The following is a 144,179-nucleotide window of genomic DNA, read 5'->3' on the forward strand; positions in this document are numbered from 1 at the left end:
TGTGATGAAATCTCAGCTCACTGTAACCTCCATCTCCCAGGCTCAAGTGATTCTCCCACCTCAGCCTCCCGAGTATCTGGGACCACAGGTGTATGCCACCATGCCTAGCTAATTTTGCTTATTTTTCTTTTCTTTTCTTTTCTTTCTTCCTTCCTTTTTTTTTTTTTTTTTTGACAGAGTTTCGCTCTTGTTGCCCAGGTTGGAGTGCAGTGGCACAATCTCTGCTCACCGCAACCTCTGCCTCCCAGGTTCCAATGATTCTCCTGCCTCAGCCTCCCATGAAGCTGGGATTACAGGCATGCACCACCATGCCTGGCTAATTTTGTGTTTTTAGTAGAGACAGGGTTTCTCCACGTTGGTCAGGCTGGTCTCGAACTCCTGACCTCAGGTGATCCACCCGCCTCGGCCTCCCAAAGTGATGGGATTACAGGCGTGAGCCACCGCGCCTGGCTAATTTTGCTTATTTTTCACAGAGACATGGTCTCACCATGTTGCACAGGGTTGTCTTGCATTCCTGGGCTCAAGTGATTTGCCCACCTTGGCCTCCCAGAGTGCTGGGATTACAGGCCTGAGCCACTGTGCCTGGCCTATGCTTCTCATTATGGCACAGGTGGCTGGTCCACTCTGGAGGTGCTCCCTGGGTAGCGAGTGCACCCATGGGAATCCTAGCAGCGATTTGCAGCCAAATTCAGCAGCAGCTCTCTCTTGTCCCCTAGGAAACAGCAGCTTCTGGCCAGCACCCTTGCCTGCAGCAGCTGATCCTGTCCCTGTAGAGGGACTTACCTTCCCCAGACTCTGTCCAAAGCCGTTGGCTGGTCAGAAAGTTCTGAATCTGGACGGCTCAGGACTTGCCTAGTGAGAGTGTGTGGGGTAGGCAGGGGCCACATTCATGCTGCATGGTTATATCTGTGGCCAACGGCTGTCTAACAGAAGTAGGAATGCTTCCATTCCAAGAATAAGGGCCCTGCTCACCGTTCATTGAGCGTCTGCTTGGAGCCAAATATTGGCACACACACTTGCTAATCCTGAAGCCCTGGAGGAAGGCATGGGATCCCCCAGGTTGTAGGTGAGTTACTGGAGCCCCTAGAGGTTAGAAAACCTGCTCAAGGTCACAGAGACATCAAGAGGCAGAGTCAGGATTCAAACCCATGTCTGTCTGTCGGGATCCAATGTCTGCGTCCTTTCTTGGTGCATCCATATTCACGTGATGGGGACAGAAACCAGACGCAAGAGCTGATGATCCCTGGAGGCCAGCCAGACTCACACAGCAGTGGTTGACTTACCCCATAAACTAAACCAGGGGGACAATAGCCTAGAAATCCCCATGAGATTTCGTTCATGGTGTGGGCGATCTGAGGCGCAGTTGGCAGCCTTCACCGGTCAGATTAGATGCAGGGGACTTCCTCTGATTTACTAGTTCTCCTCCTGGTGTCTATGGGACCCTGCGTGGAGACTTATGGGTCTTCAAGGATGCAAAATTTCCAGCCAGGAGAGCACCACATGGGCCTCTGTTCTCCCAAAGACACAGCCAATCAGGATAGCTGGGGAGGCCTCCAGGTGACAGCCTGGTAGGAAGTCCGCCAGCTGGTGTAGACAAGCCCAACTGTCCAACATACAAACACTTAACCTCAACTCCCTTCGGCCCCCAAGGAGAAGGATGGGCTGCCCAGTTCTCTCCTGCGTCTGCTTCTCATGCTGCCTTTAATAGCACCTAACTCATTTCTTCAGCAAAAAAGACTGGTGAAGGGGAGGAACACAAACTGTCCCACTGGGCCAACTCTGTCTCTTTTATTCAAATCCACAAATGGGCCAGGCACAGTGGCTCATGCCTGTAATCCCAGCACTTTGGGAGGTCAAGGCAGGTGGATCACTTGAGGTCAGGAGTTCAAGATCAGCCTGGTCAACCCCGTCTCTACCAAAAATACAAAAATTAGTTGGATGTGGTGGCGCATGCCTGTACTGTTAGCTACTTGGGAGGCTGAGGCAGGAGAATCGCTTGAACCCGGGAGGCAGAGGTTGCAGTGAGCCCGGATTGCACCACTGCACTCCAGCCTGGGGGACAGAGCAAGATTCCCTCTCAAAAAAAGAAAAAAACAATACACAAATGGTTCAATATTTGCTTAGACACTGGCACCTCTGCAAAGCCTTCTTCAGCACTAGGAGACCCCATACCTCCCTCCGTTCTCTGAACCCTACTTCCTAGTTGCACCATTGTCTTTTTTAAATACTAGGTGCTTAGGCAACCTTTCAGGGAGAAAAATAAATCAACCACCAGATGAGCATCCAACTTTAAAGTCCTTCCATCCCTCCAGGTTCTTTTTTGACCTCCCTGGGAGGCTTTACATGTATTTCCACATCTTGGGGAATCGTGTGCACATGTTGTTCTGTGATCTCCTTCTAGAAACCTTTATTTCAGAGGCACATTTCCATGTATGGACATCAGCTCCATGCCTGTTTTCAACCGGCTCTGCAGTGGTCTGCCATGCAAATGTCTTGGGGTTTGCTTAGTCATTACAGGATTGCTGGGCACTGGGGTTGCTTCCAGCTCATTGCTATTATAAATAGTTGTGCTGCCTCCGGTTGCTTTTGCATTGAATCACCCACTGCTTAGCTGTTTAACTATTTCCTGGAGATAGTCCTAGCTCACGGAAGGTAGGGATGTGGTTTAACCTTTTGTATCCTGCCCACAGGAGTGCAGGGCTCTAAGAACAGCTTTATAACAAACACGGTTGCCAGTCATGGTGGCTCATGCCTGTAATCCCAGCACTTTGGGAAGCCAAGGTGGGCGGATCACATGAGGCCGGGAGTTTGAGACCAGCCTGACCAACATGGAGAAACCCCATCTCTACTAAAATTACAAAATTAGCCGGGTGTGGGGGCACATGCCTGTAATCCTAGCTACTTGGAAGGCTGAGGTGGGAGAATCACTTGAACCCAGGAGGCGGAGGTTGCGGTGAGCTGAGATTGCGCCCTTGCGCTCCAGCCTGGGCAACAAGAGTGAGACTCCATCTCAAAACAAAAACAGAAACAAGCAAAAACAAAAAGAAAAAACAAAACAAATAAAAAAACATGGTTAGCGATAGACTGCACTCTTGCCATGTGCCAGACGCCGGGGTAAGTGCCCTGCGCATATCATCTCATTTAATCTGCATAGCCGCCCCACACAGTAGGTGCTACTGTGATTCTCATTTTATCAAGGAGGAAACTAGCGCTTAAGATGATCAGATGCTTTCCCCAGAGCCGCATAGTCAGTAGAAGGTGGCAGGTGGCGCTGGCTGAGGCCACTGACTCCACACACCCCTGCTCAGCCTGTCTCATGGAATGTCACTGGGACTGGCAGATGGCTCCTATAGCCCTTCCAGTGCACTCCTGGCTGGTCCTAGGCTGAGGCTGGGCAGTATTTTAAATTTATTTATATACTTTAAAATTGATTTATTATTCATTTATTTATTTGAGATGGAGTCTCACTCTGTTGCCCAGGCTAGAGTGCAGTGGTGTGATCTCAGCTCACTGCAACCTCCGCCTCCTGGGTTCAAGCAATTCTCCTGCCTCAGCCTCCCAAGTAGCTGAGACTACAAGCACACACCACCATGCCTGGTTAATTTTTGTATTTTTAGTAGAGATGGGGTTTCACTATGTCGGCCAGGCTGGTCTCGAACTCCGGACCTCATGATCTGCCTGCCTTGGCCTCCCAAAGTGCTGGGATTACAGGGGTGAGCCACCGCACCCGGCTTTATTTATTATTTATTTATATGCAGGATCTCACTCTGTCACTCAGGATAGAGTACAGTGGTGCAATCTCAGCTCCCTGCAGCCTTGACTTCCTGGGCTCAAGCGATCCTCCCTCCTACCTCAGCCTCCTGAGTAGCTGGGACCACCAGTGTGCACCATTACACTTGGCTAATTTTTAAGTAATTCATCATAGAGACTGGATCTTGCTATGTCTCCCAGGCTGGTCTTATACTCCTGGGCTCAAGCGATTCTCCCACCGCAGTCTTCCCAAAGTGTTGGGATTACAGACACGAGCCACCATGCCCGGCCTGGGCAGATTTCTTGGCTTGCAGCTTTCTAAGAATGTTCAAGATTTGCCCCATGCAGAATCACATGATTGAAAGTTACTCGTTTGCCTGTGCTGCTAATCCCATGTGGAAGACCACCTTCGAGTGCCTGCACCTGCTTGCTCCCAAGCTCCGTGTCTGCCATGTGAGACATCTGTCACTGTCACACCAGGCTCCAAGTGGACTCAGCATTTCCATTCCAGCTCCTGGGTCCCAGACAGCGTTTTCTGAACAGAAGAGCCCGTCTTCCTCTCATACCCAGTGAAGGGAGAATGGAGAAGAGGGCAGCGTTCTGCTTGCAGGGCCCTTTGCACTTCAAATATTTTAGAGGAAGGGGATTGCAGATGCCAAGGAAGCTTTGAGGGCCAGCATCACACAGCCCTGTGGTGAATGAGAGCTGGCAGGGTGACAGTCTGCGAGGAAGGAAGGATGGAGCTCCGACCCCTTTGCTTTCTGAAAGTCCTGCTGAGATAGTTGGCTCCACGGCCCTGGTAGGGCTTGGGTAGCTGCTGTGGCTGAATCAGTCCTCCGTCGTCACCTGCTTGGTGCCATGAAATGGAAAAGCGGTCTCTGCCCACCTCGTTCCTCCAAATAAGCCCATCCTAATCACACTTATCATGCTCCTTCCACACCCTGAGAAAAAATGGCCTCGCAGCAGACATTTGAAGGCATCGGGACTGGAAAAGTCTTTCAAATGGCACCTGATTTGGCTACATGCCTGCAGACAGGTGAAAGTTAGTGTCCCCGTTTCACAGGTGGGGCCATTGAGGTTCAGAGAAGTCAATGATGTGATCATGCTCACACATCCCAGCAGCGACCGAATATGTAACATTCATACACTGTGGAATAGAAACCTACTGATTATCAAATGTCTTTTATTTTATTGTGATTATTACTTTTTCTTTTTCAGACAGAGTCTCACTCTGTCACCCAGGCTGGAGTGCAGTGGTGTGATTATAACTCACTGCTGCCCTGAACTCTGGGGCTCAAGTGATCCTCCCACCTTGGCCTCCTGACTAGCTGGGATCACAAGCATGCAGCACTACTCCTGACTAATTTTTGTGGAGATGGAGAGGAGGTCTCGCTATGTTGTCCAGGCTGGTCTTGAACTCCTGGCCTCAATGATTCTCCCACCTGGGCCTCCCAAAGGGCTGAGATTACAGGCGTGAGCCACCATGCCTTGCCCCGGATGTCTTTTCTTTCTTTCTTTCTTTCCTTTTTTTTTTTTTTTTCTTAAGGCAGAGTGTCCCTCTGTTGCCTAGGCTGGAGTACAGTGGTGCGATCTTGGCTCACTGCAACCTCCGCCTCCCAGGTCCAAGGAATTCTCATGCCTCAGCCTCCTGAGTAGCTGGGACTACAGGCGTGCACTAGGACACCTGGCTAATTATTGTAGTTTTAGTAGAGACGGGGTTTTACCATGTTGGCCAGGCTGGTATTGAACTCCTGGCCTCAAGTGATCAGCCTGCCTCAGCCTCCCAAAGTGTTGGGATTACAGGTGTGAGCGATTGTACCCAGCCCCAAATGTCTTTTTAAAAATAGCATGATTTTTATAATTAGAAAAGTAGTACATTCCCATTTTAGAAACTGTAGAAAGAATACAAGGAAAGGAAAATAAAAACTGTGATAACTATATGTGTTTTGTTGTATATCATGCCAAACTTTTCATAAATATTTCCTTAGCTGATCAGTTTCAATTTTCTATTATTATAAACAATGCAGGGATTAACATTTTGGGAGTAGAACTTTTTCTGTATTTTTTGAACTTCCATAATCTAGATTTTCCAGAAGTGTAATGACTGGGGCAAATGACATAAGCATTTCCAGTTCTCATGGAAGATGCTATCTAATTGCTTTTCAGAGGAGTCAATGCCTGCGACACCCCTACTGACAGCGCCTGTTCACCCCACCTTCTACCATTTGAGTGCAAATTAGCCGAGTGTAGTGGTGCACACCTGCAGTCCCAGCTACTCGAGAGGCTGAGGTGAGAGGATTGCTCAGGCCCAGGAGTCGTCGAGGCTGCAGTGAGCACTCTATCCTGGGTGACAGAGCAAGATCCCATCTCAAACAACAACAACAACAAAACAAATAAATAAATAACTTAAAAAGCCTGCCCAGGGTGGTGTTTGGCATAATAGACAACAAAACACACATAGTTATCAAAAGCATGTTTACAAAGATCTCTTAATTACCAGAGAAAATGCTTATAACGTTAAGTGAGAAAAGTCAGCTACAGAAATTTTTATGTAAAGGAACAAAATTCTGTGAAAATATATGCATGAAGATTATATAATATACTCAAGTGTTGACATTAGGTTCTCTCCAGGTGGTGAAATTAATAAACTTAATAAAATGATCGAAGTCCATCAACATCTTCCATCATGGTTTCCTCTATGACATCTATCTTTCTTAGTCACTTAATTGTTAATAGCTAATTTATCGAGTGTTTCCTCCACACCAGACTCTGCTAAGCACTCCTGTCCCTGGGTTCCCCACCACCAGTCCTGAATGCCAGGGGTAAGTTTGGGGGCAGGCCTGGGCCACTCTTCCTGACGTGATCTTCATTCCTGGTTCTGGGCGAGGAACCCCCGAGGAACTTCCCACTTGGCTGCATGACAGTGAAGTCAAGGGGTAAACCTGCCAGGGCCAAACCAGTGAAACCAGCATGCAACCTTCTTTTCTGCCAAAAGCATCCAACTCCACAAAGGGTTGAACTCTGTGGTGGGCCAAGCTCCCTGTGCGAGATTAAGAGAGAATAAAACATCATTCTTTCCATCAAAAGCTTACCAACTAGTTGAGGAGTGGCAGTAAATACACAGATGACTGTTCTATAAAGTGGAATGCAGGAAGGGCCATAGCAGACGTGAGATTGGAGGACCTTGGACACTCAGAGTAGGATGTGACAGCTGAAGGGCTCCGTGGACGAGGCACAACTTAACCTCCCCAAAGGGCGAGGAGATGGCAGGAGGGGACCCCAGGCAGAAGGCCTAGGGCAGCCCAAAGGATGGAAGGTGTTGGAGGAGCCATGGGACATTCCAGTGGGAATGAGGAAGGTGGGTCTGAAGGGCAGTGTTTGCCAAGCTCAGGGTCTGCCCTTGGTATGGGCTGTGGAACTGGAGGTTGTGTCCACTGTTCAGAGGGGGATGATGACAAAAGCCCATGGGGATAGAGGGGGATCTCAGCTTCAGGTAAGCAGTGAAGAGGCTTGAACTAGGGAGATGGATGTGAGAATGGAAGCCAAATGACAGATTTGAGTTAACAGAGATGGAGTTGACACTACTAGATGATGGAGTGATGCAATCGTTCCTGGTAGCTTAACTCCCCACCTCCTCTTTCCTTGGCCCCCAGGTCAGCCAGGCACAGTCCCACTGGCTCCACCTCTGTAACATGTCCTAAGGTCATCGGTTCCCTCTAGCTCCAAGGCCACCACCCTATCATGGCTTGTCCACTTCACTGCATTCACCTCCAACAGACCTCCCAGCTTCCCTCATGGGCACTCTAACATCTCCTCCTCACTGTGGCCAGAATCAGGGGGTCCTTGTGGTTTGTCATCTGAATGAAAACATTTTTGTAAGTGGAAGGGGGCACGGAAGATAATGACAGCAGGCAAAAGACATAAACTAGGACTGTCCTGAGCAAACATGGACACATGGACTCCCCAGCCAGAAGAATCATCCACAAACCGAAGTTACACCACATATCACTCCCCTGCTTAATGGCTTCCCTTTGCAGTTAGAACAAAGCCCTGCATGTCCTCACCCAAGGTCCCTTTCCCAGTCTCACCTTCTTCTCCCTCTTGCATCCTTTCCCCTGTGCTCTGGACACACAGTCCTTTCAGCTCCAAGAACTTCCACTTGTCAATCCTGCTGCCTCTATGCCCTCCCCCGATTCAGGTCTCCTCCACATGGTGTCTCCCCAGACAGGCTTCCATGAACTTGATGGTGACTCTCTCCTCTCCCTAGTCCATTCTCTGACACTCATCACTGTCTGAAAGTAAGTTATTTATGGACTTCTGTTTGAAGCTCCAACATGCAAAGAGCTTGGGAGTCATCACTCTTGTCCTCACAACAAGAAGGAGCTGAACAAACAGAAAATCGATGACTTTTTGGAAGGACCCATTGGAGAACTGAGCTTGCAGGGCAAACTACTATCCTGAAATCTTGAAAGACAGATAAATCCAGAGTCAGAGCCAAGTTCTACTGACCTAGAACAGAAACCACTGGACTCATAAACTGGTAGAAACACTTAAGTGATTATCTTAATGAATCTGGAGGCTGAGTGTGGAGTAGTGTGAGAACGACAAACACCTGGGGACTGCAGTCTTGATGGGGCCTCTCACACTTTTTTGGGCTTTACCTCCAGAAACCCTACCAAGTTCTCATGGTGAAGATCCAAGATGGCATCTTGGATGGAAGAGTAATTCTTGTGAAATATACCTACAGCATTCTCCAGAACAAAGGCCTACCCTTTGGGGAAAAGGCTTCACCAAAGCCTTGTTCCAAAGCCATGGGGGAAGGACATCCTTCTCACCCCACACCCCTCTAGCTTCCCTGCCTTACCTAAGGTGGGTGGAGGTATATACAAGAAGAAACACTTGGGTGTCACAGGCCAGGGTCACAGGGCCATTAAAAGCCTGATATTTAATTGGAAGATTATAGAACTCTTCCCACTCCCCTACATATTACCACCACAGCAACAGGGCTGCATATAATTATAGTGAATTACAGCTGAAAGAATTTTGAGACAGAGACTCTCTTTGAGGAGGAGTATGTAGGGAAGCCTGAGGTCAAAAGGGGAGAGAAAAAACACAAACAAGGACATTGGAGGAATTAAAAGGCTCTGGCACCTTTAGTTTTTACAGAAAACACTAAACAAAAAGACCAGCTTCTAGCCAGATTGTCATAAATCCTTACATAAAAGGTCTATTTACCTCAGTTCCCATTACCTAATACAACTTGTCCAGCTTTCAACAAAAACGTACAAGTTCCACCAAAATCAAAAAAGAAGTCACAAGAGACAAAGCAATGATCTAAACCAGACTCAGCTATAACACAGATGTTAAAAATTATCAGGCAGGACACTTAAAGTAACTATGATTAATGTGTTAAGGTCTCTAATGGAAAAACTAGACAACATGCAAGAATACATGGGTAATGTAAGCAGAGAGATGGAAAACAGAGAGATAAAACCAAAAGGGAAATGCTAGAAATTAAAAAAACATAATAACAAATGAAGAATGCCTGTGATGGGTTCATCAGTATAATCAACATGGCTGAGGAAAGAATCAGTGAGCTGAGAATGTTGAAAGAAAATTCCCAAACAGAAATATTACAACAACAATAAAGAAACAACAAAAAACACAATGTCCAAGAACTGTGGGGCAATTACAAAAGCTGTAACATGCACAGAGTTGGAATACCAGAAAGAGAAGAGAAAGAGAATGGAGCAGAACAAATATTTGAAATAATAATGGCAGAGGGCCTTCTAATATTAATGACGTATACCAAACCACAGATCCAGAAAGTTCAGTGAAATTAAATTAGCTACCTTTGTGTTTGTTGCCTAATTTCAGCTTTAGTACCCTGCAATCCATTTTCTACCCTTCAACTTGAGTGATCTTTATCAACAAAAATATTGATTTTATTTTCTAATTTCAGACGCTTCAGTGGCTCCTTATTGCCTTAAGGATAAAAATCCCAATTCCCCGCATGGCAAAGGAGATAGTTCACTATTTAATCCTCTGTTCTGGCCAGTCTCAATGCCTGCTTCAGTCTCAAGACTGGTTCCTCTCTGCCCTCAGCTGTTTGGAATTATTAGCAGTTCTGTGGAGGGGCCATCAAAAGCCTTTGGGATCTGTGAGGCACAATGGCTCAGGCCTGTAATCCCAGTGCTTTGAGAGGCTGAGGAGGGAGGATGGCTTGAGCTCAGGAGTTCAAGACCAACATGGGCAACATAGCAATACTTTGTCTCTACAAAAAAAAAAAAAAAAAAAAATAGGCTGGGCATGATGGCTCATACCTGTAATCCCAGCACTTTGGGAGGCTGAGGTGGGAGAATCACTTGAGTCCAGAAGTTTGAGACCAGCCTGGGCAACACAGCAAGATCCCATATCTAAAAACAAACAAAGAAACAAAAGAACTTAAAAAAAAATTGGGGCATGGTGGTATGTGCATGCCTGTGGTCCCAGAACTTGGGAGGTTGAGGTGGGAGAATAGTTTCGGCCTGGGAAGTTGAGACTGCAGTGAGCTGTGATTGCACCACTGCACTCCAGCCTGGGCAACAGAGTGAGACTGTCTTAAAAATAATAATAACAATAATTTTAAAATTAGCTTGGAATGATGGTGCATGCCTGTAGTCCCAGCTACTCAGAAGGCTGAGGCAGGAAGATCACTTGAGCCTGGGAATTTGAGGCTGCAGTAAGCCATAATTTCATCACACCTGGGTGACAGAGCAAGATGCTGTCTCGAAAAAGAAAAAAAAAAAGCACCTTTGTGCTGTTTTCTCCTGCTTTCTTCTCCTCCCCTTTCCTTTGTCACACAGTATTTTAACTGGCTGTTTATATATATCCCTCTCCTGACAGACTGTAACTCCCCAAGATAAGTGTTAATTATTTACAACTTGGAAGTGAGGCATAAAGATGATTACATGCCTCTACCTGTGCATTATCCAACACGCCTGCCTACAGGTACCTGACTCTCTAGGGAATATTGTCCTTTCTGATTTACAGTTTACTACTGATCATGCCTAGACTCTAAAGTTCCATGTTAACTTATAGAAAACTGATAAACTATAGATGATTTTTTTCCAGGAGAGGTGTAAAGGATTTCTGGCCAGTAGAAAATCATAACTGTGTGTGTTACAGTTTTATTACCTTGTAGGATGTTAACCAATTTTGAATGTCATTTTAAAATTGTATTCCATCATCCATCTACTGTCTCCCTCTGTATACATAAGTATCTACGTGTCTGTGTATGTGTATATTTTCCCTGGCTTCTTCAGAACTAATGTTACTATTCTGTCAGCTCCATCATTATCAATTTACTGATTTAAATAAGTCATTGGCACAGGCCAGGGCAGCTGAGGAAGTGGGATTGCTCAGCAAACTTTAAACGAGAGCCTGTCTCAAGGAGTGTGGTCCAGTCAGCAGGTTCGAGGTGCAGTGCCTTCTGGATTCACCACACCAGGGGTCCCCAACTCCCAGGCCCTTGACTAGTACTGATCCATGGCCTTTTAGGAACTGGGCCACACAGCAGGAGGTGAGTGGCTGGCCAACGAGCAAGCAGTACCACCTCAGCTCCTCCTCCCATCAGATCAGCCACAGCATTAGATTCTCATAGGAGCACGAACCCCATTGTGAACTGTGCATGTGAGGGATCTAGGTTGCACAGTCCTTATGAGAATCTAATGCCTGATGATCTGAGATGAAAGTTTCATGAAACCACTCCAGACCCTCTCCCCATCCATGGAAAAATTGTCTTCCATAAAACCTATCCCCAGTGCCAAAAAGGTTGGGGACTGCTGCACTACACTTTTCGTGCCAAGCCAGTGACAGAGTCCAGAGGGTCCTGGGCCTGGCCATTTCTGACTACTTCCTCCAAGGGACGACTGCTGGGGCTCCCTGGGGGCTGGTCAGACCTTCTCAGAGCTGTCCCTCACTCAGAGGCTCTTTCTTCCCCATTCTCCTTCCTTCCTCTCTCCTTTCCCGGACGCTGCCAGTGAGGCCCTGCGGCTGAGTTACTCCCCTGGCCAGATGTGGGTGGAGGAGGGCAGTCGTGGTCACAGCCACAGGCTGAGTGGGAAGGGAGCTGGTTTCTTCAGGCCCTTGGAAAATCGGGGAGGAACTGGTAAGAAATTCTCCCACAGCCTTCACAGGTAGAAAATCTCTGAAAACCGGTATTTAAAATTATATTTCTCATCATGCCATTTTCTCTGCTTGGTAATTCAGGAAGTTGAATAGATGATTATGAATCATCCCCAAGTGTGGCTAATTAAATATTTGATCAATAGAATTTAGTGCTTTTCATCCGCAGAGAGCTTTCCTGACATTAACTAATTGAGCCAAAGAAAGGTATCACCTTCATTCTATAGATGGCAGAGCTGGCAAAGGGAAGAGCTTTAAAGAAGCCACAAAATAAAAAAATTAAAAATTAAAAAGCGAGTGCATGCAGGCGGAGGGAAGCCTGGCTAAGAGGAACTGTGGTCTGCAGACTCCCACCTTGGGCACGTTCATGTCACTGCAGAATTTGTCACTGCTTGCATCAGGGCAATGGGAACATTCCCAGGTCAGCCCATTGTAGAGTTCAGGTTCCTTGAACTGGAAACAAATGAGCCGGATGGAGCTGGAGTTGGCGCCTGGGGTCTTTAGGGGAAGGTCTTGGCCCAGTCCCATGCCTAAGAGCAGAGGCTTCCTCTGCGGATCCTGACTGCGAGTCTGGAGGCGGCGCCGGAGTTGGAGCCTTGGCTTCTGCGGTGAGCAACAGCGCCACCTGCTGACCACAGCCTTCCCTCAGCGCGGCTGCCTCGCCCCAGATGCAAAGGTTTTTCCTTTGTCGCTTCCGTATTTCCTTCCCTGGCCAGTCCCTGCATTTCCTTTCCTGGCTTCTCCAGCTGGAGGGAGGCAGCTGACAGGTTACAGCAAACGTGATAGAAATCTGTTAGAGAGACATTCGGATATTCACAGCAAACATCTCCCCCTAACCCTACCACCCCTGGATAAAATTAGTGTTCATGAGGTCTCATTCCCAGACAGGTCTCGTTCCTCAGCTTCCACTGGAATGGGTCTCTTACCAACGATGGGAGGATGAGGAAGAACTGAATGTCGGAGACCCTCCTCGGTGAAGGGCACAGCAGGTGCCTCTCGGGGCTGCCTGCGAGGATGTGATGAAATCATGCAGAGAAAGCAGCCGGTTCTGGTGGGGCCTGCGATTCCTCTCCCGCCCTTACCTAAGGCCCTCCCTAAAGCAGGAGGTGACGTCGGGCGTCAGTTTACCTCCATTATTCAACAATAATCAGGTACAGGGGAATGCGGACAGCCACATCTGGGCGCCATCCTTAAAGAGCCTCGCCACACCCAGCTCGCATTGCCACACCCAGCTCTGTTATCTTAGCCGAGTCCCGTAACTTTCGTATGCCTTGGTCTTTTGTTTATGACATGCCCAATCTATCTCCCAGGGCCATTCAAAGATTTTTTTAAGAGTCAAAATCTAAAAAAAAATAATAATTTAACATAGCAAGATTCCAAAACTTTCCATATTTTCAATGCAACAGAACAATTTCGTTTCCCGAGCAGCTTATAAGATCAGAGCAGCATTTGGTAGAGCTGCCTCATGGTTACTGATGTCTACCAAGAAACGGCACTACTGTGTAGGAAACCCAAGTCCGCCATTTTCCACGTACCATATTGTTTGCTGGAGATTTCAGAAATATCTTTACATGAAGATCAGATAAAGGGAGGGTGTAACAGAGTCAGCACCTGTAATGGTTTCAACATCAAGGTCCAAGATAGAAGTGCTAGCGCAGGGCACAGGATACTATGAAACCAGCCCCAGCCCTGGAAACACCCCGGGTCCCATGAGAAAGGGGCGCACTAGGCCTTGGGATCCTGCGGACCAGAGGAGTCAGTCGCAAGTGCTGTTGCTGGGTCATCCCCACAGCTGAAGAGCCCCTTAGCCGGGGTCCCCTGGCCCGTCCATGTCCAAGTCCACTTTCCTTCTGTGCACCCTCACCTCAGCCTCGAGGCCCTACGTGCTATGCCCTTACCCTGCCTGTGCCACACGTGGGAGACTGGGTGCACCTCTCCTATCCCTCTCCTCCTTCCAGATCTTCTCTTCGGAGCTGATGGCTGAAGGACTGATGTCCAGTTGCAGTGAGAAATCCTGCGAGTCCTTCAAGACCGATTCAGAGGACACCTCCTCCCAGAAGCCACCCTGATCCCTTCCCCTCCCTCCCACCTCCAGCCAGAAGTCCCTCCTGTGGACACGATTAGTTTCCTTGGGCTGTTATGACAAAGTACCACAAATTGGAGTGCTTAAACAACAGAAGTTTTATCATCTTGCAGCTCTGGAGGGCGGAAGTCTGAGATCAAGGTGTGGGCAGGGTTGGTTTCTTCTGAGGCCTCTCTTCTGGGCTTGCAGAGGGCCGTCTTCTCCCCGTTCATCTGCACACGGTCTTCCCTCTGTGCACACCTGTCTCCACTTCCAAATTTCCCCTTCATATAAAGACACTAGTCAGATAGGATTAGGCCTACCCTGAAAACCTCGTTTAACTTAATTACCGAGGATCTCAAAATAAGGTCACATTCTGTGGTACTAGGGGTTAGGACTCCAATCTCTTTTGGGGGAGTGGGTGAGGGGGAAAGAGTGGGGCACATTTCCACCAGAACAGGTTCTTGTTGCATTGCTATTATTATTATTACTTTTAGAGACAAGGTCTCACTGTGTCGCCCAGGCTGGAGTGAAGTGGTGCAATAATAATTCACTGCAGTCTTGAACTCCTGGGCTCAAGTGATCCTCCCGCTTCAGTCTCCCAAGTAGCTGGGACTACAGGTGCACCCACCATGATTGACTAATTTTTAAATATTTTTATACAGATGGGGTCTCACTATGTTGCCCAGGCTGGTCTCAAACTTCTGGGGTCAAGCCATCCTCTTGCCTCAGCTTCTCAATGTGCTGGGATTACAGTGTGAATCACCATGCCTGGCCCCGCATCATTATTTATGCTTCTTGGTGAATTATCATTATTTTTGCCTCCCCAGGAATGCAGATCCCTTGGGGCATCAGAGCCTAGATATAAGGTGTATTTGTGTTCTGTTGACCCTTAAGCTAAGCACCCACTCAATAAATAATTGAATGAACAAGTAGTAAATACAGGTATTCATGAATGAATGTTGACCACTGCAAATAATGAGGGGTCTGGAATGTGCAACATGATACTAGAAATAGACTTCAGCAGATGCTGTGGCTGTCGTGATAACTGTATGTGAATCTGTGGAAAGACCCCATCGAATCAAAAAAAATATCTTCCCCACTGGGACCTCAAATGTCCTCACTGGCAAACGATGCTCCCTGCTGGATCTTTGCAGTTCCTGATTTTAATAATGGAATGGCCTCCTTCAGGAAGGAAGCATGGAGGGTGAGCGTGGAGGAAGAAAGGAAGTCATAAGGAGAGGCAGGGTCCTGCTGCATGGTCGTCTTTTAGGACAGGCTCTGACACTAACCAAGTCCTGCAATCCCAAATGCACTCTTTCGCCGTTTGCTGTCTTCCATCTGCAGAAACCACAACTAAAAATTAGGCTTGTTTTATTTTTCTTTGCTTCCATATGGGCTCTTGGTCACTAGTTGCTCAATATTTCTTTTCTTTTTTTTTTTTTTTTTTTTTTGAGACAGGGTCTCACTTTGTCTCCCAGGCTGGAATGCAGTGGTGCAATCACAGCTCACTGCAGCCTCAACCTCTTGAGCTCAAACAAGGTTCCCACCTCAGCCTCCCTAGTAGCTGGGACTACAGGCACGTGCCACCACACCTGACTAATTTTTTTTATTTTTTGTAGAAACAGGGTTTCACTACATCGCCCAGGCTGGTCTCAAACTCCTGGGCTCAATCCATCCTTCCACGTCAGCCTCCCAAAGCACTGGAATTATAGGCATGAGCTGCTGCACCCAGCAAATATTTCTTTACCCTTATGGAGCTAACAAATCGTGTTCCAGCCATTTCAGGATGAATGCTAAAACGGTGTTCAGATGGTAAAGTTGGACTTAATTCGGTGAGATTTAATAATAGACAATTTATGTCAATTTCCACGTAATACAAGTCAGTTCCAATATATCCGTTAAGAGACTTCCAGAACCCCATGGCGTCAGATGTGAAGAACAATCCCCACAGCTCTGCTGAGGCTGGGAGGGTGCTGGGGCTGCGGTGTCCTCCACGCTGCCTTCCTTTCTGCTAGCTTGCATTCGCTTCTGCTCCTGCGGCTTCCTTTCCAATCTCAGCTGCGCGACAAAAGCTCAGTGAAGGCCAGTTCAGTATTAGAAACAAGGGATGCTGGTCTGTTAATCTTTCTTCTCTATTAGTCCCCAAGGATCAGCTTTAGACACTGTGAAACCAGTGGGGCATTTCCATACAGGCTCCACACTCAGAGCACATCCACGGTACTGATGGTAGGAACAGAAGCCTCTGATGCTTTTCCCCTGGCAGGTCCGTCTTTCTGATCTAATCCTCGGGGTGCATCCATTGTCAGAGGTCTGGAGCAGCCCAACATCCTTTCTCTGGGGAGAAGAGCAAATGCATGCAATGCAATGTATTTACTTTTCAAAAAGAGGAAGGCTTCTTTGGGCCAAATGCCCTACCAATATAGTTAATTCTCAGTTATTTGCATTTGAATTACCTTGATGTTTTTGCATTTGAATTACCTTGATATTTTTGAAAATAGAGCACTGTACTTTTTTTAAGAGACAGGGTCTTGCTCCATTGCTCTGGCTGGAGTGCAATAACAGGATCACAGCTCACTGCAGCCTCTACCTCCTGGGCCCCAGTGATTCTCCTGCCTCAGCCTCCTGAGTAGCTGAGACTAAAGGCACGCCCCCGCCATGCCCAGCTAATTTTTAAATTTTTTGTAGAGACAGGATCTCGCTATGTTGCCCAAACTGATCTTGAACTCCTGGCTCAACTGATTCTCCCTCCTCAACCTCTCAAAGCACTGGGATTACAGGCGTGAGCCACTGCACCTGGACTTGCACTGGTACTCTTTATTGACTTCTTGGTAATTGTCCCCCTTTACTAGTGGCTACATTAGTTCAGAAAGGATTTGCACAGAGGCTTGTTTTGAAACCTATGTGCTTTATTCTGGATCTGAGATTAAGAAAGACCTGTGAAAATGAATGCCAAAGTCTCTCTCTGGGCCGTGGCTTGATTGTGCTTACCCTCAGTGAGGAATGAGGAATGTCTGAGGATGGTGGGGTAGGGGCCCCGGGCCAAAAATCCCCAATCCCTGGGCCACAGACCAGCCGTATTGGTCTGTGGCCTGTTAGGAACCGGGCTGTGTGGCAGGAAGTGAGCGGTGAGCCAGAGAAGGAAGCTTCATCTGTATTCACAGCGGCTGCCCATCAGTTGCATTACTACCTTAGCTCTGCCTCCTGTCAGATCCACCCCAGCATAGGAGATTCTCATAGGAGCACGAACTGTATTGTAAACTGCGCATGTGAGGGATCTAGGTTGCACTTTCCTTAAGAGAATCCCATGCCTGATGATCTGTCACTGTCTCTCATCATCCCCCAGACGGGACTGTCTGGTTGCAGGAAAACAAGCTCAAGACTCCCACTGATTCTACATTATGGTGAGTTGTATAATTATCTCATTGTATATTACAATGTAGTAATAAAAGAAATAAAGTGCACAGTAAATGTAATGCGCTTAAATCATCCTGAAACCATCCCCCACCTGCTGCCCATCCATGATAAGACTGTCTTCCATGAAATCCGTCCTTAGTGCCAAAAAAGTTGGAGACCGCTGCCCTGGGCAATCCTCAATTTAGGTCTTCATCACGTGCCTCCTGGGATTTCAAAGCCTCACATACACATAAGCAAACATCCAAGGACTAGTGTCTACAGCCCATTGTTAACAGAAAAATTAAGAGGCAGAACACAGTTTTTCTCTTTATTTATTATTATTATTTTTTTTTGAGACAGAATTTTCACTCTGTCGCCCAGGCTGGAATGCAGTGGCGTGATCTCAGCTCACTGCAACCTCAGCCTCCTGGGTTCAAGCAATTCTCCTGCCTCAGCCTCCCGAGTAGCTGAGACTAGAGGTGCGCACCACCATGCCCAGCTGATTTCTTTTGTGTTTTTAGTAGAGATGGGGTTTTACCATGTTGGCCAAGATGTTCTCAATCTCCTGACCTTGTGATCCACCCGCCTCGGCCTCCCAAAGTGCTGGGATTACAGGCATGAGCCACCACTCCCAGCCTCTCTTTATTTTTTAAGAGACAGAGTCTTGCTCTGTTACCCAGGCTGGAGTGCAATGGCACAATCATAGCTCACTGCAGCCTCAAACTCTTAGGTTCAAGTGATCCTCCCACCCCAGCCTCATGAGTAGCTGGGACTACAGGTGCACAAGTTTTCTTTAAAAAAAGACAAGCATACACATTTATGTTAGTAGATGTAAAGACAACTCTAGAAGAATATAAACCAGATTATTAAAGTACTTGTATTTGGGAAGTGGGATTATCTATGATTTTCAATTTATAGATTATATATCCTTGTAATGTTTGCATTTTTTACATAGATCAGTTGTTACTACTTTTTAAAATTGCTTTCTTGAGGTATAATATGTATATGTCATAAAAGACACTCATGTAATTGAATAAGTTTTATTATTAATTTTTTCTTTTTTGGAGATAGGGTCTCACTTTGTTGCCCAGGCTGGAGTGCAGTGACGTGATCATAGCTCACTGCTGCCTAGAGCTCTTGGGCTCAAGTGATCCTCCTGCCTAAGCCTCCTTAGTAGCTGGGACTACAGGTGTGAACCTCCATGCCTGACTAATTTAAAAATTTTTTTGTAGAGACGGAGTCTCTCTGTGTTCCCCAGGCTGGCCTTGAACTCCTGAACTCAAGGGATCCTCCTGCTGTGGCCTCCTAAAGTGCTGGGATTATAGGAGCGAGCCACCGTACCCAGCATCAGTAAGTTTTAATCCTTCATAGAGTTGTGCAGCCATCACCACAATCCAGTTTTAAAACATTTCCATCGCCCCAAAAAGATCATTCATGCCATTTGCAGTCAACCTCCACTCCCATCTCCAACCCCAGCAACCACTGATCTTGCTGTGTGCACAGATTTGACTTTTCAGGAAGTTTCATATAAAAAGAATCAAACAATATGTGGACTTTTGCATCTGGCTTCTTTCACTTAATGCTTTTGAGGCGTATCCATGTTGTAGTGAGTATCACATGTATGTCATGTATAAGCAGGAATATCTGTCCCTTTGCTGTCGGGGTGGACGCCATTGCATGGAGGTCCTGCATTTTGTTTTTCTGTTTCTCAGTTGACGGTCATGTGGATTGTTTACAGGTCTGGGCTATTATGAATAATGCCACTATGAACATCTGTGTCCAGTTCTCTGTGTGGACACACACAGCTAATTTTATAGTCACAAAAACAGAACAAAAAGACCAAAATGAATTCTGGAACTGTTTCTGGAATACGTTTCCTTTTACCAAAATGGGAATTCTAAGAATGAGGCAGGAAATGTAAAGTAGGAGAGAAAGAAGTGGGTTCACAGCAGCCTTTCCCCTCCTCGGATTCGGGAACAAAGAGGCAGGATTGTCCCACTCTGGAAGTGGCTCATATTCGCACAGTTCATCCAAAGCTTCGGAACATACTCAACATCCCGTCTGCCCCGCAGCACCTCTGATAACGATCTCAACCCAAACACCCACCCCTCTCATGAGTCCCTTAGTTCAAGTGCAGCAAATTCAGGACATCCCACTTCCCTGCCCCTGATGCATTTAGTGAGAGCGGGGGTTTGAGTTTGGACGACTGTGGAGAAAAGCCCCAAGCACCAGTGTCAATTCATGGGCTGAGACTTTAAGGTTTAGCAATTCAAGTGTTTCAGCTAGGTCCCTTCCCAGTGTACAAAGGTCAAAGGTTGCAGTTATGGAAGGAAAAGGATCAGAAAAAACATGGAAAATAGGATCTGGTTCTCTAAGCAGGAAAGAGACGCAGGAAACAATTCAGAGGAAAAGAGGCAAAAAGTAAACTGGCTCTCCAAGCTGGGGTGTCTTATTCACCAAGAGGTGAGAAGCAAACGGACAGCACATTTTGGGGGGACAATGTTTAATACAAGTAGATATTCATGATTTTTAAGCAGTTTGGGAAAATCTGGTGTTAATGAATATTAATGAGGACACCTGTCTTATTTATTCATTACAGCGGCTCTCCACTGGAAGTTCCTGTAGCAACTCGAGCTCCTTCCTGTGTATCTAAGGATCCAGGTGGTATCTGGAACGTGCTGCAGAGGTTGCAGCAACACTGCCTGTCTCTTTCGGACCCTCAGGTTGCCCTAGTGACTTTTCTCCATGCCGCTTTTCATGCTATCTATGGGACATAGACTTTGAACCTCTCTCTCTCCTTTTTCCTCTCCTTGCTTTGTTTAATCCATCGTTTCTAGGTGTGTGACAACATTCCCTAAGTTAACCCCTCTGCTTTCCTATTTCAGCTACCAACACAATGATCTTAATACCAGCAGGTATCTAGCACTTGGCAATTTTCAAACAGCTTCTGCTAGAGCCTTGCTTGGGATTTTGTGATGTAGGCGAGATAGCTAGGAGTGTCTCCTTTTTAAAGGAAATCATGGCAGAGAAGTTCAGTGACAGCCCAGTATTACACAATCATAAAGTGGTAAGACCAGGAGCAAGTTACAGGTCCTCACCCTTGTGCATTGAAAGGGTGGGGCACGTAAGTTCTGAAGTTTCAGGCAAATGTGCTGTGACTGAACGTGTTAAACTTAGGCTAACAGGGAATAGGGAAGGGCTGTAACAACTCATAGTAGGTCTACAGAATACCTTCAAACCCATGAATTTGTATTTTAAGAACATATACGCTTGTGAGGAGTTTTCTAACTCATTTTTAAGTTTTCTAGATGTCTTATCTGCATACTTTTTTTTTTTTTAAGTCACTGAGATCTTGAAATTGAAATGTAGATAGAGTTGTGGGGTAAAGAACTTCTGTTGAGGCCAGGCGCAGTGGCTCAAGCCTATAATCCCAGAACTTTGAGAGGCCAAGGAGGGTGGATCACCTGAGATCAGGAGTTTGAGACCAGCCTGGCCAAGGTGGTGAAACCCCGTCTCTACTAAAAATACAAAAAATTAGCTGCGCGTGGTGGCAGGCGCCTGTCGTCCCAGCTACTCAGGAGACAGGCAGGGGAATTGCTTGAACTTGGGAGACAGAGGTTTCAGTGAGCCGAGATGGCACCATTGCACTCCAGCCTGGGCAACAAGAGTGTGACTCCGTCTCAAAAAAAAAAAAAAAAGCAAAAGCAAAAGAACTTCTGTTGAGTGATGATTTGCAAAAATATGTCTTCAATATAGTACTGAGTAATAATTTTATGGGGCAAATAGCTGTTTATTTAATCTTATGACCTTGTATAAAATCTTGCCCTAAACTAAATTCAGACGTATAGCCATTAATATTTAATGATACAATATTGGTGCTAGGTTAACATTTACCAAAAAAAAAAAAAGATTTCCAGAAAGGAATATGCTTGGAATTTAATTTGAACCAATAAATTAATTGTTGTGTTTATTCTGATGCTTTTATTTCCAAAAGCACAAGACGAAAGTCCTGTATCACAAAATGATGTGTAATGTTTACAACAGGTATTAGAAATTGAGATGTTTTTATTCTGGTTATCTGAGAGTAAAATTGTAGATAATGTTCCAAACCATCATCGAAGATGCAGAGCAAACTTTTCTGTATATAAACTGTACATAAAAACAAGGCATTTAGGGGGAGATATTAAGGTAGAAAGGTTGATTCGCATAGATTCTCCAGGGTCTGTGCCATTAAGTACAAATTCTTTGTTCATTTTAGCACCAGAAGCAGTACTCAGAACAAGTCATACCTAATGCTGCAGGAAACGTTTCCAAACGTGTACGAAGATACATATTGGTGGCAGAGCTAATTCAACAGAAGCAACTCCATCTACCTTTTCATATTATTTTGACACCACAAATATCTTGAAAGTGAATGAATACATATTGCTTTGTTAAATACATATTTGACTTATATGGTGTTTATATAAATATATACATATATTTTAGAATCCACAAACTATCAAAATAACACTTTATAAAGAGAACTGCTTCCAAAAAAAAAAAGCATTGCCTAGCTGGAAGAAGAAGGCAGTGCTATCTATAGCAGCTGCGGCTTAAGTGCACATAACAGATACTTTTATTAATTCTGATAAGCTGCTGAATGGTAGAAAGAAGTTTCCAAACAGTTCCCTTGAACATTTACAAAATACACAACTCCGGGACAAGCAGTATCTTTAACAATGTCAGGTTCTGAAAACTCTGATTGAAAAATACTTTGTGAAAAACACCAGTCCAAAAATATATATCCATTTCCCTGGTGCGGTGGTATTGGACATGACCGTGAGGCTCCTCTGACGTCTCCCCACTCGGAACAGGCCTTTTGCTTTCTTCAGGTTCACCTGCTTCCAGGCGGGCAGGGCGTTGTATTCGTCCCTCGTCATGTCTAGTGCAAACTGGAAACACTGGGAGAAGCGCCCCGCGCGGCTCAGTGAAAGGAGCCGGGCGTGCGTGTGTTGTCTTACTCCCATCTCTAATCCCAGTGGAAGAACCGCTTACCTCGAAGTCTTCGTCGGTGAGGTAGATCTCAAGCTTCAGAGGATCGACCCCCTCCGGGAGTGGCCTGGCCAGGAGGTCGGCCAGAGGGTAAATGGTTTTACAGAGCTTGGCTAAGACGTCTTCCACAAGGGTGATCTGATTGGAAACTTCTGTGTCCTAGAGAAGAGGAGGGGGCAGACAGGAAAGCTCGTGTCCTACATTTGAACTCTTTTTTTTTTTTTTGACTGTAGGAAATAATATTTTTATTTTTATTTTTTATTATACTTTAAGTTCTAGGGTACATGTGCACAACGTGTAGGTTTGTTACATATGTATACATGTGCCATGTTGGTGTGCTGCACCCGTTAACTCGCCATTTACATTAGGTATATCTCCTAATGCTATCCCTTTCCCCTCCCCCCACCCCACAACAGGCCCCAGTGTGTGATGTTCCCCTTCCTGTGTCCAAGTGTTCTCATTATTGAACTCGTTTTATTAAGTGCTTGCAGACACACAGCCCTGTGCCATCTGTACACAGCCTGAGGATGCATAGCTCCATGTCACTAAGGAGGAAATGGCTCTGAAAGATAAGAGATTGCCCAAAGCCCTATAGTTGTCTCAACTTTTAATTTTTTTAATTTTTAAATTTGAAATTAAAAAAAATAGTTTGGAGACAAGGTCTCTGTTATTCAGGCTGGAGTTCAGTGGTGCTATCATAGTTCACTGCAGCCTCGAACTCCTGGGCTTAAGCGGTCCTCCTGCCTTAGCCTCCCAAGTAGCTGGGACTACACATGTGCATCAACATGTCTGGCTAATCCTTCCTTCCTTCCTTCCTTCCTTCCTTCCTTCCTTCCTTCCTTCCTTTCTTCCTTCCTTCTTTCCTTTCTTCCTTCCTTCTTTCCTTCCTTCCTTCTTTCCTTCCTTCCTTCCTTCTTTCCTTCCTTCCTTCCTCCTTTCCTTCCTTCCTTCCTTCCTTCCTTCTCTCCTTCCCTCCTTCCTTCCCTCCTTCTTTCCTTCCTTCCTTTCTTCTTTCTTTCTTTCTTTCCTTCCTTCCTTCCTTCCTTCCTTCCTTCCTTCTTTCTTTCTTCTTTTCTCTCTCTCTCTTTCTTCTCTGGCTAATTCTTTCTTCCTTCTCTCTCTTTCTTTCTCTCTTTCTTTCCTTCCTTCCTTCCTTCCTTCTTTTCTTTCTTTCTTTCTTATCAGGTCTTGCTCTGTTGCCCCGGCTGGTCTCAAACTCTTGGCCTCAACTGATCCTCCCTCCTCAGTCTGACAGTGCACTGGGATTACAGGTGTGAACCACTGCATTTGGCCCCATTTTTATTTTATTTTATTTTTTTAGAGGCAGTGTCTCATTCTGTCACCAGGCTGGAGTGCAGTGGTGCAATCATAGCCTTGAACTCCTAGGCTCAAGTGATCCTCCCACCTCAGCCTCCTGAGTAGCTGGGCCTGCAGGTGCATGCCACCATGCCTGCCTAATACACTTTTCAAATATTTTGTAGAGATGGAGTCTTGTTTCTCTGACTTTTAGATGTTTTCTCACCTTATCACAGAGTTTCAAACAAATCTCGTCTCAGGACTGCCTCTGGAAAAATGTTTAGGGACTTTCCCATGAGTGAATTACAAACTAAGATTAGCAGATTTTAAGTCTAAACACCAGAGACCTCCAAATAATGGAATTTGTTTAAAAATATTCTTAAAATAATTGAACTGAAAAGAAATCACACCCTCCTCCCCTCCCGGGCCTGATTTCTTTTTTTCTTTGTTTTGAGACAGAGTCTCGCTCTGTCACCAGGCTGGAGTGCAGTGGCACGATCTCGGCAATCTCTGCCTCCCAGGTTCAAGTGATTCCCTTGTCTCAGCCTCCTGAGTAGTGGGAACTACAGGCACCCACCACCATGTTGGCTAATTTTTTGTATTTTAGTAGAGACAGGGTTTCACCGTGTTAGCCAAGATAGTCTCAATCTCCTGACCTCGTGATCTGCCCGCCTCGGCACCTTCTTAATCCACAATAGAAAAAGAAGGTCAGAAAGTGCATCCAGAATATTTTGGAGCAGAATCAAGTTTGCTTTTCAACCACTGTGTGCATTTAATCTGAACAAGCTATTCTGGGTAAATTCTCTTCCTCCATTAAACTTGGGATCCCAGACTGGCTTCTCTCATTTTGGGTGGGTGGATGATGGGAATGCATGACTAAGAGCTGTTGCCCAAATCACAAATATATGGGGGAACTAGTGGTCAACAGGCAGGTTTTGGGCTGGCCTATAATCCCCGTACTTTGGGAGGCCAAGGCAGGAGATTGCTTGAGCCCAGGAGTTTGAGACCAGCCTGGGCAACATAGTGAGACCCCCAATCTCTACAAAAAATACAAAAATCAGCTGGGCGTGGTGGTGCACACCTATAGTCCCAGCTACTCAGGAGGCTGAGGCGGGAGGATGGTTTGAGCCCAGAAGTTCCAGGCTGCAATGAGCCATGATGCCACCAGTATACTCCAGCCTGGGCGACACAGCAAGACCTCATCTCCAAAAAAAAAAAAAAGAGAGAGAGAGCAAGACGAAGGCAGGTGTTTGAGTGATCCTGCCTGCATCTGAGTACTGACTTCTCCACTCACTGAAAGTCACCTCATGTTTCTGTGCCTCTGCTCCCATGCCAGTAAAATAGGAATAATAAGATAGATCTTGATGGACTGTTGTGATGATTGAGCCTGGAAGGTGGAGGCTGCAGTGAGCTGTGATTACACCACTGCACTCCAGCCGGGGCTGGAAAAGAAAAGAAAAGAAAAAAGAAATGGAAGCTTACCAGGCCCCTCACCCATCATGATGCCTAACTGACTCCCTGCTTCCTGTTGACCACCTCCTCTTCCTCAACCCTCCTTCATTCCTGTTTTCCCACATATGGTTACATTTCTTCCCTGCTATAAAAAACCCTAATTTTAGTTGGTCAGAGACACAGATTTTAGACTATAAAATACACTTGGGTCATTTCCCCAATCAAAGCAGCTCTCTCACATGGTAAAAAAAAATCAAAATGGAAAAACCCCATCTCCCATCAAACCAAAATAAATCCTCAGAACTGCTATTCCTAGCAATGTTAATAGTTCATCAATAAGAAATTCAACATTGTTATAGGTAACTTCTTTTCTGTGTGGTTGGAAAACATTCTGGATAACAATATATTTCGGTAGATAGAAATTATGATAAATGTCTCATGTGGAAATACCAGGTGGTCTCATAAAAGACAATATTAATGAGATGTTGAGCGATCACTTATCATAAGTGAGTCGCAGCACCTCCATTCATTCAGTTTTCTGAACATACTAATTCATCAGATTTTGTTTGTGTCTCCTCTACACAAGGTTAACATCTGAAGCATGAGGGTTTGGTTGTACATCACATGGGCTCACATGACACTGAAAGACAAGCAATGCCAAGCAACAGGTTCTTAGCAAACAGAATGACGAGTTTGCAGCTTTTATGTATATATATAGTCCTCAGCATGATTAAACTCACCTTTGCTTTTAAGTTTTTAAAATTTGGGTGTACTGTGTAGAAAATTACTAAAATAGTTCAGGTGATTTCCCATTAGACTTCTCTTCTTCCTAAGTGAATTCTATGACATGTTATCATGTTGCAAAATAAATATTTTCCCACTTTGAAAGTGCAATTGGATGCTCTCCCCAAAGTAAAGTCAACCCACTATCCAAAAGGCACAGGAGTCACCTTCACAGGGCAGGAAAGCGTGCTCACCATCTCTGTGATCTCAGCGATGTCCTCTCTGTGCTCCCAGCTGGGAAACATATTGGTGAATGTCAGGGGCTCCAGACCGGCGTAGATAAGGTAAGACTTGGGGGGTAGTTTCTTGAGATTTTTTCCTGTAGTTACACAGAATGCAATGTCAGTAGACCCAAGGGAGACCCTGTCTTTCACTGATTTCCCTTGAAATCTTTTCTTCTTTGCCAGAACTCATGACTTCATGCTTAAAATGCAAGTTACTAGTAGTTCATAACAACACTTGGATAATGTTTATATAAGATGTTAGTTTCATGCCTGTGACTACAATAGTGACCTATAATCAACCTGAGTCTATACTTCTTGAACCTAACAAAACGCTCTGCATTCCTGGAAGGGAGGGAGAAGCTCTGTCTGCAGCTTCTGGGTGGAGAATTTTCTTTCTCCTGAATTCACCTGTAGAGTCATCCGTCTGCCTTCCTACCACGGGATTAACTCCAATATGACTGACAGCAAATGATAGCTTCTTATACATCCACATTCACTATAACATTGGATAGAAGTTTTCATATGTTATTTATTGCTAAAGAGTTTTTCAGGAAGATAATCAATTGCACATACTCAGTGATATTAAACCAATTGTATCAATGAAACCATAAAAATGCGATAACATATTAATTACTGGTATTTTCACTTTACATAAAAGACCAGAAATTTCATGTGGATGGTATACGAAAAACTACAAACTTACTATGGGTCTTTCTTTTAGGATATAATACTAAAAATAATAATAAATAATAAGAAGGTTGGCAATGGCCATTCACCATTTGGGGGAAACTTCCATTCTCCAACCGCATGGTAGTGCTTGCAGATAATGTACATGGCAGAGGCCAACTTGTCTCTCAGCGTGATCAACCCCGAGTACAACAGGGCTTTAATCTGCTTGGGGCATTCCACAATACAGCCTTTATCCTTGAGGATAACAAGTTAGATGGCCTCATAATATAAGAGAGAAAAACCAGTTCTTCTTCATGCTGGCAGCTGAGAATGCACTAATCTAAAAATGAATAAATCTCAGAAAGTTAAAGGGGAAAAAATAGGTTACATTATCGCCTGCCAGGCTTTATAGACACTGGCTGTCCCGTGCAGAAAGGGAAAAAGGGTCTAGGACTCCAGGGAGCTGCTGGCGAGGCCTCGTCTTTGCAGTACTGGAGCACAGTCTCCATCATGCTTTTCCGGTCGGAGGCCCAGCGGATGCGGGCAGAACCAGTGATCTTGTTCTCAATGGGCCACCAGCCTTGCCAGAAGTACATCTCGTGGTAATTGTCAAGGAAAAGCGCTGTGAGGACAGGGACAGAGCCTGACCATCAGGAGCTCCTTCACGGACACTTCCTGTTCACTCCTCCCCAAATCTAGTGGATGTTGTCCCTCCCCACTGCTGTGTCACGGGGGAAACCCCCTTGGCTGTCAAACCAGGGGCAAAGGGGCAAACAGAGAAACCCAGCACACCCCAGCCCTTTGATAGTTCAGCTGGGAGAAGTCTGTAGGCAGAGAGGTGGCATCAAGGAGTTGGTCTCTTTCATTCCTTGTCCTCCAGGTCCTCCTCCCTTTGCCCCAGCTCAAGCCCCTGGCCCTTCTGGATACTGGCAGGGCTGTGCTAAGAGTGGAAGGGATAATGCATGTGCCACTCAAGGGACTGTTAGCACCACGTATCTCCAAAGAGCACAATCAACACTGGAGCGCACATCTCACTGCAGACGGGTCAGTGGCGTTCCTGCCCTGCGCACGACTGCTTAGCAGTGAGGTGAGCTCATGGCTCTCTTACAGAGAAATGAGCTTTAAACATCAAAACTGTGGCCAGGAGTGGTGGCTCATGCTGGCAATCCCAGTGCTTTGGGAGGCTGAGGAGGAAGGATTTTTTGAGCCCAGGAGTTCAAGACCAGCCTGGGCAACATGGTGAGAGCCTATCTCTACAAAAAGAAAAAAAAATTGCCAGGCGTGGTGCATGCCTATAGTCCCAGTTACTCAGAGGCTGAGGTGGGAGGATCACTTGAGCCCAGGAGTTCGAGGCTGCAGTGAGCCATGATTGCACCACTGCACTCCAGCCTGGATGACAGAGTGAGACCCTATCTCTAAAAAATAAAATAAAATGAAATAAAGTGAAAATAAAAATTGTTCTACTGACTTTTCCTCCTCACTTTTTCTCCCCCTCAAATTGTCAGCCTGACTCTTACTCCAGGTGGCAAAACGCCTCTCACTCTTGCTAGTCGGCTCACTGTGTGTCCTTTCCTGGCATGTGTTTCAGGCTTCTGTGAAAACCACACTTTAAAAGCCCAGTGGAGGTTGATAACCTGCCCTGAGTCCCAGGGTGAAGGGCGTGGGCACAGCCTCTCTTTCTGGTGGCTAAGATTTTCCAAGCATGACATGTGCACCGGTCAAACTTTCAGTGCTGCCCTGGGCTCCCAGTGCAAGGTGAGGTCCCTGGCTGCAGCTCCAGGCTCTTGTAATGTGAGAAGCAACAAACACAAACCGAGAGCCAGCTGACCTTGACTTCATTGGAGCATGCGGGGGAGGGATTGTCAAGCCCAGTCTCTCGTGACTTTCCCAACCAGAGGGCACGGAGCTTGGATCAGAAGACCTGGGCTGGAGTCTTGGCTCTGCTGCGGAGACTTGGTATGGCAGACCCTGTTCACTGGCTAACTTAGCCAATACTTCAACACCCTTCTCCCCGGCCATTTGCTTTCCCAGGCTCCCTTGCAGCTGGGGTTGGCCATGTGACAAGCTCTGGCCAATGGGACGTAAGCAGAAGTCTGCTGGGGGCTTCTGGGAAAACATCTTTTTTATCTGATTAAAGAGAGAGATGTGGCTATTAAGTTCCCTTTTTTCCTCCCCCCTTCTTTCTCTTTCTGTCTTGAATGCAGACATGATGGCTGGAGCAAAGGCAGTCGACCAGTGACCATGCAGCAAGAAGACTGAGAGGCAGGCTGGAAGAGCAGAGACGCCAGGCCTGCCACTGTGGTGCTCAACCTGTTCTTAGCTGATGTCTTTGGGTGGGTTAAATAACTGAGCCTCGTTCCTTATGCTATAATGTGTGGCTGATTTCACCCTCTTTCCTTTTGGTTTAGGGATGAGGATGAAATGAGCTAACATAAGCACATGTTCTGGGTGTGCAGAAGCACATGGAAGGTGTGTCTTCTGCTGCTCAGCATAGCTGCCTCCTGCAAGCCATACCTGACTGGAGCATGGTGTACAGATCTTCCTGCAGGAAGGGCAGGAACCGACCAAGAGGGGGCTTGGGCAGGGCACATGAACTCCGTGGCTGCAAAATTCCCAGAGGAGCTGCTGAGGACGAACAGGCAGGGTGCTAAGTTAAAACTTACAAGATCTTTGAAAGAAAAGAGTACACAGCTAAAGATACCATATGCATTAAAGTAAATTCCAGATGAAGGATGAATGTAAAATATGAAATAATTCAAAGCATTGTGGAAACATAGGTAGAATTTATCTGAGCTTCGAGCTGGAGAAGACCTGTTAAATTGTAATAGTGAAAGAACTGGCCAGGCGCGGTGGCTCATGCCTGTAATCCCAGCACTTTGGGAGGCCGAGGCAGGCTGATCGTTTGAGGCCAGGAGTTTGAGACCAGCCTGGCCAACATGGTGAAACCCGTCTCTACTAAAAATACAAAAATTAGCTGGGCATGGTGGCACAAGCCTATAATCCCAGCTACTCAAGAGGCTGAGAATCCCTCGAAGCCAGGAGGTGGAGGTTGCAGCGAGCCAAGATTGCGCCACTGCACTCCAGCCTGGGCAACAGAGCGAGACTCCATCTCAAAATAAATAAATAAATAAATAAATAAATAAATAAATAAATAAAATAATAAAATAAATAAATAAATAAAATAATAAAATAAATAAATAAATAAAGTGTGGATGTGTTATGCCATCAAAACAGTTTCAAGAATAAGTTTGGTACCAGTAGTGCTATTTAGGAATAACAGAAAACAGAGGTATGAAGACTGCTCATGGTTAAGTATTCTTGTCCCAGAGCCACCTATTTATAGAAATTAAACCCCTGTCATGCCCTGGAGAAGCCTGGCTCAGCATCCCTGAGCACCTCAAGCAGCTGTCTCCTGACCCTGGTGGGGCGCGAGCAACCCTACTCTGCAGGCACTGAGCCAGGATGCTAAAACTAGCAGGCAGGCCAGCATCGGCCAAGCGGAGGCTGTACCACCTGTGCAGCTGCTGCTTTTTGTTGACCGTCCCCCAGAAGTGCACCCTGAGCTCTGACTCAGTCCTGTTTGCAGGTGTGGCCCTTGTGCGCACAAGTGATAGAGGAGCCAGACTAGTGTCACCAAGGGGCCAGAGCTTCCGCGATGGCTAAGGAGTGACTGCAAGCGCCATCGGGCTGTGCTTCCCCCCTGCTGGAGGGATGGTCTGGAATCTGAACGCTCCCTGCTCTGTCTTAATTCTCCAAAGCTGGACTTTTTGAAAGTTGTAAGTCTGCTGGAAAGAGAGAAAGGAAAAGAAAAGGAAAGGAAAGGAAAGGAAAGGAAAGGAAAGGAAAGGAAAGGAAGAAAGAAGAAAGAAAGAAAGAAAGAAAGAAAGAAAGAAAGAAAGAAAGAAAGAAAGAAAGAAAGAAGGAAAGGAGGGAGGGAGAGAGAGGGGGAGTGAGGGAGAGAGAGAGGAAGGGAGAGAGGGAGGGAGGGAGAGAGGGAGGGAGGGAGGGGGAAGAAAGGAAGGAAAGAAGAAAGAAAGAAAAGAAGGAAAGAAAGAAATGAAGAAAGAAAGAAAGTAAGTGCCTGGGCAACATAGTGAGACCCTGTCAAGGAAGGGAAGGGAAGGGAAGGGAAGGGAAGGGAAGGGAAGGGAAGAGAAGGGAAGGGAAGGGAAGGGAAGGGGAGGGGAGGGGAGGGAGGGGAGGGGAAGGGAGGGGAAGGGGGAGGAAAGGGAGTCCTTCCCACTGGGGGTCCTTGTCTGACACCCCACGACTCCCTGGAAGGAGAAGCTGGAGCTGCCTGGGCCCTGGAAGATCCCCTTCCTGCTGTTTAAGAAGCTCCTGAAGTTTGGTGTGTTCAGCAGCTCAACCTCAAGTTGCCTTGCCGCTGGTTCAACCCTGACCTGCTCCACGGTCTGGTGACTGGGCTCTTCAGCCCCTCCTTGTAGCCAAACTCACGGCTCCCCACATCCTGTGCTGGAGCCCCACTCTGACTCCCTACGTGCAGGGTGGGTTAACGGCACAGTTGGGTTTGAAAAGAGGCAGGCCTGGATGTGAGTGTCTGGCTCTGCTCCCTGCTAGCTGTGTGGCTTCAGGCAGGTTCCTTGATCTTAAGGTCCTGTTTCTCATCTGAGAAATTAACAGCACAACAGAACAAGTCTCAGGGAGCCCAGGAGGCACTCAGCTAGAGGCAGGGTAAAGCCCCCAGCATCATGCCCTGAGAGGGCCAGGGGACCTCTGGGTCACAGCCCGGCTCTGCGCAGCACACAACACCACTGGCCGTGTGCTCAGTGAGACCCGCCTGCTGGCTGTTCCTGCACCTGCTTTACATCATGGATAACTGTCTTGGAGACAGGGTCTGAAATATTTACTTGGTCCCTACAAAAAGTGTCTCCAATAGAGTAGATGCTCAGGAAATGGTGTCAGTTGATGAACAGATGCATTTTGTATAAATCGGGAAAGAAATCACGTGGTTCCCAGCCTGCGGTTTTCTGATCAGCAAACAGCTGCCTGTGCTTCCTGTGGCCCCCAGGGGCAGGTGCACCTGCACAGCAAGGAGGCTGTAAAGAGGCGAAAAAAATCCCTTCTGAATTGAAATCACAGACCTGTGACCTGCATGCTAAATGGGAAGGGGTGAGGAGTGCTGTGGGAAAGGCTCCTCCTTGGCAAGGAAAGGGATGATTTCTCCAGAGTTCACCGGACTCCTCCTTTCCCCAGCGCCAAGCGTCTAGGTGAGTGTTTTGCAATGGGGTCTGTCACCATCAGGAACCAAGGAGAGTTTAGACTCTGCATTTACTACACCAGACCCACAAAGCACCACCCATGCTCTCAGTCTCAGGAGAAATGGCCTCTTTCACTTTTCAAATAAATCTTCTGTGCATGTATTTACTATAATGTTACAGCACCATTTGGTTCCAGCTTTAAATCATGAAGATATGCTGTACTTAACGACTTTAATTGAAGCAGCACACAGCCACATGGGAAATATCACTTAGAGGCCAATCATCTCTTTACCAGAAAAGCTCTGGGGACAGGGGCAGGGGAGGGAGAGAGGGAGCTGAGATGCCTTGACGTGCAAGTTCAATTTCTACAGGTGAACACCAGTGGCCTCGGCAATGCTAGGTTGTTAGGAATTCGGCCTTACTTCTTTTCATCTCTGTGGTTTACTAAGTGGCTCTCAAAGGCACGTGACTGCAGTGCCCCACCGCACGCACGCAGCAGAAGGCACGACAGGGTTCATCGGAGAAGCTGGCTCGCGCAGGGCTGCCAGGCCAGCCTCTTTCAGCTGGAAAAAACCATAAGTGCTCACTAACCTGCCGTGCTCACCATGAACTTCCACTTGACCACATAGGCATCCCCCTCGTGGAACTGCCCGATGCTCTGTTTGGGGAGCCTGCTATAGTCGAATTCTAGGATGTGCCAGACATCCACAGAGACGCTGGTGATCTCAAACTGCCTCCTGTCATGTCCTTCCACCAGGCCATAGCCACGGCCGACGTTCACCCCATCCAGGATGGTGCCTGCTGTCGTCTGGGGCATGGACACCATCCGTGTCACATCGTATGGCTTGACATCGGCCCTGGGGTCTTCCTACAGGGGCACATGAAGACATCGGTTCAGTTGCCTGTTTCCACAGCTATTCCTTGTCACGCTCAACGCTGCTTCAGCTGTTCATGGGACAGCATAAAAATACAGCTTCCACACTCTGTCTCAGGATGTTTAACTGCAGCAAGGGAAAGGCTGCATTTCCAGAAAGACTCTGGCAGGTCTGAACACCCATTGGCCACATTGGTGCATGGGGTGCCTGAAAACAGGTGCAAACCAGACTCTTCACCTCCCAGAGTCAGTTTAGAATTGGAGGCCAGTCTGCTGTTCTATTAGTGAATCCTGGGAAGGCCTCCTAGCTTTAAGGGGTATGTGTGTGTGTGTGTGTGTGTGTGTGTGTGTATGTGTGTCCACATTTTTTTTAATTAAAAAAGTATTTTAGTTGACACATTATTATGGGTATGATTTGATGTGTTGATACATGCATCTGTTTCATGGGGAAGGGGGTGTGGGAAGGAGACAGGACAGGGAGGACAGGGAGATGTTGGCCAACGGGTACAAAATGACAAGAGAGAGGAGGAATGAGCTCTGGTTTTCTCCTGCACAGTGGGGTGACTGTTTTCCAATACTGTATTGCAGATTTCAAAATAGCTAGAAGAGAAGATTTGAATGTTCTCACAACAAAGAAATGATACATCTGAGGTGATGGCCATGCGAACTATCCTGATTTGATCATTTTACATCAAGGCCACTTTTGTTGGGACCCGAACCAAGCCCCAAGGTTTGAGACTCGGTCGCCGGAATACCTTGTGCTGGGCAAGTTCCTCGGGGTTCTTCTCATTTTGTCTCTTCAGCTCCATCCAATCCAGAAACTTCTCTTTGAACAAAATTGTCTCATTGTGTTCAGTAAGTCTCCCAAATATCACTCAGTCGGGCCGCCCCTGTCCTTTTCTGTAGGGTGGGGGGAGGGGGGGGTGCGGGTGGGGATTGGGAGAAAAGACAGGAAAAGAACCAAGATTAAGCCAAGCTTAAACAAAGGAATCTAAAACACATGTGGCTACTGGAAAAAACCTCAAAGTACATAAGTGGTGTATAGAACAAATGGTTTATTTTCCTGCATTTTACCAAATACTGACATTTTGTTATTTTAGTCTGAAGTCTTGCAAAGCTTTGTGTCCATGGAGTTTTTGATGTGCCTGAATGTGACATGAACCATGTCAGGACTAGACTTTTCTTACATTCTAGCAAGTTTTGTTTTTGTTTTTGTTTTTTGTTTTTTGTTTTTTTTTTTTGAGATAAGGTCTTGCTCTGTTGCCCAGGCTGAAGTGCAGTTGCACAATCACAGCTCGCTGCAGCCTTGAACTCCTGGGCTGCAGTGGTCCTCCTTCTTCAGCCTTGCAAATAGCTGGAACTGCAGATGTGTGCCACCATACTTGGCTAATTTTTTAATAGAGATCAGGTCTCATTACATTGCCCAGGCTGTCTTGCACTTCTGGCTTCAAGCGATCTTCCCACCTCAGCCTCCCAAAGTGCTGGGACTACAGGTGTGGGCCACTGTGCCTGGCCACATTCTAGCAAATTCTTGTCTTTGGGGTGCTCCGGGGGTGGCACGCTGGGTGGAGATTTCGGCAATGGCAGGAGCTGCGGGCAAACCTCACTTGTTGTCTACTCTATGCCATCTAGTCACCTGCAAATGCTCACCAAGTTTCCCTCCAATTAATTAATAGACGTAGGGAAGAGGTAGCTCCCTCCCTCCAATTCTCTACTATTTTGTTTCATGTTACAACAAAGCTCTCCAGAGTACAGAGATTCTCCCATCACTAAAATGAACACACTTTCATAGATCTTGAAGTGCCTTTTTGTGCACTTATTTCTAGGCCACTGGCCAGGGCAGCAGATGGGGAGAGCACAGAGAGATAGGAGGTTTTGTGCAGGCTTGGGATTTCAGAATTTGCGCTGTCCCCAAGAATACAGGCAATTTAGAAAACGGTAGAGCTGAGGGCCAGGTGTAGTAGCTCACGCCTGTAATCCCAGCAGTTTGGGAGGCCGAGGCGGGCAAATCACCTGAGTTGAGGAGTTCAAGACCAGCCTGGCCAACATAGTGAAACCCCATCTCTACTAAAAATACAAAAATTAGCCAGGTGTGGTGGCGGGCGCCTGTAATCCCAGCTACTAGGGTGGCTGAGGCAGGAGAATCGCTTAAACCCAGGAGGCGGAGGTTGCAGTGAGCCAAGATAGCACCATTGCATTCCAGCCTGAGTGAGACTGTGTCTCAAAAAAATAAGTTAATTAATCAAAAATTTAAAAAAGAAAGAAAAAGAAATAAAAGAAAAGGTAGAGAAGATACGCGTGCTGCGGAGGGCGTAGACCTGGAATAATATGCACGATCTCTCATCCCTCCAGATCCATCTTCGGTTGTGAATCCGGCCTGGGATGCAGCCACACCTTAGAGCAACCTGCCCTGCTGCTTATGCCCTGCTATGCTACTGCCTCAGTCGCTTCCTGCTTGGTCAAGACCACAGCTGCTGATGTCACAGCTGAGGCACATCAAAAAGGCTGCCTGATTCAAAGAAAGCTGCCAGATAAATCACAGAGCACAGACACTTCTACCTCACGCTCTTGTGGGACTTTAGGAATCAAACATAAGCACCTATGGAAAATGCACGGCAGTCTTGAAAGGCTGTGGTCTTCATCAGAAAATATCTGAATGACTGTCTCTTATGTCAGTCCTACTCTGCAGGCTTGCTAAGATGATGATTGAAAGGGCTTTTGGTTTCTACTTTAGAATCTGTCATTTATGTTTTGAAGCATTGTGAGCAAGTGATGCAGCAGATTGCAGGGTGAGGTGGACAAACCTGGGCCAGGAGCCAGGTGTGTTTCTCCACGCACTGCCCTGACCTACAGCCGGAACTGGGCTCAGTGGTTTCAGCCTCATTTGCTAAGAAGGGCTGGGTGTGTAATCTTGGCTGCACCTTAAAATCCCTGGGAGCTTTTAAGACATATTGACACATAAGCTGTAACTCACATGAATCGAAAACACATCTCTGGGGCAGGGCTGAGCAAATGCCTTTTTTTAAAGGCCCCTCAGGTGATTCTGTCTCAGAGATGTTGAAAACCAGTGGGTTAGGAGCTCAGTCATCTACTTTCAGATCTGTGATTATGCCACTATTAAATACAGTTGGCCATCACATAGATTTTATGCTTTAGCTTGTTCTTTTTTCCTTTGCTATACCAAATAAAATCTTTTGAGCTGTAGTACCAGTCCTTAAAACAACAGTTGTTACCTTACTGAGGTTAAACATTAGTGCATTTGCTTAACAAGGATTTTAAAACTTCTTACAACACTGACATAATTTTAATGATTTCTATAATAATTAATTAGAAAATCAATAATTGGATTTTAAAGCAGGAAACTAGGCAGGAAAGTTGAAATTCATATACCAGTTCAATGGAAAACATTAAAATGTAGTTCCGTGATGCCCAATATTCTATGCTGTTTGTTGGTTCATTGGTTTCTAATCTATTATAACAGCACCCATAGTTAAAAAGCACTACTTTTTTTGGTCTGATAGTTAAAAAGACAACAATCCTTTGCATGTAAGAATTTTTTCTCATAATCACAATTTTAGAGTTTGCACATATTCTATTGAATTGCAAAAATGACTTTAAAGAGTCTAGTACATGCAGGGAATATTAAAATTGCAATCATTATTTTAACACCATCTTCTCCTCCTCTTCCCTTCCCAAAAGGTATAAAGACATAAACATCATCTGCTGCCAAATAAATCCTGGAATTCGAGGGTGATGCCGGGAAGGTATGAAATTAGAAGGAGGCATGTTGCTTTTGCACCTTCAGATCAATAGCTGAATTCCAGACCTGGGGAAGCCTTTCAGATCCGCATGTAATTTGTTTAAACAATTGCTGTTCATCTGCCACAGCAGCACCTGGAATGCCGCAGGGGGGATCTTGCAGCATTTCTTGCTCACTTCAAGAAATCAACTATAACAAACCTCTTCCAGAAGACTACGACATCTATATTTCCACAATAGTTATATAAAAGTTAAAGAACTGTTCCTTTTGTGAATATTCACAGTCCACTGCATATAATCGTTTATGAAAACTTAACCCTATAAAGAGCGAGAGTAGAGGACTGTGGTGAGAACAGAGGGATCAAAGGGAATCAGCTCGCTCAGGGAGCCGTCCCCAGGTGGCGGCAGGAGTACCTGGGGATAAGCGGATTGCATTCTCCAGGATCCAGGGGATTGATGTCACAGTTCTCATAGTCAAAGGTTCCATTCCATAAGTGCTTTGCCAGCTGAAATGCTATTTTTCGTTGTGCTAATGTGACTTCTTTCCCATGCCATACATAAATTTCACTACCAAAATCAAACACCAGTACCTGGGAGAAATGGCACAAAAGAATTTGTTAACTTCAAGAACGTGCAACAGTTGAATCAGGTGCAACAGGGTCTCTGTTGACAGTGAGTCAAACGGAGGAAGACAGAAATCCTAATGGGGTGACCAATACAGACACAAAAAGGCCAGGAGATCTCAGCTGGCACTGCCCCACCAAGCGAGCCTCTGCCCTGTGGGCATGATTCCTCCTCCCAGTGTCCTAAGTGGCCAAGATAATGTTCCCTCCTCTGAACTCTCAACCTGCTTACAACTTGCGATTCACAAGAATTCTTTAAGCACATCTTCCTGTCGACTTCCTCCCTCTCCCCCCTGTTCCTCCCCCTCTCATGTGCTCATTCATTCACTTAATATATACACAGAGGCCACTTCATATACCCCAGGCACTCATGATCCAATGGTGTCTTCTCTCCAGTACACAATTCCAAGATCCTTAAGGGCAGGGATCAGATCATAGTGATACATACAGGAGGGGTTGATTACTAACTGTTTGCTGAATGAATACATGAATGTAATGCTATTTCTTATGTTCATAGTTTGTTTTATTCTTTCTCTTAGAATGATTTCTCCCTTCACTTGCAGCAATTCAAATTTTGCTTAACTCTAAACTCGGCTCAATTTCACTTTCTATTGAAAATTATTCCTGATGATTCCTATATTTATTTTTCTGTGACTTTTCGCCCACGTAAAAGCCCATACATACCACACAGTCAACCTTGCTCCAGATTACATTCCTTCTAATACTCTTCTGCCCAATTAAACTTAAGGGCCTGTGTGTCTTCCACTTTCTCAGTACTTAGCATACTTAATGGTACTGGAAATGTATATAATTAATAAATATTTACTGGCATGACAGGACAAAAACAGCACATTAATTGGCAAATCCATAGATTATATATATATGAATCTATTATTCCTCAAACTTAAGGACTGAAAAATATTCCATTAATGTTTATACAAAATGTAAGAGATAGGGCTAAGTAACATTTACATTTTGCCTACGATGCTTTCAATGATCCATGTCACCTCTGAACAATATTCTGGATTCCACATTAGCATTTAAGATGTCAGTAAAGGGGTGAAATAACAAATACCCTGGCTGGGCACAGTGGCTTATGCCTGTAATCCCAGCACTTTGAAAGGCTGAGGCGGCTGGATCACGAGGTCAGGAGATCGAGACCATCCTGGCCAACATAGTGAAACCCTGTCTCTACCAAAAATACAAAAATTAGCCAGGCGTGGTGGCGTGTGCCTGTAGTCCCAACTACTCAGGAGGCTGAGGCAGGAGAATCACTTGAAGTCGAGTGGTGGAGCTTGCAGTGAGCCGAAATCTCGCCACTGCACTTCAGCCTGGCAACAGAACAAGACTCTGTCTCAGAAAAAAAAAAGAAAGAAAGAAAATCTTTTAAAAAGCTGTAAATGTTCTACAGTGGGTACTGACACTGGCTAACCTTTATTGGGCACTTACTCTCTAATTTATTGGGCAGCCTGTGCTGAGTGCTTTCAATGTGCTTTCTCACTGAAGGGCAGAGCCCACGGACTGTACCTCTTTGGGTTGCAGAAGGGAGCACTTTGGAATTTTCCCCCAGTAGTCGTCATCAGGAACAAGTTTGTCATCCCTGAGATGGTAAATGCAGTTACTTTCTATTATGGCTGCTTCATAGAGTTCATCTTCTTTTGGGTCTCCAGCAGCTTGGGGATAAGAACAATAGGAGGGCATCACATTTTACATTGCAAAGTAGCTGGTTTAGAAGAACGAGGTAAGGGAGAAGAAAGGAGATTCAAGTCTTGTCAATATCTGAAGTACAGTGAAGTCATATTGGTAACTGGTTTGGCCACCCAGAAGCTTTCAGAAGTCTTTGGCTGCATGAATGTGTATATTAATTCCTTCTTCGATGATTTAGATATAAGTAGCTCTACAATCAAGCTCCCTCTTTGTCTGAATTAAAGCTGCAAGTTCTGAGGCCTAAGAAAAGAAATGAACACAATTACCTGGGTAGAAAAGACCTTGGCTAGACAGAGTGGCACATGTCAAAACCAGAGGGAGAAACAGTGTGTGCCTGCAAGGAAAGCCGTGTGAGCACGGGTGTGGGTGGATGCTGGTTACCCGGTATTTTCAACGACCTCAAGAAAACGTAACTGAAAGACCAGGGAGTATCAATTCTTTGGAGCAATAGTTCTCCATCTTCAATAGGCCACATGTGATGCTTTTAAAAAACACTATTCTTTGGGCTTTACCCCATGACAGTCTCATTCAATAGGTCTATGGCAGAACTTCACAGCTACCTGGGATAAAGGGCTTTAAAGTGGGGCCACTTCCTTTTTTACACAGGAGTAAGAAGGAACCCAGGACCTAAACACTGGGGTGTAGGTCATAGTCCTAAAGCATCCCATTTAAACATGTAATGAAGGCTTGAGAGACATTCAGGAAAAGAAATCCTGCCTATCCCTTCTCACTTGAATGCAACACCTGGCGTTTGAGAAGCTTTGTGACTGATGCCAGGAAGAACACTCCACCGGTGTGTAAAGGAGACGTTAGCTAAAGCATTTTTATTTTTCAGGTACCAACCTTTGCCTTTTCTATGACGTTTGCAAACTCTCCTACCCACAGGAAGCAGCAGTGGGGAGAGAGCAGGAGGAAGCAGTCCCCACTGTTGAGCGCTGAAGCTCGAGGTTCCACCAGCCTGGTCTGCACGTGTCTTCTTCCTGAACACGAGGCAGACAGTCACCGTCTTTCCAGACAGAACGGGGATAGGACGCACCCCACATCGAAAGCATCCCTGCTGTGGACGCTTTCACTTCTAAAGAGTCTTGTCTGCTAATAAGAGTTCCCATGGCCCAGAGTGGCAGCAGGGGGATTTAGAAAGGGCATGATGATGGCACTAGCGGCTGCTTCTGTGGTTCATGCTTTCCCAAGTGTCACCCGCTTCTCAGGACCATTATCAGTGTCATGTGCGTGGGTTAATGAAGGCTCCCCCTTCCAGGGAGATGAGCACACGGGCTCCTTTTCCCTCCTTCACTCTTCTCCCGGGACCTTTCTCTCCCCTGGCCGCCTCCTGCACCCAATTACATCTGTGGCCCAGGCAAGGGAAGCCACGCCTTCAGGAAGGGTCCGATCTTCCCCTGGGGAGTTTCCACTATGAACCCTAGGGGCCTCTCGACAGGAAGGATGGAGCCACTGCCTTCTGTGGCTTTCAACACCTTCTCCTAAGTATTTATTGATTTTGAGCTTTCCACAATTAAACTGATCATGTAGACTCCGGGTTAGGACTCAGGACAGGGATCGGTTATTTGAGCTTGTCACTAGTCTTTTTAAATACACACAATAGGATAGTGGTTACACAGAAACACGCGGGAAACCCTCCTGGAGGGAGAGGATATTTCCTCCATTCTCATCTCGAGGATTCATCTACACAGTGGCCACCAGGAGGCAGCCGAGTCTCCCTCCCCATGGCCCAGAGCCCCCTTGGTTTATCTTTGGAATCTGCCTTGCTACAGACAGGAAGGGCACTGGAGTGGAATGCAGGTGGGCTTCATCTGCTTCTGCCTTCCCTTGATTCCTTCTCCAAGCTGTGTCTTCCTCCCTGGTTCTGTACTGACTCGGGGAGAACTGGGCAGGGAGCAGAGAGCCCCTCTGATGACATAGGGCACCTCTGGTAACTGCATGGATGTGTGGCTGCTTCGTGGGGCACGGGGCACCAGGAGCAAAAGCTGGGATTTTGTAGTGGGGGGACCTGGGTTCGAATCCAGCCCTACCACCCAGTAGCTGCTGGGACTCCAGACACATTCCTGCCTCTGGAAGCCGTGGTGGGCAGAATACTTCCTATGTCATGGGATTTGGGGAAGCTTGAGAGACAGGAGGTTGCATAGCAAGGAACACATAACAAGTTCTCAAAAAGCGTGTGTTCCTTTCCTGGCACAGGCGATGAATTACAGAGTCAGGACTCCGTATGGGACCAGACAGAAACCACGGGTCCTGAGTGACCGTGCCAGGCTGCTCTGAAATACCTTTAATCTACAACAGCATCAGCCTCTTGTAGGGCACAGCGCTGTTGTTAGAGTTCTGTTCCGTCAGGTTGACGCTCCGCAGGCTGACGTTGCTGAAGTTTTCTTTATTGGCTAAACCCGCCAGGGTGACTTCTGAGAAGCTGGAGTTGGAAGACACTGGGCGGGTTGAATAAGGAAACACAACACAGGAGGTTCCGTTACAATCACAATATTTACAGTCAGAAATTATTCATAACTGACTCAACACCTTTGTCTTTTCAAGTTAATCCTGAAAGGGAAAACATACTCAAGTTTGATTAAATGTGCAATTCAATGCTTAACCACCGTGTTAAGAATTAAGTACAGCACTTAATATATAAACTGCTTGTTGACAAGTGTCACGTCGCGCTGTGCAGAGGGACAAGAACTGAGTGATGATGTGGACCAGCTACTTTAGCAGAAAACCAGGAGCTGAATTCACTTGTTGCAATTCCACTGAAAGCTGTTCTAAATCCTAACAACTTTTAGATGCCCAAATGTATGGATGCCAGATGACTATTAGACACCTTTCACCAAAAGCCTTTATAAGTTTAAAAAAAAAAAAAGTAGACACTCTGTGAGGGATGATTAGGTTCTAATCTTTCGCTGAAGCAAAGTGATCAACTAGACGTTATCTTGAGGTCTCCTGCTCTCAGAGTTAAGATTGTAATTATAAGATGCCAGGTTTTCAGTGCAAACATCTATGGGTTGGTCAGTCATCACTAATCCAACCCCTGAGCCCTCCAAGAGTGGAAGCACAGGAAACGCATGTAAGATTTGTGTTAACAAACCTTCATTTCTCCAACTTATTTTTCTTAAAGATGTATATGCTGGAGAGAAATCCAGAACATTTTTCACTGGGATTATGTTTGGAGAAATGTGAAATACTTGTCAATTAATTGTGGTGTCATGATTTTGAAATATGCCTTTTTTTTTGAGAAAGGGACTGACTCTGTCACCCAGCCTGCAGCGCTGTGATTATAGCTCACTACAGCCTTGACTTCCCGGACTCAAGTGATCCTCCTGCCTCTGCCTCCTGATGTGCTTGCTGGGATTACAGGTGTGAGCCACCACACTCAGCCTGAAATATACCTTCTTAGTAAACTAGTTGTAATGAAAAGACTCAACCACTTCACCTAAATACTGTATTTCTGAGAAAAACATTAGGAGATAGGTTTATGAGTGTCATGGGAAAATGAAAATTATAGCAAGATTATTCCAAAAATCAAGATTATGCATGCTATCACCTCAAACCAAGAAAATCACTGTTTCAGAATGATGGAACCCCACATTATTGGGTAGATGAGAGCAGTGTGGCTCAGCCTACAGTGAGACTGAGAGTCTGGAACTTATCTCCTCTCCTCCATTCATCGCCCCCAGCCAGCTCCCTCCAGCCCACATCCCAACTCCAAGAAGCTCAGGGTCTTACCAAGAACAATTTGAAAGCACTGGCGTATGTGTTAATTAATAATATAAAAATCTAGGATTAGAAGCTGGGCGTAGTGGCTCACGCTTGTAATCTCAGCACTTTGGGAGCCCAAGGCAGGCGGATCATGAGGTCAAGAGATCGAGACCATCCTGGTCAACATGGTGAAATCCCGTCTCTACTAAAAATACAAAAATTAGTTGGGTGTGGTGGCGTGCGCCTGTAGTCCCAGCTACTCTGGAGGCTGAGGCAGGAGAATTGCTTGAACCTGGGAGGTGGAGGTTGCAGAGAGCCCAGATCGCACCACTGCACTCCAGCCTGGGCCAACAGAGCAAGACTCTGTCTCAAAAAAAAAAAGAAAAAAAATCTAGGATTAGAAATTCCAGTGATTTGAGCTGTTTTACTACAAGAGATCAAATGACTTGCTTTTGAATAAGATTAAATGAAGAATGATTGTGTTCAGGATCTACAGAGCTGAAAATGGCCAAATTACCATACTCAAAAATATCCATCTCTTCTAACTTCCAGAAAGAAGACTCAGCAAAACAGGGTAATTTGTAACCAGGTGCGGTGGCTCGGGCCTGTAATCCCAGCACTTTGGGAGATCAAGGTGGGAGGATTGTTTGAGGCCGAGAGTTTGAGATGAGCCTGGGCAATATGATGAGACCCCAGTCTTTAAAAAAAAATAAAACAAAAGCAAAGCCCCAGGATAATCTGAAATAACCAATTGAACAGGTGATACACACTGTGAGAATTTCCATGAAAAATCTTTAAAGTCTAGGTAAACGTGCACATGTATGTGCAAACTTACTCCTTTTTACTTCATGAGGGTCTTCTGAGCACCATTAATGGCCTTCACAAGGCAGAAAACCAAGCAATGAGTAAAGCATCGGAAGAAGCCATTCCCAAACACAGAAGCAGGGTGGGGGTTCAAATACTCACTCTTTTCTACTTTCATCCGCTTTGACTCCATGAAAGCAACGTTTAATCTCTGCTCAGTGTATTCCTGAAGGAGATCTTCTCTTGCCGCCAGCATTTTCAGGGGGTTTTTGGAGGCCTGAACCCGGCGCTTGGGCCTAACTGCCTGCTTGTGCTCGGCCACAGAAGACGTCAATCTGCGGATGGAAGCAGAGTCGCGGTCCCAGTCTGTGCCACCACCACACCTAGATGACCTGGGGGTCTCGGACTCCACAGTGTATTTCCTGATTTTGTTACAAATCTTGCAACTCCTCCTCCCACCGCCACTCCCCTGACATGGAGTCGTAGATTCTTGGAGATGGAAGAGGGATGCAAGCCCACTGAGTTCAAATCTCAGCCACGCCCGGACGGCCCACTCATGCCCCTTGGTCTCCGCCTGGGAGGGTGTGGAGTACTTCTGGGCAGCTCATGGCTCTGCTAGACAGCTCTAGGGTTTAGGGAGCTCTTCCCTCTCCTTACCGCGCCCATGCACACGTCCTAATTCTCGCTTTGGAATCATACACCCATGTCTACTTGTCCGTCTCCGGCAAGCCCTTCGGGAATTTGCAGACCACGGCTCCTTGACGTAATCCTCTTCGCTCAGACTAAACTTTCTCCCTATGCAATAGCTTTCGGTCCCCTTACTGACCCTCCATGACTAGCTTCCACTCAACTCACTGCCCCCCTCTGAAAAATAACCACTTTTTGGAAGAATATATTGAAATAAAATAGGCCCCCAACCATCTGTGACCACCCCACATTCTCACAACTCTTTGGGGTGGAAAACCAGACTAGGCGAGGTGAGCAGACTGAGCGAAGCGATCTCCCAACGGACTCCTGCTGCCACCCTCCACCTCCAGCTGCGGGGGCCTCTGTGCCCAAAAGGCGTCTTTACGTACATATGTGTGTGTCAATATACATATATGTTTAAATTATGATATACAACTATTTAAACAGTGACATTGGGTGGGCGGAAGATTGCGAAGTGGTTAAATAGCTATGTATGCAAATACCCAAAATACTATTTTGAGGTGGAAAATGGCAAAGGGTTCATTTTTTAAGATAGAAAATTAAAATATGCAAATTGAAACAAATTGAACAAACTGAAACATGCAAAAAATGCCTCAAGAGCAGTTTACAGAAAAACATATGATAATGGAAGAGATTGTCACTCTGACAATTTCGCAGTTAAGACCAGAAGGATGTGGTGGACTCCCGTGGGTGGAGCCTGTCTAGCGTGTCTCCCTCTGCTTCTGGTAATAGCATCTGGATTTTCCTTTGGGGAAACCACCTCCCTGCGCCCCCACCGTGGCTCTAGAGGAGACCCAGAGACCCGCCTTTAGCCAGTCAGCATCTTCTATCCCATTGGCCACAGTGACTGGTTTGGGGATGGACACGGGGCTCAAGTTGAAGCCAGAAAATCAAATCTGGAACTTCTGCTGGGACTACTGGGAAGAGAAGCTACCAGTGCTGGGCTGGCCAGGGAGGCAGCCTTGTGATTCCAGAGGTGGGGTGTCCATCTGCCGCCAGGCCACTGCCTGACAGAGAGAGACGCCAGCCCAAAAGAAAACAGCCAAGACAGACTGTTCTGAGGGGCCTCTAGAACCTGAGACCGCATCTGCACTGTTCAGCGAGTGACCCAGTAAACCCCTCCGCACTGTTCAGCGAGTGAACCAGTAAACCCCTCTCATTTTTCTTTTTGGCTGAAGTCGGTTTGAATTGGGATGTTTTTCTTGGCACTTGAAATTGACGGACTCCTAATACCATAATCACTTTTCCTAGTTGGTTTAGTCATGATCCCGTGGGAAGAGAAACCCTTAGACATCACTGAGAAAACCCACAGATCTATTGATTTTGTAAATGATTGGAAGCTAAGTAACATGCCTTACTGATTTTCTAGGGAGCTGTACTAATTTGAGCCCATCTCATCCAAATATTTTGCAAAGCTATGAGTAAGAAATATGTCAAATGAAAGACAGGTGTTGAACTCTCTGCTAAGTGATATAAACATAAAAACTGCAAAACAGTATTCAAATTATGTGAAAAACTCATTGACTCTTTATGGCACAGGACAAGCATCTGTGGCCCACGCAGTCTGCCTGCATGCACATCTGCTCTGCATGTTTTATCTGCTGCGAGGCTCCGTGCCCCTGGCTCCTGCAACACCGTGCCCTGGCTCTAGAATAGTAACACCCCTGTGATGGAGTTAGAAGGAGAAGGAGGCCACACTGGGGGAAGAGCCTCATGGATGTGCCCTGTGCAGGCGAAGGAAGCCCTTCTCAGTGGAGGAAAGATGGAGACCCAAATAACTCACTTGGGTGCATAAGGATCGAAAATGACATCGAGGTCCTCGTCCAGCTCTACAGGACTTCTCGGCATATTATAATCCACGCTGCGGTAAAATTTGGCAAAGGTTTCATCATCCGGCTTCATCACCTCCTTCACGGATTTGCCAGTGACAGTGAGCACCGTTTCGTGCATCCCGCCAGCTGTCAACAAACAAGCAAAAGATGTAAGAGTTTTATAAAAGCAACGACTCCAATTATGCTTCACAATAGTTTAAAAATTCTATTTCCTCCTAAGTTCTAGGAATGGAAGAAATATGGTTGTGATATACAGGGTCCTGTGGTTGCTTCCCATCTGAACAAATCTGCAGTAAAACGGGAGAGAGGGAGGCTGACCTTACTGCACACACGAGCCCACTGAACGCTTCTGAACCTGCACTTGCTTCTATTGAGCGTAGAAGAACCAGCCTCAGCCTCATTCTACATGAAGGGTTGGCAAACTTCTTCCTAAAAGGGCCAGCCAGTAAACATTTTAGGCTTTGCATGGGGAGGGGTGACATGGGGCCTGTGTTGCAACAACTCAGTTCTGCTGTTGTAATGCAAAAGCTATTGACAATAGTTTACAAATGGGTGTGGATGTATTTCAATAAAACTTTATTTACAAAAACAGAGCTGGTCATGGTGGCTAACGCTTATAATCTCAGCACTTTGGGAGGCTGAGGCTGGGGGATCGCTTGAGCCCAGGAACTCAAGACCAGCCTGAGCAACATAGTGGGAACCCATCTCTATGAAAACAGAAAAAGAAAAAAAATTAGCCAGGCTTGGGGGTGAACACCCATAGTTGGAGCTACTCAGGAGGCTGAGGTGGGAAGATTGTATGAGCCCAGGAGTTCAAGGCTGCAGTGAGCTATGATGGCACCACAGCACTCTAGCTTGGGTGACAGAGGAAGACACTGTCTCTAAAAACAAACAAACAAAAAAAACAACAAAAAACCAACGCAGGTGGGCAGCTGGATTTGGCAGTGGCCATCGCTTGCTAACCCACGGGCTAGATCACTGTTCCACATTTGTAATAAATGCTTTGCTGATTGGCATTCCTTGCTTAGCTAGTTTAGTGATTATATTATACTTTTATATTTCTGTTCAGTGCTGGTTGTATTATTTTCAAACTTTTAGTGGTCACTGTCAATAGTAGGGGCTCCCAGTGCCTAGCATTTGATAAGTTTCCTGGATTGGACATTTTAATCAAGAGATAAAAGGCAATTTCTGCATATTGCTCTTTTGTGTATTTCTTTGACTTTTATATTAAAATATTTATTTCAACATTCATTTGACATAATTTTCTTTTAGAAATCGTTTGTGATTATAAGAAATAATGTCAGCTTTTACCTTATTGGAAACTGATAACATACAATTTAAAGTTCACCAGGCCCAAGATCATGTTTATTTTGCTGATGTATAATAATCTGCTTTCAGAGTTATAAGCAAAATCACTTAGTTCACAATTCTGATTGGATGGCATCCCAAGGGTTTAGATTCAAGAACAAATGTGTTATTGGGAGTCCCCAACTTAGTACGTGATCAAGTGAATCAGGGCTTGATAGTCTAATCAGTCTTGACCAAAACTTCATTTTTTGAAGGTAACAACAAAGATAATGATTACAGTATGAATTAGGAAAGCCATAATAGAAAGAAAACAATTTAGCTGAGGAAGAAAAGCAATCAGAATTAGGATTTAGAGATTCTGAGAGCAAAGCCTTCTGGCTTCCAGTAGGTACCTTTGTTATTCAGCCTTCTTAGAAAGATTTCCAGCCTGTCCAGCTTCAGGTCCCATTCTAACTGCGTATCTGGTCTGGCTTCGATATCTAGGCAAGCAGAAACCATCAGTGAGACTGCATCACTAAGGCCTCTGCTGATCAGAAACTGCTTGGCATGGCCGGGGCCTTGGCGACTTACATTCCATGGGTTTGGAAACGGGTGTGGTGCCTCTTGTTTTACTGCAAATGGGTGAGGCTACTGGGGTTATGGCAGTGGGTGACGCCAAACCTGTGGAACACACAGACGAGCTACTGAGCATCTCAGGGTCACTTCGGGAAATCCCGGGGACCCTGACGGATCTCCAGGAGTCCCAGGGTAGACGGCACAACATATAATAATTTACACACATGCAGGCACACACAGAGACATTTCACAGATACCGCGACTGTGGGACAACCAACTGCAAACGCAGACTGGATTTTATTATTTCCAAGGACTGTAGTGGCTGACAAGCTGATATTCCAAAATGAACGGTGGAGACGTGGGAAAATATATCCATGACACGTTAACTTGAGCAAATGCAGCTGGGAGTTCTGAGGCCCTTTGGAGATGGTGGGGGCAGCTGAGAGTGCATTAGTGCCATCTGCAGAATGAACTGTGTCACAATTGCCAGCAAGTGGCCCCCACACTGGAGCTCTCCTCTAGGCTGAAGGGAGGGAGGGACAGTGGCCTTGGGGACATGACACAGACAGTAACCCAAGGAGGGCCAACCTTTCAGAAGAAACCACAGACCAGGGCAGGTCTGGACCAACTGTGCGTGTTGGAAGGTCCTGTCCATCTCCCGTGTGGGCAGAAACAGGAAATGCTTTCCCTCGTATATTTACCGAGAAGCAAGGTGGGAATCTTTAAAAGGGCAAGTGGTGAGAGACATATGAAAGGGAAAGGGAGGAATTCCAGCATGGAGAAAGTATCCAGCTGGAAGAAGAAAACTTAGTAAAGAGAAGGATGAGTATTGCTTCCCTAACCTAAGTGGAAGGCATAGGAAAGAAAACTGATTAGTGCATTTACAAAAAAACAAAATGAGATGTGAATGTTCTCTGTACTCATTTGTAATAAATGTGAAATCCTTAGATGACATTGCCACTTAGATGACAATGCATCCCTGGACGAACAACATCCAGAGAATATGCAAATCACTATCACGAGGAAAACCAAGGGAATAAATGATTCTGCTCCTTCCTCCTGTGAACGGGAGAAATATTATAGCATAAAAAATTTAATTAAAAATACCATTAAATGGTTTAAAACTCAAGTTTTAGTAATATTCTATAAGTACTTCTCATTATGTACATATATTTGATTGACGATGTCAATAAAAGTTTTAAAAGTTGTTTCAATTGCCAGAACTGCAAAGGGTTTATATCCATGAGAAAGTAAACTTTCTTGAAAGATGATAAAGATAAATAAAATCTGGTATCACAGGGTGGGGAGGGAAATCTTCACTCACTAGAAGGATGCTTAAGAGAAGAGACATCAGAGGAGTTCATTAGCACAGAGGCCGTTAACTCCGCAGCTAATAAACAGGACTGACTCTGAGGGCTGGTTTCCAAAGCAACCAGAGAAATCCTTCCCTGTCCTGGCCAGTGCCGGGCAAATCCCGCTGCCATGGCTCCCCCTGCTGGCGGTTCAGGCAGCGGCACGATCCAAAAGAGCTCTTCTCCCAGCTAGAGATAAGGGTCTTTAGGCAATGGAGATGCAAATTTCAAAATGTTAAGACAAAACAAAGATCCCCCATAGCTCTTTTCAATGAATTCTAGGTACAACAACCAGTCACCTACTCTCTTCGGGAGCATTTTCACGTCTCTCTTACTCCAGATGCGGTTGGACTACTTGGCTTCCAAGAGAATCCTAGAATACCACGGGAACCTTGTGGAGTGCTAACCGTTACACAGAATCGAGGAATATAAAAAAGGGAGAAAGTCCTAACGCGGCTAGCGGGAGAAGAGAGGTTTCTGGGGTAAGAGAATGAAGGTCAGGTCCCGGATGCCTCCTGGCAACGCGTTGAGAGGTGGTCACTGCTGGTGGCCTGATGTTCCCCGGAGATAGGAACCCAGGCTGTTTTGTAGGGGATTATTTTATTCTGCAGTGAATGTAAATCGGATATCATATCACTGCAAATCAAAAAGACCTAATGACTCAAGTGAAACATATAACCCAGGAGGTGATGGCAAATATTAGAAATATAAGAGACAGTTTTTTCATTAATTATAAAGTATAAGAAGATAATTTCCTGAGTGAGCCATATAGCACCTGTTAAATAAAGATCCCTCATATATTCAGGAAAATATGAAAGCGAACTCATCCACAGAGAAATGGGAACTGTTGCTTCTACAAATCTGAATAAGAGCAAATCTATATCCTCTGATGTCAATGTGGACAAGGGCAGCGGCATTTGGTAGTAAGAACCCACTTACAAATAAGTTAGGATTTTTAAGATGGAAGAGGAAAAACAAAACCAAAGCAGAAAGTCATCAAGATGAAAGTCTGGGCTACAAGTTGGAAAACCTGAGGTCTGGTTCAAGTTCTCAGTAACAGTTCTACTTAGCCACTCTGCACCTAAGGATGTGCTTCTGTTAAAGAAGGGTTGGGGTTCACGTTATCCAGTTCTGTGATCTGATGCAGAAAATTGGCAAATAATTTACTGTGAGAGTAAATTATCTTCTCTTATCTTTTCACAATTCCAAGATGAGGCTGAAGAGATCTGTTGGAAGGGATTCCCCACTAAGATTTGAGATATTTACAATTCAGGGATTTTCCCTCCCTTCTTTTCGCAAACATTTATTATGTACCTATAATGAATTAGGTACTATTCATGAAAGTGTGGATCCCTAAAGGTTTTGAGAAAAAGGAAAGCTAAGCCTATAAAGTTGATGACAAGATGTTAAGACAAAGTGAATGTGAAAATGTTTACCACTAAGTTGGGAGATCTGCTTTTAAATAATAACTTAGAAAATGATGGTATGTGCATATAGGTGACAAAGGGACCCCAAATTTTAGCAATTTCCTGCAGGATATGAAACAAAGCCCCAAACACTCCTATGAAGACTTAAAGCTCTCAGGTGACTTTACTAAGTATTTCATATGTAAGTCAATTTCATAAATGTTTGAATACAGACATCAAATCAGTTCCAAGAGCTCAGCAGCAAAGAATGGACTGCAGCAGGGACATCCCACTGCCTTGGAACTGAGGACGTCTTTTAGACATCTATTAAAGCATATCTGGAATTAGCTTTGGTCAGTCAGAGAAATCAGGTTTGATGGAGAAGGACCCAGGAATTAATCTAAAAGGAAGAGGAGACAAACTTCTCTATTGTGAAAGGCTGACTTGGGGTGAGTGGTTGTCAGGTCACAAGAAAATGGAAACGATTTAAAAGTAATTATGGGAAAGGACTAAGATTGGCTAGCAGATCTGAATTGCTTTTGAAACCTACAATTGCACTCAATTCTAAAGGGATAAGTTTTGAAATAGTGACAAATTGAATTATGCATTTACATTGAAGATGACACTACTTATGAAGAAAAGATATTCAGTAGGACTATCTCACAGAACTTACTCAAAAAACATGTACAGAACGTCAGTAAGTTTAAAACTTTTTAAACAAGCCTGGGCAGGGTGTCTCACGCCTGTAGTCCCAGCTACTCGGGAGACTGAGGCAGAAGGATCACCTAAACCCAGGAGTTCGAGACCAGCCTGGGCAACATAGTGACACCCCATTTCTACAGAAAAGTTTTAAAAAGCCAGGCACGGTGTTGCACACCTATAGTCCCAGCAACTAGAGAGGCTGAGGTGCGAAGATTGCTTCAGCCCGTGAGTTTGAGGCTGCAGTGAGCCATAATTGAGCCACTGTACTCCAGCCTAGGCAACAGGGCAAGACCTTCCTTGTCTCTTAAAAAAATTAAATAAAGAGACCATGGTTTCTTCTTTTAAATTGAGCTATCATGTACCACCATGCCCTCCATGGGTGAGTATGCTCACATGTGTACATTGTGCACACACCACACACACACAGACACACACACACTGACCTTTCTTCACCATCCTGCCAGCTACAGTGAACTGGGTTGAGTCGTTGGCTGCTCCTATGCCTCTCGTCTTCCAGGCCTCCTCTCTCGCAGAGATGACCTGCTTCCTCTCCTCAGTCGTCATTTGGCTCTCTCGACTTTCTGTGACCAGCTGTTCATAAATGTACAGAAGAGAAAACAGGAGAGAGAAATGACAGGGGTGTGGATCTCAGCTTGCAGCATTTCATGAGTGAAAAAAGCAGGTAGACAAAGAGGAGTAAGTATATTGTCCAAAGATGTTCAAAAATGTTCTATCTGAAATGGGCTCGGCGTTTTTAGGTCCAGGTTGGGTGGGAGATCACCACCGGCGATACTGAAACTTTAGATGAACACCTTTGTCCTGTGACTTGCTGGTTTGGGACACTGGAGCACCAAAACAATCCTTTGTAAACACAAACAATTAAAAATAGATTGTTTTCATGCTCTGGACTCTACAGGGTTTTAAAGTTTCTCTGTCTTAACCCAGCTAGTTAAACTTGGTTAACTGGGAGATTTTTATCCCTATATACTCACAAAGAAGACGATTGACCTAGAAAACTTTATCCATGTGAGCACACAAGGAACTTGCCCAGTTAGAGACAGGGAAGGCTGGTTAGGAATAAGGGGCAGGAGAAGGTTTTCTGGGACTCTGCTTGCTTTTTCCTGCAGCCATGATGTTCTGCGGGCAGGTGGGCAACCAGGAGAGCCCACGGAAGTGGCTTAAAACTGTGAGACATCTGATGTTGAGGATGAACTATGCTAAGACATAACCTACACGCACGATAACATTTCTACTTAGAATGCCCTCAGCAGTTTCTAATTGGAAAGTTTCTGGAGAGATCTGCTTCTTCCATTTCCAAGCCTTTGGTGACGCTCATTAGGCTTGCGGTTGGGGATGTGGCAGGAGGGGAAGGGGAAGAAGCTACAGGAGACTCAAAGGGCATCAGGAAAGGAGGAGGGGCTCAGGACAGGCCTGGGATGGGGAGAAGGGGCTGAGGAGGGAGGGAGAGGAGCAGAGATGGAGGCAGAGGACAGGGCTCACACCACTGAGTGATGTGTATTGGGGAGAAGAGTGTAGGTAGCGGTCGCGGGCGATACCAGGGCAGGAGGTCCTCAAACGCTGGCTGGCAAAGTTTGCCTTTCCTCTGTCTTCAAGACATTCCTCCCTGCACCACAAGACCCCTGTCTATGGCGAGGCACAGGGCTGGGCGGGGAGCAGGGGAGAAGCACAGGAGCTGTGGAGCTAATGCCAAGGAAGGAAGAGTGGAAAGGTGCCCCCTCCAGAGCAGAAGGCATGTCCCTGGCTGTCACCTGCAGGTCTCCTCTGGAGGGGGCTCTTGGGGCAGGTAATGGCCTCCTGACTTTGGCTTCTTGCTTTCCCCTGTCTTTTGGACCCGAGGAAGGCCATTGCTGCTAGTGCATCTGCTTTCAAACTACATCTGAGCACTCCACACCTTCTTCTAGCAGGTTCCCCAGATTGCTGCTAGCGCATCCGCTTTCAAACTACCTCTGCGCACTACTCAACTTCTTCTAGCAGGTCCCCCAGCTTTTCTGCCTTCCTAAGGCGTTTTCCTGGGCTAAGAAGTCACTGTGGATCGGTGTGATCCTAAGGCCTCGTACTGACACAGGGGAGGACTCGGAGAGCCCCGAGTGAAGCCTATCATAGAGATTCTCTTCCCGGATGCCGTTTCTCTTCACTATGGCAAACCACTTCCCTTAACTGACCCACGAGAGAGAACTTCCTGATTCAGGAGGGACAGGCAGAGAGTGGAGATGGGGACAGTTCATTTTCTTAACGCCCTGGAATAATGGGGGTTGACAGAGGAAAGGCGCCTTCTCTTCCTTTCCAGCAGCACAAAACCAGGTCTGCACTGGGAAGATTTGGTTTAAGCTATGAACGTGGACGTCTCCATCATCTAAGTGATCAGTCTTTCTTTCACAGGATTCTTCTATAAAGCCCTCATAGCCAGAAGTGATTTCGAAGTCCCTGCCAACTTAAATTAGGTTAAAAACCTTTTCCTAAAGAGATATGACAACCAAACGCGATGCATGATCCTGGCTTGAATCCTAGATGGGGTGGGGGCTACAACGGGCATTATTGAAGGAAATTGACACAATTTATAGATGGATGTGGATCAGATAAATATTGTATCAACATTGACTTCCTCATCTTGACCACCATATTGTGGTTACGGGAGGAAATATCTGTGGCTTTAGGAAATACACACTCAAATATTGAAAGGTAGAGGAGCACAGTGTTTCCAAACTACTGGCATGTGGTTGGGGTGGGAAAAATGAGATGCAGGAAGAGAAGGCAAGAAAGTGAGGTGAGGAGTGGAGCGAGGAAGGGAGGGAGAGTGAAGGAGAGGGGCCAATGTCAACAATGAGTGGTTCTGGTAAAGGGTATGAAAGTGCTCTGCCTATAATGGAAATTTTTCTATAAGTTTAACATTTTATCAAAGTTAAGATTTACTGATTTTTTTAAAACCCTAACTTTTCTGCTTATGATTGGCGAGAAGCCCCTAATTCCAAGTAACTCTCTGAATCATGTGTCCTTTTTAAATAAACGATGAGGTTCACTTGCCCAAAAGACCTCATCAAAATTCAACAAAGAGAGTACGTTTTCTTTGAAAATGAAGTTTCAGGAGTGAATTTTAATCAAACCAAGATGGCACTTGGGTTCAAATATTTCCAAGAAACATATCAAGTGCCAAGAAAGTTGGCGTCTCCAAAGGTCCAGCCATCACTATGGTGACTCACTATTCACTTAGTCAACTCTGTGGTGAATTATCTCAGGCATCTTGACAGTCCAGGGTGGGGTAGTGGGTGTGGATGGTGACTCAGAAAGATGGTGGCCTTGAGTCAACAATTTTGTTTTTCAAAGCACTGGGATTCCCCCAGAGCCCTTCATGCACATGATGGATATGAACCCTGGGACAATATGACCATTTAGAATTTAAACTTCCATTTTTTTGCCAGATCTAGGTCAAGAACAAATAATTTTTACTCTCTGCTAAATGATAATATTAAACATAAACATTTTTGCTTCTCTAAAAATTTCTACTTAACATTGCTACATAGTGGGGTTGGCTTACAGCTCCCCAATTCCTGCTATCTGACTTTACATGGCTCTGTAAAGAGGTAAATAATATATAGGCTGTTTTTATTCCAAAGAATTTAATAAAAATTTATCACAAGTTGCTTTTCTATTTTAGAACTCAAAATGTGAAAACAAAGAAGATGGATATCTTTGTCCATTTGCTTTTTTTCAGCTTCTTCATTATTGTCTTGTTTTTTCCTTCTAATTTTTTCTTTCCTTGTATAGAGAAGGACAAATGTACAGTAATAAGTACTGTATCATTTCCCAGGTTTAGCCAATACATGTTGAGTGTTGACTGGAATCGTAGGAGAGAATTGGAGAAGAATCCGAACAGAAACCTACCCCATCTGTCCTTTATTCTTTCAAAAATAGATACCAAGAATGTGGTGGGGAGAGGCAGAGGGAGAGGGTGGAGGAGAAAATGAGTATTTGTGTATGTGTACGCATGTGTGTGTGTGTGTGTGTGTGTGTGTATAGAAGGTAGTGAAACAGGTAGAAAGAACGGTCTTCTTTTAAAGATGGTCAGAGACTTGATAGGTCACAGCTAGAAACTATGCAAAGAATGAATTAACATGAATGCTTTTAGGTTGCATGATGTTGCTGATGGGTTTGCTTCTGTCTTTATACATCGACTGAGAAATCATAGCAAATCTCATTTAATGTTTCTCACACAGGGATGTGATCCAACAAGAGAGAGCACAACTAAGGCGTATTATAAGGATTAGGGTAGATTTAAGAGTAAAACTCCTCCAAAACTGGAGAGCTTCATGGGAAGAAAATACTGTGATCTGGCTTTTAATTTTTTATCTTATTCACATCTAATTAAACTAAACTATAAAGGAAGAAATGATAAGAGCACATATTAAGCAACAGAAAAAAGGTCAAAGTAATAAAGTTGTACTTTTCAGTTTTCAAAAACGCTAGCGTCATTTCGATTTCTACACACTGTGAAAGAAATTTAGCTTTGCCCCTTCCTTAAGAGAAATCTCAGTTCCTTGTCACTGCATACAGCCTCAAGTAGCCTGAACAAAAGATGAAGATCATGGGTCTAGGCTCACACCTCGAAGTAACTGTTTTCCAGTCCTGTCACCATCTACCAGCTCCTAAGATGAAAAGAAGGGAATAAAGTGAAATCTTCTTCTGGTACAGCCCTGAAGCATGAGAGAAAGAAGAGAATTCAGGCTGAAGGCTGACACAGAGACAAACAGTCCATTTAGACAGCGCCTGGGTGCTGTTTAAATGCTCTGTTTTCTTCTCTGAACCTCTGTATTATTAAGCATTAAGATACCGGTACTGCTGGAGGAAAGAAAAGGAGTGACTTGACCTCTGAGAACACAGATGAGCTAGTGCTACATACTTAGTATATAAAATATTTACATTCAGCTGGGAAAAACTGGTCAGACGTAAAAATATAGAATTTTTTGAAATTTTAATTTTGAAGTGATGAAGCATAAATGTCTTTGGCAAATGTTATTTTCCCTTAAACTTAACAATATATGGAAAGATATTCCATGTTCATGGATAAGAAGACTCAATTTTGTCAAGATGTCAGTTTTTCCCAACTTGATCTATAAATTCAATGCAGTTCCAAAGTCCCTGCAAAATATTTTGAACATATTGACAAACTGATCATAAAGTTTACATGGAGAGTTGAAAGACCCAGAATAGCCAACATAACACTGAAGGGGAAGAAAAAAGTTGGAGGACCAACAGCAGTCAACTTCAAGACTTACTATAAAGCCTCAGTAATCCAGATTGTGTGGTACTAGTAAAAGAATAAACAAATAGATCAATGAAATAGAGAGCTCAATAATAGATTCATATAAATACAGTCAACTGATCTTTGACAAGGAGCAAAAGCAATAGAATGAAGAAAAGATACTGTTTTCAACAAATGAGTGCTGGAATAAGTAGACACTCACATGTGAGGAAAAAAAAAAAAGATCCAGGTACAAATCTTCCACCATTCACAAAAATTAACTCAAAATGGATCACAAAGAGCTAACTGTAAAATTCAAAACTATAACACTCCTAGAAGATAACATAGGAGAATATTTAGATTATCTTGGGTTTGATGATTAGTTTTTAGATGTAACAGCAAAGGCAATATCCTTGAATGAAATAACTAACAAGCCGGACTTCACTGAAATTAAAAACTTCTGTAAAAGACACTATTAAAAGAATGAGAAGACAAACTACAAATGGGAGAAAATATTTGCAAAAGACATGTCTAATAAAGGACTGTTACCCAAAATATGCAAATAACTCTTAAAACTCAATCATAGGAAAACAAACAACCAGATTAACAAATGGGAAAAACATCTAAATAGATACCTCACCAAAGAAGACATACAGATAGAAAATAAGCATATGGAAATATGCTGAATATCTAATTTGCAAATCCCTAATGATGGGATTTGAAAATTAAAACAAAGTGACACTATTACACATCAATTAGGATGGCAAAAACCCAAGCACTGACAACACCAAATGCTGGCAACGATATGAAGCAACAGGAACTCTCATTCATTGCTGGTGGAAATGCAAAATGGTGCAGCCACTTTGGAAGACAGTTTGGAGGTTTCTCACAAAACTAAACGTACTCTTACCACGTGATAAAGCAATCATGCTCCTTGATACTCAAATGAGTTGAAAACTTATGTCCAAACAAAAGCCTGCACATGGATGTTTATAGCACTTTGTTTATAACTGCCAAAACATAGAAGCAACCAAACTGTCCTCCGGTAGATGAATAGATAAATAAACTGTGGCTTGCCTTGCCCAGATAATGGAGTATCATTCGGCACTAAAAAGAAAAAAGCTTTCAAACCATAAAAAGACATAGAAGAATCTTTTTCTTTCCTTCCTTCCTTCCTTCCTTCCTTCCTTCCTTCCTTCCTTCCTTCCTTTCTTTCTTTCTTTCTTTCTTTCTTTCTTTTTCTTTCTTTCTTTCTTTTTCTTCTTTCTGACAGATTCTTGCTCTGTCACCCAGGCTGGAGTGCAGTGGCATGATCTCTGCTCACTGCAACCTCTGCCTCCCTGGTTCAAGCGATTCTCCTGCCTCAGCCTCCCAAGTAGCTGGGATTACAGGCATCTGCCACAATGTCTGGCTAATTTTGGTATCTTTGGTAGAAACGGGGTTTCACTGCCTTGGCCAGGCTTGTCTAGAGCTCCTGACCTTGTGATCCGCCTGCCTCAGTCTCTCAAAATGGGATTACAGGCATCAGCCACCACGCCCAGCCAGAAGAATCTTAAATGCATATTGCTAAATGAAAGAAGCCTGTCTGAAAAGGCTACATAGCGTATGATTACAACTCTATGACATTCTGGAAAAGGCAAAACTATGAGACAGTAAAAAATTACAGGTTGCCAAGGACTGAGCGGTGAGAGGGATGAACAGGCAGAGCACAGGGGATCTTCAGGGCAGGGAAACGATTCCGTATGACAGTGTAATGGTGGACATATGTCATTATGTATTTGTCAAAACCGAGAGAATGGACCACACCAAGAGTAAATTTTAACATAATCTATTAACTCTGGGGATAATGATGTGTCAATGTAAGTTCATCAGTGGTAGCAAATGTGCCACTCTGGAGGGGGATGTTGGTAATTGGGGAGGCTGTGTGGGAGGGCAGGGATGATGTAGGAACTCTGTACTTTCTGCTGTGAACCTACAACTGCTCCAAAAAAATACATTCTAAAAAATATATCCAGGCCGGGCACAGTGGCTCACGCCTGTAATCCCAACTGTTTGGGAGCCCGAGGCGGCAGATCACAAGGTCAAGAGATCAAGACCATCCTCGCCAACATGGTGAAACCCTGTCTCTACTAAAAATACAAAAAATTAGCTGGGCATGGTGGTGCATGGCTGTAGTCCCAGCTACTTGGGAGGCTGAGGCAGGAGAATCCCTTGAGCACGGGAGGTGGAGGATGCAGTGAGCAGAGATCTCGCCACTGGAATCCAGCCTGGCAACAGAGTGAGATTCCGTCTCAAAAAAATATATATCTATATATGGATATATATGTATATATACACACACATATATATATACACATATATATCCATATATGGATATAGAGATATATCTAGTTGTCCCTCAGTGTCTATGGGGGACTGGTTCAAGGACCTCCTACAGATACCAAAATCCACAGATGCTCAAGTCCCTGATATAAAATGGTGTAGGATTTGCACACAGCCTGTGCGCATGCCCCCCGTGCACTTTAAATCATTTCATGATGACTTATAATACATAATACAAGGTAAATGCTATGTAAATAGTTGTTCTGCTATATTGGCTTTTAATTTTTAATTGTCGTTTTGTTCTTTTTTATTGGTTTTATTCCCAAGTTTCCCTAGTTGGTTGAATCCTTGGATGCGGAACCGGAAGAGAGGAAGGGCTGACTGTATACACTTAAAGACTTCAGCAATAAATCTTTTCCTTTAAAGTTTAATATTGACTTATTTCAAAGAAACACAAGCTCACTTTCCCCGTTCGTGATGGGACAGGAAGTTGGCTCCACATTTCAGCCCCTTTCTTGGGGTGGACACTGGCTGGGTACGTGGGGCCTGGGCTCTTATAACCAGCATTTCCAGCTTTGGGGAAAGGAACCAGGAGAGTGCGGGAAAGGCTGCCCCAGGGAGAAGAAGTGGGGAGTTTCCATTTGTGAAGAAGCGAGATGACCACGGGAGGACCCCAGACACCTTCTCTGTCAGCTTCGCATGTGAAACCCTGAGCCGCTCATTCAACAACTGCTGGTGCTGCTGGAGCAGGCCCATCGCAGCACTGTCAGAGGCCACCTGAGAGCTAAGAAAGCCCCAGTCTTGCTGTGGAGGCAAGGCCCTAGAGGGAGGGGACAGAGGCCCTAGAGGGAGGGGACAGAGGCCCTAGAGGGAGGGGACAGAGGCCTTAGAGGGAGGGCACAGAGGCCCTAGAGGGAGGGGACAGAGGCCCTAGAGGGAGGGGACAGAGGCCCTAGAGGGAGGAGACAGAGGCCCTATGAGGGAGGGGACAGAGGCCCTATGAGGGAGGGGACAGAGGCCCTAGAGGGAGGGGACAGAGGCCCTATGAGGGAGGGGACAGAGGCCCTAGAGGGAGGGGACAGAGGCCCTATGAGGGAGAGGACAGAGGCCCTAGAGGGAGGGGACAGAGGCCCTAGAAGGAAGTGACGGGGCAAAGCCCTGCAGAGAGGAGATGGGAGCCTGGCATTCATGGAAAAGCGGAGCTGTTTTGACACCAAGGACATTCCACAGGGAAATAAAAAAACAACTGTTCTCATTTTTCATGTTATTCACCTACAGAGTGGCTCAGCCCAGGCCCAGTCTCCCTTCCGGGGTGGGGTTCAGAGCGAGTACAGCGAGGATGGAGGGAAGGGTGAGGGGGTCCGTGGTCTCTTGCTTTAATAGGGCCATTGGAACCAGCTCCTCCTGATTCTTTAATAGGGCCACTGGAGGGGCCTCCCCTCGCTGAGTCTTCCTCCCTGTCCCTCCACACCCCAAACCACCTCCGCCATATCCTCCTCCTCTATGAACTGAGCAGGACAACATCCTCACTGAGCTGGAGCAAAGAACACGGCCGCGTCTCCTGGGCTCCTGACTCAGGACCCAAGCGTGGAGGGTGAGAGGGGACGCTCTCCTCTTAAACCAGTTTCCTGACTATGAGGTGAATTAATACCATCAAGTCCACCTGAAAATCTGAACCAAGGATCAGTGTGTGTGTGACTGACCCTAAATATATGAAGAACCAATTAAACACACATATGCACACACTTAAAGACACACACACACTCTCATAGTCACACACTCAGCACACACACTCATAGATACACACACAATCTCATGGACACACACACTCTCATAGACACAGACACACTCATACAGACACACTATCTCACAGACACACTCAGAAACACACTCATAGATACACACACACTTTCATAGACACACACTCATTCAGACACATACTCTCATAGATACACTTTCACAAACACACACTGCCAATGGTACACACAGACATTCTCTTATAGATACACACACTCATGGACACCCACACAATCATACTGAAACACACACAGTCCTCTTTCACAGTGAAATGTAGCAAAGAAATTATTTCCCCAAATTAAACAGAAGTTCTTCCCCTGCGGCTCAGAAATTGCAGTGAGGCTTAAGATAAGCGGCTTTTCCTCACCCGATTAATCGACACAAAAGACAGGTATTTATGGGCAGCAGGAACAGCAGGAGAATAAGTAGAAGCATATACGGGTTCCTACAGAGCAAAGCAAGAGGGTTTAAGGTGAAAAGAGAAGATTTATCAGAGCGGGGCAGGGCAGGGACGTGGGGGAGGGAGAGACAAAACAATGATCTTTCTAACAGGATGTTAATTTACTCATTGCAATTTCAGTTCTCTTTTCAAGAGAGTCTTCCCTTGAATGCTAATGCTAAAGTAAATCCACACAAGCGCGGTAAATATACCCGAGTCAGCTTTGTGCAGTAATTAAATGAGTTAATTTATAGAAGATTGTCAGTTACAGAGAGAGGAACCATGACTTTCATTGACAGTTTTAACATTTCACAGAAAATATCATCTTCTTTAAAGTATTTTCATTACATTATTAAAAAAAATAGTTTAAGGGCACGGGCTCAGGTCTCCACTCCGGACAAAGGCTGTGTCTGGTCTGGAGATAAGAAAAGCACCAGGGCGGGTGCACGAAGGAACCACCCAGGATCAGAATCACCCACACAAAGTGTAATTCTGGCCACCATCGAGAGGACACCTGTGTTAGAGTCAGGCTTACCCAAAGCAGATTAGAAATGGCACTATCATCCGCAACTCCTCCTTCTTCCTACAGGTTAAAACAAACAGGGAACATGACAGAGTATTGGAAGAGAAGAGCCTTGTCAGGGCATCGCAATCACCTTCAAGTATTTCGTGCCTGGGTTCAAACAGCAGCATGCACGTGCTCACACAATAGGGTGATGTGAACCTCAGGCCAACTCATTCCCTGACCGCAGAATGATCATCTGGAGTTTAGAGAGTGTTCCATCAGCCTTTCTCTCCCTCCAATCCTCGCACTTTAAAGTGACTTCATTCTCCTAAATTACAATCTGGAATTTCAATGGCAGCAGACACTGAGAATATAAATGTGCAGATTCACCTTTCTTGAAATTTCAGGCACTTGTTCTGGGGCTGTCATGGATCTGAGCTGGATACACTGACCTCACAGCTGCTGGAGCACAGCAGGATAACCAGTTCCCTCTGGAACTCAGAAACAGACAGGGGATTTTAATGGCCAAGTCTATGAAGGGTTTTTGCTTCTTCGAAAAGGTCTGATTCGCTGGATGACTATCTTCACAAAAGTTGGGGGGGTGGTCACCATGTATGTCTTAATGCCAAATAAGCCGAAATGGGGTTGGAATTGAAAATAACTATTTGGTGAAAATAAATACATAACCAAAAGTTAGTTGTAACAGAGAATCCTGCCAAACCACTTCTTTGAAACTTTGCTTCATTTCATTTTTCTCTCTCTGGTGAAATGAGTTACTCTGGCCTTCCCTTCCCTCCCCTTCCCTCCCCTCCCCTCACTCTTCTCCCCTCCCCTTCCCTCCCCTTTCTTTCTTTCTTTCTTGCTTTGTTGCCCAGGCTGGAGTACACTGGTATGATCACGGCTCACTGCAGCCTCCACCTCCCAGACTCAAGCAATCCTCCCACTTCAGCCTTCTGAGTAGCTGGGATTATAGGCGTGCACCACCACACCTGGCAACTTTTTGTATTTTTTGGTACAGACCGGGTTTCACCGTGTTGCCCAGGCTGGTCTTAAACTCCTGGGCTCAAGCAGTCTTCCCACCTTGGCTCCCCACAGTACTGGGATTACAGGCATAAGCCACTGCACCCAGCCCCAATATAAATCTTAATACAAAAGACCCAAAATGGGCCAGGCACGGTGGCTCATGCCTGTAATCCCAGCACTTTGGGAGGCCAAGGCGGGTGGATCAGGAGGTCAGGAGATCGAGACCATCCTGGTCAACATGGTGAAACCCCGTCTCTACTAAAAATTAAAAAAAAATCAGCCGAGCATAGTGGCGGGCCTCTGTAGTCCCAGGTACTCAGGAAGCTGAAGCAGGAGAATTGCTTGAACCAGGGAGGCAGACGTTGCAGTGAGCCAAGACTGCGCCACTGCACTCCAGCCTGGGAGACAGAGCGAGACTTGGCCTCAAAAAAAAAAAAAATGAGATGCTGGCTAGAGCACCTCAAATATGTTTTTCTTTTGGGACCAATCCATTGACAGAGACAAAACAGTTATAGATTTTTCAAGGCATCCTTTAATGTATTTTTAAATGTGACTCCGAGAAAATTTCAAAATGACCTATGTGGCACACATTCTATTTTTATAGGATGGTGCTGACTTCCATGATGCATGTATTTTCATAGGGGCAGTGGAAGGAACTTCTAGAGTCCCCTCTCTTTCCTGTCTCTTCTACATTTCCACAGACTGCACACTCAGGGCAGCAGGCTCTCAGCACACAAAAGGAACGCAGGAACCATGAAGGGCGTGATGAGCTGACCATAACGCCAGCTCCTTTCTGCCCTTGGTGCTAAAGATGGAAGGTTCTGGTACCTGCTCTCCAGGGTACCTCTCCATCAGCAAGGCTAGAGCTACTCCGTGCAGCAAGTGCCCCTGTTCAGGCCCCATGTGTCATGACTGTCTGTCCTTCTCCAAGGCAGCATTCAGACACCCAGCAAGCGGTGGGCATGTCAAGCCTCCTCAGCTATTTGGGGACTTCCTTAAGACAGATCAGGTTTAAGGTGCCTCACCCACCACATCTGAGCACAGCCAGCAGGTGACTGAAAACAGTGCCAGCCCTCGGGAAGGAATGAACTGAGGGGTTGTCAGAGGCCGTCTGAGAAACACCTGACCTCAACAGAACCTGAGATTGCCCAATGTGGGCTACAAAGGCCTAAAATAGATCCGCTTATTTTAACTTCAAAGAGCTTATTGTCTCCAGCCAAAGGGAAGCAGGCCACTGAGAAGAGCGGGAGAGTTCAGTGTCTGCAGAAACAGCAGCCTCCACGCGCCCAGAGGCAGCATTTCCCATTCCAGCCCCAGCCTGCTTGGAAGCCCCGGGGCTTCAGGTCACTGGGTTTTCTACCTCAAGGGCAACTGCAGTCAACTGGCCTCTCTTGCCTTCTAAAAACCTTAGCCCGCGTTCACGCAGTTCCGATCTCATCCTCCACTCAAAGCCTTCTGGCTTCCACACCTAAGGTGATCCTCCGTTCTTCTAAGGGGGTAGCGCGCCTATTTCACTATTCACCAGGAACCTCTCCTGCCGAAGCAGGACTTCTGGCTTCCACACCTAAGGTGATCCTCCGTTCTTCTAAGGGGGTAGCGCGCCTATTTCACTATTCACCAGGAACCTCTCCTGCCAAAGCAGGACTTCATTTAAATTTCCACCGGCTCTCTGGGACTCCAAGTTCCTGATGGGCCAGGGAGTCTCTGCACCTTCCAAAATGATGGACAAGGGGCCAGGCACTGCTTGGTGCCAGGACATGGCAGGTTTGCTAATGAGGAATGTGTTAAAGTTGTTTTTGAAGCAAAGATTTCAAGATTCTTTTAAATAAAGTTTGCGGGTAGCAGGGACACATTATTTGACAGATGGATTTTCTTTCACTTCAGGATCTCATTTTTGAAATCTGAATTTCACACAGTGTGTGAAAAATATGCACATGCGTATACTTTCTCAAGATCTAGTTATATTTGAGAATTTTACAAATGGCCAAGGGTTAAATGTCTTTAGTTAAATTATCTTTAACACCACGTATGTCTCAAAGAAGAGAATTCAAATCGCCATTCCAGTGTAACCTAAGAAGACACAGAAGTATCAGAGGAAATAGTGTCAGAACTCCTGACTCACACTTCTATGTGCACACCTCATTTTTATGTAAGTTTCTTAACGATTGAAAGTCACACTCATCATCTCTCCCTTCCACAGATGCTTAACTTATTTTAGAGCTAGAAGGGTCCTGGGGATCACCTGGTTGAAAGCATTCTTTTTCTTTTCTACTTGAAGATTTCTGATCCTAGAAAGTGACCAGGGAGTGCATCACTGGTGCATCATTTCGCCTCCAGCCAGAAAGTGCATTTGCAATTGTAGGGCCAGCCAGCAAGTAAGTTACCATCAGTTTCGAAAGTGTGCACTACCTGGTCAAAAGCTGGTCACCATCACATCTGTGATTTAACAATTCATCAATAGTTTTGCATATGAAATGCTTGCTAGTATTGATCACCATGCATTACCTAATTTTGTTTCAACTTATAACATACATTACTGTACATTCTCAATAAAAGGCATAGCTACTCATGAAACACGCTTAAATGGTGAAATAAATACTCATTAACCACAAATAAGTCCTTACTTTTTATACTTAAGTTTAAAATATCTACATAGGAAAATCAAGTCCATATTTTATATGCAACTTAAAGATGTTCAATTTTTTTTCATTATAAAGGTTTTAATAACATTCTAAAGCCAGACTTCATTTAAGAAAGTTTTTAAACTGAAGAAAAAGTCCACACTTTAAAATTCAGGCACTTGCTTGCTGACACAGTGTGTGTGTGTGTTGCTGATCTTGGTTCTAAAACATCTCCAGGCACAGCCTTCTGCCCAATTTTAGCTGCTCTGTGACAGGCTCTCAGTGTGTACCCTAAGGGCAAAAACGCACAAATGCTTCACAGAGTAGGAATTAGGTGGCACATGCTTGTCTCTTTGATGCACTTCCAAGAGTGATGTTAGTCTGAAGGCTTTTCCTAACACGGGGGACATTACCTTCTTGATGAGGGACCGCCCCGCTTCCTGGGTGTGCAGGCTGCTGGCCTGCGCCTTGCCGCCCTCCTGCCTCCTGCTGAGTCTGTTTCTCCAATCTTCCTCCCAGCTTTTCTTCAACAATGCCAGTCTAGGAGGAAAACATGCCAGCCACAAAGAGTTCAGCACCAAACTCTTCCTTGTAATGGAACCATAATCTAAATATGTGAGAAGCCTTTGGCCAAGACATGACTACAGTCACCTCATTTTAACACTCTGAATTTCATTTATTCTGAAGACAGTATGTCTGGAAAAACAATAAGGTCCCTTTTCTAAGATGGCCCCGAAGATTTTACAGTTGATTGAAACACAGATTCGAAATGTGACTTGCTAAATAAAAGATGCACCACCATCCCAGCCAAGGAATGTTTTTCCTTGCCCTTGGGCTGAGAGCAAGAGAACCGTCCTCAGAGAAAAAATGTCTTCTAGCGACGCCTTCTGGTCACTTGGTGAAATAACATGAAAGGACAAAAGCTGTATCATAGCTCCTACTTGCAGAAAAGAATGCAGCCGTGGGCTTAAAAACATGAAGCCATGAGGCACTAACAGTCTCTTAATATCATCCCTTTCAATTACAGGTAAAATTTGATGTTTATGACTGTTTCTCCTCAGGTATTCTAAGCCTTGTTCTTTTCCTACAAATGAATTTGGTCTTTCTAATCTGTCTTCTTTAAACAGAAACTTCTACCAACTCATTTTTTTAAAAAATCACTTCAACTTTCCTCACAGGAAAGACATATACAAAAAAAGAATCTAATTAACTGAGGTTGTTACCTAACCCACTTTATGTTATTTTTCACAAACATGAGGCTGTTTCAGCTAACTGTATTGCCATGAATGAAGAAATCTTAAGCATTTGCATTGGACAAACAAACATGGGAAAGATAACAGGTAAAACAAAAAAGGTGATGATCATTAAACTCATTTGAGCTGCTGTTCAAACAATTTAAAGAGTAGGGAAAAAACCAAATAACTAGATCCCTTTCCCTCTGTGCTGAATCTGATGGGCTAGGTCTTCTCAACATCACTAATGCATAATCCATAAATGATGCATTTTTCATTTTTATAAATTTGTTTTAGAGGCAGGGTCTTACTTTGTCACCAAGGCTGGAGTGCAGCGGCATAATCATGGCTCACTGCAGCCTCAAATTCCTGGGCTCAAGTGACTCTCCCACCTCGACCTCCCGGGTAGCTAGGATGACAGGTGTGCATCGCTATGCTTGGTTAATTTTTAAATCTCTTATTTGGTAGAGACAAGGTCTTGCTCTGTTGCCTAGGCTGGCTTCAAACTCCTGGCCTCAAATGATCCCCCTGCCTCAGCCTCCCAAAGTGCTGGGATTACAGGCATGAGACACCGAGCCTAGACAACAGTGTATTTTTAAGCAGCCCATCAGCTTTGGTCCCAATTTGTCCACTAACTCCCTTTGAGTACCTCAGTTCTCCCTCCCGTATCTATCACATCAGGAACTGGACCAGATGATCTCTAACAGCCCATCTTGCAAGCTTCCCGATTCCCATTAAATATTTGTTTTAGAGATGGGATGACGTATATCCTATGATAAATGTTTTGTTAAGTTAATAAGAAAACAAATTTTGTTGTATTTAAGAATCCAATGACATCTACAGATGTGTACACAATTACACCTTGTACTTATCTATTCACTCAGTCAAATAATGGGAAGTAAGCCATGAAGAAAGGAATCCCCCAAAGGAGGCAGGAGCTTCGAACTCTGGACCTGTCCCCTTCCTCAATCTCTTCCTTCTCCACATTTCCTTTCTGTTTTCCTCTTTCTGCTAAGTGACAGCAGATAAGATCTCAAGTGCTCATTCTCTAGAACTGGGATAAGGCTGCCTTATCAATCTCGTGCAGATCCCTTTGGGTCAAGGTCTCATTTAGTCCTAACTCCTGTAATTCTCGAATGTTTAACAACACCCTGCATGCGACAAGAGCTAGTTCGTGGGCTTGGACACGAAGTCTAAATTCCTTCAAGAGTTTTAATCTGCAACATTTCATATTATATAATGACTATGATTCATCTTTTCTCCAATTATTTTGAATGAGTCAGTTTTATTCTAATAAAATAATCTCACAAAATGAAATCATTAAAAGAAATTCATATTTGCATGCTGTATTTGAGCTTTCAAAGCATCAATAAATGAGACTTTCAAAAAGTAAGCATGCCAGCACTTTAATACCCAAATGAGAAGTCCTTCCAGTTCATCGTCTTATGGAGCCAGGCACTCATCTCACTGATATTCTTCCTGCAAACTGGCCTCAGAACCAGCTTCTCTCACTTCACCTTCGACCCAGGCCAGCAGCTACTCCTCTTGACCATCCACCTTGTTAATCAGATTGGATCCAAATGATGAATTTTTAAAAAATCAAATTCATCTTCCTGAGTTGAGTTCATTAAAAGTCATGAGCTCCAGTCTTTGAAGACCTTCTCAAAAAGAAGCTCTCAAAAGTCTGGCAAGGACACCAGCACCTATGTCATCAGACGGCTTCCCTGGTGGTTGCTTTGTGGCATCTAAAACTGACTCAGAAAAACACAAGCTGTGGCATCTGAGATCACCGCCTCATCCATCTTATACTCTGCTGATCTGCACGGCGACCCCTAAGACACTGGGAATTGTTATTCCCATTCTGACGGACAAGAAACATGGGTATATCCGGGTCAAGAATTCCATTGACTGAGGTCACACTGGATGTTAGTGGGCAGAGAGACGTGACTGCAGCCCTTGCCTGCCTGTGCGTAGCTTGTTTCACTGCGGTAGAACATTAGCTGACCAGACACATTTTTGCCACACCGTTTTAGGAATGGCATAGGATTCTGGCTTTCTTATAAGGTTTTTCCCACCATGGGATGGCCTCCAAAGAATTCCTCCATTCCAAAACCCTGAAATTTTGCTTCTACATGTGCTGGCAGGGTTACCATTAGGGACTTCCGAAGGCTACAGAGTAACCAGAATAATCTGGAAGAAACTGTGCTTCCATGGAGCCCACCTGGCACTTGGAGCCAGCCCTCGCCTCCAGCCTATGGAGCACATGATGAATAACTCGAAAATAACACGCACTAAAACTTGAGTGTGTTCTTCCTGTCCCTTTAGATTTCCTCGTTGGTGTCCACCACGCTGAGAAGGGAGGGAGATCTTCCCAAATGTGTTCCTTCCTCCTGTGAGCTCACAGCCCTCCGGCTCACCGCAGACCGCCAGGCTCTGAGAGGGTCGAGGAGCCGACGTCTGGGTCGACGCAGGACATAAATTCCTGCTGGTGCAATTCAAACAACTGTCAGCGCTTCTAACAACTGCCAAGCCGAAGTGCTGTTTGCAGGACTGTGATGCCGGGAGCCTGGGCAGCAGCTTGGCCTGGGCTGTGTGAACCCAGGGAGAGGCACGACACTGGCCAGCTCACCCAACGCCTGGCCCAGGGCCACCATGACAGGTGCCTGCCAGGACACCCGGGGAAACAGCACCTCCTCTTCCACAGCCCACACTATTCCAGCAGGGAATGCTGGCCTGAGAGCCCTGCTTGGTAAGAACAAGGACTTCAGGCTCAGAGCAGTCAGGGCTGGGTCAAACAGGAGACACGACAACCATGTGCCCCTAATATTAAATAAGGTGTGTTTTCTCTCTTTCTTGTTTAGAATTTTCCCTTCATTTTAGAGAATTGCAGGCACCCCACAGACTCAGATAGGGCTGAACAGCACACATAAGTACTTATATTAGATCTTAGTCTTGGCTGGTTCACAAATTGGAGACGTGAACAAACTAAAGTGTCTTTTAAGTGGGAGACAAATCAAACATCAGAAAAGGAGGGCCAGGTGTGGTGGCTCACACCTGTAATCCCAGCACCTTGGGAGGCTGAGGTGGGAGGATCACTTGAGGCCAGGAGGTGGAGACCAGCCTGGGCCACAGAGCAAAACTCTGTCTTTACAAAAAAATAAAAATAAGAAATCAGCTGAGCATGGTGGTGTGTGCATGTAGTTCCAGCTACTTGGGAGGCTGAAGCAGGAGGGTCATTTGAGTCCCAGGAGGCTGAGGCTGCAGCGAGCTATGATCACACCACTGCACTCCAGTCTGGGTAACAGAACAAGACTCTGCCTAGAAAAAGAAGAGAGAAAAGAAAAGAAAAGAAAGAAAGAGAGCAAAGGGGAACTGCCACTCTATTCTTATTCCCACATAAATCTGGGCCCTCTAGTGGCTGAAATCTCCCAGCTAGAGGGTAAGAACCTGGAGTTTGTGGAGACAGCGAGACAGCCTCTGGCTGGGTGGGATATGGAAGGGTGGATGGTTGGGGCGGGGGCCGGCAGGCAGGAAACACAGGAGCCTCCAGCCGGCCCCTCTAGGGCAGAACTCCACAGAGGCGTGAGTGGATTCTGCAACAGTTCAGGGAGTTCCACCAAGTCCTCACACGCCACCAACTTCCCAAAGTGAAACAATGGCTCTTTTATTCTTTTCCAATATTCTTCTTCGCCAAATATGAAAGCTCAGATGCCACTGTTTCTGACATTGTGGAAACAAGATTTCTAAAGGCCCAATGTACTCTTTAAGCAATTTCATCCCTAAATAACGTTAAGAATTATTTAATTCACAATATTTCTCAAAGAAGTTCCCAAACAGGGATAATTTAAACACAAATAATTTAGACAGTTATAAAACAACGATTTTACTAATCCAGTGGGAAAAGTCAGTTGCATCCTATGTTTTATGCTGGTAATGGTTCAAATTTGACATTCACAATGTCAGAAAAGATGAAAACAGAAAAATAACTTTTTGGTATATTTTCTCGAGCAGCAAACATTTTCTAAAAAAGGAGGGTGTGGAGGGTTTCCTATAATTTCTTAATTTCTCCACTTTTTGTCTACAAGTGGGGATAACATTGCTTTCTTCTGAAGGCTGTCTTCAACATCAAATGAGGTATCATGTGCAAAATGCGGAAGGCAGTCCGTGACGCTGGGTAGCACTGAGCATGGAGCATTCAATATAGTCAGGCCCCGGACGGCGGAGAGACTGACGCAACAAGGCTGAAGAAGATAGACCTGCCCTCTTTAGTGGGGATAGCCATTTATAAAAAACGATGAAGGAAATCTGTAAATTCCAGGCTCTTTTTCTTAGACTCTGAAATGTGAATGTGGATGTGTAATTTGAAATAAGCCATGTTAAGAGCACGTGAACTGAGAAAATTCATGAAGAAAGAGGGTGTGTCTTTCTAACGCTGCTGTCTAGCTGGAATTTCTTTCCTTTTACCGTATTCTCCTGGTTAGAGCACACGAGGTTGGCTGCTCTAACACTAATCTGAGCACACCGCAGTCTTGCCATGGACCAGGAGAGAGTTGGAGATGTGGCCCCTGGGTCAGTTCTACTCACTATGTGGCCTTGGAAGCTACCGGAGCCAAATCCCTCCTTTAGTAAAATGAGGCAGTCAGAGGTGGTTAGAACAAAGTTTGGAAGTCCTATGATTTTATGTATTTCTTTCTCAAGGAAGAAAAGTAAAGCCCAAATAAATGTAGGAATAACATTCTTATTTTAAATAGTTTAAGCGTCATTATTTCATTTTCACAAAAGGGAGAGATTAAAGTCTCATTTAGGAAAAAGCTATCACAGACAAATTGTAAAAATCTGTGGTTTAGGCTGGGTGTGGTGGCTCACGCCTGTCATTACAGCACTTTGGGAGGCTGGGGTGGGTGGATCACCTGAGGTCAGGAGTTCCAGACCAGCCTAGCCAACGTGGTGAAACCCCGTCTCTACTAAAAATACAAAAATTAGCTGGATGTGGTGGTACATGCCTGTAATCCCAGCTACTTGGGAGGCTGAGGCAGGAGAATCACTTGAACCCAAGAGACAGAGGTTGCAGTGAGCCAAGGCTGTGTGCCATTGCACTCCAGCCTGGGCAACAAGAGCGAAACTCTATCTCAAAAAATATATAAATAAATATAAATAAAATATGTAGTTTAGTTATTTCCAGCAAAGTACAAATAAAAGTACTGTCAAGGTAAGGGGGAAAAGATCACTGGCAATGTATTTCGCATTAGTGTAATTTATTACAAACATAGCTGCTAAATAAGCTGTCCCTTGTCCTTTCTTAAACGTGTTTTAACAAACTGAACAGCTGAGTATCAATCAAGCATTCCTTTCTATCATGATTCTGAACAGACTGGGCTCAGGGATCTCTTGGAGACCATAAGTTATGGCTTCTGCTAGCCAGCAGGTGTGCGTGCTCACGCATTCAATTCTGAATACACTTCCGGGCCATTCACAGAAACTTTACAGCCATCCTTGAATGCCTTAGATGTCCACAAAGCCCAAGATAACAAGCTACGTCTTTCCAGTATCTCGGTTTTAAAAATGAGAATTTTATAGTAGGATTAAAACTTTCAGAAAAATACAGATCAACTAAAATTTACCAAAAGACAGGCAAGTAAATCAGGAATTATTGCTTAGTGGATAGACACAGGACTTCTTCATCAAAAGTCCTAAGTTTCAATGGACAGAATGTTCCCAAAGATGGGAAGGCTCCTTTAAAAGCCTTTGAAAGAAGGGGGAATAATATTAGTATTTCCCACTGGGGAATACCCCAGGGATATTTTCTCATGCGTGAAACATCAGAACTTGTGTATAAGTGATATTTATTGTTAGTTTCCTTAAATGATTTCTCTTCTTCCTCACCTAACCAGTTATCAATATTTGGGTTTCTGGGATGAAACTCTCTTTGAGCCCCGTTTTCATGGAGGAGAACTTCAAGCCTCAATAGGCCCAACTGCTTCCCCGATTGAAGACCTCCTTTTCCTCACTGCACTGACCCCTCTGCCCCTTCCCTATGCCCCTCAGCCTGCCAGGTCTAACTTATCATGAATCTCAAGTAAGTAAAGGAGAGAGTAAATCAGGTTTAACAATCTTCTTCATTTGTCAGTTGAAAAATATGGCATCTATTACTTTATAAATAATGTTCAAGAAGGTTGGCTTAAGACTAGAAAGAAGGGTCAGGTGTGGTGGTGCATGTCTGTAATCTCTATACTTTGGAAGGCGGAGATGAGAGGATTATTTGAGACCAGAAATTCGAGACCAGCCTTGGCAACATAGTGAGACCCTCATCTCTAGAAAGAGTTTTTTGTTTGTTTGTTTGTTTGTTTTATTGGCCAGGCATGATGGTGCACACCTATTGTCCCAGCTACTGTGGAGGCAGAGGCAAGAGGATCACTTGAGCCTAGGAGTTAGAGGCCGCAGTGAGCTATGATTACACCACTACACACCAGCCTGGGCAACAGAGGGACAGAGGGAGACTGTCTAAAAAAAAAAAAAGAAAAGTAAAAGAAAAAAAAAAGACTTTTCGTTGTGGTTTGGTATAGTCTTAGGCAGTTTGAAATGTATCTAGAAAAATATGCATGGTCAGTGCCTAAAAAAGCATGCAGACTTCTGTATGGTGGCAGGTGTAAGGAAGGGTCAAGGCTGGCAGAACTGTGGGAACAGGTGTGGGAATTGGTTCTCCTAATATGGAGTTGACACGACTTTTCTTCACCCAGTATTCCTATCATTATTCCATCATGTTTTTTTCCTACTGAAGACTTTTTCCTTTTTGTACAAATTTATGTGGTACACGAGAAATTTTGTTACACATATACAATGCACAGAGACCCATTCAGGGTATTCAGGTTGTCCATCACCTGAGTACAGTACATTTTTATTTAGTCACCCTATTCTGCCATCAAACCCTGAATTTATTCCCACTATTGTACCTTTGGTGCTTAATTCAACTGTGGTTAAATGTTCACAAGGAAAACGCATCCCTAAGGTAATTTACTTCCGATTCTCTCTGTCTCATTTAAATATATTCCTCTGCACCCTACGTCATTCTTTTGAAAGAAATTAGGCTACTGTGTTATTTGATGCTGAAATGCAGTCTTTCAAGCTATTACATACAATTTCTAAATGCAGTTCAGAAAAGTCATCCATTTTACAATCTGTAAAGGAAACAAAACTTGGATTCCAAGCCCAAAGATGTATGCCCTGTATGTAAATTTATCTTCACTCCCTCTACACATATTTTACACAAAGTCACAAGTGGTTTGTGCATTCAGTATGAACTCTGTGTATCTAACAGGGGAAGAGCCAAGATCTCAGCTCCTGTCACTAGATAGTCCAAGAATTTAATATTGTAAAAGACATTGGGACAGTGGAAGCAAATAAATAAAGCAGAAGTCTGTTTCTGTTTGTTTTCTCATCTGAGTCTGGAACGGGCCCTGTCGTCGTTACCAAACCAGGCTCACGAGCAAAGGCAGTTCACTCTCAAACACCTCAGCTTCCTAGAATTACTCCAGGACAACAGCACAGCCCCATTAGAAGCTGAATGTGTGATTTCATCTCTTTGCCCATCACCCAGATCGTTTTCTAAAAGCAAGCTGTGAGCCCCTCCCCGAGAGAGTTGCTTTTCGCTCACCGAATCTCATTACCTTTCTTTAATAGACATGGTTTTGCTGGGTGAGTCAAGAAGGCCCTCCCCTGTTGGCGTTTTGATCTCTCCAGCGGCAAACATCGCGCATGGATTCTTGCAGAGCTTCTCCTGTGGCTGTTCTGAAGAATCCTGGGGCTTCCAGGACACGGGGGCTGTGGTTTGAGCAACAGTTTTCCCAGCAGCTGTCCCCGTCTGCTCGGAAGTGGGCTCCCCGAACTCTGCCGCTGGGAAGGAAAAGAGCAACATCAGCACTGAACTCCTCAGGCGAACATTCTTCCAGCGATTCGCCCTCAACAGTGCAGCTCTCGGGTTCAATCCGTGGGCACACGGCGGGTGACCCAATCCACTGGGATTTATGCAAATCTGCAGCACGCTACACTCTGTGAGAAAACCAAACTTCCCGGAGGGTTACCCACACAGCAAAATGCTTCGTGGCAATTGGTTTCTCTCCTGTGTGCGAGACACAGCAAGTCAGCTTTAACTATTTACTCCAGAACGATCCTACTTCTCCAAAACAATATTTTAACATTCAGATGTGCTGTACTCACAAATCAAAACCCTTATTATAACTTACACTGTATCGTTTTATACAAATCCGTAGATTATGCCTGTAGTTTAGAATATGATTTTCAATCTAATTTTTAAAAGTATCAGTGTCCTTATACAATCTATAGACACATCAAAGTAGATTTATTGAGCCTAAAAACGAGATAATTTTTTTTTATATTTACTGTTTTGCTCCCATGGGTGTCTACTTCTTATTTTATACCAGCCATTCAAATATTTACTTAAAAAAAAAAACAATTTGCAAAGAGTTCCTAATGAGTGCAAGGATATACTTAGCTACAAATGCGCCAAGAAACTGAGGAGCAACTGGGGGAGGAACTGCAGGCAGCTGATCTAACAGCAGGTCCACAGAACGGGACACTGACATAGAGGCCTTTTGGGATGTCAATAACCTAATGGGATGAATTTCATTTTTTTTTTCCAGGAAGGTTATCTGTGTGTCTAATGCAAGCACAAAAACAATCAAAAAAAAAAAAAAAAAAAAACTAGCCCAGTACGGTGGCTCATACCTGTGGTCCCAGCACTTTGGGAGGCTGAGGCAGGAGGATTGCTTCAGCCCAGGAGTTTGAGACCAACCTGGACAACATGGTAAAACCCCATCTCTAAAAAAATGCATAAATTAGGTGGGCATAGTGGTGTAGACTGTAGTCCCACCTCCTCAGGAGGCAGAGGCGGGAGGATCACTTAAACAGAGGCGGTTGAGGCTGCGGTGAACCATGATCGTGCCATTTCACTCCAGCCTGGGCAACAGACCAAGACCCTGTCTCTAAAAAAATAAAGAAAATAAATTCAAGGAAAGGAAATGGGGGCAGTAAAAAGTCTCCACTCTGTTCTCCAACAGCACCTACAGGAGGGGCCACTAATGAGAGCTTCCTATCGTTGTCAGAATTGTACACTCATGCCATGTCCATGAGGTGGCCACAACCAGCCAAAGACTAGGAAGAGAACAACAGGTGGGCCAGAGCCAGGAGGGCCTTAGCATACCCAGAGGTGCATGAAGTAGGCTGGGGCCATGAGAGTCTCCCCAACTAAGGCTCACAATTTTTTTTTTTTGAAATGCAGTCTCACTATGTTACCCGGGCTGGTCTTGAACTCCTGGCCTCAAGCAATCCTCCTGCCTTGCCCTCCCAAGTAGCTGGGATTACTGCACCAGGGGTCATGATTTCTATTCAAGCACGTCAGTACGGCTTACTCTAAAAAGCAACCTCTTGGCAGCGATGCTCAGCTTGGCTCGTTCATCCACCTTTTCTTCATCTGCAAAAAGCCACAAATTAAAAACTGGACATCATTAGAAAAGGTAAATTTGATCTCCAAAAAGTCTTTCAGGGCCGACCTGGAAATCTTTGAATACAACAATAGGTGCACTAAAATAATAATCGGTGGTAATTTCCCCCTGCAGGGAGCCCATTCTTTCTGCTCAGTGAAAAGGTACTAATTTCCCTTGCAATTCAACCCAGCCAAACCAAAGCAAACTCTGTCCAGGGATTTTTACTCTAACACTTGTCTGATCAAGATTTCACAATATATTTTATGGAGGGAATTTGTTTTATTTTTAAATAGTAGCAGCAGCACAGCAAGAAGAACCTACTCCTTTGGTTTGAATTAGTCGTTTTTATACTGGTCACTGTATGATTCTCTAACTGCTCTCAAAAAGAAGGGAAAGCTTGTCTGAAAATTTCAACTAGGTTTTATTATATTCACAGAACGAAAACCTGCAGCAAAGGGAGTCATTGATATGCTCCATCATCTTATTCTCTCAAAAAGCCAAAAAGCTTATTATTAAATCCAGTCTAGATGAGATAATAAAGAAGAAGGAAAAACAGGGAAACAGGTACTTGCCATCGACAGCTGGCATTTCTGAATGTGAAGTGCACCTAGGAAAGACATTAGCAAATAATAATAATAAATTAGCACGTGGGAGCAGAAGATCTATATAAAACATCATATTGAAAGTAAAAATAAAAATGCAATTAAATTCTTTTGAGAAATAACCTCCTGGTAGCAATTCTAGTTGTGAAAACACACATACAGGTGTGAAGTGACACTGTGGAGCGAGTGTGCACACAATCCCAGCCAAGTACACAGCCCGTGGAGAGAGACCAGGCACAAGAACAACTTATTAAACACCACTGATGACAATTTTCTAGACAAATCTTTCCATTTCTATGCAATAGTATATGACACTTTAGTATAAAACACAAATACAACAAGTAGATGAACATTTATAAAATGAATATAAAATTCCTCAGTTATTTTCACTATAAAATCTGGTGAATATGCAATCTGGAGTCTAATTTAACAAGAGGGTAATAAACATTAAAACCATTAAATAAAGAAAAATAATGTTTCTTACTTCTTATCATCTGAATGCAATGTAAAATTGTCTATGTATCATAACATCACTGTAAAGGCTAACATTCTTTAAAAAGACTTTTAAATAAGCCAAATAAATAATGCTTATAGATTAGATGGAAGAATTATGGAATTGCCAACATCCTATATAAATAGCATCAAGACCGCTAGTGTGGTAAAACTCCTGTGTCATTGCCACGTTCCTGGACCAGGAAACTGCACATACGCATGCCTACCTATCCGATTCCTTTCGTTCTGCTGAAGTTATAGGTTGGGTTCCAAATCTCTCAGAATTTTTTCTACTTTCACCAGGAGAAAAATAGCATCTTGGTTTCCGGGACCCTCTCTCCCATTCCACACTGGTGGGCAAGCCAGGTCCTTCGGCCGACCTCTCCACCCCTGATTTGCTTTGAGAACCAAAGGGCAGAGAGTATAAGGAAGGCAAATGAAGACAGAGAAAGAGAAGACGGCAAAGGATTATGCATTTCCGTGAGTCAAGGCACAGACACCACCAAACCCCTCTTCATGCTTCTACCAAGCATGTAAGGAAGGAGACATTCCAGAGACCCAATCCGCTAGTTCCCTATTAGTAGGCAGAAGCAGGGTGGTAGTTTTTAAGCCATTTTCTGCATAGTCGCCCTGCACACACTTGTGAGCTAAGCTAATATGATTCAATGCAGAACACAACACAGGTCGAGGAGTGAATCATTGTGCCAGGGACGTGCAAGTGACACAGCTGGAGGGCGTGTGAAGCATCACCTACAGTTGACGCTCCTCCTCCTCCTTTTCTTCCTCTTCCTCTTCGCTGCTGCTGCTTTTGACTCGCAGATATGGAGAACTGGGCTATCCCTTCTGTCACCTTCTAGAACCTTCAAGGTGGGAGGTTTGGGGACATTCTGGGTGGCTGATGCTACCCAGCTACACTCAGATACATTTTCTGGGGTTTCTGGCGTCACCAGCTTGGCGGTGTGACCGGTATCTGTGGTTTGGACATAGGCACGGATTGGCTGCCGTGTAGAGCCTGCTGCCTTGCTGGGGACCCTATCAAAGGCCGAGTGCTCGGACTGAAGTGACACGTAATGGACTGGCGCTGGCTGGTGTCTCCTCTGAGTTACGGACTCTGAGGCGAGTTCAGGGCTGTTTCGAGCACTTTCCTCTTTCACCAATTTTTCTCTAACTTTAACTCTTTAAGAAAGAAAAAGGATTAAAGTTGCAAAGTGCAGTAAGGGCCTCACAGGAGGAAAGCATGCGTAGATCACAGATTACCAGTGAATGGAAACTGACCCCAGAGAGAATAACTTGTGAAAAAGCATTTTGGTGTCTAATGTCAACTACTTGTCAGATGATTCTGAGTTGAGTTTCCAATTTGCATATGTATGCCCAGGAGGGGCAAAACTAACTCTACCCCTGTAAAAGCTGGCAGGGGTCAGATGCTATCCTGGGGGAGAATGGGTCTCTTCTGACTAAATAAATACCCAGAAGCCACAGAAAAATGCATTAATATCCACCACCAGCATGCATGAGGGCACAGTGAGGCTGGTCCCTTGAATCAGGAAGCTTTCCTCATGCACAGGCCCAGAACACGGACTGTGGGGGAAGGTTCCTGGCATACAGACACCTATTGACCAAACACTGTAATTTCATTGTCGCCTGAAAATGTAAGAGCGCTTGTAATTATTTATGCTTTTTATTGAGCTCAGGATACAATAATCGCCCTTTTTTTTTTTTTTTTTGAGACGGGGTTTTGCTCTTGTTGCCCAGGCTGGAGTGCAGTGGCCCAATATTGGCTCACCACAACCTCCGCCTCCCGGGTTCAAGCGATTCTCCTTCCTCAACCTCTCAAGTAGCTGGGATTACAGGCATGTGCCACCACTCCCAGCTAATTTTGTATTTTTTTTAGTAGAAACAGGGTTTCTTCATGTTGCTCAGGCTGGTTTCAAACTCCCGACCTCAGGTGATCCGCCTGCCTCGGCCCCACAAAGTGCTGGGATTACAGGCATGAGCCACCATGCCCGGCCATAATTGCCTCTCTTTTAAAGCACTCAACTAGACATTCACAAGTCTTTTCATGCAATGCAGAGTATATTCATCCATTCAGAAAGCACGTGGCCAGTTTGGGCATCATTATGAATAATTCTAGCACCAAAAGAATGTTAGAGAAAAGATAGTTGCTGACAGAACTAATGAAGTGAACATTTCCCACCACCATCCCCCACTCCTGGGAACTGCTGTTATTCCCCTAGTTAAAAACAAATCCAAAAAGAGAGGCCAGGCCCTATGGCTCATACACGTAATCCCAGCCTTTGGGAGGCCGGGCAGCCAGGCAGGAGGATCATTTGAGCCCAGGAGTTTGAGACCAGTTTGGGCAACATAGTGAGATCTTGTCTCTACAAAAGTAAAAAAAAAAAAATTAGCTATGTGCAGTCGCATGTGCCTGTAGTCCCAGCTACTTGGGAGGCTGAGGCAGGAGGACCACTTGAATCCAGGAGTTTGAAGCTGCAGTGAGCTATGATTGTACCACTGCACTCCAGCTTGGGCAATAGAGAGAGAGAGAGAGACTCTGTCCCTAAAAGACAAAAATAAAATAAAAAAAAATAAAGAGAGATTGCTCTAGTTGTTTCTAGAGTTATTCAAATATCTGAGAGCAAAACTGACATCCTTTTCAAAAGCTACAGACCTTTTTCCATTACTGCAAAACAAAGAAACCAAGAGCTCTGGCTGTGGGGTCGGAAGAGACCTCTGCTCGGATCCTGGCTCAGTCAGGTCGAGCTGTGTAGTGTTGGGCAACTCACCTGCCCTTAGTAAGCCTCAGTTTCTTCACCTTTTAAATGGAAATAATGGTGACATAATGTAATGTGACATTTGCAAAGCACATGGCTTAGTGTTTAGCAGAGAGTAAACATTTAATAGTGTTATCTAGTTCTTATTTTTACTTTTTGAAGTACCATGGAGTGAGAAAGGAGACACAATTCCAACCTACTTGAGAATGGAAAACTGATTAGGGCTCAGCTTTAAAAAGTAAAGAGGGCTTTTGGAGTGGGAAAAGGGATTTCTTGCGGGGAGAGGAATGTAGAAACTTTACTTAAGCTTAATTGGCAAAAGTAATTATTTATAATGTGCACTGTATGGAAAAGAATAGTTTATTTAATGACAAGTGCACCCTGCTAAATTTGATAAAAACTCCTATATATTTTTTTAACATAAGAGGCAGGGTATCTATATATGCATCATTAAAGGACAATCCACACAGACGCACATAGAGGTGGTGACTGTGAACAACTCAGGAAAAGGAAACATTCTGAGTTGTTATTTTTCCCAGAGATGAGCCCGTGTTGGAGGTTTTCATACTTAAAACGTTTGTTAATCAAAAGGAGACTGAAGCGCGGTTCCAGTTCTCCTGTGGAATGCGTGCTTCTGATCAGAGACAATCTGAATGTTGTCCTCCGCCAAGAACAAAGTGACTGTCAGAAACTCTGTGTGGGGAGCTTTGTCCTTCCATGACTTACTCGTTCTGACTCCTTCCTCCTCTCCCTGATCCCAGTCTTAAAAATCAAATGATAGGGGGTTTTGTTTGCTTTAAAACCACATGCCCTAAATTTAACTGTTGAAAATTAACTACTGGTTTAGAGATGAGATATGAAAGCAAGGAGGCTGGAAGGGCTGGGAGCAGTGGGGAGCTGAGCAGACAGGAAACGGGTAGGTGAGTCCAGCTCAGGAGAGCAGCCCAGGGGCCTGGGTGCTCACTACTGCCCCCAACTGGCCAGTCCTATGTGAGTTGGTGAGAAGGGAAAAGCAAGAGGTGAAGTAAAAAGTTTGTCAATCAAGAAAGAGGGAAAAAGAGGAGGAAGGAGAGATACTATTAGCATGGATTAGGGCATGTGGAGGAGAAAAGCAAATGATTAGAAAGTAACTTCCACATGATTTTCAAGTGCACCGGTATTAAAAAGGGCAACAGGAGAGTGGGCTGGGACTACAGGCTCCCGCCACCACGCCCGGATAATTTTTTGTATTTTTAGTAGAGATGGGGTTTCACCGTGTTAACCAGGATGATCTCGATCTCCTGACCTCGTGATAAGCCCGCCTTGGCCTCCCAAAGTGTTGAGATTACAGGCATGAGCCACCGCGCCCGGCTGAGGATTATTCTTAATAAAAATCAGCCCTTAGATTTTAAGTTATAGTAAAATCTGTGTCTATGTTGACATTTTAATAGAGATTATCTGTTTTTTTTTTTTTTCTATTTTGTACACGATAGTACAGGGAAACCCAAACATGAGTGGTTTCTGCAGGAAGATTCCAAAGGGGACACACCTTCACTTATCAACTGACCATCCAGGTACCCACACTCTGGCCTTTTATAATTATCACTGAATAATGCAACCAATGCAAGAGTTACAAGTACTAACTCAGGTTCGTTCTACTGATATTTACTGAGCGCCTACTACGTGCAAGTAATAAGCTAACGAAGGACAAAGATGAATCAGAAATCAACCCAGCCATTAAAAACCTTATACCGCAGGTAGTCAAGGTAATATACAATCCACACATTCATTTCTTGACACACAATTGAGTATGATGCCATGCAGAATGTGACCGAGTAATTACGCCAGGCTGAAGGTATTTTAGAGAAATATCATGGGTAAGGACAACCTTGTTTTAACAACATAAAGCAAGTCACAGGAGGAATACTCAGATTACTGCCTTGTCTTTTCTTAAAATTTAGAAAGAAAAAAAGGAAATTCTACAGGCTAGTTAAAATGTTTTACCAACTCAAAATCTTATGATCCTGTCTGCAAGAGTTTTTAAATACCAGGCTGGAAACACCTTCCTGCTCAAAGCAATTTCTAAAAGAAAATAAGAGTTATAATCAACTTAATTTTCTAAGTTCATTTTGGTTTGAGTTTTGGTTGGAGGGGACAGGCAGGTACCCGGCACCGCTATTGTACATCTTGCTGTAACCACTGACCTCTATCTCGGTCTAGGCTTGGACTGATCTGTTTGTCCAGTAAGATCCTCCAGCCTTGCTACTCCTAAAACTATCACCCCACCTCCCAATCCTCTGCATCACATCAATTTTGCCCACAGCAAATAAAAAGTTAAGATGTATCTAGAGTCATTTCATTTCCAACTATAAAGGGTCCAATTTCTCAATCTTTATTTGATAAGAAGAGTCTGGCGCATCACCTGCAGCCAGGAACGAAGGCAGCGCAACTCAGTCCAGTGTGCAGAGGGGAAGAGGGGCCAGCAGACACCTGCTGTTGGAAATGACATCAAGTTCCCGTAACGAATCCGCCGCCTTCACAGGGTTATGTTTAGGCTGAATGCTTTCTGTATAATAGAGGGCTTTGTAAGTGCAATACAACTTTTTGAACATGACCTTAACTGGCAAGAATAAAATTTGATCAGTATCATCATCAAACTCCATCAGGGGCTTGTGTAAGAATGTTGGGTCAGCATTTATAAAATGGAAATCCCACACAGACCCAGGGGACTTACCGGGCTCCATTTGCTTATTACACCTGAGATATGAAACCAGCCAAAAACCAAAGGACTACCACCGGGGTGGTGAATACTGAAATTTGGTATTTCCTATACAGATGGTCCCCAACTCACAATGGTTCGATGTGAGATTTATTGACTTTAAGATGTTGCGGAAGTGATAGGCATTCAGGAGAGCCTGTGCTTAGAATTGTGAATTCTGTTCTTTTTCTGGGCTGATGGTGTGTGGTGCAATGCTCCCCTGCGATGCTGGTCAGAGGCAGTGAGCTGCTGCTCCCAGATGGCCACCAGCCACACAACCATGAGGGGAACGACCCATCTCCACAGTGTGCTGCATGGCCAGATGGTTTTGTCCAATCCAAGCTAATGTGAGTGTTCTGAGCATATCTAAGGTCGGCTGGGTGTATTAAGTGCATTTTTAACTTAATGTTTCCTTTATTTTTCTGATTTGCAATATTTTCAAGTTATGATGGATTTATTGGGATGCAACCCTATCATAAGTTGAGGAACATCTGTAAAATAAATACAAATGTATGTAGTAAGAAACAAACAGGCCAGGTGTGGTGGCTCATGCCTCCTGTAATCCCAACCCTTTTGGAGGCTGAGGCAGGAGGATCTCTTGAAGCCAGGAGTTTGAGCCAGACTGGGCAACATAGCGAGACCCCATCTCTATGAAAAATTAAAAAATTAGTCAAGTGTGGGTGGCGCATTGTCTGTAGAACTAGCTACTCGGGAGGCTGAGGTGGGAATATTGCTTGAGCCCAGGAGTTTGAGGTTGCAGTGAGCTAGGATTGCATCACTGCACTCCAGCCTGGGTGACAAAGTGAGACTCTGTATCTAAAATATAAATAAATAAACAAGAAATAAACAAATGTATGTGAAGGCATCATTCCTAGAACATAAGAAGCCTTTTAAAATGCTTGCTTCTTATCTTCTTCCTTCTTCATAGTCAATACAGCACTGAAAGTTTACGAATTTCTCTTTTTATGTTTTGAAGACATAATACTTATGGAGACCCAATTCAGAAGTCCTGCGATTTTCAGCAGGGTGAGTCCAGCCTCACCAGGAGGGCCTGAGTTTGTCTTTAGTACATGTAAAGCGGAGTGGTCTGGGAAAGCATTTCTCCAAGTAAGGCTTTCAGGATCCTTGAGGTTGGTGAGGTTGGCTATGACATGTATTTGGGTGAGATTATCTGCCATCAGAAACGGAAAAGACAGAGGGATGAGGAGAGGCCTAAATCAGACACCGATGGTGCACAGGCTGTCCTGGCCGCTGGGTAGTGATGATCTCGCAGAATGTGGCCACTTCTGAGTCGTGCGGCACCGTCGACACTTCCGTCACTCCCCTCTTCTGTCTCTTACCTCCCCCATCAGCCTTCTTAGCTGAGTTCTCTTCCCCACCCCCACGATACAGAGCCCCAGCGTTCTCCTGACATTTCAACTTGGATATCTAATAGACGTCTTAAATTTACATGCCCAGAAAATGAACTCTCAACTTCCCTCTGTCCTAACTTGTACTGGAGTCTTCCCTATGCCAAATCCCTGCTGTGAGTTGCCTTGGCCAAAAAATTGAGACTCACCTTTGATCCCTCTGTTTCTTTCAAACCCCACCCCTACCTCATCAGCAAGTTCTCCTGGTTACCTTCAAAATACAACCTCTTTCCGCCACCTGTGATGCTGTCATTCTAGTTCATGCCACCACCGTCTCTCACGTGCGTTACCAAGATGACCTCCCCATTATTCTACTTGTTTTCATCCTGGCCCCCTAAAGTCTGTCTTCTCCTTGGCAGCCAGTGTAATTCTTTGAAATGTAAGGCAGATTGGTCATTCCTCTTGTTGAAACCCTCCTAGGGCTCCACATATCAAGTAGCACCAAACCCAAAGCCCTTGCCGTGGCTCTGAGGCCCTCCCTGATCTGTGGTCTCACTAATATCATCCCTACCACCCGCCCCCTCCGCTACAGCCCTCTCTCTTCACTAGGATGTGACAGCCTCTGGAGAGAGAGACTTCGTTCATGCTCGTCTCCGTGGCACTCAGAACTATGTGTGGCGAACAGCAGGTCTCAGATGCTCGTGGAATGAATGAACTGGTGGATGATACTCTCCACAGCAACTCTATGAGGTCTTCTCGTCCCCATTTTATAGATGCAGATGGTGGGGTGCAAGGGAAAAGGGACATTAACTGCCTGTGATCCTATGGCTGGTAACAAAAGGATGGGGCTTGGACCCAGTGCAGCAGGACCCCCCAGCCTGCACCTTCCAGCCTTCCAGAGTGACAAGCTTCCACATTCTGGAAAATGGCTGCTTCCTTGGCTTGAATGGGTAAGAATGAGGTTGGGATGCCAGTGTTCATGGACTCTAAGGTTAAGCAAGGAAGACACCAAGAACTTCCGGGTCACAGCCACAACCCTGACCGGATGTGGATCTCTCTCTAGTGCCAGTTCCACCGTCAGCAGAGTTACCCGATTACCTACGAATTCTGCGAACCCAATTACCTTCTTCCTTTGTTTCTCCAATGAACAATATCAAATCAAAGGAGTCAGGCAGTGGAAGGTTGTGGACTGAGCTTTCCACCTTGGAGCAGCACAGCCTGCTCATAATACTGAGGGGTTGGCAAAGAGATGCCCAACTCAGATTTTAAAATATATCATTCCATCAAAGTACAAAATTTACTTCTGGGGCCCAGAGGGCATTATTTTAGAGAGATAGTAAAATAGCAGGTGAGTTTTTAAAAACCCATATGAAAAAAGAGATCACATCTGAAGAGTGGTATTTTTCTTTTTATTCTTCTTTTTCATTTCTTTTAATCTTGTGTGCTGTTATTTTATGAAGTATTCCTTAATATTATGCTTATTTTTGATAAATAATTAAGGTTTCGTTAAGAAATTAACAGTGGGAGATTTGCTTTATACAACGTAATGAGTTGAACACAGGATACTGTGAGACTACAGCAGTCTTTGCACGTGGAGTCAAGAATCAATCCTGGTGGACAGAGGCACAAGGGATGATGGAAATGTTTCCTATCCTGACTGGGATAATGGTTATACATTTACCCAAACTCACCAACCTGCATCTTTAAAATCTGTGCATTTGATGTAAATTGTATCTCATTTAAAAAATATGTAGGCCAGGCATGGTGGCTCATGCCTGTAATCCCAGCACTTTGGGAGGCCAAGGTGGGTGGATCACTTGGGGTCAAGAGTTTGAGACCAGACTGGCCAACATGGTGAAACCCTGTCTCTATCAACGAATACAAAAATTAGCTGGGCATGGTGGTGCAGGCCAGTAGCCCCAGCTACTTGGGAGGCTGAGGCAGGAGAATCACTTGATCCAAGGGGATGGAGGTGGCAGTGAGCCGAGATCACACCACTGCACTCTGGCCTGGGCAACAGAGTTAGACCCTGTCTCAAAATAAATAAATAAATAATCAAAATATGTCATCATTGGGTTACAGAGTAAGGACTTCTTGAGAACTGAAAATGTAGCATTTTCTGGGGGCAGAAGCAAGATAAACATGTGAGATAATCAATTTCTTCCAGTCTCCCTTTGAGCTAATCTCAGTGAAGGCCCGAATGCTGTAACCACAGCCCAGAAAGGAGGGAGGGAGGAGGTATGTGCAGAAAGCACAATTGTCAGAAAATGCTGGCATAGGGAGCAGCATTTTCTCCTAGAATAAGGTAATCGGGGACTTGACAGCTTTCATCATGAGACTAGACTAGAATCAGCCATTCAGGACTGTGGACTCAGTTCACAACGCTCCACAAGTGGCCGATGATTTTCTGCTCATTTATCACCATTCCCATTTACTGTTTAATGATATTTATGAGCAGCTTGACTCAAGACCACATACAAGAACCCCAATCCCAGACAAAGCAGAAAGAACTTTCTCTTATAAACAAGTGCTGCTCACAGTGTGTTCTGCTGATTGGTGTCCCTGCTCCATGATTAGACAAAAGGCTCTCACCAGAAGGGAAATTAACAACTTCGCTAAGCCTGCTGTGTAGTTCAGCTGACATTTTCTTCACAGCACGATTTTCTCAACGAAGGAAACCACACATAATTTACATTCAGGAGCAAGTGTCTCATAGGTTGTGTGCTGATTAACAGTTTGCAGATTGGCTATTTCAAACAGCACTGCTATAGTTTGGTGACACTTTAAGCAAACAGAAAACAGCAGAACATTCATTCAAAAATTATTTGCTAGGTCACTTGGTATTATTGGATATGGCCAGTTGCAGTGAAGGAGATATGAAAGTGACTAAGGCAAGGTATCTAACCTTCTCTTAAGGCTTTTATTCAAGTAATGCTATCACTGCAATCATCCTTACCAGAATTATAGATAGGCTTAATACCAAATTCACAGTGCCATGTCTGGAGGAATCCTGATAAAATTGCTAAAGTCCTCTTCTGGGTTTGACAGCCATAATCTAGGGTGCTTGGCATTTGTTTTTTGTTTAAATTTTTAATTTCTGTGGGTACCTAGTAAGTGTACGTATTTATGGAGTACCTGAGATGTTTTGATACAGGCATGCAATGCATAATAATCACATCATGGAGAATGGGGTATCCATCCCCTCAAGTATTTATTCTTTGTGTTACAAACAATTGAATTATACTTTTAGTTATTTTAAAATGCACAATTATTAGACTATTGTCGCCCTGTTGTGCTATCACAAAGCAAGTCTTATTCATTCTTTCTAACTATTTTTTGTACCTATTAGGTGCTGGGCATTTGAATATCCTTCCTACGACATAGGGTGCCTGTGAAGTGGCAACTGTGGGACTCCTCATTTGGCTCATGATCTCTTTCTCCTCTTTTCCCTTCCAGTACGATCATCAGCAACCCAGAAGCCAAACTGATAACATCAGGGCTCCCTATGCCAAGCTGAGCCAAGCTCCAGCTCTGATGTCTCTGGGAAACTCATAGTCTGATCATGAGAGCAGACTGGTGCAGTGTCCAAACACCGCAGAAAGTAGAAGTGACTCCAAAAATGGTCCCAGTTTCTATTAAGACAGAGAGAAGTTACAAAAGAAAGAAAACAAAAACAAACAAACAAAAAACAAACTGGAAAGGTCAAGAAAGCAGGGCAGATGGGAAGGTGGACTCTTCTCTGGACACATTTGTCAGTGGCCCTATTAGAAAGAGATACCCAGATGTAATCTGACCACTGCAGGATGCAGGGAGACCATTGCATACCTGTGTTATTGGCCACTCACTTTCATTAATGTCCCCCAAGACTGGACTAATCACTTTGGCAGTCATATAAAGAACTTGCTGTCAACTAAAACCCTTAGGTCTGTTTCCCACGAACTGCTATTAAATCAAGTTTCCTCAATCTTGAACTTGTGCACTGATTTTTTTCCCCTCTAAATACAGGACTTTATTAAATTTCACCTTGTTAGTTTCTAACCATTGTTCCAGGTACACGTGCCCTCTTGCCTACATGATCCTGTTCTCTCTCTGTCTCTTCCTCTCCTTCTTACCTCTCTTCCTCCTCCATCTCTCTCCTCTCCCCTCTCTCCTTTAGTCATCAAACTTATTTGCAATCCCTCCTCCAGAAATCTGATCACCCCTACCATTAATATCTGCCAGACTATCTAAAAAAATGCCAAATAGGGCCACGTTAATGACAAAGCCCCAACTGGAACCAGAGACCTCATTATCTCAGGCCTGGGCAACTGCAACCACCATTTAATGGGCCTCCCTGATGGGAATCAATTATCCTCCAGAGCAATCCTCCACACTCCTTTGAAGCAATATTTCCAAATTCATGATCAATCATGCTTGCTTTAAAATCCTTCAGGCACTTCCCACTGTCCACAAGGAAAAGGCCAAATGCCTGGTCATGTCATCCGAGGTGCTCCATGATTGTCCCCACCTGGCTCTCCACTTCCTCCCATCCTCCTCCTTCCAGGTCTGTGTCGGACGTCTGTGCCTTCCTGCCTGGGGCAGCCTCCCTTCCACATCTAGCAAACACACCATATCCTTAAGGACTTGGTTCAACTAAAACCACTTCCCCAAGGGGGAAGTATTAATACCCCATCCTCAGTACTCCCATGTCACCCAACCTTGACCTGGAGAACCATGTTTGCCCCACTGTGTGGGCACAAAATTGATATGCCCAGCTAGGAGCAGAGTGCCTGGCACACAGGAGGCTTAATATAATTTTCTTGATTGATTAGCTAAACTACCTTAGAGCTGAAGTTAACCCACGAATCAACAGCGACGAGGTATGGCTATGTGGAAGGATGCCCAGTGAGTTTGAATCGTCCCAGACTACAAGTTTTCATGTTCTTTTTGAGAAGGCTTTAAGTGTCTTATGCAAATCCATAAGTATGGATGTCTCTATATGTATGTTTCTATAATGCCCTAATCTTCTTTCCTAAAATATCTAACCTCAAAGGGCAAAAACCAGCAGACTCTTCTTCCACAATGATGAAAAATAGCATTTACATAAATGGAGAGTTGTGTGCAGTGGAAAGAGCTCTGACAGGTGCAGAGAACTTGAATGAATGAATGGATGGATGATGGTCTCAGTTTTGTCAAAGAAGCTCTATGGTCTCAATCAAGTTAATTCTTAAATCTTTAGTTTTTCCCATGTATAAATGGGTTTTTTAACTAAATAATCTCCAGGGTTACTGTTGTTTCTGAGAGTCTAATATTCTTTATGTCAGTACTATTTTTCATCATTGTTCAACAGGGAGCTTGTTGGTTATGTCCTTTGAAAGTTAGTTTCAGGCTGAGCATGGTGGCTCTTGCCTGTAATCCCAGCACCTTGGGAGGTCCAGGTGGGCAGATCACTTGAGGTCAGGAGTTCAAGACTACCCTGGCCAACGTGGCCAAAACCCACCTCTACAAAAAATACGAACATTAGCCTGGCGTGGTGGGTGTCTGTAATTCCAGCTACTAGGGAGGCTGAGGCAGAAGAATCACTTGAACCCAGGAGGTAGAGGATGCAATGCGCTGAGATTGCACCACTGCACTCCAGCCTGGGCTACAGAATGAGACTCTGTCTCAAAAAAAAAAAAAAAAAAAAAGTTACGGAGTTCAGGAAAAAAGAGCAGGGGCCGTGTAGAAACAGTTTATATGGATTTACATAAGGTACTTAAAACGCCTTTATGTCCACATAAACAAACAGACAATTTATTTTGTGGAATCTTGGGGTGAGCCAACCCTTCACAGGGCAGAGGTCACCTACAAGGGGAGAGGCTTATAGGGTTACTGGGGACCAGAAAAAGGAGATGGTGACTTCAGGTGTATCAGAACTGTTTTAATGCAGCAACTGGCTGGCAGAAAATTATCTTACCAGGAAATAATAACTCAACTGAAGTTTTCATAAAGGGCAGGGGTTGCCCTTGAGTTGTATCCCTAAGTATATAACAATATATAATGATACACTTTAACTCCCTGCAACTCCCAAGAGTCTGCAGACTAAAAAGTGCTTCCTATTACCAAAGTGAAGTCAAATCCAGCACAGTCAAATTAGTTTCACTATATGTGTGTCCAGCTCTAATTATATAACAGCTTCCAATTACAAAATGTTAGGAATGGCTATTAACTTCTGAATCTCATTAAAATTAACAGTTAATTTGCTAAAAGTCGCTTGTCTGGAAAAACTGCTAATGACCATTCTGCAGATATGCACAGGTGTAAAATCTGCAAGGACACAGGCTCAAGGACAAAATTTTGCATTTAAAATCTCACACGCCTTTGAGTTTTTAGCTAGTGTACATAGTAGCTAGGGTTTGGGGAGATATATTTATATTTAACCCAATGAATAGGAATTGTCTGCCAGACACAGTAGCTCATGCTTGTAGTCCCAACCCTTTGGGAGGCCCAGGCAGGTGAATCACTTGAACCCAGGAGTTCGAGACCAGCCTGGGCAACATGGTGATACCCTGTCTCTACCAAAAAGTACAAAAATTAGCCAGGCATGGTGGCATGCACCTGTAGTCCCAGCTACTCAGGAGGCTGAGGCAGGAGGAACGCTTGAGCCCAGGAAGTCAAAGCTGAAGTGAGATTGTGCCACTGCACTCCAGCCTGGGCAACAGAATGAGACTTTGTGTTACAAAAAAAAAAAAAAAAAAAGAAAAGAAAAAGTAAAGAAAATTGTCACTTGCCAACAAGAACAGAATAAAATGAAAAAAAAAAAAGGAAATGACTTAATCATCTATTAACAGCTGAGAGCTACTAGCACTATGGCAGGGAGCACAGGTGTCTGGGGGTACAGGGACTGAAAGCTGAAGCCAATTCCATTCCAGTAATAGAACAAGCTGTGAGGAGGACCCAGATGTCTGTTCTTTAGAAAGTGGCTCCCGAGATGTATGTTTCTCCATGATGCGCTATCCTGAATCCCACAGCCTGTGTCAGAAAACCTGCCTGCTAGCGGACACGGGAGTGTGGAAGGTCAAGCACGATGCTCTCCTGCAGACTCCTCTCTCAGTGCATAGAAACAGACCACTGAGCCAAGAGAGCTTGAGGCTCTGGAGACTAAAAGCTCTCATCGGGAGATGAGCAAATGCAATCAGAAATAAACTCCAAGTGCCTAGCACAAGCCCCTTCCTTTCTTAGTGGCTGAGTCTGCACCGTGTCAAGGTGTTGCAGAAACTGCATTCCAGAGGGTGCCCTGGTCTATTTCCTGAGCTGATCCGCAGCTCTCTGGCATCCATAGGGAGCCCTGCCCAGACTGTCATCCACCAATGGCAACTCTCCCAGGGGACCAATGTCAGCCTCAGCTCTGCATGAAACCTCCATAGTATTCTGACCACTAAGGATACAATTTGCTAAGGAGAAAGGAGTGGTGAGGGACTGCAGTACAGTAATGACAAACAAAACTAACAAACTAGGGTTTTCTAGAGTGGATCACCACTAGAAAATGAGGTCTACCTTCCATTTCACTCTCTCTTTGCCAGTCACATAGTTCCCAGAGAACAGAGAGTGACAGCTGGATGCTCAGCAAATGCAGCAGCAGGACTGGACACAGTGAGCTTCTCCACTCATAAAAGTAACAAAGACAGCGCATTTCCTTTACATAGATACATGAGATGCATAAAGTAGCAAATTCAACAAGAGCTTTGGATTCAGAATTTCTAGTAGTAACAGAAGCTCATATGTTTAAAAATTTGAATAATCCATAGGACTCAAATCCCTTTGAAGTTTATTCTAAAATTCACAGTGGTGGAATTTACAAGGATGGCTCCTGTCAGTAACACTACCTCTCCAAATACCATTTATGAAATTCCAAGTTTACAGGTTTGGAAGGGTTGGAGAGGTGGGGCTGGAAGTACTTTATTATTCTCTACTTCACCTATTTCGTTACTAGGTGTATTCTTAGTTTTCTTCAGAACAATGTGTTCATCTGAATTCCTGGGCATCTAACAGGATTTCTGAGCTAAAGACCCTGTAATAGCAACTAATCAATTAACTAATTAAAAAAAAACTTCTTTATCATATACACTGAATACTAAAGAATTGTAAAATAATTACTCAGGTAAATATTGTCCTAAAGACTGTTATTTAGCCTGTAATGTTTAAAAGGAGTATAGTACAGTGAAGTATAAGAATTAATGATTATTCTGTATATGTGCACAGGTGTGTACAGGTGTTAATGTACATGAACACACTCAAAAACAGCATTGAATATGGGGCTCACATTTGAATGTTTAGGACACTATAGGTGGTCTTTTGATGGTATATTCATGAGTGTTGTATTCATATTTAAATAATAAAAGAAAACAGCCTCTTGCCTGTAAGCACAGAATAAAATGATTAAATGGGAATGAGTTGCTTCAGAGATTTAACAGCCAAAAAGTTTGGCAGAGCTAGCTGATAAGTGAGTGTAGCAGTGAGAAAAATATTCCATTTTAGTGACAGAGCAAATCCCCAAAAAAACCCCAGAGCATTAAAATTGTTATTTAAGGATACTTTTTTTCTTCACTTGTTATCTTCTTAAATTTTTCTGCTACATTTTTCCATATCAGATGACATTATTATTTTCACTTATGGTTATTTAGGTCACCAAAGAGGTTTCTTTTGTTATTGTTTTAGGTTACAAAGTATATTTTGGTTTATCTTACTTCCTCCTAAATGGAAATCAGACAATGACTTTCTGAAACTTGGATTTCCTGGCTCTAGATAAAGAATAAGCAGAATTTTAATACATTTTAAATCCATTTTTACAAGCTGAATAACTGCCGTCATTACAATGTAAATCTTATTTTTTTTTTTTTTGAGACAGAATTTCGCTTATTGTTACCCAGGCTAGAGTGCAATGGCGTGATCTTGGCTCACTGCAACCTCTGCCTCCCGGGTTCGAGCAATTCTCTTCCCTCAGCCTCCCGAGTAGCTGGGATTACAGGCATTCACCATACAAAAATTAGCCCAGCTAATTTTGTATTTTTAGTAGACACAAGGTTTCTCTATGTTGGTCAGGCTGGTCTCAAACTCCCGACCTCAGGTGATCTGCCTGCCTCAGCCTCCCAAAGTGCTGGGATTACAGGCGTGAGCCACTACGCTTGGCCAAATCTTAATTTTTTAAAAACATCAAATTTGTCACATATTTTCCATTCCTCTTTATGTAAATGTATTTCAGGTATTTTCCTATTATATAGAAACTAATTTGTGTGTCTTTGCCTATCAATCATAGAATCGTACACCTTAAATAACTTAGAAAATAAAGGATATGCCTCTTCCAGAAGTCCTTTACAATTTCTTAATTCTTTTTAACCTTTTTCATGAAAGTAAAGTACTGTGAGGCTATGGCTTGGCTTATGGAAACTTCTAGGTAATATGTATCTTCAAAATAACCTATAAAGAAATGGTTTTATTTTGTTGCAGGCCTAAATATGTCAACAATGCTTTTTGCTAGGTCTTAAGACAAGTTATATACATTTTTGAATATTAAGATTTTAACTCACACAAAATATGAAATATCCTGTCCTTTTACGAGGAATGGTCAATAAAGTCTTAATTACTATTGCAACTGATTAAAAATCTTATTGAGAATTTTTGAGAATCTATTATATGTAATCTAGGTGACTAACTCAGATACCATGATAACAACTTCAACAGCTGTCATCATGTGGCAATCTGAAATTAGATTCCTCTTTTCTTTTAAACCAGTGTAATTATATATCTCTAATAATCTTATTTTAATCTTTTTTTTTTTTTTGAGATGGATTCTGGCTCTGTTGCCCAGACTGGAGAGCAGTGGCATGATCTTGGCTCACTCCAATCTCCACCTCCCGGGTTCGAGCAATTCTCCCTGCCTCAGCCTTCCGAGTAGCTGGGATTACAGGCGCCTGCCACCATGCCCAACTAATTATTGTTTTTTGGTTTTTGTTGTTGTTGTTGGTTTTTTTCTGAGATGGAGTCTTGCTCTGTCGCCCAGGCTGGAGTGCAATGGTGCAATCTCAGCTCATTGCAACCTCCACCTCCTGGGTTCAAGCGATTCTCCTGCCTCAGCCTCCTGAGTAGCTTGGACTATAGGTGCATGCCACCACACCCAGATGATTTTTGTATTTTTAGTAGAGACGGGGTTTAATAATGTTGGTCAGGCTCGTCTCGAACTCCTGACCTCAGGTGATCCACCCACCTCGGCCTCCCAAAGTGTTGTGATTACAGGCGTGAGCCACCACATCGGCCAATATCTCCAATAATCTTTCTAAATTGGAGTGGGTTAGGTTCTTTGTCCTACTCACAAAACACATGAAGGACTTCCTTTGGTAGAGAGTAACTAAACCAAGAACATGGTTTCTACGATGAAATGCAAATTCCCCAAACAAAAGACCTTCATTTCAAAATATTAGACAGTAACTCACAGTCCCTACATTTCCAGTAATTAAAGCTAAAGGCTGAACAAACGTGCTCAAAATGCATCCTTGGGATCTATGGTATTTAATTCTGTTGGAAGCTGATCTCTCTAAATATTTCAGTCTGGATGTTAGAGTATGTGGTGACAGGTCTTTGGGTTAAAACATTTCAGTACCACAAGGGTCTGCTTCACATGTGTTACTGCCACTTAGAGATGACCAGCTGTGCACCCCTCTGTCCCAGTGGGAAAGAAATAGGAGTGTTTCCCACATATGAATCTTTTCTTTCAGAATGAATCTCCCTGACCTTAGGTTCTCATCTTTTCTCAATTCACCTGGGAAGCTATTGCTGTCTGAACTTGAGTCCACCTAGACAATTACCCCAAATTTTTATGCAGGACAGTTAAATAAATTGCACTTTTAATATGGTTATCACACTTTTAAAATTTAAATTTGGAAATAAACATATATTCTCTTCTGGCATCTGACTTTCTAATTTTATACCTTTTTCAATTTCTTCAAATGGCAGCTGCTCTTATCTTGAGGAGATCCTTTTACACAGTGGTTTCTCTAACGGTTGATCTTTATAATGTGGGGTTCTCACACATACCTGTGTCCTAGTGTGTGATACACTTACAGAACTAGGCATTCCGGTTCTATTTCGTGTATATTGCAGTCGTACTCCTGTGCTCTTCGCTGAGATGCTTCCACTGGTTAATGGTGCTGCTTCTGTTCTGTGATTCTAATCACAGCAACAAAAGCAATCACCAAAAATCATCAGTCTCTGATATGATTACAGAAAAGCGGCGAAGAGATGAACTATGAAAGGGGGGTGGGAAACCCATTAAGAGGGTCCTGAAGTGAGGAGTCCATGAAAGTGTCCCCATGACACCTGTTCAGTTTATTTTTTAAAAGAACATAAGAAACACACAGACAAAAAGAACACGAGGCTTCCTGCTTTGGCAGAACCTGTTTTGATATTGTGGAAATTTAAGAATCTTAGGCCAGGTGTGGCCTTATGCCTGTAATCCCAGCGTGTTGGGAGGTTGAACAGGAGAATCTCTTGTGGCCAGGAGTTCTAGATCAGCCTGGGCAACATAGCAAAATCCTGTCTCTATAAAAAATATAAAAACGAGCTGGGGGTGGCACATGCCTGTGGCCCCAGCTACTTGGTAGGCTGAGGCAGGAGGATTGCTTGAGTCCAGGAGTTCGAGGCTGCAGTGAGCTGTGATGGCACCACTGTACCACTGTATTCCAGCCTGGGCAACAGAGTGGGACTCTGTCACCAAAAAAAAAAAAAAAAAAAAATCATACGCCATGACATTTCTCCAGTGAGCCTTGACCTCCACAAGATGCTAGGAATACCCAAACCCTATCACACAGAGAGGCAAAAAGAAGGTATTCTCCTGTGTTCAGGGTGCTTAGCGTGGGCTGGATGCTTACTTGGGTCGGGCCAGGTTAACTTACGAGGGTAGCTGTGAGTCAGCGAAGGAGGGGCTCCGGGAGGCCGCCTGCTGCAGGGAGGAGCTGTGCACGTGCTTGGGGGACTGTGGCACTTCAGTGAAGGAGGAGTCTCGCCCAGAGAAAGAGAAGGTCGAGGAACTCTCGGCTGCTGGGGACAGGTCATGGGCCTGCTGGGTGGCACTCAGCTCTTGACCTCGTCTTTGGTTTTCTATGTTCAGCAGCACCTACAGGTCGAAAGCGCCGTCACCCCCATGGAGGGCAGAGTCCTTGGATTCACCGGCACAGGTCCTGAGCCCCATCGTCTCGGTCCCGGGGTACAGAGAACTCGCATCTCTGCTTGACTCTTCCTGTTTGTCACTTTTTCCTTCCTGTTTCTCGACAGCATCAGGCTCCTTCCCGGACTTGGTATAGCAGGATAAATACTCGGAGTCGGCCTCGGGATCCAGAGTCAGCCCATACTTCTCTGCCAGCTGTCGCCTTCTTTCTGCTCCATACCTTGCAGTTCTTTTGGCTTTGGACTCCAGACTGTGGGTGTCCATGGTACCCGAACCATAGGGTGAGTAGCTGTGGACGCTGGAGGTTTCTGTGCAGTATTTAGATCGAGTTTTCCTTTCTTTCTTTTTTTTTTTTTTTTTTTTGAGACAGAGTCTTGCTCTGTCGCCCAGGCTGGAGTGCTGTGACGCGATCTTGACTCGCTGAAACTCCACCTCCTAGGTTCAAGTGATTCTCCTGCCTCAGCCTCCCAAGCAGCTGGGATTACAGGCACGCACCACCATGCCTAGTTAATTTTTGTATTTTTAGTAGAGACAGGGTTTCACCATATTGGCCAGTATGGTCTCAATCTCTTGACCTCGTTATTCATCCACCTTGGCCTCCCAAAATACTGGGGTTACAGGCGTGAGCCACCATGCCTGGCCCTTTGTTTCCAATTATAGCACACACGCCTGATGTAGGGAATGTCTAATGTGGGCCTGGCATGGTGGCTCACACCTGTAATTCCAGTGCTTTGGGAAACCGAGGTGGGAGGGTGGCTTGAAGCCAGGAGTTTGAGACCAGTCTGGGCAACATAGTGAGACACTCTCTCTACAAAAGGTTTTTTTTTTTTAATTAGCTGGGCATGATGGCATGTATCTGTAGTCCCAGCTACTCAGGAGGCTGAGATGGGCAGATAGCTTGAGCCCAGAAGTTCAAGACTGCCATGAGCTACGATCCTGCCACTGCACTCCAGCCTGGGCAAGAGAGCAATACTCTGTTTCTAAAAAAAAAAAAAAAAAAGAAAGAAAGCAAGAAATCAAAGAAAATGTCTAACATGAAGACATATGAAAGTAAAAATTCACATAACCAATAATCATCCTACATACTAATAATGACATTTTTATATATTCCTTCTAGTCTTTTACAGAATTGATTTTTTCTGTATAAAGTATTTAATGAAGGCCAGGTTCAGGGGCTCATGCCTGTAGTCCCAACACTTTGGGAGGCTGAGTCAGGCAGTTCATGAGGTCAGGAGCTCAAGACCATCCTGGCCAATGTGGTGAAACCCAGTCTCTACTAAAAATACAAAAATTAGCTGGGTGTGGTGGCACATGCCTGTAATCCTAGCTACTCGGGAGGCTGAGGCAGGAGAATCACTTGAACTAGGGAGTCATAAGTTGCAGTGAGCAGAGATCGTGCCACTGCACTCCAGCCTGATGACAGAGCAAGACTCTGTCTCAAAAAATAATAAGATAAAATATTTAATGTTATTAATATTTTATATAAAATATTCTCCCATATTTGGAAATCTATTTTGAAGACATCTTTTTTTTTTTTTTTGAGACAGAGTCTCACTCTGTCACCCAGGCTGGACTGCAGTGGCGTGATCTAGGCTCACTGCAAGCTCCGCCTCCTGGGTTCATGCCATTCTCTTGCCTCAGCCTCCCGAGTAGCTGGGACTACAGGGGCCCGCCACCATGCCTGGCTAATTTTTTGTGTTTTTTAGTAGAGACGGGGTTTCACCATGTTAGCCAGGATGGTCTCAATCCCTGACCTCAGCCTCCCAAAGTGCTGGGATTACAGGCATGAGCCACCACGCCTGGCTGAAAACATCATTTTTTAAGGGTTGTAACACTCTAACAGGCATTCTTTTATGACCTGAATCCTTCCTATATTGCTGGGTATCTAAGTTGTTTTTAGCTTTGAATCAGTTTGACATTGTGATTTCTCTCACAATAGACTCATAAAGGTAGAATGCCTTTATCAAAGGGTGCATCATTTTAAGACTTGCTATAGTGTCAAATTAATTTCCATAAAGTCTGCATCAATTTACGCTTGCATCTGCAATATATACTTCCTCATAAACACAGAGTGTTTTTTTTTAAGTCCTTTCATTACTAGAAAAAGAGAAGATACGCATTTATTCATTTGTGTATTAGCTATTTGTATTTTCTATTTCTTCTCTGGAATGCCTGCTTATGCTTATCGCACAGTGTCTTATTGATTCATAGTGGTTTTTTTTTATTGTTTTGTGTAAACATTTTTTCTTTTTTGAGACAGAGTCTCACTCTGTCACCCAGGCTGGAGTGCAGTGGCATGATCTCGGCTCACTGCAACCTCCATTTCCCGGGTTCAAGCGATTCTTGTGCTTCAGCTTCCCGAGTAGCTGGGATTACAGGTGTGCGCCACCACGCCTGGCTGATTATTGTATTTTTAGTAGAAACGGGGTTTCACCATGTTGGCCAGGCTGGCCTCAAACTCCTGACCTCAAGTGATCCACCCACCTCGGCCTCTCAAAGTGCTGGGATTAGAGGCATGAGCCACTGTGCCCAGCCTGTTTTGTGTAAACTTTTAAGAATATGAGCCCTTTGTCTTCTTCGCGAATATTTTCCGACTTGCTTGTGGATCACTTTTGCTGTGAAGTGTATGTGTTTGTAAGGTTCCCTTACAATGTACAGATGTTGATTGTTATGTAGTCAAGGCAAGTGACTTGAGCTTTTGGTGATTTCTTCAGCTGTTCTGTGCTTTACCTGAATTAAATGTTCACCTCTCTTTTCCATTATTTTCTTTACATTAATCACATGAGTAACTGGAACTAACTATTGGGTTTGGTATGAAGAGGGAAGAGGAATATGCCTCTCCCCATCCCCTGGCGAACCCGTTTTTCCATTACTATTTCATTAAATAATTCTTCCTTTTCTCACTAGTATATGATGCTTAAACTATCGTATGCCACACAGATTAACATTTCATATACACTAGGGTTTATTTCTGGCTATAAATTTTGGGATTCTGATCTGTCTATTCTTGATTTTTCATGCATATAATTTTTTTAAGAGATGGGGTCTGGCTATGTTGTCCAGGCAGGTCTTGTACTCCTGAGCTCAAGCTATCCTCCCACCTCAGCCTCCTAAAGTCCTGGGATTACAGGCATGAGCCACCACACCTAGCCATAAATACATATATTTAGATCTCTAGTTTTCTGGCCACAGAGAATTAGAAACTGTGGAGACAAACAAACTGTTAGCATCATGAAGTGAGATCAACAGCTCTCTCTGAAGAAGAAACTAGAAAACACTGGCTATAAAAAGCAGCAGCATAGCCAGGTGCCGTGGCTCACGCCTGTAATCCCAGCACTTTGGGAGGCCAAGGCAGGTCGATCATCTGAGGTCAGGAGTTCGAGACCAGCCTGGTCAACATAGTGAAATCCTGTCTCTACTAAAATACAAAAAGTAATTGGCCAGGCATGGTGGCGGGTGCCTGTAATCCCAGCTATTTCGGAGGCTGAGGCAGGAAAATTGCTTGAACTCGGAAGGTGGAAGTTGCAGTGAGCCGAGATCACGCCATTCCACTCCAGCCTGGGCAACAAGAGTGAGATTCCATCTCAAAAATAAATAAATAAAATAAAAAATAAAAAAATAAAAAGCAGCAGCACAGCACCTCAGAGCCAGGGACTGTGGTGGGAAGAGCAGCCCTGTGTGCATCCTCCTCTCCTAAGGTCAAGTTGAATATTTGATGACAACAATGACTGAGTGATTAGGGAAAACTGCGTCACGCGCACTCAATGTACTGGTTAAGATGAAATAAATATGCAACATATTTAAAATTACCTACATTAAAATAACTTATATAGAATGTTTTGTTGCATATCCAGGGTAAGAACCGTAACCATTCAAGGTGCAGCTTTGCCTCTAACGCTCCCTGCTGAGAGCAGCTGCTCCCTGTGCTCAGGGAGAAACTTGAGAGACCCCTATCTCAGAGCACGGATCCTGTGCTGGGCCCTGAGGGTGAAGAAAGACAAAGTTACTGCCTTTGAGGGCCCCAGTCTGGGGAGGAAAATGACTGGCCTCAGTTACCCAACAATGTGCGAGGGGAATCATTTCATACTGCTGTGACATGGAAGGCCAGATCCGTGAGGTGGGGCAGAGATGACATACATGTTGTTGCTGTTTTTAGCAAATCTATTTCATAGCCGGGCATGGTGGCACATGCTGGTAGTCCCAAGTACTCAGGAGGCTGAGGTAGGAGGATCACTTGAGCCTGGGAGGTTGAGGCTTTAGTGAGCTGTGATCAGGCCACTGCACTCCAACCTAGGTGACAGAGTGACACTCTGTCTCTAAAATAATAATAAAAATAAATAAACAAAAACCAAATACATTTAATAAAAAATTAGGCCAGGTGCAATGGCTCACACCTGTATTCCTAGCACTTTGGAAGGCCAAGGTGGAAGGATCACTTAAAGCCAGGAGTTCAAGACTAGCCTGTGCAACATAGTGAGACTCTACCTCTACAAAAAAGTTAAAAACAATTAGCCAGGCATGGCGACACACACCTGTAGTCCCAGCTACACAGGAGGCTGGAGTGGGAGAACCCTGGAGCTCGAGCCCAAGTGTCAAGGCTGTAGTGAGCTATGATTGTGCCACTACATTCCAGCCTGTGTGACAGAGTGAAACCTTGTCTTAAAAAAAAATTATATCCGCACAATTCACTTTTGTGGAATATATCATGTTCTGATACCACTGGGTGGAAAAGGTGATGTGTAACCAGCCAGACAGCCTGCTGGAAAATGGGCCACGCAGCTCCACGCTCACTGATGTGGGGGCTGGAAGGGTCGCTGGCTCGCATGTATCGAGGGTTGTCTTCCTCCAGCAGGCAGTGAGTCACCAACCCTGAGCAGCTCTGCAAGAGGATGGGCTGGGTGTCATTTTCAATCCCTTCCAGGCACCTGGCAATTCTTCCTTTTCTGTGAAATACACCACAAGAGGCAGAGTGAGCAACAGTGATCAAGTCTAAAGGAAAATTGAATACTGCTTTGCCAAGCTCTTCCAATAACTCTGTACTATAAAGATCTTACCTTTTTCAGCTGGGTGCAGTGGCTCACTCCTGTAATTCCAGCACTTTGGGAGGCTGAGGCGGGTGGATCACCTGAGGTCAGGAGTTTGAGACCAGCTTGGCCAACATGGTGAAACCCCATCTCTACTAAAAATACAAAAATTAGCCAGGCATGGTGTTGTGTGCCTGTAATCCCAGCTACTCGAGAGGCTGAGGCAGGAGAATCACTTGAACCCGGGAGGTGAAGGTTGCAGTGAGCCGAGATGGCACCATTGCACTCCAGCCTGGGCTACAAAAAACTCAGTCTCAAAAAAAAAAAAAAAAAAAAAAAAAAAAGAACTTACCTTCTCATTTCAAAGAATTCTTTTCTCTTTGGTTCAAAAATTTGTCTTAATTCTGCAACTAAAAGAAAACCAAAAAAGAACAAAATATAGTATTTAGTAGTTATGTGCTCAGTTTATTCATTCATGCAACATCTTTATTGAACCACAAATTTCAGTTCTTGGTTCCTATGTAACAGTGATATGCAAAGCTGACCAAGTTCCTGCTTTCTTGGAGACTGTTTTTCAGGAGGGGAGGCAGATGCCAAATGAATAAGAGTGCACATACACACACACACACACACACACACACGCACACGGATGCATCATCCTCTCCTAAGATCAAGTTGAATATTTGATGCCCATAACAATGACTGAGTTATCAAGGCAAAGCTAAGACATGTTTTAAGCCAGATTCTCAACATATTGTTTAATATGAAATAAATACGTAATATATTTAAAATTGCAACATTAAAATAATTTAAATAGAATGTTTTGTTGTGTATACATTGCAACACCTATATATGTGACTTATGTAAATGTCACATATATAGGTTGGCAAGGAAGTAAAATCCTACAGGGTAAGGGAGAAGGTTTTATTTCATCTAGGGGAATCCAGGGAGACCTGACGAGCAAGCTCTCTCTAGGAAAGTATTTTAAGCAGAAATCTCAGTAACCGTTTCTAACTTTTGTTTGATTTAACAAAGTATTCTAAGCTTCTATTATGGAAATCATTTACAGAAGTATAGACTAGGAGTGTGAACCCCACAGGGCCATCGGCAAGCTACAAGCATGAACTCACAGCCGCTTCTCCTCCACCTTGTCACGGAATCTGTCAATGGCTGTAACTATCTGATTGTGTTTCCAACAGTGCCTAAAGTGGCCGCTTCAATTAGCTACAGTTTAGATGAACACAGGTCCTCCGCCTCCCTGCACAGGCTTTTGCTGGAAGGAAATGTTAACAATGGTTTCCTTGCTATAATTTAGGTGGATGATGGGTAAGGTAATTACCCCAATGTTTCTGGCAGCACTGGAGAAACAGAACAAACACTGTGCTGAGGTTGGGAGGTTCTCACATGATACTGACTACAAGGATGTTACTGAGATGCCAGACAACTGTTTCTTTGGAGAAATGGCCAAAGTTCATGGAGAATAATGGTCTCTCTTCTTGCCCGCTCCTCAATCTCTTAAATTCATAAAGGCTCATCTGCATGGCTCTTATGAAGGACTCAGGAAGGGATGGGAGAAAGAAAGGGAGGTGGCTGGACAGCCCAGGGCCAGGGCCAATGAGAAGTTTTGAAAGGTTGAGTCACAGGAGAAACTCAAAGGAATTTGATTTTCGATGGCTTCAATTTCCGTTTTCTTTTCTCAAAGTGGTAATTTTTAGTAATGAGTCAAAACTACACACACACACACGCACGCACACACACGCATGCACACACACATATAGCTTTTATATTACCCCCCCCCTTTTTTTTTTTTAAGACAGAGTCTCACTCTGTTGCCCAGGCTGGAGTGCAGTGGCGTGGACTCGGCTCACTGCAACCTGTGCCTCCCAGGTTCAAGCGATTCTCCTGCCTCAGCCTCTTGATTAGCTGGGATTACAGGTGCCCACCACCATGCCCAACTAATTTTTGTAGTTTTAGTAGAGATGGGGTTTCACCATATTGGCCAGGCTGGTCTCAAACTCCTGACCTTGGGTGATCCACCCCCCTCGGCCTCCCAAAGTGCTGGGATTACAGGCGTGAGCCACCATGTCTGGCCTTGTATTGTCCTTTGACTGTGTTCAGAGATGTAAGCTTTGTTTTTCTTCATTTATTTTTATATGATAGCCACTTTAAAACTAGTTGAATTGGCTTTTGTTAAGGTAGCTGGCTTCAAAAAGACAAAGTCTCTCTGTCTGTTACTTCAAGTCTCTCAGTTGGCCTCCCCAGGAATCAGAGTAGCTGGAGGCAGAGAAGTCCTCGTTCTAATTATGTTGCTATTTAGAAGACAGGGGTATAATGAAAATGGTGCACCCTGCCATGCAGCTTCGGGAGAGGAGGCTTGGCCATTAACAACAGCTTCCCAGTCAACAAATTAGCCCTAGTGAGATTATGGTGATAAAACTTTAATGGTTGGTAGGACATATTTTGAAAATATTTTCAAGGATGGCAAAGAGCCAAACGTTTTAATCAGTTACTTAAACCCCAAAAGGAGAGTGGAGCCCTATTTTTCAAAAGGCCACTCAAGAAGCTATCGAAACCAAATTCCAAGAGCACCTAAAAGGTATGACTTGAACCCATGCCTCAAACCCTAACTGAGAAATAGAAACTATTAATAGGGTCTTGAGTAGCATTATCACATTTCCTTTTCTTTTCTTTCTTTCATTTTTTTTTTTTGACAGTGTTGTGGCTTTTGTAGTTCGGTGAGCAGGAGGAAACAGCACTCAGTGGCTTTTTTCTCCTTGCTTGCTTGGCGGGAGGGAGGGTTACACTGTTACAGGATTCCCTCAGTGCCACTTCGCCAGCCAGAAATCTGTGCCCAGGGCCTTGCTCGGGCCTATGGGCTCGCTCCGCCCACTTGCCCAGCAGGCTGTGCTCCGTGGTGCTACCAGCCCAGGTCCTGTGCCTGCTGCGTCTCCACCCTCAGCCCACAGCTGGCCCAGGCGTGCAACAAGCAGCTTCCGTGTTGGGTGCCAGCATCTAGACAAGGGGAACACCGTGGCACCGAAAAACTTGGAGATGCCTGCAACCATGGAGCTCCAGGGGATGTTGCAGCTCTTGAATGGGGAGTCCCAGTGTCTGAGCTCGCAAGAAATGTTGAAGCTCTTCACTCCCGTAGCTCAGTGAATGGGAGCTTTGCCACAAGCCCTTTTATTCCCTCTCCTTGCAGCTTGGTGAGCAGAAGGGTGTGACACTCAGCGGCTTTTTTCACTCCCACAGTTCAGGGAGCAGGGGCATGCTACAGCTCCTTCACTCCCATTGCCCACAGCTCGGCAAACAGGGACACTTACAGCTCATATCTACCCGCTGCCCACAGCTCGGCGAGTTCAGGGTTCTTGTCCTGTGACCAAGAAGAATAAGGTGGGCAGACACTGGAGAGTGAGCAGGGCAGAGAAGAATTTTACTGAGTAACAGAAGGAAAGCTCTCGGCAGAGAGGGGACCCTAGAGTGGGCAGCACTCAGCTGCAAGAGGGGCCCAAGAGTGGGTATCCCTCTGTGAGGCTGAGGTTGGGGGTTTTTATGGGCTTAGAATGGGGTAGTGCATGCTGACTGGTCCACAGGCAGGTTTGGGAAAAAGTACCATTCGACTGGTTAAAAGGCATCATCCACTTCGGGAGGCCGAGGCAGGCAGATCATTAGGCCAAGAAACCGAGACCATCCTGACCAACATGGTAAAACCCTGTCTCCACTAAAAATACAAAAATTAGCTGGGCGTGGTGGCATGCGCCTGCAGTCCCAGCTACTCGGGAGGCTGAGGCTGGAGAATCACTTGAACCTGGGAGGTGGAGGTTGCAGCGAGTCGAGATCATGCTACTGCACTCCAGCCTGGCGACAGAGCGAGACTCCATCCCAGAAGAAAAAAAAAAACAAACAGGTATCATTGAGAAGGAACCAAGAGAGAGAGACAGGGTAAGATGGTGATAGAAGTGTTCACTCTGGTTATGGGCTCTATCTGGAACTGGGAGCTTGGTTTTGGGCTTTAGGCTGTCTTTCGATTGAAGGTCGGGTTTCACCAGGGACCTGTCCCTGGCTGCCTAGGAATGTGTCTTTCTCTTGTCACCATCAACAGGGTCTCTGTCACCCAGGCTGGAGTGCAGTGGTGTGATCACAGCTCACTGCAGCCTCAACCTCCCAGGCTCAAGTGATCCTCCCACCTTAGCCTTGCAAGTTAGCTGGGACTACAGGCACTCACAACCACGCCTGGCTAGTTTTTTGTAGAGACAGGGGTTTCACCATATTGCCCAGGCTGGTCTTGAACTCCTGGGCTCAAGCAATCCCTCTGTCTGGGCCTCCGAAAGTGCTGAGATTGCAGGCGCAGCCACTGCGCCAGCCTGATAGTTCCCTTTTCCCCCCACACTATTTCATCTGGGTAAGCATCAAAACCATTAACATACACAGAACGTCATAATCATTAGTTGAGTGCCAAGATCATTAGTTGAGAGTGTCAAGATCATTAATTTATCTTTCCTTCTGGAATGCTTCCTGCCATTCTCTATTCCCTGTAATCTAGAAGGAAAGATCAGCTAATGGGGAGATTGTGCAAGCCTCCCGCCCAGAGGAAAGGTAGACTGTCCTACTGCCCTTACCGCCCTGTTTCAGTGTTCCATAAGGACAAAGATAACATGAGAAGGAAGCCAGGATGCAGTTTATCACAAAGCTGAACCTCAGCCAGGAGCAGCGAGAACCAAGAGAAGGACAGGGGACAGCCTAAGTCACCCTATTGCCCATGGAGATCTCTGTCCTCTTCTGGACAAAACAGCTGGGCAGCCCACCAGTGAACACTGCCCTCTGATAGCCATCTACTTCTGGGCATAAGACGAGAAGTTCTCAGGATAGGATCTAACAGACACACAGATGGACCTCATCAGGGTCATGGACGCAGGAGGCTGGCTCTGGAGAGCTCCCAGATCACTATGGGGGCGCTAATGGCTTCTGAGTGGGAAGTGGCTTTGCTGTAGGCTCTGTACCGCAGGATGTTGAATGTCCCAGATTCTCCTACTAAATGCCAAATCACCCCCAATTGTTGCGACACAAAAATGTCCTAAAAAATGTCCTTCTAAAGCCCCTTAAGGACTATCCTAGATTGAGAACCACTGAGAATCACTGATCCCCCGGTACTAGAATTTCAAATACACGGCCTGTGCCTTAGACACCCAGGCCCCAGGTTACACAGTACAGACGCCACTAGCCCAGCACTGCACTCTTTTCAGTCAAGCCCAGATTCAACGCAAAGCTATGCCAAGCCTATTGCTCCTGGAAGCTAGAATCCATCAACATAGTGGGTATTTGAAGGGACACCTTAGGGTCCTCTCTGATCATTCAGTGAGGAATTAAATGAGCTCATAAATTAAACTGTCCTTTAAATGTATTGGTGAGCTTATTAATGCTTTGTGGAAATCTATAGTGAATTTTTTTAGGAAAATAAAAATTCTTCCTGCAAACAAATTTCCAGCAAACAAATAACTAGCTGTCAGTCCATTCTTTCTAGCAAATATTTTTTCAATCACCAAGATTTACCTCATTCCTACAGACATGGGATTATAAGAAAGAAATGATGTATAAGACAAAAACAAGTAATAGACATTTTGAGTTTCACCTCTTTTCCCCAAGTATATACAAACAGGTAATGTAATTAATGTGTAATTAACGTGTATTATATTACATGTTTGTTTTATGTTATTATTAATATAAAACCATGTTTATTATTAATATTATAAAACATGGTTTTATATGATTAATTATTAGCATAAAGCTAATGCTAAAAACATCATGGATGGAAGTCCCCCTTGCTGTGGAAATCTATGTTGTAACTTTGTTGCTTTCTTCACAGACTACCTACAGTTCTACCAAAGTTATCTTCTTCTTTTATTTATTTATTTGTTTATTTATTTATTTTTTTGAGACAGAGTTTCGTTCTTGTTGCCCAGGCTGGAGTGCAATGGTGCAATCTCTGTTCTCTGCAAACTCCGCCTCCTGGGTTCAAATGATTCCCCTGCTTCAACTTCCTGAGTAGCTGGGATTACAGGCATCCACCTCTATGCCTGGCTAATTTTTTGTATTTTTAGTAGAGATGGGGTTTCACCATGTTGGTCAGGCTGGTCTTGAACTCCTGGCCTCAGGTGATCCACCCACCTTGACCTCCCAACGTGCTGGGATTACAGGCATGAGCCACAACGCCCGGCCCAAAGTTATCTTCTGACTGATCATCTTGAAGGTCTCTGTTCTTTGAAAACTTTAAAAAAATTTTATGTAATTTCAGACTTACAGACAATTTAAAAGAGATCCCTCATAATATGTTAGCATTTTACTACATTTGGCTTATTTTTATTCTTTTTTCTCTCTCCATAAGTATATTTATATGTGCATATGTATGTACATACATACACATACATGTTTACATAATATTTTTTTCTGAACCATTTGAGTCAATTGCAGCATGAGGCCCTTTTATCTCTAAATTCTTCAGTGTGTATTTTCTAATAAAAAAGAATAAGAATGCTTTTTAAAATTAGGTTCACCAGCTATAATTCAATTGATTATATGCTGTGTCATAATTATAATTCATATATGGTTCATGTTTAGTAATAGTAGTTATTATGTAATCCGGATATAAATAAGCATCGATGGTCTAATTTCCATTGTAATGAGACATTTTCTACTTTGCTTTCAAATACATTAGGACTTCTAAACATATCCACGTGTCCCTTATTTTACCTGCTATGTTGGTCTGTTACTCTTCTTTGAGTAATTCGGAGTGGTACTACTGTGGCAATATGGACTCTGTGAGTCTATTTTTCAGTTATTTCTGATGGGAGCTGAAGGTTAGTTTTCAAGTAAGGCGATTTAAGGAAATTTGATAGCAGAGCTGTAATACTTCATAAGTTATTTAACTAATATGCTTTTCAATAAGACTACAAAGCACCAATATTCTGGACAATTTGGTCTGCAGGGTGCTTTTCTTGGGAAACATAGCTTCTTCCATTAGCTCTAAGAAGCAGAAGGTTTCTGGTTAAGACATTGTTGAGTTCAGTCCTCCAAACTTGAGTACAGTAGAATCTTCCAAAGAAATATAAGTAGCAGGGATACCGCCAAGAACGCTTTCACATGACAGCTCAAGAGCCCAGGCCAGATTTGGAATATTCTGATCTCACTTCCCACAGGAGTAAAGCCCTGTAACTTTTACTCTTGGATGGCAGCCACTAATATAAAGACAAGCAGCTCATAAACAAAGCAATTACAAACTAGAGGAATAAGGGGAAGGGATGACAGCTGGAGGGTGTAGGGTTTCTTTCTGGAGTCATGAAAATGTTCTAAAACTGGCTGTGCGGATGGAGGCAGAACTCTGTGAATTGCTAAAACCAACCGAATTGCATTAAATGATGGGATTGCATGGTATGTGTGTGTGTGTGTGTGTTTTTTTTTCCGAGATGGAGTTTCACTTTTGTTGCCCAGGCTGGAGTGCAATGGCATGATCTCGGCTCGCTGCAACCTCCACCTCCCGGGTTCAAGCGATTCTCCTGCTTCAGTCGACTTTGTAGTTGGAATTACAGGCACCCGCCACCATGCCCAGATAACTTTTGTACTTTTAGTAGAGATGGGGTTTCACCATGTTGGCCAGGCTGGTCCTGAATGCTGACCTCAGGTGATCCATCCGTCTTGGCCTCCCAAAGTGCTAGGATTACAGGGGTGAGCCACCACGCCTGGCCAGGTAAGGATTTTTAATCCCTTGATTTCTTGTTTGTGATACACACTTAGGGGAAGTCCCATAGAGAAAAAGCGGCAACCACTTTAATGCTCAATTTCACAGGGGAAATCCCTCTTTAAATGAACAGAAAGAGACTTCTGTAAACTTATAACACAAAACTTGATGTCATTAAAACAAAATTATAGCTAAATCCTTTTTTCACGTACATTGCTAAGGGCTGACAGACAACATTATTAACAAATCTGTTAAGACAGAGAAACAGAGAGTGCTGGTGTTTCCGAATCTGCCTTTTTTTTTTTTCTTTCATAAAAAAGATACATGAAATAAGACTGTAGAGAATTTAGGTGAAATTCAGAGGACACGGGGCACTGGCATTTTTAAAGCATGTTTTAAAGATTTAAAGGACCTTATTAATTTAGAAACATCAATTTGGTGAAGACATGAAATCATCATCTTTGATTTATAAAAATTATATTTTAATAACCATTTATGACAAATTTTAGAATGTGACTGGTTAATAAGCTTAGGTATTCTAAAAGTTTATTACAGATGAAGTTACCATTGGTTGAACCTTAAGGAACCTAGCATTTCATTATGTTTTTTATTTTTCTGCTCATAATATTGCCTGTGGTATTATGCATCAAATAAAGGAACTGGGATAGAGAAAGGGAAAGTGTGACCCTTCTGACTGGTGGAAACAACCTCTGCTATGTAGAACTTTGCCTAATCAGCTCTTCTCAGCTAGTGCTAATATTGATTTGTTTATTCTTACACCTTGTTTTGATCATCTCATAGGTTTAAACACTTAAGGCCAGTTGCGGTGGCTCACGCCTGTAATCCCAGCACTTTGGGAGGCTGAGGCAGGCAGATCATTTGAGGCCAGGAGTTCAAGACCAGTCTGGGCAACATGGTGAAACCCCATCTCTACTAAAAATACAAAAATTAGCCAGGTGTGTTGGCACATGCCTATAATCCCCACTACTTGGGTGGCTGAGGCAGGAGAATCGCTTGAACCCGGGAGGCGGAGGTTGCAGTGAGCTGAGATTGTGCCACTGCACTCCAGCCTGGGTAACAGAGAGTGACTCTGTCTCAAAATAAATAAATTAAAATAAAAAGAAATGAGAAAATTGGGTTTTTTGTCTTTCACAGAGAGTCCTAAACATTGACAGAATCATTCCACTTCACAGCCGTTCCCCATCTGCACCCATCCTACCTGGACGCAAGGCCATGCCGCATCTATACCTGTCCTACCTGGACACGAGGCCACTGACTTGCCCTTGAAAACTCTGGGGGAGAGCCGATGCGAGCACAGTGTGGACCACCTCATTTCCAGGTACCATGAACTATTAATTTTCTTTTCTTTTCTTTTTTTCTTTTTTTTAATATTGTCCTTTTTTTTTTTAAGATAGAGTCTCACTCTGTCACCCAGGCTGGAGTGCAATGGCACAATCTCAGCTCACTGCATCCTCCACCTCCCAGGTGCAAGCAATTCGCTGCCTCAGCCTCCCGAGTAGCTGGGATTACAGGTGCACACCACCATGCCCAGCTAATTTTTGTATTTTTAGTAGAGACCGGATTTCACCATCTTGGCCAGGCTAGTTTTGAACTCCTGATCTCGTGATCCACCCGCCTCGGCCTCCCAAGTGCTGGGATTACAGGCGTAAGCCACTGCCCCGGCCTAATTTTCTTTCTTTCTTTTTTTTTTTGAGATGGAGTCTCGCTCTGTCGCCCAGGCTGGAGTGCAGTGGCACGATCTCGGCTCACTGCAAGCTCTGCCTACCAGGTTCACACCATTCTCCTGTCTCAGCCTCCCGTAGCTGGGATTACAGGTGCCCGCCACCATGCCCAGCTAACTTTTTGTATTTTTACTAGAGATGGGGTTTCACCATGTTAGCCAGGATGGTCTCAATCTCCTGACCTCGTGATACGCCCACCTCGGCCTCCCAAAGTGCTGGGATTACAGGCGTGAGCCACCACGCCCGGCCTAATTTTCTTTTTGATATGAAATCTCATCTGCCTTCTTGTAATTCTACACGTTATTCTTACTTTTGGCCTCTGGAGCAACATAGAATAAACCTGTATTCCGGCTGACAGTGTTGTCAGTTCCTGAAAATTGCCACATGTCTCTGTCTGGGTTTTCTTCACCAGGCCAAATCCCCTGAGTCTTTCAGACATCCACCCTCATCAGACTATGTCTCGGCCTATCATCCATTCAATTCCTCAGGATATATTCCAATTCGTCAGTGGGACTTTTTTACTGGATTTACTTTCGATTAAAAGAGTATGTTTTTTGTTCTAATTTCTTTGGGGCATGATTTTTGCTTTTTCTTTCAGAGTAGAAAAAATCTGCCCTTCCATCAAATCTGTTTCTTCCACTGGAAGGTTTCCACAGCTCAGTCAGGATGAAGACATTTTGTGAGCTGGGACTAATGATCATTCCTTGTGCTAGTGTTACAGTTACAAAGACCAAGCAATGTTTACGTCATTTCACAGGTAACACTAGGGGGAACTGGTATATAGTTGGTGAAGACATTTTGCCGCATGTGCGCCTTGACCAGTGGAAATAGTAATTCACCAAACACGTGTGAGTGCCCACTGGGGGAAGAAGAAAGATGGTCATGATAAAGTCTGCACGGGCTGTTCGCAGCCCAGCAGGGAGCTACAAGATGTTAAATGTAAAAGCCCTAACGCTGGGAAGCATCAGGAGGCCTGGGGCAGCCTCCAGAGGCAGCAGGAGTGGGTGGACAGAGAGGAGATGGGGGTATGGTCAGAACTCACTGCCCTTGGAGAAGGTTAAACAGAGAAAAGAGATGAGGGGAGGTCGATTTTATGTTCCCTGTCTCACCCGCCACACCCAGCCTCTGGCAAAAACCTGAGGATGCCTAAAATTAAAGGGCAAGGAGGAGTAGAAAGGTAAGGATTAAAAATGCATAGAGAGAGAGGGAAGGGAATTGAAGCTAATTCTGGGAGGAGACAGGAAGGGCCGCAAAGGAGACCGTAAGCTGGAGGTTAGGGAGAGAGTTCTGCTCGAGGAAATTCAGACAACACAATACGCATCTACCCAGACATGGTTGGTATTTGGGAACAGCCTTACCTTTAGGAAGGGCAACTGAAAGCTGAGCATCGATTCCTCTTTCGTGGTTAGCGAGCTGTTCTTTATCTTCGAATGAGAACTCTTTCTGAAAGTGAAACATTACTCCATTAATAAAGTTGTCCATTTAAATCAAGATATGCTATGAAGTAGAAAAATGCAGAACATAAAAATTATGCCATTGTAGATTGCAAGTAAAACATTTTATATTGGGGAGTAAATTGGTAGCTTTTTTCATTTACTTACATTTCTGTAAATATTGTGATTTTTTTGTGCAACTAAGTAATTACAGCAGGATTGGCGGGTGGTGTGGTGTGTGGGGGTGAAAACATTGCTGAACGGAAGTTGTATGCTTTAGCTCGGACTGACTCCCTCTTCTCGACCTAAGAATAGCTGTGCAAGCTTGGATTCATTTCTCAACCTCTCTGTGCTACAATTTCTTCTTCAGAAAATCAGTAACTTGTATAGATGATCTACACTCTGTCCTCCAGTGTTAAAATTATATTAAAGTAACAGATGCCTTCAAACAACCAAGGTATCAAAGCATGGTCAAAAGTTTGGAAAGCCTCATGAAGACTCGTGTTGGAATGAAAGAGGAAATGAAAGAGGAGAATAATAAAGGAAGTGAGCCCTTACTGTGGACTTTCCCCCATGTTAAGCACACCCCAGGTATCTCCTTAATTATCTCCCCAAGACCTTACGAGGTATGAACTACTCCGTGGTGTGGTTATAAAGGTACAAATGGCCCTGCCCTCTTGCCCTGCCCATCCAGGCCCTCCACCTGGCCCTGCAAAAAGCACCTGCTTTGTAATATCGACTGGTGGTGTCAACACTCCCACCATGGCGGATCTCAGGCTCCCATAGGACTCACTGAACTCAAAGTCGGGAGAGAGGCACACACGTCTAGCTGCAGCACAACACCGGAACTAGTACCATCCTCAGTTTACAGATCCGGAAATTGTTACATGATTTGCCCAAAGACTCATATTTGACAAGAAGAGGCGATGAGATTCAAATCCATCTCCTAGTTTCATACTAGCCACAGTCACCCCAAGACTGCTGTGTACCCAACTCCATGGTCTTTGATGTGCCCGGAGCGGGCAGGGCAGAGGGTGCTGCTACCTTGAAGGAAGAAAACAAACCTGTGGAAATGGAACTGCTGTTCCTCAATGTCAGTGTGACCTCCAGAGGGGGAAAAGATGGACTTGAAAAAGACTCGGTGTGAAGCTGACCTTTCCCCTGTACGGGTGCATTTCCATAGAGGCCAAGGAAGAGACCGAGGAAGCCACTGTGGATACTGTATAAGTGGGAGAGTTGAATAACCTCTACCCCCTGTATAAACTACACGGAAAGAACTTCCACACAGTCCAGAGCATGGCCACCATCCTGCCCTCCTAGAACCAAGCCCATCTGGAATCTTCATCTTTCCATATACAATGTAGCAAAGCTTATATTCCATAGGTAAGTGTGTTCACATTATTTAATGAAAAGTCTTGAGAATAAGTAGGTTTCATAAGCCACACTCCAGATTGGTTGGAAGAGCCTAGGACACCTGCCTAGTCAGAAACTTAGAATTAGCACCGACTTCTAAACACTGAATTATAAGGCAGTAACTACTCCTTTCAGTGTAGAAACCTAAAAAATAAAATAATGGCAGAAATGTACTCGACTTAAGGAATGGCATGTTATTTTAACTGATTATTTAATTGCTAATTTAAATATCTTGACTGAGCTCTGTACTTTGGGAAACTAACATCTTTTCAGGAAAAAACATCTACATTAGAATGAAATAATGTAATCCTTGAAATATTCAACTTGTTGGGCCACTGACCTTGGGGTACAAATGCTATCTCATATTTTCAAAAATAAACATCTGTGTGTCTTTGTTTTCCTCTTTCTTTCTGTTTCTCAGAAGGCTCAATGGAGCCACTAATGAAAAGCAAGAAAGTGTCCCTGAGTTAAATACTCCACTGAATTTACAGAGTGAGCTTTACCAGTCGTCACCGGACACTCCCTGGCTTCACAGGCATTTATTTTCTGGAAACACGCTACAAATAGTGCCAGCACCCATGTGAAGTGCAGCCTTTTGATGGCAGGTCAGAAACCAAAGAAAACCAAAGCTCTAAGAGGAAAGTCTCTGATGCTTCTTAACGTGGTTCACTCGACATGCTGTTTCCTCCCCCTGAGCTCTCTCCTCTCCAGCCTCCTGCCATCGTGTGGCTTCGTCTCACTCCTCGTCTGGGCCTCAGTTGACTGGTCATGTCCTCAGGGCAGAGCACCCGGACCCACTGCCTATTCGACCAGCACCAAAAGTATATTACACACCTCGTTAACCCCAGCACTTTGTGGGGGCTGAGGCAGGAGGATTGTTTGAGCCCAGGAGTTTGAGACCAGTGTGGGCAACATAGCAAGATCTCATTTCTGCAAAAAAAAAAAAAAAAAAAAAAAAGAAAGAAAGAAAGAAAGAAAAAATAGCCAGGCACAGTGGTGCATGCCTATAGTCCCAGCTACTCAGGAGGCTGAGGTGGCAGGACCCATTAAGCCTAGGAGTTTGAAGCTGCAATGAGCTATGATTGTGCCACTGTGCTCCAGCCTGGGTGACAGAGTGAGACTTTGTCTCTTAAAAAATTAATTAAATTATTGGATTAAATATTATTTAAAAAAAATTGAAATATGCCAAATGAATGACTACTACAAAACACTTCAAATGAATACTACAATTCACCATGAAGTATTTTTTGTGTGCCTTTTATGCAAAGTTGATGTGATGGCCAGGGGCAAAATTATTACAAACATTAAGAATAACTAGAAAAGCATACAGTCAATAACATCAGTCATAAGCCCCTCCTCCCTCCCTTCTCACCCTTCCTCCCTTCCTTTCTTCCTTTCTTTCCTTCTTTCATCTTTGGACAGGACATAATTTGGAACACCTCATTCCTTAGTACCTTTGCTCACCTTGCACACATGTGTGAAAAACTGGCATAATTGTACATGTTTATAAAGTATCGATTTTAGAATCTGCAGCTTCCAGGTAAACATTTATTACTGAGTCCACACAGCTGTCATCACCCTCTGGTCCTGTCTCCGCTGCCTCTCTCCCTTGATCCTGCTAAATGACTGGGGGCTTCTGAGAAATCAGATGAGCAGACAGGAGGAGCGGGAGCAGGCAGACTGGGCTGGAAAGTGTGGCTCTGGCTCAAGGTGGTGCCACAAGCTGTGATTGATGCAAGACCCCTCAAATCAATAAATGAAATCAAGTTTCTCTCTTTTTTTTTTTTTTTTTTTTTTTTTGACGGAGTCTTGCTCTGTTGCCCAGGCTGGAGTGCGGTGGCATGATCTCGGCTGACTACAATTTCCACCTCCCAGGTTCAAGCAATTCCCCTGACTCAGCCTCCCGAGTAACTGGGACTACAGGCGCGCACCAGGGTGCCCAGCTAATTTTTGTATTTTTAGTAGAGACAGGGTTTCACTATGTTGGCCAGGATGGTCTCGATCTCTTGACCTCGTGATCCACCCGCCTTGGCCTCCCAAAGTGCTGGGATTACAGTCGTGAGCCACCGCACCCGGCGCAAGTTTCTTTCTTTCTTTTTTTTTTTTTTTAAATAATGTTTCTTCCCTGAACTTTCTCTACCTGAGGGCACCGATCATCAGTGAAATTACAGGTAAGACGCGCTCCTAAAATTCAGGACGGTTCATCAGTGAGCACCTTTTTTGGCTCATCTGACGCTGATGAAACACAAGCACCTATGAGGGTCCGGACTCTCCTCTCCTCTCCGCTTCTTCTGACTCAGCAGCCCCCCAGCAGGGTGACTGGTAGGGCCCATTACTAACGCACACGACTGGTGACCCCAAAAGCACGGAGCTCTCGGATGCTGGATTCTGCCCTTCCTCCTCAGTCACCCCCCAATCCCCCAACCTCCCCAGGGACAAAGGGGTGTCTGCATGGATCATCTCTGCAGGCCTTGGTGTCTCACTAGCACTCAACCCAAAGTAAGAGCCTATGTTTCAGTAGGGAAGCATCTCTCCATAGATACTAAAGTAAATGCTATCCACTTCATTTTCTGTATTTTGATTTTAACTTTCTAACAGTGAGAAACATCTTTCGGATTTTGATCCAACTCTCTTTGTCTCCCCTGAAACAGTGCTCGTTTTTTAGGACTGATTGTGCCACCACCCCCCTTCCTCTGCTTCAATAATCTAAGAGAATGCCCCCTGCTTCCATGGCAATTTTTCTTTAAAATGTGTCCCATTGGTCAGGTGCGGTGACTCACGCCTGTAATCCCAGCACTTTGGGAGGCTGAGGTAGGTGGATCAAGAGGTCAAGAGATCGAGACCATTCTGGCCAACATGGTGAAACCCCATCTCTACTAAAAATACAAAAATTAGCCAGGCATGGTGGCACGCACCTGTAGTCCCAGCTACTCGGGAGGCTGAGGCAGGAGAATTGCTTGAACCTGGGAGGTGGAGGTTGCAGTGAGCCGAGGTCACGCCATTGCACTCCAGCCTGGCAACAGAGCAAAATTCCATCTCAAAAAAAAAAAAAAAAAAGATGTGTCCAATTAACCTACTTAAATGCCTACCCATAGCAACACGGGCGAATTTTATTAAAGGGAGAGCAGGATAATCTGCTGTTATTATCTCTATTTTTTACAATGTGGAATATTATTACAAGGGCTGTCCAGGACCCACACAGGGACTGTCCAGCACCCACCTCTGCAATCTGCTCATTCCGCTACTGAAGTTTAAATTACAAGATATGGGAGATGAAACCCCATTAGCTCATATTTTCATCTCTTTTAGCTGGTGTCTGGTTGACCAGATTTCTTTTAAGGAAGCAGGCTCTTGTACCTCCAGCCCATTTTACACTTAGCACCATGGCACAGGCTGTCATTTTAATAGGTATGCATGACGTAATACCCACGATTTAAGAATAGCTGTGTCTCTTTGAGTCTCTGTCCACTGACGTGTGTGACTTTCATATTGCGTGCTTTTCCTATCCTTGAATAAGGAATGCCTTCCTGTCTCTTTTTCCCTTAGTCACTTATTAGCTCCATGACAGTTAAACCAACCTGCTAGGGACATATTAGAAATCAAGCCTCAGATCCTATTAAAACACGGCCAAGATGAGAAATACGGATGCATCCCATTAAAAAGTGACGTTTCATGAGTCAGTTAAGACAACCTCACTGATGACCCTGGATCATCATTGCTCTAATTAACCTTATACTTAGATGTGCTGCTTGATGATATCGTGTGTAAAAATTAAAGCACAAACACTTAAAAGATGTGGATGAAATACACCAAGGATTTGTCCCATCCAGTGTGTTTACAAGATCAACTGCCATTTTCAAATGCAGAGCAGACTCAGCCTGAGGAGGACAGGAGTTAGACCCTGTCTATTCTAATGTTATTGAAATGCAAACCCTTTTTGTTCAAGGAACAATGTCATAATACCTTAGGCACAAGAGCAACTGAGTGGAATTTGGGGTTGGGTCCTTCCACTATAGTGAAGCACAGATTGAGATCTTTGCCTGGCTGTGTAGGGGACAACTTTGTGCCTCCATTTGAAAATATCAAGCTCCATTAATTACAGTGATCTACTAAGAAGCACCTGAGATACAGCTACTGTGTATGGCATAGACATTCATTCCCACACTTCCTTACATCTGTGATGATGTGTCACTGAGTTTTAGCACATTAGGCAAATCAAATTAGCACTCATAATATTCTGCAGCCAAGGGGACTGGAAGTACAGAAAGATGGAGCTGGGAAGACCAGGGAACAAGAACTCACATGGATGGATGGATGGATGGATGGATGGATGGATGGATGGATGGAGAAAGGGAGGGAGGGAGGAGGGGAAAGAAGGAGGGAGGAAAGAAGAAAGGGAGGAGGAACAAGTCTAATCCATTTCTACGAAGAATCTAGCTCCCTTCTTTGATGGACAGATTGCAAAAGGATAGTGCCTGCTTAGAGGCAGGTGTGAGAAAGAAAAGATAATAGCCCTTTAAAAGTTTGCAATGACAAGAGACACCAAGATTCTGTTCTCCAAATCACTTCCATAAACTGAATTAACTAGAAAAAGAATTATTTGCTTCATACATTTTAATAAATAAAATTCTAGGGAGAAAACATATTGCCAAACATTGAAACTTTAGAGTTAGATATTCAAGAGAATAATTTTAAAAGCTACGACAAATCTTCAAAATTTAACAGTCCTTGAGACAAGTCCACTTTATCTTGAAACTTTCCTTTGACGTGGGAATCCAACGAAGCTTAAGTTTTTATTGTTGAAATCTAAGGGAAAATAAATAATATAACATTGAAATATTTACACAAAATGTTAAAAATCCAATGAGAAAAAATTCCCCCAACTCTCTCTGAACATACAATTTAGGAAAAAGGAAACCATTAACCAGATAAAAACTAGAAATACAAAAATGACACCTTCCAAGTATCAAATTCCACATGGAAATTTATGTAGGCAAGTTTTTTTTCCTCTTCTCAAAAGTGGCCAACTTTACTAAATGGGTGAAACTAATAATAACACAAATAATAATAATTCACACATAGTTCAATGCTATCATTTGAATTTGTCACGGCAACAAGAATACCTCAAAGCAATTAAGTACTGAATAGTTACATACTCAGGAATAAAGGAGAAAATAGGAAATTTTGGTCACGGTAACTAGAAATGTTTGAGATGCCTTTAAAGCATGGGAGTGGGCACTGAAGAGCAAAAAACAACTCAGCTGCGTCTTTTGCTTTCATTAAAATCAAACGATAACAACCAATAAAAATAACCATTTATTTATTTTTGAAGACAACATATATATTATGTAAACTGGTAACAATTCTATACAGGAAAAACACATCCCAAGTGAACAGGTTAATCAAAACCACAGACAAAATTTCTAAGCAGTCCAGTGGCATGTAATCTGTTTTATAGCCATGGGAACCATTTGTCCACTGAGAAAACCACAAATAGACCACTTACAGAGAGTTCCTCCCCTCTAACTGTTCAATAGTTAGAGGCGAAGCCTGAAGAAAAATAAGTACAAAACACATCAGACGTCGACACTTTATTATCCATCAAAATACAGCCTCGATCCTGGAATTTGGAAATGTGGCCAACTAAAGAAATACAATAAAATGAAAGGTATAATGCCAATTAAACATCTAAGCTTTTCTCCTAATTATACAAGTATCGTGTTATGTATTTAACAAAAGAGAAATCAATTCAAAAAGCTTTCAAGTACTGTAGGAGAAAATTCCTGAATCCGAGGTCTGAATTGTTCAAGACACTTCCCCATAGTGCATTTGAGCTGGAAAACAGTTTTGATGTATAATGGCTGAGTTTCAAATATGATTCTCAAAATAACCTTAGCGTTTCATTTTTGTTCAGTCAGTGAACTGAACATGCCACACCACTTCAGCAGTTAAATTGAAAGCATGTATTTTCCTCTGTGCTGGAAGAAAGCCACTGAAAAGACAGTATCTTGTTCCAAACTGTCTCACATGAAGAGTTAATAAAAAGATGCTACTCACCACTGCCTACTGGAAATAATTTAGTATGTATAGCATTTGATTTAGAAAAATATTTTAGCTAAAGTGCAGCACATCTAGAATTTGACCCAAAGTGTGGGCATTCCAATTGCATTTGCAATTTTTCTTACATAAAGTTTTCAGTGGTTTAGTAGTAACTTTAACTTACTAAGGGAAAAAAATTCACATTATCAACAATCACAAATAAGCTCAGTTAGATATTTAAAGTGTCTTTGGAGAAATGTGTATAAGTAACTGAACACAGGAGAATACATAGGGCAAAATAGAGGACCCCAGGCATTCATTATGTTATAAAATCCATACATAAGTGCATTTCATATTTCTCTTGCCTTACCTTGTTTCTCAGAGAATTTGAAAGCTCCCAAATAGCTGGAAAACCCTGGGCTTCTGAACATGGCTGCACACAGACGGCTCAGTCACACAGCCTGCTTTACAGCTAATTCTCAGCCAGCAACCACTTTCGTCTGGTCTAAGCAAAACTGGGTTGAGATTTTTCACAGTGCAGGACTAGAGCGACCAGGCACTTGTGTCTTTGTGCCTATGGTACAGGAGAAGGAAGAGGCCACTGGCTGGAACAGCTCAGACCCCATAATCAGATTATGAACAGAAATTAAGCCTGGAGGTGCTGCAACAGACTGGAGCCCAGTGATGGGTCGTGGGTGATGTAGATGACCAAGGCAAAGCCATGGCGCATCCCAGCATTTGCTCCGGCTAAGGAGACAGTGCTGCAACCTAAACATCATTGGAGGAGTCAAATACAACTTCCTCTCCCTACAGACACACACACACACACACACACACACACAAAGAAAAACCTACAGAGACCCTCATGTATTGGGAAGAAGGGACGCTTGAGTATTTCCAGGCTGCTCCAAGTCTGGCTTTGACTAAGTTAAGTGAAGTATTTTACTTAACAGAGAGCCAAAACCCATACTTAAGATTTATGAACAACATATGAGTGAAACTGTGGGAAAAGAAAGGCAGACATTACTAGAGATTCCTTTTTTTTTTTTTTTTTTGAGACAGAGTTTCGCTCTTGTTGCCCAGGCTGGAGTGCAGTGGCGAGATCTCGGCTCACTGCAACCTCAGCCTCCCCGGTTCAAGTGATTCTCCTGCCTCAGCCTCCCAAGTAGCTGGGATTACAGGCACCTGCAACCACGCCCAGCTAGTTTTTTTGTATTTTTAGTAGAAACGGGGTTTTGCCATGTTGGTCAGGCCGGTCTTGAACTCCTGACCTCAGGTAATCCGCCTGTCTTGGCCTCCCAAAGTGCTGGGATTACAGGCATGAGCCACTGCGCCTGGCCCCAACATTTTAATTTGAGGCAGAAGCCATTAAGTAAAGCTTCGCCTGTTAGACTGCCCCCTGTTTAATTTTAACCGCAATATGTAGTTGGTGCGCCCAAGCAATGCTCATGCAATTCCAAGAAAAATTCGCAATAATTATAGACTGGCCATATTTACAGAGAAATGGAACATTCAAGAGAACCAAGGGAAATAATCTTATTTGCAAGCTGAGGAAATAGGGCTAGAAAGGTAACTGGCTCCTGGATAGACAACTGTTTGGTGATGGAGCGATGGGATCTTGGGGAGGTGGGATCAAGACTGTGATTCACCACACCCCCACCTAGGAGCAGGGACTCTGAGTTTGTCTTTGTATCTTTAGTTCTGGACACTGTACCTGGCGCACAGTAGGGCTGCAGGAAATGTTTGCTGAATGACCACAGGAAATCATGAGACAATCTCTTCTAAAAACTAGAGATCTCCTTCTAAAATGGGTGCGGGGAGTTAGTATCCTGTGTTCAAACCAGGTGGACTTAGACTAATTTATAAAATACAAACACACTTAAGGTGAAAATGAAGAATTCTATGCTGAATTAATAGACACATAAACACAAGGTACATCAACCCTGGGTACTAGAGGGGTCAGTGATAGCATTTGGTATTTTTCTCTAAACTCCTCATTACATTATAGTCACAAGATCAGGAAAAAGTATGGCAAATAGAATAGTTAAAAAAAATTCATCAAGGAACAACGTCAGTACCATGGATAACTAAATTAGAAACTTGATGGTAAGGTCATAGATAATTAGCAACAAAAAGAAAAGAGGGAGTGTTGGGAGGAGAAGAGGAAGGGGAAGAAATAGTAGAGGCAACTGTTTCTGGAAATAAAGAGATGAACCAGTCATGGTGGCTGACGCCTGTAATCCCAGAACTTTGGGAGGCCACAGCTGGAGGATCACTTGAGGCCAGGAGTTCAAGACTGGCCTGGGCAACATGGCAAGGCCCTGTCTCTACAAAAAATAAAAAAAAAAGAGCTGGGTGTGGTGGTGCACGCCTGTAGTCCCAGCTACTTGGGAGGCTGAGGCATGAGGATCGCTTGAGCCCAGGAGGTTGAGGCTGCAGTGAGCCATGATCACACAGCTGCACTCCAGCCTAGGCAACAGAGTGAGACCCTGTCTCAAAAAAAAAATAAAAGAGAGATAGAGAGCGAGAAAGAGAAAGAGAGAGAGAGTGAGATAGGATGAAATTATATGTTGACATGTGGACAAAAAAATCCTTTATAAAGAACATAACACTTTACAGAACATAGTATCACTGCTTATCACACTTTCTGTGCCTGAAAACTGCTCTTCCTATAGAATAGTCAATGACAGTCATCCTAAAAGAATCTAAATGTTGATTTTGAATTGTTATTAAGGAATAAGTCTACTCTAAATTTTCTTTTCAAATTGTCCTGTCACTTGCTTTTCCTTTTTTTCTTTTCTTTTTCTTTTCAACATTTATTTTTGATTTGAGGGTATGTGTTGCAGATTTGTTACATGGGTAGATTAAGTGATGCTGAGGTTTAGGATGCAATGGATCCTGTCACCCCGGGACTGAGCATAGTACCCAATTGTTAGTTTCTCAGCCCTTGCCCCCCTCCCTCCCTTCCAATATTTTAAAATTTTTAAATGAAATTCTACTACAGAATTTTTAAAAATGTTGGATATTCTCTTTAAGTTGGTAACAAAGTCTTCTTAGAATTCTTTGCTTCACCTATGGATTATGATACAAAGCAAACTGACTTAAATATGACTTAATTGTTGAAAGGAAAAAGCATAACATTTTTTATGAAATTATGGATATAAAATTTAATCTATTATTTATGAAACCAAATAAGACTGTGAAGAAAAATGTCTATTTTATGTTAATAGAAAGTATCTGTGAAAATTTTTCATTTACTCTCCAATAATTATAATGAATTATTATTTTTAATTTTTCCACTTGACATTCACAAATTATTATTATCATTACTGTTTTAGGCTAGCTCATTCACACAGGGGAGCTACAAAATACCCAAACATTTCCTCACATCATTCTGTAGGTTAACATATTTATTTGCAGAGGAATTCTAAATTGTGATTGTGGCTTTCTTAAATTTCAGAGAGAAGACGTTTTAACTGAGCACTGATGGTGGTGTATTCCCTCTTCAATAGCATCACACAGCCACCAGCTCAGCATGAATGCACAAAGTTCCCTGCTGCTGTGTCCACTGAGAAGCACTAATCTTACTCAGGGGCAATGCTTTATGGAAGTACATATTTTAGCGGATATTTTTAAGGTTTTCGTCTTTAACTGAAGAGAAGTAAAAGCAATTATTGAAGTTGCCTTTAGATGGGCATGCGAACCTGCTTTAGGAGAAGGGGTAAAACCGTGTGTCTGGGAGAGGCTGAGGGAGGTCACTGTCATAGCACGTCATGGAACATGGTCATGTCATGGTACACATCACACCATGCCATGGTCCACATGACATCAGGCCATGGTACATGCCATGTCATGTCATGGTACACGGGTGGTGGCTGGAGGAGACCTGAAGGAGCTATGAGTGAGCCATTGCGATGCTGACACCCCACAGTGGTATCACTGGAACAAGTGGATCAGGCCCGGGTGGACCCTGGGAAGACTGGAGCTGAAGGGGCCTTTCTGATCACCTGGTCTTCATGTTAGATGACTCCTATAGAATACTCAAGGTCACAAAGCTTGTGGCGTGGAAGTGCCAGGCTGAAAATCCACATGCTCTGGCTCTCCCCAGGACAATTCCCACATTCCTGATCAGCCTGAGCACAAGAGAACCGGGGCCATTGTTGTAAACTTGTCCTGGATTGAGGTCACAGGGCCTCCCAGCCCTGGCCCACAGGGATGTTGCTGGTAAAGGGGCCAGCCTGACCCCAGAAGGAGCCGTCAGGCCAGCCGCAGTTGTGTTTCATAAACCTTATATGATTTCTAGGTCTAATTTTGATCCCACAGACGTTGTTCGAAACCAGGGCCGCCCCCAGATATGAGAAACTAGGGCATAGCTAAGGCCATAAGGCTCAGAGAGAAGTCAGTGTCCCTGGTGGGGTGTGGGTGTTGTGTATAAAAAAAGGAAGCAATTGATTATTATTTTTCCTTTTCTTCCTAATTCTCCCACGTTATTGGAGAGGAATAAGATGTGGACATGGCTACTATGAAGTGTGTAGGAAGCAATGACTCATTAATTCTATTTCTGGAAATGCACACAAGGAAATTACTATGAATGAACTCAAGGATGTTTACCTTGGTTTTGTTTATAAATTTATAAAATTAGAACTAGTCTACATGGGGGCGCACATAGAAGACTGCGTAAATAAATTACAGAAGCAAACTAGGGTTGAAACGCCATTACTGATTTGAAAATTCTTAGTGTTACATTAGAGATACACACACACCTAATCAGAATGACAGGAGATAGAGCAAGCATTAATTTTCTCATAATTCGGAGATAACTGTGTTCATCTTTGTCCTTCTCTATTTTCCAAAGTATCCACCATATGCACGATTTCCTTCTGTAATTAGCAAAACAATTAAATACAAATGAAGATGAAGGCAATAGGACCAGCCACAATAAAATTAAAAAAAATCAAAGAGGAAAATAGGATGGTGAGGCCAGGATAAAGTGAAAGAACATATATGGAAACACTTTGAAAATGGACTGCACTATTTAATCCGTGCAAGGAACTCCATATTGAAAAGAGATTCGAGTGTACTATACTCTCCTGCAGAGGTCTGTACCATGTCACCTCGTGTTACCTTGTTGTGCTCACCGAACATCAATGCAAGCACTCCCAGTCTACAGAAAAATGAGCTGGAATTTATTTATTTATTTATTTATTTATTTATTTATTTATTTGAGATAAAGTCTGGCTCTGTTGTCCAGGCTAGAGTGCAGTGGCACGAACACGGCTCACTACTGCCTCAACCTCCTGGACTCAAGCCATCCTCCTACCTCAGCCTCTTGAGTAGCTAAGACCATGTTCAACTATTTTTTAAACTTTATAAATATGGGATCTTGGCTGGCGTGGTGGCTCACACCTGTAATCCCAGCACTTTGGGAGGCCAAGGCAGGTGGATCACCTGAGGTCAGGAGTTTGAGACCAGCCTGACCAACCTGGTGAAACCCCATCTCTACTAAAAATGCAAAAATTAGCTGGGCATGGTGGCGCATGCCTGTAATCCCAGCTACTTGGGAGGCTGAGGCAGGTGAATCACTTGAATCTGGGAGATGGAGGTTGCAGTGAGCCGAGATCGCGCCATTGCACTCCAGCCTGGGCAACAAGAGTGAAACTCTGTCTCAAAACAAAACAAAACAAAACAAACAAACAAAAAAACAAGTATGGGATCTTGCCGTGTTGCCCAGGCTGGTCTCAAACTCCTGGCCTCAAGTGATCCTCCTATCTCAGTGCTAAAGTGCTGGGATTACAGACATGAGCCACTGTGCCCAGCTATGAGCTGGAATTTAAATGGACAGTACAGGGGAGTCTGATATTATGACCTGCAGTTGTCTGAGTACATACTGTTGTGAGTTATTGATACACTTCCAAAATTAAGAAGTGCCATGGAAGTGAGTTTAATGAAATCTACTATAAGCCACTAAAGACCACAGCTGGACTGAAATTCCAAAGTGAAGGATATATTTTCATAGCCCAGTAAAGGAGCATTTTACACAGTAGCAACAGCCATAAACGGTATTCTCATTTTCTTTGTTGGATTTTCTTTATGTGTGTCGATCCTTAATCAGAGGCAGAACTGCCTGACCTGAGGCAATCCCCCATGGAAAGCCCACTTAGGCCCTTTCATTTCCCTTTGATCACATCTCACTGGTCGGTCAGACTTTCCAGATTCCTCATTTTAGTCTAATTCTCCTCCTGCATGCACTGTGAAATGCTCTGTGGATTTTGGTTAGTGGTAATATTTTGGACAAGCCTGCAAATAAAATGTTGCGTTACATTACTGCATAAGGTAATTTAAAACAGACCATGTAGGTAGAGATGAAAAGGCAAAAGTATGTTCAATAAGAAATATGACAAGTCACATATTTTTTCTTTATCAGATGCATTGAAAGAAAACGGTGCCAGCCTTTCTATATACTTCAGAATTCTTTTTCAAAGAAAAGGCTTATAGCAATCACCTGAAAGACTTTATTAGTGTCTTTAAAATAAATATTCAAAAGAGTAATGTCAACATTTGTAATGAAATTATCTCCAATCATTTTAGTTTCTGGTTCATTCCAAATCTATGGCTAATGACTCTTGGGGAGAAAAATGCAGGTACCTCAGAGGAAGAGAGGGTGGAGAACTGATTGTCAGAAAAGAAGACATAGGTCAGTTCTGTTTAAAGTACACACTGAAATATACATACAATAGAATATTATTCAGCCTTAAAAAGGAAGGAAATTCTGACACTTGCTACAATGTAGAGGAACCTTGAAGACATTATGCTAGGGGAAATAAGCCAGTCACCAAAGGACAAATACTATACAATCCTACTTATATGAGGTTTCTAGAACAGTCACATTCAGAGACAGAGAGTAGAATGGTGGTAATCGGGGCTGGGCAGAGGGAAAATTGGGGAGTTGTTGAATAGGTAGTTTCAGTTTGGAATGATGAAAAAGTTCTGGAGAGGGATGGTGGTGATGGCTGCACACTCTGTGAGTGAATACACCTAAATACCACCGAACTGTTCACTTAAACGTGGTTGAAATGGTAAATGTCATGGTATGTATATTTCAGTGCAACGCAATATACAATAAAATGTACACTGAGGGCAAATCACAGCTGACATAAAATGCAGGCACATGCTGAGCACCTGGAGAACAGCTCTTGTGAGGGGCACATGGCCACCCACCACTCCCCAGAGGCCAGGAGATGCCCAGGACGATTCTGACCTGTTCAAAGCCCCAACCCACAAAGGGCTCTTAAACAATGATGTGACGAATAAACATAAAACTAGCTGTTCCCAGGAACGGTGGCTCATACCTGTAATCCCAGCACTTTGGGAGGCGGAGGCAGGAGGACTGCTTGAGGCCAAGAGTTAGAGACTTACCTGGGCAACACAGCAAGACCCCACCTCTACAAAAAAATTTTTAAATTAGCTGGGCATGATGGTGCACACCTGTAGCCCTAGCTACTCGGAAGGCTGAGGAGGGAGGATTACTTGAGCCCAGAAATTTGAGGCTGTGGTGAGCTTTGATCATGCTACTACACTCCAGCCTGGGTGACAGAGTGAGACTCTGTCTCTAATAATAATAATAATAGTAAACCTAGGTGTTCACTGTGTGAAGTCTGTGGCTGCATTCCAGGACATCATAAGGTGCAGTGTGCCACACCTCCACAGATGCGGGGGCCCACGCCTCTCCTCTCGTGAGAAGAAGACCTCATGCGAGGGGAAGGGGCTGACTCGATTACAATCGTCCAGGGAGGGCAGAGAAGGCTCTGCCAAATCCAGTCATTCAATGCTCACTACTTGATGGTTTTTACATGAACAGAAAGCAGGGAAACACTGAATCATCACAGAGGAGAATTTCTTATGAGTCTAAAAGTCCAGATGGCAGACAAGTACATATATAAAATGTCTGTTGATACCTGACAGATCATAGCTGTTCTAGAACTAGACTTGAATGATTTGAAGGAGTTTCAAATCAAGTGATTTCTGGCCCTCCTTGTTCTCAGAAGGGCACCTTAATAAAATAACAACAGTGACAAACTCAGCAACAATAATCAGTATGAAAATGCAAGATAAGCTCACCCACCCATCATCCCCAATGTCACCCTTGTCTTCCACATTTTTCTTTTTTCTTTTTTTTTTTTTTTTTGAGATGGGGTCTGGCTCTGTTGCCCAAGCTGCAGTGCAGTGGTGCAATCACAGCTCACTGCAGCCTTGACCTCCCGGGCTCAAGCCTTCCTCCCATCTTGGCTTCCTGAGTAGCTGGGACTGCAGGCTCACACCACCATGCCCAGCTAATTTTTGTATTTGTTGTAGAGACAGGGTTTCACCTTATTGCCCAGGCTGGTCTTGAACTCATGAACTCAAGTGATCCTCCCACTTCAGTCTCCTAGAGACTGCTGGGATTATAGGCCTGAACCACTGCGTCTGGCTTCCATGGGTTGTATTAATTGGCACCAGAGACCTACCAGGCTCTCAGAACAGGTCCCCAGCCCCTTGCTGATTGACGCGCGGTAGGGGAGGGCGTGTTCGTGATATTTTACACGTTCACGATTGACTTTCTTCATGATCATATTATTGCACCAGGAAAGCAGATCCCGTGCTCACAGTGCAGGTGCCATGGGGAGGTCATGACACAAAACAAATCAAAGGCACATTCCACACTGTCTGTTGAAATGACTCAAAACACGTTTACACTCATGTGTGGGTGTAACATTGGATTTGAGGCAAAGGATTTGAAAATTGGGTGACCCTCAGACCACATGGGGTGCTTGTTTAACATTAAAGTCCCCCCACGACAGGTGATTAGGATACACCCACAGAGTTAGAAAACCACGAATACAAGCCACCGATGATATAAAGCCCAGGAAGAAGCAGGGAAACAGCATAATCAGATGGGGTGAGTGTGATGAAGGAAGGCTTCCTGGAGGAGGAGACTGGAGAGCTTACTTGTGGAGGAGATGGTGGCAATAGGTGAATGGGGAGGCCATGGGCCCTCACCTCCATGCCAAGAAGAAGAGCAGACAGCATGGGAGCTGGAACTGGGAAGAGGCCTAACGGGGGCGTGGGCTTAAATGGTCCCATCCCTCTGTATGGTAAATGCGCCTGACAGCAATCACTTAGGCACACCCTGAGAATGGCCCTGTATGGCAGCGGCACCTGCATGGGGTTCAGGGTTCCAAGCTAAGGAATCCAGGAGAGGCCAACTGGAGATTCGTTCCTTATCTATGAGGAACATCTGAGCATCTTTCCCGCCCCGCCCCGCCACTGCATGCACAGGGGATCCGGACTGTTTGTTTTGGGGTATGTGAAGGCTGCCAGGTGGAGATTGTCAGGGAGATGCCAAGTGGACATGCTATTACTATATAAACTGCACGCCTTTTGAAAGCAGTTGTGGTTCTCCTGCTCAGCCCGCTGCCACTGGACTCTCTCCCCTGTATCCAAGCCCCCAACAGAACTCCGTGCCTCGTTCACTGGCTCTGTGTCTCTTCTTTGGCCTCTTAAAACTGGTGCCTTCCCATGGAGTCGACAGGGGTCCAGCAAGACAGCCATCCACATTCAGACGGAACGTGCCACGGGACCAGCCAGGACATTTCGGGGTGGGAAGGGAGGCCGTGGACCGCCTGTGAAGAATCATCAGAGTCATCCCTGAAGCCCAAGTGGAAAAAGAAAATTCAGACACTTGTCACACCCAGACATCAAGCTGGGGTACATCATGCTGCTTGGTCGTCAGGTAGTGAGAAAACACATGAAAAAAATAGAGTCTTGCTCTGTTACCCAGGCTGGAATTCAATGGCATGATCATAGCTCACTGCAGCCTCTACCTCATGGGCTCAAGTGATCCTCCCACCTCAGCCTCCCAAGCAGCTGGGACTATAGGCATGCACCATCAATGCCCAGCTCAGTTTTTTATTCTTATTTTTCCTCCTATTGTTGCTGGAGTGCAGGGGCATTATCCTTGCTCACTCCAACCTCAACCTCCTCAACTCAAGTGATCCTCCCACCTCAGCCTCCCGAGTATCTGGGACCACAGGTGTGCATCACTATGCCCAGCTAATTTTTGTATTTTTCATATGTGCTTTCCCTATGTTGTCCAGGCTGATCTCAACCTCCTGGGCTCAAGTGATCTGCCCACCTCGGCCTCCTAAAGTACTGGGATTACAGGCGTGAGCCACTGCGCCCAGCCAAAATTATTTCTTTAACAGGAGGAGAAAAGTGAATTTGTGTTTTCCCTGAACAAGTAGCAGATGTAAGCAATGAAATGAAGACGACAAGGACACGGATCCATGCTCAAAACAGACACCAGATGGAGCAGACCCAGGAGTGCTTCAGACGTTGTCTCCCAACTGTGCTAAAAATACACACACACACACACACACACACACACACACGCTCTGAGTCTGACTCCAGCAGTAGGAGCTGTTCTCATGAAGCAGCTTATGAGCCCTTCTGCCCCAAGGTCTCTGGAGGGAGGGGAGAACTGAAGCCGGGGTCCGGAGCAGTCAGGAGTCAGTGTGAGCCGCAGTTCACGTCTGTCTTTCCTGCAGGCTGTCCGATGCCTCAGTTCAATGAATGAGAAGCCGCTTAGACAAGGGATGTGAGCCTGAGTGCTCTGAGCGTGGTCACTGCCACATCCTAAACTCAGGCTCCTCCAGGTGTTCATTTGCCTCATGTGCAGCTTTGGTCCATGAGCCATAACCCATAGACCCTGAGGCATCTGAATGAACATTTCAGTGCAGGAAAGTGCCATCTTCACTAACTTTCAGCTACTGCAGCAAGTTTGGAAGAAACTCAAAAGAGAAAAGATGGATTCAGCCTTACAGATTCTGTCAGGGAAAAACAGTCCCCATGGATGCTTGGCGGTGGCTATTAACCGCACACACTCATTAAACAGCTTTACTGAAGAGAACACAAAGGAGAGGGGAGGCTGGTTAATGCAATTTGAGGAGAGAAATGTATGATGGAGAGGTAATTGAGTGCATTCAGTCTACTCTACATTTTTATTTTAGTTTTTAATTGACAAATAATAAATGTACATATTTATGGGGTACACAGTGATGTTTGGATACATTTAATGTATAGTGATCACAGATTCATTAGTGATCGCTAGTGATTACCCACTAAGCCCTAGATACATGAGCTATACCATTCTGTCCTTGGGGAAGTCACTTCTCCAGTGCAAATGCCTTATCCACTTAGCCCACTTGTGGCAGCCCTGGAACACAGGCCTCCTGGCTCCTAAAACTCTGCTGTTTCCATTGTACCACCTTATTATCTGGTGATATTTCCTTCCTACTACACATATGACTGCATCATTAGAAAGACTTTAGTATAAAACATAAACAAGATTGAGAGTCTGCAAAACATCTTGGATTAAAAGGAAAACATTCCACATTTCCTGATATGGAATACTATGAGGCCATAAAAAAGAATGAGATCATGTCCTTTGCAGGGACATGGATGGAGCTGGAGGCTATTATCTTTAGCAAACTAATGCAGGAACAGAAAACCAAATACCGCATGTTCTCACTTATAAGTGGAAGCTAAATGATGAGAACACATGGACACACAGAGGGGAACAACACACACTGGGGCCTTTCCGAGGGTGGAGGGTGGGAGGAGGGAAAGGATCATGAAAAATAACAAATGGGTACTGGGCTTAATGCCTGGGTGATGAAATAATCTGTACAACAAACCCCCATAACAGGAGTTTACCTATATAACAAACCTGAATTTAAAAGTAAAAAAAAAAAATCCTGACAAAGTCCATACTCCGTAGAATAAAGCCCTGATACAGAACTGAACACACAAGCTACGCAGTGAAGAAAGCCCCGTACCATTCTGTCCTTCGGGCAGTCACCTCCCCCTACAAACCTCCTGTTCTCCAACCAACCCATAAAGTATGCCTGCCAAGGAGAGTGCATATTCCTGTCATCACGGAGCACTATCATTAATAGAACAGTACTAGGCCACGTCTCCAGGGCTCGGGTTCTCCGGCTTCATACAGGACACAAGCTCACTGCCACCGCCTCTGCCAGCCAGTCCCCAGCCGCCAGCCTCCGCAGTCTGCCTAATAAGGCAATCTGCAGGTTGACTGGTGGCTTACAGTTCACCACTGCAAAATGCACACTCTGGGCTTGAAGCAAAGGGAGAGGCTACCTTTTGGCAGACAAAGGGTTACCCTGTGCCAAAAACTCTTCCAAGGCTGCACTGGGACTCCATTTACATAATAATAGAAACTTGTCCCTGCAGCTGGCCAGACTCCAGCCACAGGGTCCAGCTTACAGAGCTGAAGAAAGCTGAACTTCGGCAGTGGCCTGGAGCTTGCTCAGCCTTTACACGGAAATGTCTCCTTTTTGCCTTCTCCCAACCTCATCAGAGGACTCCCAGAAAGTCCATCTTGAAGGAACTTATGTGGCATGTATTCGATTCTCTGAGGCTCCCTGACTTCAAAATAGCAACCTGCAAATTGACTGCATATCCCAGATGCTTAAAAAGGAGCCATAGTTCGGGGGAACAATTCTCAGCATTCCAGAACATAATTACACACCAGCGAAAAGTGGACGTCTGTATTTCCAACTAAGGAGGCGGAGTTGTTGGTCAAGCCATGCCTGATTACAAACATTCATTATTTTTAATTCTATGAAGGTCTGGGCTCAGAGACTCTCCCCCGCCCTGACCCCTGCACTGTACTATGTATATAAAGAAAAGAACAGATTTCTGGTGATTAATTGCAGCACATTCATCATTGCATAAATTTCCTTCAGCTTTTAGCCATGGGGCCTCTTTGTCATTCAGAAGGCATCCCACCCACTGGCTCACCAGAATTTAATATGTCCCAACGGAGTTTTGAATACTACCAGCATTTCAACAGTGGACTGGAGCTGCTGAACCACAGCAAAATTAGGAAGGGGTCAGGGAGCATGAGATAGCAATACTGTGGAGGTTAATAGTCACCAAACCACCATTTTAGAGTCCTGTGCGTGGTCAAATCTAGAACAGCAGAAACGTGTGCTGGTGGCAAACAGAGACGCATCTGACGCTTCATCCCTTCACTCTGCCCTTTGTGCCAGTGTCCAGTGTGGACTCTCTTCATGTTAAAACAGTTCCTGTGCAGTTTCTCGGACACCCAGCAGTGAACATACAGCACCCATTCATTCTCTGCTTCTCTGGGAAATGGAGTCTGGGATGTCTGAAACAAGACTTATGAAAAATGGTTGCCTATTAAGGGCTATTATATTAGGGACATAAATAGCGGATTGATTTTTAGTTTTCACTAATCCAGCATTTACCAATTCAAATTACGTTCTAGGGGGCTGGGCATAGTGGCTCACGCCTGTAATCCCAGCACTTTGGGAGGATGAGGCGGGCAGATCACTTGAGGTCAGGAGTTGGAGACCAGCCTGGCCAATATAGTGAAACCCTGTCTCTACTAAAAATACAAAAATTAGCCAGGGGTGGCACGTGCCTGTAGCCCCAGCTACTTGGGAGGCTGAGGCAGAAGAATCGCTTGAACTCAGGAGACGGAGGTTGCAGTGAGCCGGATCGCCCCACTGCACTCCAGCCTGGGCGACAGAACAAGACTTTGTCTCCAAACAAAACAAAACAAAACAAAATCCAAAATAGTCCCTACGGAATTCTCTATAATAGAGTGGGGAAGGAAAATAAAACCTTGGGATCCCCAAACTCACTATGCCACAGGGAAAGTGAAGCTTAGGAACTGAGTCACATAACACTGCCTTCCTTTTGCTCCCAAAGAGATAGCTGTGACCTCACAGGCTTACTTTACCATACGTAAAACGTAGATATACCATGCAAGAAACAAATATGTAATTGACTTCCCCCTCCTTTGTTTTCACAAGTAAAATGTAGATTCACTAAGTGCTCATCAGAGCCTACAAGAATGTGACAACTTGTCTCATTCCCTACTGACATGGCTTCGCTCTCTGTCCCCACCTGAATCTCATCTGGAATTGTAAACTCCACATGTCAAGGGAGGGACCTGGTAGGAGGTGGTTGGATCGTGGGGGTGGTTGTCCCCATGCTGTTCTCATGATAGTGAGTGAGTTCTCATGAGATCTGATGGTCCCAGTGGGATTTACGTCTCTTTTTCCCAGGTGCATGCTCAACCTTGGCAAAATAAACCTTCAAGCAGATTGAGATGCCTTAGTTACTTTTCGGTTTACAAGAGGTTATCAGAAATTCCTGTCTAGATATTCATGCCAAAGGGGAAAAAACAAGGATGTGAGACACTCGACACCAAAACCCTGTCCTCCAGCTCTGTGGAAAGTAGCACTGGGAAACAGAGTTTTATTTATTTATTTTGAGACAGAGTCTTGCTCTGTTGCCCAGGCTGGAGTGCAATGGTATGATCTTGGCTCACTGCATCCTCCTTCTCCTGGGTTCAGGCAATTCTCCTGCCTCAGCCTCCCAAGTAGCTGAGATTACAGGCACTGGCCACCATGCCCGGCTAATTTTTGCATTTTTAGTAGAGACAGAGTTTCACCATGTTGGCCAGGTTCCTCTCGAACTCCTGACCTCAGGTGATCTGCCTGCCTTGGCCTCCCGAAGTGCTGGGATTATAGGTGTGAGCCACCGTGCCTGGCCTGGAAACAGTTTTATAAAGGAATATCAACCCCATGCTGCCCTATCACATCATCGCCCACACAGCCTCGACACTGAAGCACTCAGCTTGCATTCATCTTTGTGTCCTCCAACTTAGGCAAAGGAGGAGAGGATCCACAGCTGGCCAACAGTATGGCGGGAATCTGGAGGGGAGGAGAGAGGCTCTGGGCCCACTGTAACCCCCAGAAACTGTGGGACTTCACCAGTGCCCTTGCGTGTCCCCTGCAGCTTGTAGCCACGCAACAGGCTGGCATTTGTTTATTTTAATGACAAGCAGCTTAAGATATGCTGATACGGTCTTAAACCTCATCCTGCAGTGCCGATTTGACTTAGTCACGGTTATTCACATCTAAGAGTATCAGCTGAAGTACTAACCACTCTGAAAAACAGCTCCTTAAAAACTTGATTCCTGGCCGGGCGCGGTGGCTCACGCTTGTAATCCCAGCACTTTGGGAGGCAGAGGCGGGCGGAGGTCAGGAGATCGAGACCACGGTGAAACCCCGTCTCTACTAAAAATACAAAAAATTAGCCGGGCGTGGTGGCGGGCGCCTGTAGTCCCAGCTACTCGGAGAGGCTGAGGCAGGAGAATGGCGTGAACCCGGGAGGCGGAGCTTGCAGTGAGCCGAGATTGCGCCACTGCACTCCAGCCTGGGCGACAGAGCGAGACTCCGTCTCAAAAAAACAACAACAACAAAAAAACTTAATTCCTGAATGCACTCTGTCGCCCCCTGGTGGCAGAAAAGAATTGATGCACTTCCGGAAGCTAGTTTTACAAAACACAAATAGAAAACCTGAAGCTAGGACGTTTTTTTTTCCCCATAGGTTTCTGGGAAACAGGTGGTATTTGGTTACATGAGTAAGTTCTTCAGTGGTGATTTGTGAGATTTTGGTGCACCCATCACCCGAACAATATACTGTTTAAGGCCAAGTTAGATGGCACTGAAGCACCACCGTTTTCCCCCTTTCCTCTTCAGCTGCCGGCTTTGGGGGCTGTTTGAGCACTAACTGGAACTTCCAACTAGAGACCAGGCAAGAAAAGAAAAGGAGGTGAGACAATTTAGCTGCTGGCTACCGACCCTTGCAGCAAGCTCTCTCAGTCAAGACTCCTGGAACAGGGGGTCTGGGGTTGCAGAGAGACCTGGATCTACCTGGATGTTCTTATATGGCCAAACCTCAAGACCTCAGGAACTGCAAACTGAAGATAATAATAAAAGAATACATTAATTTCCCACATAATTGACAATGTCTACCAGACTAACATTAAGTTTGTTCTCATTAAATATAATGCTGTAAAGGAAAATTCCTCCCTTCCAGTCCCTGGGACTCCCTCCTTAATAATATATTACCAGACCTCCCATCCCATAGGCACTCCCATGTTAAGGCAGTCTGCCCAACAGGTTCCCAGCACAAAAGAGCTACTCACATGCTTGATTGTACTGTGCCAGCCCCTGACACTCAGCCATGATGGAATATATTTAGTCACTGTCTATGCATCAGAACCGGAACCTTTGCATTTCCCCCTTGATGTTAAAACGGCAGCGTCAACTACAAGGACAGAATGATAGATTTTTATCAGATCTTTTCCTGTGCTAATAGCCTTTGGCTATTAGATCACATATGGCATTTAATTGGGTATCAGAAAGTGATCGTAAAATGAGGAAAGACTCAATCGTCATTTGCAACCTATTTATATAATACTTATTTTTAAGCACATTATCAGGCTGTATTTATGGATGTTATTTTTAACCTGGACACATGCTTACCTTGTGTTAAGCTTAAAATATGCTGATACAGTTTTAAACCTCATACTGCAGTGCTGATTTGACTTAGTCACAGTTATTCACATCTAAGAGTATCAGCTGAAGTACTAACCACTCTTTGAAAAATAGCTCCTTAAAAACTTGATTCCTGAATGCACTCTGTCGTCCCCTGGTGGCAGAAAAGAATTGATGCACTTCCCAAAGCCAGTTTTACAAAACACTCTTAGAAATAGAAAACATGAAGCTAGGACATTTTTTTTCCCCCATAGGTTTTTGGGGAACAGGTGGTATTTGGTTACATGAGTAAGTTCTTCAGTGGTGATTTGTGAGATTTTGGTGCACCCATCACCCGAACGATATACACTGAACCTGATTTTATCCCTCACCCCCTTCCCACCCTTTCCCCCTGAGCCCCCAAAGTCCATTGTGTCATTCTTATGACTTTGCACCCTCATAGCTTAGCTTCCCCTTTAAGTGAGAACATACGATGTTTGGTTTTCCATTCCTGAGTTACTTCACTTAGAATAATAGTCTCCAATCCCATCCAGGTTGCTGTGAATGCCATTAATTCATTCCTTTTTATGGCTGAGTAGTATTCCATCATATATATACACCACAGTTTCTTTATCCATTCATTGATTGATGGACATTTGGGTTGCTTCCACATTTTTGCAACTGCAAATTGTGAAACAAGGAATTTCTGTTTAAAGTAGCTTTAATATCTCCAAGATATGCAATAAATTAAATGTTAGCAAATTATTTCATTTATTCACTCAACAAATATTTATGAAGCATCTAATATGCCAAGCCTCGTTCTGGGGCTGTGGATACAGAGACAAACTGCCTGCCCACCCACGTGGACTTAGCTTCTAGCAATAAACAAATAAAAGAATAATGTTTCACATGCTCATTGGCCTTTTCATTTTTTTTTGGAGATGGAGTCTTGCTCTGTTACCTAGGCTGGAGTACAGTGGCACGATCTCAGCTCACTGCAACCTCTGCCTCCCGGGTTCAAGCAATTCTCCTACCTCAGCTTCCCAAGTAGCTGGGATCAAAGGCACGTGCCACCACACCCAGCTAATTTTTCGTATTTTTAGTAGAGACGAGGTTTCTCCATGTTGGCCAGGCTGGTCTCAAACTCCTGATCCACCTGCCTTGGCCTCCCAAAGTGCTGGTATTACAGCCATGAGCCGCCGTGCCTGGCCTGGCCTTTTCTTTTAATGTACATGAAATGAAATGTATTTACGTGCATGAAATGTCAAATACTCTGGGAAAGCCCGTGATTTTGCATTGCTGCTTTCTCTCTTCAGTTCCTTATCTGTCATTCTCACCTTGACTTCCCCAGGCAGGTCCAGAGCTTTCCACCCCGTGCCCTCAAGAAGAACCTGTTGAATAAAATGACTATGGGCCATGGAATCGAAACCCAGGGAATCCAAACTAAGAGGCTTTATTGTCAGCTAAATAAAAGGGCTTTTGCAGTTTCAATTGCCCATATTATAAGCTAAAACACTGACAGTTATAAAAGTGAGGGAGTCTTATAAAAAAACTAATAGGTCTCCATGAAATTGATGCAATAACGCACCTTAGCAAAAAATTTGTATATAAACACTGCAACTGTGTGAACATGCGCCTGTAGTCCTAGCCACTTGGGAGGCTGAGGCAGGAGGGTCCCTTAGGCCCAAGAGTTTGAGTCCAGCCTGGGCAACATAGTGAGACCCTATCTCTAACAAAAAACAAAATAAAATAAATTCTCCCTTGACTGCGTACCAAGGCTCCTGTGCATATCAACGGAGGTGAGGAGAAGCAGTACCTGGAGAGGGTGGGGGTTGTTTTGGAACCTCAGCTCAGCCAGGGGCAATGGAGCTGAGGGTGGAGGTGGCAATGCTGTATGACTTCTGTCTCTACTAGCTCCTGAACTGCAGCCACAGACGCTTGTTACACTTGGACCCAAGCAGCCCTACATAAGCTGTGAGTCATTGTGCTCATGAGTCACCTGTTCAGAAAATGGGAATTCTGCAAGCAGCATTTCTCTTCTCTTCACTACTGATGGTGAAGGAACATCAACAGGATGGAGAAAAGTCAGTGGTCTGAATCTGGTGTTTGCTCTCACCTGTTGTCTGTCCCTGGGGCTGCCTGCTATAGGCATGTTACTGACAGCAACATGTGACGGCTTCTCCATCACACCTCCAAGGGGTTTCTTCATTTCAATTCCTTCCTACATACTGGGCTTGCTCGTAGGTCATCCCAAACTTCAGGTCTTAAGAATATTGCCATAGATAGTCCTTTTATGAGCTAGCTGATCATATCTTTGGAATATGGTAAAAATACTTAACACTAGAAGATGGACCCACAGGGAAAAGGACAGTCAGGTATGTCTGAAATCTAAGAAAGGATTTGGCTGTGTTTTCCAGGGATATAAGGATAATAGTATATAGAACAGAACACCTAGGCCAAATTGTTGGTTAGGAATGTCATCTCCTTGGTTCGTTTTTTTAGTGTCTTGCTATCTGTGCTGAATCTTAGAACCACAATTCTAGAAGAGTTCTGAAAAATTTTGCCTTCAAGGCTCACCTTTACATAAAATTCACTGTGGCTGAAATGAAACTCATATTCCTTCTTATTTCTGTCTTGGGTTTTCCCTTGGATTGGTGGTGCTGAGGCTTGAAACATTGGAGACATGTTTGATGTTTTTCTTTCCCATCTCCTTCACTAAGCATGAGACAATTATTCATCGTGTCTTTTACATACAACTGTTTATTGCCAGTCCCCATGTGGGGATGTCTTGGCAGTTGTGTATGTTGGCCGGAACCTCAGGATAGAAATCTCAGCCAGAGATAAATTTGGGGATGAAGAAGCCAAGAAGATAACCAGGGACAGGGTAGGTAGAGCAAGAAGATAAAACCAGGCTAAAAACCTAAAGACAAAAATGTTTAAAAAATGAGCAAGGGGATCACGGAAAAAATAGAAGTGGGCAAGAGGAGCTGGGCACAGTGATGCATGCCCATAATTCCAGTAATTCAGGAGACTGAGGCAGGGGGGATCACTTGAGCCCAGGAGTTTGAGACCACTATCATAGTGAGACCTCGTCTCTAAAATAAATTTTTTAAAATTAGGTGTGGTCGTGTGTGACTGCAGTCTCGGTTACTTGGGAGGCTGAGGCAGGAGGATCACTTGAGCTCAGGAGTTAGGGACCAGAGTTACCCAGTGGACTTGACTTAGAGATGCATTACCTGTGGGAACCCCTGAAACTTAGGGCATGTGCTACAAGCCCCAAAGTTCCCTAGAGTAGTCTTAGACTCAGCCCTATCTGTCACCCTAATGGCATAATGACTCCCGCACTGGTCTATAACAGTGCCAGAAATCTGACTAGTAGGAGTTCATTGATTTGGGCTAGGGCAGTGATTTTTTGTTTTCGAACAAATTTGAAACCAATTATTATTCAGAGCCCAAATATTCAAGCTCTTCCCACTGCTCCTACACCCACAAAAAGTAGAGCTAGAGAGCAAGTCAGATTGCTCTGGGGATTAGGAGTGTGGGTCTGTCCATTCCCCAGGGTGGCTCAGACCTCCTGGTGCAGGGTTTGGGGAACAGGGGGCTCAGTCCTAAGGTAACATCATGGGGCTTTTAGTCTCTGAAGAACTAAAGCTTTCAGTCTGAAAACTGTATTTGAAGATGTCTCAATTCATGTTGTCGTTCTCTTGGGAAAAGTTATACATTGAGTCAACCTCAGTGATTAATTCCCAGTTGTAAATTCATTTGTCCAGTCGGCCAGCTGAGCCCACAGGAAAGCAGCCATCCACGGTGTCAAGGTTAATAGAAGGTGGAGAGGACTAGCTATTTCAGATTTTCTCACACTTTAGTGGGCATTAGGATCACCTGGGGAGCATGTAAAATCTCAGACTCCCAGAGGCCACCACACCCCTAATTCCGATTCTGCAGACCTTGACTAAGATGAAGAAAATTTTATTTTAACAGGTTTTTCATGTGAGGTTCCCAGGCTGGTGGTGAGAACTACATTTTGAAAAACACTAGTAAAAACTCAGTTATAGGAAGTATCCAGAACGGGTAAATCCATAGAGACAGAACACAGATCGGTGGGTACCAGGGCTGGGGAAAGGGGAAATGGGAAGTGAATTAATGGGCATGGAGTTTCCTTTTGGGGAGATGAAAAAGTTATGGAACGAGAGAGAACCGATGGATGCATGCTGTGAATGTACTTAATGACTCTCATTGTATACTTCAAAATGGTTAAAACAGTACATTTTATGTAATGTCTATTTTACTGCAAGTTTTAAAATAAACAAATAAATAAAAACACTGCACACATTTAAAACCTCTGCTGCCATCATCACCACTGAGCTGACCAAGTCTGTTTGATTTGCTTCGTGTTTCTGCGTGGTCTCAGCTTTGTGGCTGGTGACTCCATGTAGGTAAATGTGTAAGTCAGCTTAGGAGCTTGAATCTTTACCCCCGTGTTGTTTGGCTCTTGTGTCTTCATCTTACTTTCTATGGCCCCCAGATAAGAGGATGGAGAATAATGTATCCATTTGCTCCTTTTAGTTTACTGCAATATGTGGCCATTTAGACGGCACATGATATCTCCAGTGTGGTCCCATCTTATATGAAAAGTAAGTAGGATCAGACTATATCGGTAGGGTGAAATTAATAAGGTTAATTTGATTAAAATGAGACCTTTAAATAATAGAATGCTCACATAATTTATCATGAGAAGAGGAGCGAGTTTGAAAACCTTTTGTGGCACCTGTGTGCTGGGTTTCTCTTTGGCAACATAGTTAGAATCATTGGCCACTGTAGAGGTTAATCACTTTTATTTTACAATAATCAAGCAATTCAAATCCGCTCACCTTTTCTATGATAAGTGGCTATCAACAGTATCCTAGCTAACAGATTTTTAAACTTACTTTGGAATCATTTTAGATTTATAGAAAGGTCGTGCAGAGTCCAGAGTCTCACATACCCTTTTCCCAACTTCCCTAACATGAACATCTTACACGTCCACAGCACTTTTGTCAAAACCAAGAAATTAACATTGGTACAATGCATTAACTGCAGTCTTTATTCAGCTTTCACTCGTTTTTCTAATATTGTCCTTTTTCTACCCCAGGATCCAATCCAGGACACCGCACTGTTTTTATTTCTCATACTTGTTTAGTCTCTTCCAGTCTAGCGTTTTCTCAGCCTTGCTTTTCTTGACTTTGACATACTTCAGGAGCAGCGGTCAGGTATTTTGTGGATGTCCACCCTTTGGGGTTTTATTAGTGTTTTCTCACGATTCGAGTGGGTTTACAGATTTTGGGGAAAGAAAACCACAGAAGTGAAGTGCCCTTCTCATCACATCCCATCGAGGCACCTAACATGACTCATCCCTGATGAGGTTAACCTGGATCACTTGGCTAAGATGGAGTCCGCTGGGTTTCTTCACCAGAAAGTCACCATTTTCCCCTTTCTGCATTCTATCTGTGGGAAGCAAGTCAGCAGTCAGTGGAGCCCCTACTCAAAGGGAGGAGAATTAAGCTCCATTTCCTGGAGGGGGATTACACAGATTACTTAGAATTCTTCTGTGAGACAGACTTGCTCCTTGTCCTCAGATATTTATTTATTCAATCATTTATTTATATCAGTATGTCCTCATATAGATTTATTTTATTCTCTGAGTTAGATTCCAGTGCTATCGTTATTTATTTTGTTGTGTGATTGTCCCAGTTTGGGCCACTGGGAATTTTCTCAGTTTGGTTCCTGTGTTTCTTTGATATGCGCTTCCCCTACCCACAGCATTTCCTTATTCTCTGGGACCAACAAGATACTGCACACTTATTTTGCATTTTCCCTGACCCAGTCCTGAAATCAGCCTAGTTTCTTTTTCTTTTGAGACAGAGTCTTGCTCTGTCGCCCAGACTGGAGTGCAGTGGTGCAGTCTCACCTCACTGCAGCCTCCACCTCCCGGGTTCAAGCAATTCTCCTGCCTCAGCCTCCTGAGTAGCCGGGTCTACAGGTGCGCCCCACCACGCCCAGCTAATTTTTTGTATTTTTAGTAGAGATGGGGTTTCACTATGTTGGCCAGGACAGTCTCAATCTCCTGACCTTGTGTTCCACCCGCCTCGGCCTCCCAAAGTGCTGGGATTACAGGCATGAGCCACCGCACCTGGCCAATCAGCCTATTTTCTAAGGAGTCCTAGTTTCTTTTACTGGAGAATGAAATGGAATTAGAGGCAAGTCTGTGTGTTGAGAATGCTCATTGCTACTGGAGTGCCACTGTTTCTAGGTAGATGAACAGATTTACAGTCATGTCTCCCACTCTAATCCAGTATCACAGAGTTCAATTCTAGTCTTTCTCTTTTGCTTATTTTTAACTTCTCTCTCTGACAGTGTGAAATCTGGCTCCCATCATCTGCAATGTTTTTCTTCATTTGTTTACATGTAAAGTAGTTTCAGAATTGCTGACACTGGCCAGGCATGGTGGTTCATGCCTGTAATCCCAGCACTTTGGGAGGCCGAGGCGGGTGGATCACCTGAGGTCAGGAGTTCAAGACCAGCCTGGGCAACATGACGAAATCCCATCTCTAACTAAAAATACAAACATTAGCTGGGTGTGGAAGTGCATGCCTGTAATCCCAGATACTCGGGAGGCTGAGGCAGGAGAATCGCTTGAACCCGGGAGGTGGAGGGGGCAGTGAGCCGAGATCACACCACTGGACTCCAGCCTGAGTGACAGATGGAGACTCTGTCTCAAAAAAAAAAAAAAAGAATTGCTAACATTTACCCCTATGAGAAAGAAATTCACCAACTGGAGTACAGTGTTTATGTACAGATTGTTTTGTCTTTAGACTTTAAATATCCAGTCAAAACACTGTTTTCCAAAGTTACCTAGATTAGTGGCTCTTTTCACACTCCTTCAGCAAATGTATGTCATACATTTGTAATACAGTTAGGTCTTTTTGTCACAGGCTAAATTCTATCCTGGTATTCCTCAACATCCTGGATGATTTTTTAAATCAGCATACAACAAAGATCCCCCTTTGTGGTGTATGGGCCTACGGGTTTTGACAAATTAATGAAGCCATGTATCGACTACCCCAGTACCATAGAGAACAGTTCCAATGACCTAAAATAGAACATGTGTGGTCCCTGTATAGCCGATTTCTCCTCTGATCTTTGACAATCACTGAACTGTTTTCCATCCCCATGGTTTTGCCTTTTCCATAATGTCATATGCTGGAATTATATAATGTGTAGTCTTCTGGGTCTGGCTTCTTTTATTTAGCAAAATGCATTTAAGATTCATCCACATTGTTGCGGGAATCAAATAGCTCATTCCTTTCATTGCTGAGTAGTATTCCATTGTAGGGATAGATCACGGTTTTTAAATATATTTGCCTGTTGAAGGTCATCTTTGTTGTTTCCATTTTTTAGTGATTATGAATAAAGTTGCTATAAACATAGGTTAGCTTGTTTTTGTGTGAATGTAAGTTTCTGATTCACTTGATTAAATACCTAGGAGTGTGATTGTTGATTTATATAAGTCTGTGTTTAATTTTATAAGAAACTGCCAAACTTTTTTCCAAAGTGACTGTACCACTTTGCATTCCCACCAGTGATACATGGGAGTTCTTACGGCTCTCTGTCTTCATCATCATTTGGTGTCGTCCGATTGATCTTAGCAATTCTAATCAGTGAGAAGTGATATTTAATTGTGGCTTTAATTTATACTTCCCTGGTGACAATGATATTGATCATCTTTTCATATGCTTATTTGTCATTTGGGTTTCTTATATGATGAAGCGTCTGCTTAAATCAGTTGCCCATTTTTTAATTGGGTCAATATGTTTGCTTATGGTAAAATTTTAAGAGTTCTTTATATATTCTGAATACAAGGCTTTCATCAGATATGTGATTTATAAATGAAAAGTAGCTAGTCTTTTCATTCTCTTAACAGTGTCTTTCAAGGAGCAAAAGTGTTTAATTTTGATCAAGTCCAACTAAACGGTTTTTTTTTCTTTCATGGATTGTGCTTTTGTTGTTGTATCTAAAATGTTATTGCCAAACCCAAGTCCTGCTGATTTTCTATGTTTACTTATAGAATTTCATAGTTTCACTTTTTACTTTTATGTCTTTGATCCATTTTGAATTAATTTTTATATGAGATATA

General features: G+C 44.2%; 1 protein-coding gene across 1 annotated transcript; it reads right to left on the bottom strand.

The window, feature by feature from the left end:
* Nucleotides 1-21,989: 21,989 nt before the first annotated feature.
* On the bottom strand, nucleotides 21,990-116,012 carry LOC100591115 (supervillin-like). Its single transcript, XM_030797773.1, is given in 31 exon segments — nucleotides 21,990-22,308; nucleotides 22,412-22,567; nucleotides 26,134-26,260; nucleotides 27,316-27,454; nucleotides 29,347-29,399; nucleotides 29,401-29,500; nucleotides 30,343-30,617; nucleotides 32,639-32,919; nucleotides 33,681-33,825; nucleotides 37,099-37,274; nucleotides 38,835-38,980; nucleotides 39,107-39,254; nucleotides 39,858-39,994; nucleotides 41,297-41,452; nucleotides 43,683-43,855; nucleotides 46,012-46,186; nucleotides 47,761-47,847; nucleotides 47,939-48,028; nucleotides 51,827-51,974; nucleotides 65,761-65,887; nucleotides 74,244-74,625; nucleotides 75,998-76,066; nucleotides 77,468-77,571; nucleotides 77,928-77,968; nucleotides 77,971-78,349; nucleotides 95,937-96,550; nucleotides 100,926-101,151; nucleotides 111,452-111,565; nucleotides 111,816-111,852; nucleotides 112,065-112,149; nucleotides 115,893-116,012. Coding segments are annotated over 31 exon segments (5,220 nt in total). The 3' UTR covers nucleotides 21,990-22,098.
* Nucleotides 116,013-144,179: the final 28,167 nt, after the last annotated feature.

This window comes from Nomascus leucogenys, chromosome 18 (assembly GCF_006542625.1).
Source record: "Nomascus leucogenys isolate Asia chromosome 18, Asia_NLE_v1, whole genome shotgun sequence".
NCBI classification, from domain to species: Eukaryota; Metazoa; Chordata; class Mammalia; order Primates; family Hylobatidae; genus Nomascus; species Nomascus leucogenys.